The 126,510-nt window shown below is 39.7% G+C and overlaps 8 protein-coding genes across 11 annotated transcripts; 5 read left to right on the forward strand and 3 right to left on the reverse strand.

Annotated features, from left to right (window-relative positions):
* The first annotated feature begins 2,689 nt into the window (after positions 1-2,689).
* LOC120103903 (protochlorophyllide-dependent translocon component 52, chloroplastic-like) lies at positions 2,690-15,338 on the forward strand. Of its 2 annotated transcripts, XM_089930444.1 has the most exons (7): positions 2,690-3,340; positions 3,547-3,734; positions 7,813-7,912; positions 8,125-8,298; positions 8,396-8,599; positions 14,128-14,315; positions 14,927-15,338. In XM_089930444.1, exons 1-7 carry the CDS (start codon positions 2,705-2,707, stop codon positions 15,180-15,182), a joined length of 1,746 nt encoding a protein of 581 aa, XP_089786570.1. In that variant the 5' UTR covers positions 2,690-2,704; the 3' UTR covers positions 15,183-15,338. The 2 variants fall into 2 exon arrangements, with proteins under 2 accessions (XP_089786570.1, XP_089786571.1); XM_089930445.1 differs by lacking the exon at positions 8,396-8,599.
* Positions 15,339-18,503: 3,165 nt separating this feature from the next.
* LOC103723821 (protochlorophyllide-dependent translocon component 52, chloroplastic-like) lies at positions 18,504-30,946 on the forward strand. Of its 2 annotated transcripts, none has more exons than XM_088720987.2 (7): positions 18,504-19,148; positions 19,349-19,536; positions 23,591-23,690; positions 23,907-24,080; positions 24,178-24,381; positions 29,633-29,820; positions 30,453-30,946. In XM_088720987.2, exons 1-7 carry the CDS (start codon positions 18,519-18,521, stop codon positions 30,706-30,708), a joined length of 1,740 nt encoding a protein of 579 aa, XP_088577113.2. In that variant the 5' UTR covers positions 18,504-18,518; the 3' UTR covers positions 30,709-30,946. The 2 variants fall into 2 exon arrangements, with proteins under 2 accessions (XP_088577113.2, XP_088577112.2); XM_088720986.2 differs by having other exon boundaries at positions 23,591-23,686; positions 23,900-24,080.
* Positions 30,947-33,442: 2,496 nt separating this feature from the next.
* LOC103723822 (hypothetical protein At1g04090-like) lies at positions 33,443-35,752 on the reverse strand. Its single transcript, XM_008814874.6, has 2 exons — positions 35,266-35,752; positions 33,443-35,166 (listed from the first exon to the last, which is right to left on the reverse strand). The coding sequence occupies exons 1-2, from the start codon at positions 35,507-35,509 to the stop codon at positions 33,626-33,628; spliced, it is 1,785 nt and encodes a 594-aa protein (XP_008813096.5). The 5' UTR covers positions 35,510-35,752; the 3' UTR covers positions 33,443-33,625.
* A 4,559-nt stretch (positions 35,753-40,311) lies between these two features.
* On the reverse strand, positions 40,312-47,200 carry LOC103723815 (alpha/beta-Hydrolases superfamily protein). The gene is made up of 8 exons (XM_008814863.6): positions 46,839-47,200; positions 45,926-46,018; positions 44,444-44,655; positions 43,036-43,180; positions 42,876-42,948; positions 41,013-41,159; positions 40,774-40,899; positions 40,312-40,676 (listed from the first exon to the last, which is right to left on the reverse strand). The coding sequence occupies exons 1-8, from the start codon at positions 47,120-47,122 to the stop codon at positions 40,614-40,616; spliced, it is 1,143 nt and encodes a 380-aa protein (XP_008813085.2). The 5' UTR covers positions 47,123-47,200; the 3' UTR covers positions 40,312-40,613.
* Positions 47,201-56,934: 9,734 nt separating this feature from the next.
* HEXO2 (beta-hexosaminidase 2) lies at positions 56,935-59,566 on the forward strand. The gene is made up of 2 exons (XM_017846805.5): positions 56,935-57,801; positions 58,570-59,566. Exons 1-2 carry the CDS (start codon positions 57,006-57,008, stop codon positions 59,514-59,516), a joined length of 1,743 nt encoding a protein of 580 aa, XP_017702294.4. The 5' UTR covers positions 56,935-57,005; the 3' UTR covers positions 59,517-59,566.
* Positions 59,567-63,221: 3,655 nt separating this feature from the next.
* On the forward strand, positions 63,222-80,739 carry EMB2734 (ARM repeat superfamily protein). Of its 2 annotated transcripts, none has more exons than XM_088720988.2 (20): positions 63,222-64,732; positions 64,894-65,097; positions 66,360-66,464; positions 66,572-66,637; positions 66,720-66,884; positions 67,357-67,431; positions 67,521-67,675; positions 69,394-69,529; positions 69,637-69,706; positions 69,797-69,924; positions 70,032-70,088; positions 72,049-72,234; positions 72,381-72,473; positions 73,281-73,366; positions 73,457-73,523; positions 73,675-73,741; positions 73,847-73,983; positions 77,450-77,541; positions 77,665-77,731; positions 80,600-80,739. In XM_088720988.2, exons 1-20 carry the CDS (start codon positions 63,494-63,496, stop codon positions 80,636-80,638), a joined length of 3,234 nt encoding a protein of 1,077 aa, XP_088577114.2. In that variant the 5' UTR covers positions 63,222-63,493; the 3' UTR covers positions 80,639-80,739. The 2 variants fall into 2 exon arrangements, with proteins under 2 accessions (XP_088577114.2, XP_008813087.3); XM_008814865.6 differs by lacking the exon at positions 80,600-80,739 and adding an exon at positions 79,663-80,082.
* Positions 80,740-85,435: 4,696 nt separating this feature from the next.
* On the forward strand, positions 85,436-86,517 carry LOC103723824 (ethylene-responsive transcription factor ERN1). The gene has a single exon (XM_008814876.5). The coding sequence runs from the start codon at positions 85,567-85,569 to the stop codon at positions 86,356-86,358; it is 792 nt and encodes a 263-aa protein (XP_008813098.1). The 5' UTR covers positions 85,436-85,566; the 3' UTR covers positions 86,359-86,517.
* Positions 86,518-90,700: 4,183 nt separating this feature from the next.
* Positions 90,701-94,276, reverse strand: LOC103723819 (tubulin alpha-3 chain). Its single transcript, XM_008814867.4, has 5 exons — positions 93,918-94,276; positions 92,976-93,190; positions 92,669-92,868; positions 91,308-91,816; positions 90,701-91,209 (listed from the first exon to the last, which is right to left on the reverse strand). Exons 1-5 carry the CDS (start codon positions 94,028-94,030, stop codon positions 90,894-90,896), a joined length of 1,353 nt encoding a protein of 450 aa, XP_008813089.1. The 5' UTR covers positions 94,031-94,276; the 3' UTR covers positions 90,701-90,893.
* Positions 94,277-126,510: the final 32,234 nt, after the last annotated feature.

Here is a 126,510-nt window from a genome sequence, read left to right on the forward strand (position 1 = left end):
ACATAAACGCACTGTCTTCAAATTCTTGTTGACAGTGTAGAGATAGATTTCAGTGGTAATTATTTTTGAGGATAAAAATACTAAGAGCCTCTCTGTTCACCTCTGTCCAGCCAAAATGGTATTGAAACTTTGAAAGCGACTGCATCTGAAATGGAATCATCTATTGGGAAGAGATGTGCTTCTTTTCTTCCATTTGCCAATGGCACTGTAAAAAAACTTTTTTTAACTTATTTGTTGAGAAAATCCTTTATCTTGGGGAAAAATCAAAATGTTTCACTGTAGCATTGTCCTCTCAAGTCATATGGCTTCTGTAAGGCTTAGGCTGGAAAAAACAGATACCTTCAGATGAATCAATTTATGGTCGGTACGATGATAGGTGAAAAATTACCAACCAGGGTCTCATTCAAAAACTTGGACCAATGTAGGCTAAGCTGGATCTACCAAACTACAGTACCACAACTGATGTATAGAGAATCAAAGAAGACTAAAGAATGCATAGAGTTGGTCAACCGAAAATGCACTTGGAATTCATCGAAAGTTAACTGATTAATACAAACAAATTAATTTTTTTAGAAAAAAACGCCTTGATTTTTCATCTGCGCAACAAGAGGCTACATAAAAAATATATTCTTCTCGAGCACAATAGCCATCCAAAACACATCTGCACTTTAAAACATTTAAATGTCTTGGCATAGTCATTGCCACATTGGCCATGACATTAAGTTCCACATCTTGCTCCAAACACATGATCTTTGTCTCCTATCCATACCTTGTATGCAGGAATTAAGTTCTGTGACCATCCTCGTGAGATACACTTTTGTTCCTTTTTAAGTTAGTTTTCCGACGGATCTAATCTCAGCTTCATCAAAAATGTATATCAAAAGTTACGAGTAGAATACCAATACTTGTACATGCTGATAATTTCCAAATCTGGCTGTTACGTTTTTAGAGATAGGATCTCGCCTCCACCCTTTCTTAATTTGATCATGCATGCCTCCAAGAGTCCATGATGACAAGGGAGTCTTAAACTTGGTCCTCCTTTCACCTTGGACTTGGTCTTAGCCTAAAGATGGAACGGGTTCATCTCGACCTGCACACATTAGACTCGACTAATATTACAAAAAAATCAATCAAACTCGAATCACTTTTGATAACTTATTAAAATGCAATGGTGAAGAGGAATACATCTTTCATGATTAAATTTACAAAATATGTGCATGAAAATAATGATAAGTGCAATAAGAAAGGGGTTAATTTACGCATTATTTAATACTTATCACTGTCGGACGGGATGGAGAAGAGAGTCGCTTCCTGCACGCCGACGGACCTGTACAAAGCTTCATCGGTGGGGTTCTGGTAAGGGCCCTCCGATGATAAAGTTAGAGTAGATTTTAGGTGGTCCAACTAAAAAGTCATTGGGCGTTACCTGATGGGGCTATTTATAGTCTCCGCAAAGATGCCCAGATAACGTGCAGCCGGGGCTTGCTTGAAGCATAAAGTGTAGGCCGTCTTTGTGAACGGCATGGCGTCGACAGAGGTGGCAGGATATGGTCCCTGGTTGACATGTCATAGAGTGGCCAGTAAGCAAGGCATAGCGCAGTGAGGTTGTAATGTACGGCCACATATGCGGGTATAGGGGTGCGCATAGGCATGCACATGTTTGCGGTCGTAGGCGAGATCGGGCTCGCTTGGAGGCCGTAGTCTTTACTTGCTGAAGTCAGCTTAATGAGCACTGAGATTGAGCCGACATGGGGGCCGCAACATACATTCGGTGAGGTCGGCTCGGCGGACACTGAGGTCGGCCCAGCCTCCTCGGCTCTGAAGTCAACTCGGTAGGAGGCCCCGAGCTCGGGTCGGGGTGTCATTGTGGATACCTGCGGTCAACGGGGCCTCTTCGGCTCTTAGTCGATCCTGTAGGGCACTCCAAGCCCGGCTCGAGGGGCATCATTATAGATACCTGTGGTCGACGGGGCCTCTTCGGCTTTTAGTCGATCCTGCAAGGCGCCTCGAGCTGAGAGGTCTGGCCGAGGTCTGCTCGACCTTTTGTAGGATCCGGGGTCGGACTGGTGCTCAGCGGGACCGAGGTTTGGCTTGCTCGATGCTGATATCTATTTGGCTGAAATTGGATGGTCTCATATTGTTAGCAGGACGATCTATTTTGCCCCCCATTTGTATATATACATGGCAAGTTAATAAATTTGTTAAGAAAATGGATCTCTAGTGGTGAGAACTAATAGAGATTCTCTCTCTCTCTCTCTCTCTCTCTCTTCTATTTTTTGCATGATCTAACATGAATTCAAAAATAAGATGGTCTTAGTTATCACTTGGTAATGTTTTTGTTCTTATTTTACAATTATTATTGAATATTGCAACCATTACTTATTACATGCGAAACATGTGAAATTTTTTCCTAGAAAATATATTGTCTTTCAAAATCACAAAAAATTGTATAGAAATTCAGAATTTTGCTAAGCCATAAAGTGTTATTTAGATTTTTTAATTATCCAAAATATATCCAGCGAATAATCGATATGGAATTAAAGATACTTTCATATGGATCTTCGTCTACTTCTTTTTTTTAATTCAAGATGTTTTTGTCGAACTAAAAAATTAAACTTATTTAAATTTAATTACAATACAACGATAAGTTGGGGTCAATCCAAGATGATAGAAAAGAAGAAGATAATTATTATTAAAATGGGTGATGGGGGCAATGCTAACTAACAACTACCCCCTACCAAGCAATTCCCTCCATCCCTCCCATCTTAACGCTGCCACGACACTTCCCTTCTCCCTTCTTCCATTGCATACCCACGTCATTCCCATGGAAGCTCTCATCTCCCTCCCCTCCTCCCGTTCCTTCCACCTCTCAGCCCTCCCCTCCAAACCCCCACACCCCCTCCCTTCTCTTCCTTTCCACCACCACCACTCCATAAAAACCCATCACCGCATCTTCTCTCCAACCAAAACCACTAGACTCAATGCCCAGCTCTCCTCCTCCCCTGCCACAACCATCACCGATCTCCCCGGCGCCGAGGCCCGCACCGGCGGCGAGAAATTCAACTGGTTCGCCCACTGGTACCCGCTCGCCCCGGTCTGCGACCTCGACAAGCGAGCCCCCAACGCCAAGACGGTGATGGGCCTCGACGTGGTGATCTGGTGGGACCGGCACGAGGGCCGGTGGCAGGTTTTCGACGACCGGTGCCCCCACCGCCTCGCCCCGCTCTCCGAGGGCCGCGTCGACCCCTGGGGCCGCCTCCAGTGCGTCTACCATGGATGGTGCTTCGACGGCAACGGCAGCTGCAAGTACATCCCCCAGGCGCCTCCAAACGGCCCTCCGGTAACGCTTCCCATACTATCTGTATCAAATCTTTTCTCGCTTTACTTCTCCAAGTTGTTGGTGAAACAATTTGAATAGAATGAAATGCTCAACGTAGAAATAATCACATCTTTAATCTAAGTTTTTTTTTTTTTTTTTTGGTTTTAAAGATTTAATTGTGCATTAGATGTTTGCTTTAGTTTTATCGAGTTTGTACGACTCTGCAGGTTCATACGTTCAATAAGGCATGCGCAGCTGTTTATCCCAGTGTTGAACAGAATAAGATTGTCTGGTTTTGGCCAAGCACTGATCCCGAATACGAGGATATTTTGATGAAGCAAAAACCTCCTTACATTCCAGAGTTGGATGACGCATCGTACACGTCGACAATGGGGACGAGAGATCTTCCGTATGGGTAAATTCCATTCTCTGTATTAACTTTAGCTCTGTAGTCCAAAATTGAGGATTCAATGTCTTTAGAAGCTTGAAAATATTAGCAGGGTTTTACCTCTCTTTCTGTATAATTTTATCGCTTATATATATAGATATTTACACCCACACATACATATATATATATAGCTATTACACACGCACACACATATGTCTATATCCATATATATGTATATACATACGTGTATATATGTGTCTATATACATACATGCATACATATATACTGCTTGATGCAATGAAACTCTTCTAAAATGGCACAAACAAAGTCAAATTCAACATTAATCATCACATCGTAGACCTGAAGTTAAATTGTTAGGTGAACAGTTTGTGTTGTTACAGATTATAGTCAGCAGAAGGATGGCCGTATTATTTTAAAAGACAATTATAAAGATCAATCACTAAAGAGAAATTAACACTAGCTAGAAAAATGAAGGCCCATAAATAAACTAATGTTTCCAAATGGAGAAACTCCGGGTAGACTTGCATTAGGGGGTCTTTTTGTTTTTTTTTTTTTTTTTCCAGCTTAGACTATTGCCTCTGACCTTAATGCATGTAAAAATCTCAAGTAATACTAAGCAACATCCAAAAACCAGGGTGCTGAACTTGTCCTAGAAGCCCCTCTTCGGAAATTAAATTCTAGTCTGGTAAGTGCTGTGTAGATGTCAGCCAGGTCTGTAGTCATTTTGACCCCTCAAAGGATTCCCAATCCCTCGAATTAAAAATCACCTGTTGCCCTGCATGTTGATATCTCTGGTTTTCATTTTGATACTCGGTCAACCTTATAAAAACTGTCCATATGCTTCTGAACCTAGTCTGTTTAATTTTTAGCTAGACTGTCAAAATTTGTTGTTAACAGTGCTAGCTTGCTTATCTTTATGGACTCAAGCTGCTGGATCAACATATCACATACTCCCTTGGTATGTTTTGAGATTCAGCTGACACTAGTCAATTACCTTGTTTATCATCATTGTCTTTCAAAGCATCATCTTATTGCCTTGTACCGTTGACTCCTTTGCCTCCCTATTCTTCTTTTCTTCTATATCGACACATTTGCTTTATGTGTAATCAAAGAAAAGAAGTCCTATCTATCTGTACTTGAGAGTTGAGACACTTGATTTTATGCTGCAGTAAGCATTGCTACTTATACTGTTTAATGAGTCTCCAATGTTGCTGCTATGCATGTGATCAGGAGTATACTGGAGGGGTTATTTGTCCACAGACTTACTGCCCACAAGATCTAGTGCTCCATGGTCATAATCATATTGCATTTCCCACATTTTTGTTCTTCTGTTTTGGCTTCTAGATATTCCTGATAGATGCAGCTGCCTTAAATAATAGACTTAACATTAGATCCCAAAAGTTTAAACTTTGAAGGAAGGGATCAACAAATGTATATCAGTCCTTAATGCAGCCCGGACCATGCATGTCAAGGCATGAACAAGCAAGGGGTCAACAATGTATATTAGGTCTTAACTCTCTCTTTCATGTGCTAACCATTATCTTAAGCTTTTAGGGAAGGGGTTAATAATGTATATCAGTCCTTAACACCCCATCTCATGTGAGGCCCGGATCATGCACGTGAAGGCATGAAAGAGTCAAGAATAACTCGAGATAAGAACGAGCCAAGAACAACTCAATAGGGAATGAGTCAATGGAAGAAAAGATTCAAGAAAATAAACATGTAAGCTTGGCTTGAACAGGATTTGGATCTATGACCTTTGGGTCTGTTACCATGTTAACTGCTAGAACCCAAAATCTTAAGCTTTTAGGGAAGGGATCAACAATGTATAAGGTCTTAATGCTTCCTTGGCAAACAACCTGAAACTCTATACTGAAAAGAGAGATGTCTATCATTAGATGTGTTGCTTCAGCCTCCAAATAACCTTGTGAACATCTATATTTGTCTTTAAAGGACTTACTTCTAGCCAATGGTTGAATTTATTTGCATAATCCTTGACTTTGCATAATTCTTGCTTTGTGTTGATGCAAGGTTCATAAAGATAACATCTTGGTCATCTGAAAGAAGTTTCTTTAGAAACTAAAACATCTTAGGCTAGAAATAGATCTTTTGGTTGCATTCTCAAATTTGTTGCTTTCGAATTTATTCCTGCCATGCAAAGATGTAGATCTATATCTTTACGATGTCAACTTTGACCTCTTATCTCCTAACTCCATGCACCTCAAAATCCTCACTGCAATGTAAATCCGATCTGATTTCTTTTATAATATTTGAAGATATATCAATTGTCAATTTGTAATGCTTAATCTCCTTAATGATATACTCCTGTGGGCTTTGTGAGATATTCCTAATTGTTGAAATCATCAAGATCATTTTAGCATAGAGGTGGGACCTGAATTCATTTAGTCATTGGTCATGTTGGCTCCAAGGTCTCAATCCATCTTGCTAATTTCTTTACAAAATTTCAAGAGAATCAATTTCTCTTCTTGTATTAGGTGGATACAAGGGACATTACGTTGATGTCCTTGATTATATTAAAAAAATGCCCTTGATTTCTTGATTGATTGCACAATGATTTCAAGGATTGAAACTTTCTTTCTTAAATTCCCAAGCAGCTGGCTTCAACTTCTCTTTCTGAGTGAATTAGACTTGAATACTCTTTAGAACAGCCATCCATGTGTCTTTTTTCACCCCAAGAAGCAAGAAATAATGCTCTTTCCAGATATTCAAGGAATCATCTGTAGGTTTATTTTGCTGAGATCCCTGATCAAATGCACTTTGGGCTCCATGAAAATACCTAAAGACCATGTAAAGTCAGTAGAGACTTGTTATTCTAAATTTGTTTCCTCATCTTTCTTCTTGTAATTTCTAGTTTTTGATTAAGGCAGATATTATCATAAGGGCTCTTATGCTAATTTGGATGCTTGGACTCTACTCTGTTGTCCCTATTCTCAAATCTTCTTTGGTGCATTTTGATGTTTGGGCCAACATATGCTGCAACAAAAAAATCTAGGAGTAGGTAAGTTGAGGAATCAATGGCCAAGGACTGGAAAAAGGTGATATCAACATAATATGTGGAATTGGACAGAAAACCCAGTAGGATTTAATTTCCAACTTATAAGTAGTCGGCATATGGCTTAATGTTATGGTTTTCATACAACCATATGCTTATTTTATGTTGTACCAGTCTTGTGTGAAATGAATATATATTTTGACGACTTTTTGGACGTCCTCTTTAAGCATTATTGCAGTTTTTTTTCTAACAGAAGTTTAATTTTTTTCCCTACCTGTACATTTGTCTTCGATTTTTCATGTCAGGATTCATCAAGGCAGGTCAAGAAGGGCCATCTGGTTATTTTCCTGAACTAAATAAATAAAACAACTTCTTCTCATGCATCTCTAGACCAGTACAACATTAACAGTTGGACTGTGATGCTTGGTAGACTCACTTGTTAATCAGTTGTTTAGAGGCATGGCTACTATAACCTACATCGGTTATGAGATTGAGGATGCATGAAAACTTAAAGGGGTCAGGTCTTAGAAATTGCTATGCACTGATATACTGGTGCTTGCTCTTCAAATAACATCATTAATCACTTTCTTCAATGACTTTTTGTTGAAGTCTTTGACATTTGACACGCAATTATTTCAATGATCAGCGAATGATTCAAAGCAAACTCACTTCTGAATCATTAGTTTGATGTCTTTCAGTTGAAGTTGTTGAAGCCTGACACATAATTACTAATCAGCCAGTGATGTGCAGAAACTCACTTATGAATAATTTGTTTGAAGATTTAGTTAGGAGGAACCACCTAAATATCCAAATGGAGGATGATGAAAACTAAAGATCCTAGCAACTCTTCATGCAGTGAGTCACTGCATTGGATTTTAGACAAGGTTGTGCCATAATGATCACTTTCTAAAAGGGTTTACACTTCAGAAGGTCGATACATGATGAGAGTGGATTGCATTTGTTCATGTTATCTGCATGTTTTCCTATTTGGTTTACATTATGCAAATTGCATTTACTTTTGACCTCATCCATTGACAGTAGGCATTACTTGTCACCCAATTGGCATTTCAGGTATGAAGTTCTGATAGAAAACCTCATGGACCCTGCTCATGTTCGGTATGCACACCGTGGAATAATGAGAATTCCAAAACGTGAAGTGCCTGGCAGATATGTACTTATTGATAACTTCTTCTTGTTTTCTTTTTAGGTTTATTTTAATCACATTAGACTCATGAGGGTAGCATTTCTTAGTTTGTTGTTTATCAGAACACAAGGGTCATGCAAACATCACTGAGCCATATCATACTTTCCATTTTTAGAGTTAGCCTAGTTCAGTCTATTTTGGTTAACACCACTGACTGGTAAAATTCTTACACAGCTAAGGCTGATCGAGAAGGAGGCATGCCCATGGAGATAACAATTGAGACATTAAATATAACTGGCTTCCTTGCAAAGCAGGAGCTTGGCTACGGCAAGTTTGTAGCTCCATGCGTCTTTTATGTTATGCCTGGTTGGTCCTCAGAGGATGGTTCTGTTTCATCTTTGAATATCCAAGAGGTAATCATTTACATCTATTTAATTAATATCTTATGACAAAATGGAAATTTATTTGTTCACTTTCATTTTTTTCTTTTTTTACATTGGGTTAATTCAGGTATCTTCAGCTAAGTCCCAGCAGAAACAACGTAGGTCCCTGCTTATTTTTATGTGCATTCCGGTTAGTCCTGGAAGAAGCAGAGTGATTTGGGTCTTCCCAAGAAATTTTTCAGTTTGGATAGACCAAATTGTCCCTCGGTGGATGTTTCATGTGGGACAGAATCTTATTTTGGATTCAGATCTATACCTTCTTCATGTTGAGGTAATATGTTATCCTTTTCAGTTGCCTAAGCTGCTTTATCCCATCCTTCTCAACTAATCTAAGAAAAATTCTTTAAGCTTCAGATGCTTTATTGGTGTAAAGCATCTTTCACCTAATATTGAGGCAAATGCTATCTTCTGAGGATGGCACTGCTCTTGTGCATGCTGGGAGATGACACTTTAGCCTTGGCTGTCCTGAAATCTTCATAGTGGACTTATAGAGTCAAACTAGCGAGCATCTAGTTGATAAAGGTTACATGCTTGTGTTCTCAAGTGATGATGCAAGTTATTGGCAACATCTTTATAAGTATATATATTTATATATGCAGTCATACTATATATGAAAAAGAATGCTAACAAGGTCTGCTAAACTAGTACTAGGACCCGTACGAATCGAACGAATCTCTTTATGATAAACAGATCCATTTTGCAAGTTCGTTATTACGGGTAGTTCCTTTATCAGGATTTACCGACTGGATATCTGAAAATCATTTCCTCCAACATTCATTTAACCAAACCTAAGTTTGCGAGTTTCGGGTTCCATACAGTGTTTTGTTGTATCCGTATGGAGCCAGTATCGGTCGATCCTTGGGACACCACCCCGTTGGTTCATCAACAATAGATTGCTTCCCTTGGGCCCTGCATGCCCGCAATGGGACAGAAACTTAACAAGGCCGTGGGTCGGTATGGTACCGATTTGGTAACCGGCAAGCCCAATTTTTTTTAAGTTTTTCAAGTTTGATTAATTGGTAATCATTTTTTTTAACTTTTTCAATAACTTTTTAAGTATGATTTGATGTTTTTTGATGTTTCTATAATTTCGATATAACCTAAATGATGCATCTTGTTATTTTAAAATAATAAAAAATATAAAATGATTAGTGAGATATTGCATGCTATGAGAAGCAACATGAAATATCTTAAAATTAACTAGTGAGGTGAAAAATATAACATAATACAATCAATTATATATATTTAAAGTACAACATATATACCGATATCTGGATCATTAGCATAGTCAGGAGGCATATTAGCCCATCTCTCTAACCAAGCGGTGTTGTAGTCTTGTATGTTCATCCCATAAGGAACGTGCTCTAGGTTATAAGCACTCTCGGATCTCTTGTTGAAGCTCTGGCTTTGAGAGGTGTCCCCTGGTTGATAATACGGTTGTGGAGGGGTCCATCCGAATAAACTTGCAACAAAATTCGACCCATAAGATGCTTCGGGCTGCGTAGGATAGTAGCCACCGGAAGACAATACCTCAGACGCACCATATCCATATCCATATCCGACTTCCTATGGCTGCGGTAATAGAATCAAGTATACGACTCGGAACTTGATACATCTATGGATCCTACTCCACGTGCGAGGTTATCTTCAGCTGCATCATATCCTCTTGAATAACCTCGAGTAGCCCATCTCCTATATACAATCGTATCATCGCAGACTCTACCAGGTCGTGTATCGTGGTTCTTATTGTGTGCAGCATGCGTAACCGGTAAATCAAAGACCACCCTATGATTGTCTTATAAATGGTGGTCTCATGTCCTCCACTACCCTCCTAGCCAACAGTTCTATATCGGTTAACTTATACATATCACTTAAGTTAACTTACCTCTTACAGATATAGGGTCACAACTTTTAGATCAGGCTCCATCTTGTAAATCACGTTACGCAGAGTGACCAGAAATTCGTCATCTATATCGATTTCAGGTACGGTGTACTGAAACCTTAGTTTCAGATAGTATACTGCATATAGAGTTCGTAATTATTTTAGTAAAATTGTACAAATACAGGAGCAGTCTAATTTTCAATATTTTTGCTTAGCTACTAGATACAAGTCCCTACCCATCTGGTAGTCTCATTGCTGCTCAATGATATTAATGTACTCCTAGGCATATGTCAAATCTGGCTCTCTGATCCGAATCTTTGCCCTCTCCATCATATGATACAAGAAGTCCATCTAGGGGTACCTCTCGCTATCCACGACCCAAAGTATTTCATATAATGGTTTGATGGCCTTCACTATCTTCTTGGCCCGTTGCCAAAATATCTGCCTCGTCGCCAAATCCTCAACAGTGCTCCCTTCAGTGCTGGCCCTTGCAAATCTACTTTTCTGCCACTCGGGACTGACAAACATATGACATAGGGCAGCTTCCTCTCAAAAAGGCTATCAAGTGCAACATAGTTGGTAGCAAACCGTGTCACTCTTGGTCTCAAGATCTCTTCCCCTACCTATCTTCTCATTAGTGATAGGACCCATGTATGGCTATAAATATATTTGGTGATGGTTTGGGATATCTCTATTATCTACTACACTCTATGAATCTTCGCAACATCCATCAACATGAGGTCGATATAATATGTATCACATAGGGTCCAAAAAATATGTGGTCGCTACTCTATTAAGATCTCTCCGATGGCCTTATATTGTGATCCATTGTCAGTGATAAGTTGCACGACGTTCTCGTCTCCTACCTGATCAATCACCTCGTCTATCAATCAAAGGATGTATATGGCGTCGTGTACCTAATCGGAAGCATCAACCGACTTATAGAAGAAAGTCTTCGTATCACAATATTTCAAGAAGTTGATAATGCTCCGCTCGGTAGGACCGGTCCAACCATCACACATCACCGTCAGTCCATATGTGGGCCACTTGCTTTTGTATGAGATAATCCACTTCTCTAGCTCCTTATTATTGTCAAAAAGCTCACTGTAGATGTCATTCGGTCCTGGAGGATTTACATTAGGACCGGCAGCCTATATAGAGGAAATGGCAGACCTATAATACGTATTATCTATCGTATTCACTAAGATGTGGTTGAAGTGGAATAGCTTGCTACATATCTTTTTTATTCTTCTTTAGCATTATGTCAACTCTCTACTTCTTTGAATTCTTGCTGGAGAAGACATATGGATCTAAATTATGGATGGTGGCTCATAATGGAATCTCTCTAGAGGACTTCTTTCTGCTACCAAAAGCCTCCAGTATAGATGCAATACGGCCACCGCCTCTCTAACTAAAGAGGTCCTCCTAAACTCTGAATCTGCCCTGCTGCTCGTAGAACCGATGCCCGGCTTGTAGTATGAGGGCCCAAATTGAGCCCTATTTCTGGTCACCTCATCCTGCTGCCACTAATCATCCAAGCTTGCCTGAATGCTAGCCTGGATATGTGCCTCCTCGTTATTTGGAGCGGATGCCTCCTCTGACTTCCTAAAGTGATAGAAAGATGGCTCTACCGCTTGGCGGTCCACCTCCGCCTTCTTTTTGGAAACCCTCTCTTTTGCTGCTTTGAAATCAAAAAAGTGCTTCTTCATCAATTGCCGAACCTTTGTAGGCATTTTCGGCACATAGGATAACCATCAGCTAAATGCAGCTTCAACCTAGTTACCCCTTATTTTTTGAACTGTGTTTCATCAGTTATATTACCAAAGATGCCGACCCAAAAATATCTGTCCATAATCCCAACCAATGTCATGCTCTAGCTACTTCTTTTTTCTTGATGGTTCTATTCCTACAGGTTTACCAAGTACGTCAGTTTATCAATTATTACTTTAAAAAATACATCTGGTTTATCTAATATTTAGTACTACTTTTTTATTTTTTATTTATTTATATATTTTTAATATTTTTTAGATTAAAAAATATGTCTAAATACCATAAATTCAAAAAATATATGTTTTTTATTCAGAAAATACTTCTGAAATATGTATTATGTACTGCTAATTTTCATAATTTTTGGTATTAATTATATTTAAAAATTATTTTTAATTTTAAAAATAATTTTTAAATATAAAAATTAAAAAAATTAATTTGAGCTTAGATCCATGTAGAAGCCTATCATAGATGCTATATATATTTTTCTAGACCCGTGGGTATGCATCAAAGGCTACTTATTTCTCGATCTTTTTAAAATTTAGGCCTAGGCCATTATGTGCATAATCGCATCAAAATTTAGCTGAAGAATAACTTGCATGCCCCTGAATACACTTTTGATTTTACAGTCTTTTAAAATTTTACTTTATCTAGTTTTTATTTTTTTCTCCAAAAATATTTTTATTTTAAAAAATTTTTATGTGATTGTGTAGATCATTCCTAAATCTACAATATATCATAAAATCAAACCAAAATCAAAAGTTTTGGCATGATCTCTTCTTATTTTGCAAATTTCAAGATATTTTTGGCGTCCAAAAAAAAAGAGAGAGAAAATGAGACAGATGAGAAGAAGTATACCGTATTGTACTGAATTAGCTTATTTTTCGCTGTAGGAAAGGGAGGTTATTCGAATAGGTTGAGAAAGCTTGAGAAACTTCTCGGGCCTTCCCAACTTATCTTTAAAACAAAAAGAAGAGAGGGGTAGAGGGCCGATTCGGACCTGGTCCGACTCGGTGCGAATCGGACGGTTTGCACCGGTTTCGCACAGAATCGGCCGATTTGGACCAAGTTAGTGCAGTTCGCGGCCAGTTCTGGCCGGTTCCTATTGGTTCGAGACCGGTTCCGTCCTGTTCGGAGCCGGTTCCAGAAAAAATAGATGAACCAACCCAGTCCCCCACCGGATCAACTCGGTACAGACCGAATCGGGCGGTTCGGCCTGATTCGGCAAACCTTGAATGCTAAATTCTCTCCACTCTTTCTATAACCTTTCTTGATTAGGAAAGGACAGATGAAGGCCAAAGGTGGTTTTACTTTTTGAATTTTGAGATAGTAAAGGTGTTTTTGTACCCAAATAAATTGTGGATCCATGTCCCAAACTTGATCAACTAGAAAACCTACTAACATAACATTTCCCAAAGATATACATGGGACATGAGGGAAGTATTTGGATTGTTTCTTCATGATTTCTGTTACCATCCTTTTTTAAGTTAAAAGATAGTTTTCGGAAGCCTCCCACATCCATCAGGCCATATCCGAGCTGTACTGATGGAAATGGAAAGACAGCTTCTTTCACTGTTAACAAATTCATGTAGTTCTCCCTCTCAGTTTATCTGGTACAGTAAACAAATTTTCTGAGCCAAGCAATTGCATTTTGAAAATATAACATCAGAATTTCATCTTTTGCTTTCCTTAGAAACTTCAGAAATTCTATACCCCTATGGGATAACTACTATTAAGGAGAGCTTATTATCCTCGTCTCTGTAGTATACTATTCTTCTTCCTTTCTTTTTTCTTCCCCAGCCAAAGCCATGTTGGCACAGTATGTCATAAAGGGTGCATTAAAAAATTCATGTGTGAATAAGATGTTTGCATGGTTTATATATGGTTGATTTTCCTTATATCCTTGGTTTTCTTTTTATTGCATTTTTTTTCTGTTTTTAGAGATCAAATCAGTCTCTCTCTCTCTCTCTCTCTCTCTCTCTCTCTCTCTCTAAGCATCTGCATGCTGCTGCTTTATGGTCATAGTACCATTCACACCATTTGAATTTGATATGATTGATGTCTTACAGCCAACCAGTTCGTCTAATTTTGATGTTGCTGGAAGTTACATTTTCATTATGTGTAACTTTTGACTGAGTAGTTCTTTACAGGAGCGTAAGATTGCCAAGGTTGGCCCTTCTAATTGGCAAAAATCTTGTTTCGTGCCAACTAAGTCAGATGCCATGGTGGTTGCCTTCAGGAATTGGCTAAGGAAATATTCAAACAATCAGGTTGACTGGGGAACTCTACCTACTGCATACCTTCCACCAACCCCTCCCAAAGAACAGCTTATGGACAGGTAAGTTGTGAGAAAAGAGAAATATCATTCGTCAACGAAGTTATAGTGGTTGCTGACTGGATGCATATAATTCCTAATACACATGCACAGATGCTCAAGTGAATGTTCTCACACTCGCATGTGTAAATACAAAAATATGTTGTCAAATGTTCCATTGCATTAGCTGAATAACTGATATTAGAGAAAGAAGATCTAGATCTGATGATGTCAAAGAATAAAAGAAAGCTATTAGCTGGTGGAAAGTCCATTTTGTTAGGGAGGAAGGGTGGAAGTTAAACTTTCCTTAAAATAAACCTGCAAAGTCATTGTCTTGATGGGAGTTCCACTCTCTGAGAGACTTATTCGGTTGTCAACACATTGCAAATATTAGAGATGCAATTCTGCTGTATATTGATGATAGCTTGCATTTGTTCTCCCCCCCCCCCTAAAAACACATAGAAGAACAAGAAGAAGCAGAGATGCATTAATTTGCTCCATGACATGGGATTACTTTCAACTAATCTAATTAGGTGTCTGGTTTCTGATATTCTATTCAATCCATGGGATTCAAGTATCTTATTTGACATTATCGGCAGAACTTAACTCAGACTTATTCATTTGTTTTCTTTCAGATACTGGTCCCATGTTGTGCAGTGCAGCAGCTGTCGTGTGGCTTTAAAAGGCCTGAGAAAACTGGAGGTTTTTCTGCAAGTTATTTCAATAGCCTCCATTGGAATTGTTGCAGCTTCCAAGCAGGGTTTGATGTCGACCATCACCAGGACTGCTGTTGTCTCAGCAGCGGTACTGTGCTTCCTCGCATCCAGGTGGCTGTCTCACTTCATCTACAAGAATTTCTATTTCCATGACTACAGCCATGCTTTCAGATGATTGTTCTAGATTTTGCCCTTTCTCTGTAAACAGATCGAAATGCTTATGTGTCTATTATTTTATTATATCTGTAAATAAAAGGTTTCAACTAAATTATAGAGATGATAAAAGAGCAAATACAAGATCTACATCTGTGCGAAAGGCATATTTCAGAAACATCATTTTTTTTTGGATCCTGGTGTTGTGTCCAAAACTACTGTCCACTGACCTGCTGTATTGAGTTTTAATTTTGCAAACATTTCTTTTCATATATATATATATATACATACACATATACATATCTGCCTTGGCTTATAATCTTTAGAATCTATGGGATTTACCATGACTAATATTTGTCGTTTCTGGCTAAGCCATTGCTGTGGCTATATTGTTAGTAAAAATGAGAAGATTTTGCAAAGTATCTTTTTTTCGTAGCTGATAATTTTCTTTTTTCCTCCCCTCCTCTTTCTCTTATTGATTGAAAATGGCCATTCTTGAGTTCTTGACGTTGCAGACACTATTTAACAGATGGGGAGCTTGGTAACTAGGAATGCCTGCACAGGAGTGACTTGAGGTTTCTTAAACAAAACGAACCCTTTTTAACTATAAATTAACTTCTAATACCATGTATTCTAGGTCAGTGCTTGTGACTGGAAGAGAGATGTCAAGTTATATTACAAATTTATTGAACTCCTAGTGATCATGATGTGCATCAAAGAAGTTATGATAGTAGCATTCGAGCTCTTACTTCGTCAAGTGAACATGCTGATTGGGTTGGCCTATCTGGCATCTCGGGCCAGGCCTGTGATGACGTGTGCAAGAAGGGTCCAGTTCTGCACTATACTAACTTATATTCTGTTTGATTTTTTTAACTCTAGTTTTGTGTGCATATTTTATCAGTAGTCCGCAAGTAAAAGACCTGTTCAATGCATCGAGAAACGGGAGGGAAAAAAAAAAGAGTTGGGAGGGGGGGCGTTATGAGTAAGGCTTTTAGAAATTAAAAACTATGTTTTTTTCTGTCCTGCCAAACTAGCATTGAAAGACACTACGTCTGAAATGAAATCATCTACTGAGCAAAGATGTGCTTCTTCCATTTGCAAATGGCGCTCCCAATTTTATTTTTTTTAACCTCTTTGTTATTTAAAATTTTCCACTGCAGCATTGTCCTCAACAAGTATGGCTTCTCTGTTTCCCAAGTGATCTCCATGTAAAAGCAAGGATCTCTTCCTGCAGATTAGGTACACGATGTGAGAATTGATCCACATGGACTTAAACGCACTGTCTTCAAATTCTTGTTGACAGTGTAGAGATAGATTTCAGTGGCAATTATTTTTGAGGATAAAAATACTAAGAGCCTCTTTGTTCACCTCTGTCCAGCCAAAATAGTATGGAAAGCGACTGCATCTGGAATGGAATCATCTAGGGCCCAAATAGTGGTACACTTTTGTTCCTTTTTAAGTTAGCTTTCCAACGGATCCAATTTCAGCTTCATCAGAGATGTATATCAAAAGTTACGAGTAGAATACCAATACTTGTACAGGCTGATAATTTCCAAATCTGGCTGTTACGTTTTTAGAGATGGGATCTCGCCTCCACCCTTTCTTAATTTGATCATGCATGCCTCCAAGAGTCCATGATGACAAGGGAGTCTTAAATTTGGTCCTCCTTTCACCTTAGACTTGGTCTTAGCTTAAGATGGAATGGGTTCATCTCGACCTGCATACGTTGGACTCGACTAATATGACAAAAAAATCAATCAAACTCGAATCACTTCTGATAATTTATTAAAATGCAATAGTGAAAGGGGAATACATCTTTTCATGGTAAATTTACAAAATATGTGCATGAAAATAATGATAGGTGCAATAAGAAAGGGGTTAATTTATGCATTATTTAGCACTTATCACTGCCAAACGGGATGGAGAAAAGAGTCACTTCCTGCGTACCGGCGGATCTGCACAAAGCATCACCGGTGGGGTTCCGGTGAGGGCCCTCCAATGATGAAGTTAGAGTAGATTTTAGGTGGTCCAACCAAAAAGTCCTCAGGCGTTACCTGATGGGGCTATTTATAGTCTCTACAGAGGTGCCCAAATGATGTGCTATCGGGGCTTGCTTGAAGCATATGGTGTAGGCCGTCTTTGTGAACGGCATGGCGTCGACAGAGGTGGCAGGGTATGGTCCCTGGTTGACATGTCATGGAGTGGTTAGTAAGCAATGCATGGTGTAGTGAGGTTGTAATGTACGACCACGTATGCGGGTATAGGGGCGCATATAGGCGCGCACGTGTTTGCGGTCGTAGGCAAGATCGGGCTCGCTTGGAGGCTATAGTCTTTACTTGGTGAAGTCAGCTTAATGAGCACTAAGATCGAGCCGACTTGGGGGGTCGCGACATACATTCGGTGAGGTTGGCTCGGCGGACACTGAGGTCGGCCCAACCTCCTTGGCTCTAAAACAGCTCGGTAGGGGGCCCCGAGCTCGGGCCGGGGTGTCGTTGTGGATACCTACGGTCGACGGGGCCTCTTTAACTCTTGGCGATCCTACAGAACACTCCAAGCCCGGCTCGAGGGGCGTCATTATAGATACCTATGGTCGATGAGGCCTCTTCGTCTTTTGGTTGATCCTGCAAGGCGCCTCGAGCAGAGAGGTCCGATCGAGGTCTGCTCGGCCTTTTGTAGGGTCCGGGGTCAGACTAATGCTCAGCAGGACCGAGGTTTGGCCTGCTTGGTGCTGATGTCTATTTGGCTGAAATTGGATGGTCTCATATTGTGAGTAGGACAATCCATTTTGCCCCCCATCAGTATATATACATGGCAAGTTAATAAATTTGTTAGAAAATGGATCTCTAATGGTGAGAACTAATATAGAATCCCCTCCCCCCCCCCCCCCCCCCCCCCCCCCCCCAATTTTTTGCATGATCTAACATGAATTCAAAAATAATATGGTCTTAGTTATCACTTGGCAATGTTTTTGTTATTATTTTACGGTTTTTATTGGATATTGCAATCATTACTGATTACAAGCAAAATATGTGAAATTTCTCAGAGAAAATATATTCTGTCTTTCAAATCGCAAAAATTTGTATAATTAGATTATAATGTAGTAACTCATAACCTCGTCCAGCCAAAAAGTATTATTTAAATTTTTTAATTATCTAAAATCTATCCAGCGAATAACAGATATGGAATTAAACACACTTTTATATAGATCTTCATATACTTCCTCGTGCAAGTTCTGACGTGTTTGTCGGATTAAAAATTTAAATTTATTTAAATTTAATTACAAACACAGCGATCAGGTCAATCCAATGGATAATAGAGAAAAAAATGATAATTATTATTAAAATGAGTGACGTCGGCAATGCCAACTACCAACTACCCCCTACCAAGCAATTCCCTCTATCCCTCCCATCTCATCGCTGCCACGACACTTCCCTTCTCCGTTCTTCCATCACATACCCACATCACTCCCATGGAAGCTCTCATCTCCCTCCCCTCCTCCCATTCCTTCCACCTCTCAGCCCTCCCCTCCAAACCCCCACACCCCCTCCCTTCTCTTCCTTTCCACCGCCACCACTCCATAAAAACCCATCACCGCATCTTCTCTCCAACCAAAAAAACCACCAGACTCAATGCCCAGCTCTCCTCCTCCGCTGCCACAACCATCACCGATCTCCCCGGCGCCGAGGCCCGCACCGGCGGCGAGAAATTCAACTGGTTCGCCCACTGGTACCCGCTCGCCCCGGTCTGCGACCTCGACAAGCGGGCCCCCAACGCCAAGACGGTGATGGGCCTCGACGTGGTGATCTGGTGGGACCGGCACGAGGGCCGGTGGCAGGTTTTCGACGACCGGTGCCCCCACCGCCTCGCCCCGCTCTCCGAGGGCCGCGTCGACCCCTGGGGCCACCTCCAGTGCGTCTACCATGGATGGTGCTTCGACGGCACCGGCAGCTGCAAGTACATCCCCCAGGCGCCTCCAAACGGCCCTCCGGTAACGCTTCCCATACTATCTGTATCAAATCTTTTCTCGCTTTACTTCTCCAAGTTGTTGGTGAAACAATTTGAATAGAATGAAATGCTCAATGTAGAAATAATCACATCTTTTATCTAAGCTTTTATTTTGTGGTTTTAAAGAAATAATTGTGCATTAGATGTTTGCTTTAGTTTTATCGAGTTTGTACGACTCTGCAGGTTCATACGTTCAATAAGGCATGTGCAGCTGTTTATCCCAGTGTTGAACAGAATAAGATTGTGTGGTTTTGGCCAAGCACTGATCCCGAATACAAGGATATTTTGATGAAGCAAAAACCTCCTTACATTCCAGAGTTGGATGACCCATCGTACACGTCTCCAATGGGGACGAGAGATCTTCCATATGGGTAAATCCCGTTCTCTGTATTAACTTTAGCTCTGTAGTTCAAAATTGACGGTTCAATGTCTTTAGAAGCTTGAAAATATTAGCAGGGTTTTACCTCTCTTTCTGTATAATTTTATCGCTTATATATATAGATATTTACACACACACATACATATATATATAGCTATTACACACACACACATATGTCTATATCCATATATATGTATATACATACGTGTATATATGTGTCTATGTACATACATGCATACATATATACTGCTTGATGCAATGAAACTCTTCTAAAATGGCACAAAGTAAGTCAAATTCAACATTTATCATCACATCGTAGACCTGAAGTTAAATTGTTAGGTGAACAGTTTGTGTTGTTACAGATTATAGTCAGCAGAAGGATGGCCGTATTATTTTAAAAGACAATTATAAAGATCAATCACTAAAGAGAAATTAACACTAGCTAGAAAAATGAAGGCCCATAAATAAACTAATGTTTCCAAATGGAGAAACTCCGGTAGACTTGCATTAGGGGGTCTTTTTGTTTTTTTTTTTTTTTTTCCAGCTTAGACTATTGCCTCTGACCTTAATGCATGTAAAAATCTCAAGTAATACTAAGCAACATCCAAAAACCAGGGTGCTGAACTTGTCCTAGAAGCCCCTCTTCGGAAATTAAATTCTAGTCTGGTAAGTGCTGTGTAGATGTCAGCCAGGTCTGTAGTCATTTTGACCCCTCAAAGGATTCCCAATCCCTCGAATTAAAAATCACCTGTTGCCCTGCATGTTGATATCTCTGGTTTGCATTTTGATACTCGGTCAACCTTATAGAAACTGTCCATATGCTTCTGAACCTAGTCTGTTTAATTTTTAGCTAGACTGTCAAAATCTGTTGTTAACAGTGCTAGCTTGCTTATCTTTATGGACTCAAGCTGCTGGTTCAACATATCACATACTCCCTTGGTGTGTTTTGAGATTCAGCTGACACTAGTCAATTACCTTGTTTATCATCATTGTCTTTCAAAGCATCATCTTATTGCCTTGTACCGTTGACTCCTTTGCCTCCCTATTCTTCTTTTCTTCTATATCGACACATTTGCTTTATGTATAATCAAAGAAAAGAAGTCCTATCTATCTGTACTTGAGACACTTGATTTTATGCTGCAGTAAGCATTGCTACTTATACAGTTTAATGAGTCTCCAATGTTGCTGCTGTGCATGTGATCAGGAGTATACTGGAGGGGTTATTTGTCCACAGACTTACTGCCCACAAGATCTAGTGCTCCATGGTCATAATCATATTGCATTTCCCACATTTTTGTTCTTCTGTTTTGGCTTCTAGATATTCCTGATAGGTGCAGCTGCCTTAAATAATAGACTTAACATTAGATCCCAAAAGTTTAAGCTTTGAAGGAAGGGATCAACAAATGTATATCAGTCCTTAATGCAGCCCGGACCATGCATGTCAAGGCATGAACAAGCAAGGGGTCAACAATGTATATTAGGTCTTAACTCTCTCCTTCACGTGCTAACCATTATCTTAAGCTTTCAGGGAAGGGGTTAATAATGTATATCAGTCCTTAACACCCCATCTCATGTGAGGCCCGGATCATGCACGTGAAGGCATGAAGAGTCAAGAATAACTCGAGATAAGAACGAGCCAAGAACAACACAATAGGGAATGAGTCAATGGAAGAAAAGATTCAAGAAAATAAACATGTAAGCTTGGCTTGAACAGGATTTAGATCTATTACCATGTTAACTGCTAGAACCCAAAATCTTAAGCTTTTAGGGAAGGGATCAACAATGTATAAGCCTATAAGGTCTTAATGCTTCCTTGGCAACCAACCTGAAACTCTATACTGAAAAGAGAGATGTCTATCATTAGGTGTGTTGCTTCAGCCTCCAAATGAACTTTGTGAACATCTATATTTGTCTTTAAATGACTTACTTCTAGTCAATGGTTGAATTTATTTGCATAATCCTTGACTTTGCATAATTCTGGCTTTGTGTTGATGCAAGGTTCATAAAGATAACATCTTGGTCATCTGAAAGAAGTTTCTTTAGAAACTAAAACATCTTAGGCTAGAAATAGATCTTTTGGTTGCATTCTCAAATTTGTTGCTTTCGAATTTATTCCTGCCATGCAAAGACGTAGATCTATATCTTTACGATGCCAACTTTGATCTCTTATCTCCTGAAAGCTCCATGCACCTCAAAATCCTCGCTGCAATGTAAATCCGATCTGATTTCTTTTATAATATTTGAAGATATATCAATTGTCAATTTGTAATGCTTAATCTCTTTAATGATATACTCCTGTGGGCTTTGTGAGATATTCCTAATTGTTGAAATCATCAAGAGCATTTTAGCATAGAGGTGGGACCTGAATTCATTTAGTCATTGGTCATGTTGGCTCCAAGGTCTCAATCCATCTTGCTAATTTCCTTACAAAATTTCAAGAGAATCAATTTCTCTTCTTGTATTAGGTGGATACGAGGGACATTACGTTGATGTCCTTGATTATATTTAAAAAATGCCCTTGATTTCTTGATTGATTGCACAATGATTTCAAGGATTGAAACTTTCTTTCTTAAATTCCCAAGCAGCTGGCTTCCACTTCTCTTTCTGAGTGAATTAGACTTGAATACTCTTTAGAACAGCCATCCATGTATCTTTTTTCACCCCAAGAAGCAAGAAATAATGCTCTTTCCAGATATTCAAGGAATCATCTGTAGGTTTATTTTGCTGAGATCCCTGATCAAATGCACTTTGGGCTCCCTGAAAATACCTAAAGACCATGTAAAGTCAGTAGAGACTTGTAATTCTAAATTTGTTTCCTCATCTTTCTTCTTGTAATTTCTAGTTTTTGATTAATGCAGATATTATCATAAGGGCTCCTATGCTAATTTGGATGCTTGGACTCTACTCTGTTGTCCCTATTCTCAAATCTTCTTAGGTGCATTTTGATGTTTGGGCCTACATATGCTGCAACAAAAAAATCTAGGAGTAGGTAAGTTGAGGAATCAATGGCCAAGGACTTGAAAAGGTGATATCAACATAATATGTGGAATTGGACAGAAAACTCAGTAGGATTTAATTTCCAACTTATAAGTAGTTGGCATGTGGCTTAATGTTATGATTTTCATACAACCATATGCATATTTTATTTTGGACCAGTCTTGTGTGAAATGAAGATATATTTTGACGACTTTTTGGACGTCCTCTTTAAGCATTATTGCAGTTTTTTACAGAATTTTAATTTTTTTCCCTATCTGTACATTTGTCTTCGATTTTTCATGTCAGCATTCACAAGGCAGCTCAAGAAGGGCCATCTGGTTATTTTCCTGAACTAAATAAATAAAACAACTTCTTCTCATGCATCTCTAGACCAGTACAACATTAACAGTTGGACTGTGATGCTTGGTAGACTTACTTGTTAATTAGTTGTTTAGAGGCATGGCTACTATAACCTACATCGGTTATGAGATTGAGGATGCATGAAAACTTAAGGGGTCAGGTCTTTGAAATTGCTATGCACTGATATACTGGTGCTTGCTCTTCAAATAACATCATTAATCACTTTCTTCAATGACTTTTAGTTGAAGTCTTTGACATTTGACACGCAATTATTTCAATGATCAGCGAATGATTCAAAGCAAACTCACTTCTGGATCATTAGTTTGATGTCTTTCAGTTGAAGTTGCTGAAACCTGACACATAATTACTAATCAGCCAGTGATGTGCAGAAACTCACTTATGAATAATTTGTTTGAATATTTAGTTAGGAGGAACCACCTAAATATCCAAATGGAGGACGATGAAAACTAATGATCCTAGCAACTCTTCGTGCAGTGAGTCACTGCATTGGATTTTAGACAAGGTTGTGCCATAATGATCACTTTCTAAAAGGGTTTACACTTCAGAAGGTCGATACATGATGAGAGTGGATTGCATTTGTTCATGTTATCTACATGTTTTCCTATTTGGTTTACATTATGCAAATTGCATTTACTTTTGACCTCATCTATTGACGGTAGCCATTAATTGTCACCCAAATGACATTTCAGGTATGAAGTTCTGATAGAAAACCTCATGGACCCTGCTCATGTTCATTATGCACACCATGGAATAATGAGAGTTCCAAAACGTGAAGTGCCTGGCAGATATGTACTTATTGATAACTTCTTCTTGTTTTCTTTTTAGGTTTATTTTAATCACATTAGACTCATGAGGGTAGCATTTCTTAGTTTGTTGTTTATCAGAACACATGGGTCATGCAAACATCACCGAGCCATATCATACTTTCCCTTCATTTTTAGAGTTAGCCTAGTTCGGTCTATTTTGGTTAACACCATTGAGGGGTAAAATTCTTACACTGTTAAGGCTGATCGAGAAGGAGGCATGCCCATGGAGATAACAATTGAGACATTAAATATAACTGGCTTCCTTGCAAAGCAGGAGCTTGGCTACAACAAGTTTGTAGCTCCATGCGTCTTTTATGCTATGCCTCGTCGATACTCAGAGGATGGTTCTGTTTCATCTTTGAATATCCAAGAGGTAATAATTTACATTTATTTAATTAATATCTTATGACAAAATGGAAATTTATTTGTTCACTTTCATTTTTTTCTTTTTTTACATTGGGTTAATTCAGGTATCTTCAACTAAATCCCAGCAGAAACAACGTAGGTTCCTGCTTATTTTTATGTGCATTCCAGTTGGTCCTGGAAGAAGCAGAGTGATTTGGGCCTTGCCAAGAAATTTTTCAGTTTGGATAGACCAAATTGTCCCTCGGTGGATGTTTCATGTGGGACAGAATCTTGTTCTGGATTCAGATCTATACCTTCTTCATGTTGAGGTAATATGTTATCCTTTTCAGTTGCCTAAGCTGCTTTATGCCATCCTTCTCAACTAATCTAAGAAAAATTCTTTAAGCTTCAGGTGCTTTATTGGTGTAAAGCATCTTTCACCTAATATTGGGGCAAATGCTATCTTCTGAGGATGACACTACTCTTGTGCATGTTGGGAGATGACACTTTAGCCTTGGCTGTCCTGAAATCTTCATAGTGGTCTTATAGAGTCAAAATAGCGAGCATCTAGTTGATTCAAAGGTTACATGTTTGTGTTCTCAAGTGATGATGCAAGTTATTGGCAACATCTTTATAAGTATATATATTTATATATGCAGTCATACTATATATGAAAAAGAATGCTAGCAAGGTCCGCTAACCTGGTACTAGGACGCGTACCAATCGGCGGGCGGGTCAGTATGGTACCGATTCGGTAACCGGCACGCCCAATTTTTTTTTAAGTTTTTCAAGTTTGATTAACTGGTAATCAATTTTTTCAACTTTTTCAATAATTTTAAGTATAATTTAATATTTTTTGATGTTTCTATAATTTCGGTATAACCTAAATGATGCATCTTGTTATTTTAAAATAATAAATAATATAAAATGATAAGTGAGATATTGCATACTATAAGAAGTAACATGAAATATCCTAAAATCAACTAGTGAAGTGAAAAATATAACATAATACAATCAATTATATCTATGTAAAGTACAACAGATATACCGATATCTGGATCATTAGCATAGTCAGGAGGCACATTAGCCCACCTCTCTAATCAAGTAGCGTTGTAGTCTTGTATGTTCATCCCATAAGGAACGCGCTTTAAGTTATAAGCACTCTCGGATCTCTCGCTGAAGCTCTGGCTTTGAGAAGTGTTTTCTGGTTGATAATACGGCTGTAGAGGGGTCCATCCGAATATGCCGGCAATAAAATTCGACCCATAAGATGCTTCGAGCTGCGTAAGATAGTAGCCACCAGAAAACGATACCTCAGACGCACTATATCCATATCCATATCCGTATGGATTATAAGTTTCCTATGGCTGCGGTAATATAATCAAGTATACGACTCGGAACTTGATACATCTATGGATCTTACTCCACATGCGAGATTATCTGCAGCTGCATTATATCCTCTTGAATAACCTCGAGTAGTCTATCTTCTATATACAATCGTATCATCGCAGACTCTACCAGATCATGTATCATGGTTCTTATTCTGTATAGCATGCGTAAACTGTGACTCACCGGTAAATCGAAGACCACCCTACGATTGTCTTATAAATGGTGGTCTCATGTCCTCCACTCTCCTTCTGGCCAACAGATCTATACTGGTTAACTTACACATATCACTTAAGTTAACTTACCTCTTCCAGATATAGGGTTGCAACTTCTAGATCAAGCTCCCTCTTGTAAATCACATTACGCAGAGCGACCAGAAATTAGTCATCTATATCGATTTCAGGTACGGTGTACTGAAACCTTAGTTTCAAATAGTATATTGCAGATAGAGTTCGTAATTATTTTAGTAAAATTGTACAAATACAGGAGCACACTAATTTTCAATATTTTTGCTTAGCTGCTAGATGCAAGTTCCTATCTATCTGGTAGTCCTATTGCCGCTCAATGATATTGATGTACTCCTAAGCATACGTCAAATCTGCCTCCCTGATTCGAATCTTTGCCCTCTCCATTATATGATACAAGAAGTCCATCTAGGGGTACCTCTCGCTGTCCACGGCCCAAAGTATTTTGTATAATAGTTTGATGGCCTTCACTATCTTCTTGGCCCATTGCCAAAATATCTACCTCGTCACCAAGTCCTCAACTGTGCTCCCTTCAGTGTCGGCTCTCGCAAATCTACTTTTCGGCCACTTGGGACTGACAAACATATGACGTAGGGCAGTTGTCGTCTCAAGAAGGCTATCAAGTGCAATGTAGTTGGTAGCAAACCATGTCACTCTTGGTCTCAAGATCTCTTTCCCTACCTATCTTCTCATTAGTGATAGGACCCATGAATGTCTCTACTATCTACTACATCCTATGAATCTTCGCAACATCCATCAACATGAGGTCAATATAATATGCAGCACATGGGGTCCAAAAAATATGTGGTCGCCACTCTATCAAGATCTCTCCGATGGCCTTATATTGTGGTCCATTATTAGTGACAACCTGCACGATGTTCTCGTCTCCTACCTAATCAATTACCTCATCCATCAATCTAAGGATGTATATGGCGTCGTGTACCTAATCGGAAGCATCAACCGACTTATGGAATAAAGTCTTCGTATCATAATATGTCAAGAAGTTGATAATGCTCGGCCCGGTAGGATCGGTCCAACCATCACGCATCACCGTCAGTCCATATGTGGGCCACTTGCTTTTGTATGAGGCAATCCACTTCTCTAGCTCCTCCTTATTATTGTCAAAAAGCTCATTGTAGATGTCATTCAGTCCTGGAGGATTTTCACTAGGACCGGCAGCCTATATAGAGGAAATGGCAGACCTATAATACGTATTATCTATCATATTCACTGAGATGTGGCTGAAGTGGAATAGCTTACTACATATCTTTTTTATCCTTCTTTAGCATTATGTCAACTATCTACTTCTTCGAATCCTTGCTGGAGAAGGCATGTGGATCTAAATTATGGATGGTAGCTCATGGTGGAATCTTCTTAGAGGACTTCTTTCTGCTACTAAAAGCCTCCAGCATAGATGCAATACGGCCACCACCTCTCTAACTGAGGAGGTCCTCCTAAACTCTGAATCTGTTATGCTGCTCGCAGAACTGATGCCTGGCTTGTAGTATGTGGGCCCAAATTGAGCCCTATTCCTGGTCACCTCATCCTGCTGCCACTAATCATCGAAGCTTGCCTGAATGCCAGCCTGGATATGTGCCTCCTCGTTATTTGGAGTGGATGCCTTCTCTGACTTTCTAAAGTGATAGAAAGATGACTCTACCGCTTGGCGGCCCACCTCCGTCTTCTTTTTGGAAATCCTCTCTTTTGCTGCTTTGAAATCAAAAAAGTGCTTTTTCATCAACTGCCGAACCTTTGTGGGCATTTTCGGCACATAGGATAACCATCAGCTAAATGCAGCTTCAACCTGGTTACCCCTCATTCTTTGAACTGTGCTGCACCAGTTATGTTTCCAAAGATGCCGATCTGAGAATATTTGCCCATAATCCCAACCAATGTCATATTCTGGCTTTTTCTTTTTTCTTGATGGTTCTAATCCACAGGTTTATCAAGTACGTTAGTTTATCAATTATTACTTTAAAAAATATATCTGGTTTATCTAATATTTAGTACAATTTTTTATTTTTTATTTATTTAAATATTTTTAATATTTTTTAAATTAAAAAATACGTCTAAATACCATAAATTCAAAAAAATATGTTTTTTATTCAGAAAATACTTCTGAAATATGTATTATGTACTACTAATTTTTCATAATTTTTGGTATTAATTATATATTTTAAATTATTTTTAAAATTAAAAATAATTTTTAAATATAAAAACTAAAAAAAATTAATTTGAGCTTAGATCCATGTAGAACCCTATCATAGATGTTATATATATTTTTCTAGATCCGTAGGCATGCATCAAAGGCTACTTATTTTTCGATCTTTTTAAAATTTAGGCTTAGGCCATTATGCGCATAATCGCATCAAAATTTAGCTGAAGAATAATTTACATGCCCCTGAATACACTTTTGATTTTACAGTTTTTTTAAAATTTTATTTTATCTATTTTTTTTATTTTTTTCTCCAAAAATATATTTTTATTTTAAAATTTTTTATGTGATTGTGTAGATCATTCATAAATCTACAATATATCATAAAATCAAACCAAAATCAAAAGTTTTGGCATGATCTTTTCTTATTTTGCAAATTTCAAGATATTTTTTGGCGTCCAAAAAAAAAGAGAGAAAATGAGATAGAGGAGAAGAAGTATACCTTATAGTACTGAATTAGTGTATTTTTCGCCGTAGAAAAGGGAGGTTATTCGAATAGGTTGAGAGGGCTTGAGAAACTTCTCGGGCCTTCCCAACTTATCTTTAAAACAAAAGGAAGAGAGGGGTGGAGGGCCAGTTTGGAACCGGTCCGACTCGGTGCGAATTGGACGATTGCACCGGTTTCGCACAGAACCGGCCGGTTTGGACCAAGTTAGTGCGGTTCGCGGCCGGTTTCGTCCGGTTCCTATTGGTTTGAGACCGGTTCCGTCCGGTTCGGAGCCGGTTCCAAAAAAAAAAAAGATGAACCAACCTGGTCCCCCACCGGATCAACTCGGTACGGGCCGAACTGGGCGGTTCGGGGCGATTCGGCAAACCTTGAATTTTAAATTCTCTCCACTCTTTCTATAACCTTTCTTGATTAGGAAAAGACAGATGAAGGTTAAAGGGGGTTTTACTTTTTGAATTTTGAGATAGTAAAGGTGTTTTTGTACCCAAATAACCTTTCTTGATGGATCCATGTCCCAAACTTGATCAACTAGAAAACCTACTAACATAACATTTCCCAAAGATATACATGGGACATGAGGGAAGTATTTGGATTGTTTATTCATAATTTCTGTTACCATCCTTTTTTAAATTAAAAGATAGTTTTCGGAAGCCTCCCACGTCCATCAGGCCATATCTGAGCTGTACTGATTGAAATGGAAAGACAGCTTCTTTCACTGTTAACAAATTCATGTAGTTCTCCCTCTCAGTTTATCTGGTACAGTAAACAAATTTTCTGAGCCAAGCAATTGCATTTTGAAAATATAACATCAGAATTCCATCTTTTGCTTTCATTAGAAACTTCAGAAAATCTATACCCCTATGGGATAACTACTATTAAGGAGAGCTTATTATCCTCATCTCTGTAGTATACTATTCTTCCTTTCTTTTTTCTTCCCCAACCAAAGCCATGTTGGCACAGTATGTCATAAAGGGTGCATTAATAAATTCATGTGTGAATAAGATGTTTGCATGGTTTATATATGGTTGATTTTCCTTATATCCTTGGTTTTCTTTTTATTGCATTTTCTTTCTGTTTTTAGAGATCAAATCAGTCTCTCTCTCTCTCTATCTCTATCTCTCTCTCTCTAAGCATCTGCATGCTGCTGCTTTATGGTCATAGCACCATTCACACCATTTGAATTTGATATGATTGATGTCTTCCAGCCAACCAGTTCGTCTAATTTTGATGTTGCTGGAAGTTGCATTTTCATTATGTGTAACTTTTGACTGAGTAATTCTTTACAGGAGCGTAAGATTGCCAAGGTTGGCCCTTCTAATTGGCAAAAATCTTGTTTCGTGCCAGCTAAGTCAGATGCCATGGTGGTTGCCTTCAGGAATTGGCTAAGGAAATATTCAAACAATCAGGTTGACTGGGGAACTCTACCTACTGCACACCTTCCACCAACCCCTCCCAAAGAACAGCTTATGGACAGGTAAGTTGTGTGAAAGAGCAATATCATTCTTTAATGAAGTTACAGTGGTTGCTGAGTGGATGCATATAAGCCCTAATACACATGCACAGATGCTCAGGTGAATGTTCTCACACTCGCATGTGTAAATACAAAAATATGTTGACTGTCAAATGTTCCATTGCATTAGCTGAATAACTGATATTATAGAAAGAAGATCTAGATCTGATGATGTCAAAGAATAAAAGAAAGCTATTAGCTGGTGGAAAGTCCATTTTGTTAGGGAGGAAGGGTGTAAATTAAACTTTCTTTAAAATAAACCTGCAAAGTCATTGTCTTGATGGGAGTTCCACTCTCTGAGAGACTTATTCGGTTGTCAACACATTGCAATTATTAGAGATGCAATTCTGCTGTATATTGATGATAGCTTGCATTTGTTCGTCTCCACCCCCCCCCCCCCAAAACCCTAAAAACACATAGAAGAACAAGAAGAAGCAGAGATGCATTCATTTGCTCCATGACATGGGATTACTTTCAACTAATCTAATTAGGTGTCTGGTTTCTGATATTCTATTCAATTATCCATGGGATTCAAGTATCTTATTTGACATTATCAGCAGAACTTAACTCAGACTTATTCGTCTGTTTTCTTTCAGATACTGGTCCCATGTTGTGCAGTGCAGCAGCTGCCGTGTGGCTTTAAAAGGCCTGAGAACACTGGAGGTTTTTCTGCAAGTTATTTCAATAGCCTCCATTGGAATTGTTGCAGCTTCCAAGCAGGGTTTGATGTCGACCATCACCAGGACTGCTGTTGTCTCAGCAGCAGTACTGTGCTTCCTCGCATCCATGTGGCTGTCTCACTTCATCTACAAGAATTTCTATTTCCATGACTACAGCCATGCTTTCAGATGATTGTTCTAGATTTTGCCCTTTCTCTGTAAACAGATCGAAATGCTTATGCGTCTATTATTTTATTATATCTGTAAATAAAAGGTTTCAACTAAATTATAGAGGTGATAAAAGAGCAAATACAAGTTCTATGTCTGTGTGAAAGGCATATTTCAGAAACATCATTTTTTTTTTTGGATCCTGGTGTTGTGTCCAAAACTACTGTACACTGACCTGCTGTATTGAGTTTTAATTTTGCAAACATTTCGTTTCATATATATATATATATATACATACACATATACATATCTGCCTTCGCTTATAATCTTTAGAATCTATGGGATTTACCATGACTAATATTAGTCGTTTCTGGCTAAGCCTTTGCTGTGGATACATTGTTAGTAAAAATGAGAAGATTTTGCAAAGTATCTTTTTTTCCCGTAGCTGATAGTTTTCTTTTTTCCTCCCCTCCTCTTTCTCTTATTGATTGAAAATGGCCATTCTTGAGTTCTTGACGTTGCAGACACTATTTAACGGATGGGGAGATTGGTAACTGGGAATGCCTGCACAGGAGTGACTTGAGGTTTCTTAAACAAAACGAACCCTTTTTAACTATAAATTAACTTCTAATACCATGTATTCTAGGTTAGTGCTTGTGACTGGAAGAGAGATGTCAAGTTATATTACAAAGTTATTTAACTCCTAGTGATCATGATAAGCATCAAAGAATTTATGATGGTAGCATTCGAGCTTTTACTTCGTCAAGTGAACATTCTGATTGGGTTGGCCTAGCTGGCATCTTGGGCCAGGCCTGTGAGGACGTGTGCAAGAAGGGTCCAGTTCTGCACTATACTAAATTCTAATCTGTTTGATTTTTTAACTCTAGTTTTGTGCGCATATTATATCAGTAGTCCGCAAGTAAAAGACCTTTTCAATGCATCGAGAAACGGGAGGAAAAAATAAAAAGTTTTTAGAAATTAAAAACTATTTTTTTCTCTGTCCTGCCAAACTAGTATTGAAAGACACTACATCTAAAATGAAATCATCTACTGAGCAAAGATGTTCTTCTCCCATTTGCAAATGGCGCTCCCAATTTTTGCTTTTTTTTTTTAAACCTATTTGTTATTTAAAATTTTCCACTGTAGCATTGTCCTCAACAAGTATGGCTTCTCTGTTTCCCAAGTGATCTCCATGTAAAAGCAAGGATCTCTTCCTGCAGATTAGGTACACGATGTGAGAATTGATCCATATGGACTTAAACCCACTGTCTTCAAATTCTTATTGACAGTGTAGAGATAGATTTTAGTGGTAATTATTTTTTAGGATAAAAATACTAAGAGGCTCTCCGTTCACCTCTGTCCAGCCAAAATAGTATGGAAAGCGACTGCATCTGAAATGGAATCATCTATTGGGAAGAGATGTGCTTCTTTTCTTCCATTTGCCAATGGCACTGTAAAAAAAAAAAAATTAACTTATTTGTTGAGAAAATCCTTTATCTTTGGGAAAAATCAAAATGTTTCACTGTAGCATTGTCCTCTCAAGTCATATGGAAAAAAGCTGGAAAAAACAGATACCTTCACATGAATGAATTTATGGTCGGTACAATGATATTGATAGGAGGAAAAATTAGGAACCAGGGTCTCATCCAAAAACTTGGACCAAGGTAGGCCAAGCTGGATCCACCAAACTACAGTACCACCACTGATGTATAGAGAATCAAAGAAGACTAAAGTATAGTTGGTCAACCGAAAATGCACATGGAATTCATCGAAAGTTTGCTGATAAAAACAAACAAATTAAATTATAAAAAAAAATCGCCTTGATTTCTCATTTGAGCAACAAGAGGCTATACAAAAAGTATATACAGAAAAAATATCAAAGGCAAAATTGAAAAGAAAAAGGCTCTCATGTGAGTTCGTCTTAGGCTGGCTCACTGCAGGGAAGGTCTCAAAAACAAAACAGCCTCATGCTCCTAAATACATTGGGCCGCTCCTGCACAATAGTCATCTAAAGCAAATTTGCACTTTGAAACATTTAAATGTCTTGGCATAGGCATTGCCTCATCGGTCATGACATTAAATTCCACATCTTGCTCCAAACACATGATCTTTGCCTCCTATCCGTACCTTGCGTGCAGGAATTAAGTCCTGAGACCAGCATCCTTAGTAAAAGCTCTCAAGTTGGATCTTTTAGTCAACTAAACGGAATACAATAACAAAATTAAGCACAACTATCTCATCTTTCATTTGATATTCATAAATTGTTACATCATCGGAAGTTACCACCTAATCAATGTCATACCAATAATGTTCAAGAGATGGTTAAAATGGACAAACCGGGACAATATCAGTAGGGGGCCTTTCCAAGTACCCGCATGATGAGGTATTTTTGGAAATTCAAAAATATATATGGATTCTAAAACTCTTCCTTGCAGTCTTTTCACTCCTAATTATCAGTACCATACTCTTTAGATAACATGGGAGTGTGAGCTATACGCTTATTAAAACGTGTGACCACGTTGTCTGCAGTACGAGCATCGTGTGGGTCATCGGCGGGCAGATGGCAAATCACATCGCAGGCTCGCAGCCACGGCTAGGCGTGGGCTTCTTCTCCAGCATTACAGCAATTGCAAAGTCTAGAGTATATACCCAGAATCGATTCTTTTATCTCAGAACAAATAATTAAAGATCCTTATCCAGTAGCTGTTAATGGGAAACTATAGTCTCATAATTGAAGTGCAAGACATGCCAAAGGAAAATAGTAAAATTATCAATTCTTTATTTGTTTTTTTATTTGTTTTTTACAAGAAACCTATAAAGATCTACTACATCTTCCAAACAATGGAAGACAATTGTAGCGATCCTAGAATAATAAGGTTAAAAAGAAGAAAAGCAGAGATAGCAGTAACAAGAATGGCAGGCATTAATGGAGGAGAAGATTTCTAACGTTCATCCATGTACCAGTCGCTCTTCACCTTTGGTCCCGTAGGGCCTTCCTCTCCTAGCACTTCATCAGGGAGGCTCTCCACCAGATGCTTGAACTCAGTCTTGAGATTCCCAGGCAGGAGCTTCACCGCCTTATCGATCTCCTTCGCGATGTCGTAGGTTATCTTCGGCCCCCATTCCCTCTCGTAGTTCAGCCATGACGGCTCGACGACGGCGGAGCCCAAGTACTCGGCCGCCACAATCTCAAATCTCTCCCCAGCGTCTATACTGTTCGTCCCTTTTGCAGCGTCATTCCTTATGCCGATTCCCAACGTGGAGTTCCCTTGCAGGACCAGTCCTGGCTTGGCGTAATTAGCATGGCCATGTAATGACGAGTAGGCCACAGGCTTGTTCCCTCCTTGGAACTCTAGCTGCGAGGCATCCACCCAAGTTCCACTGCTGTGTTCTGAGAAGTAGACCCTCCATAGTTCCCCATTGAGATTGCTCACCCTTAAGGTGAGATGCTCCCAATCACCCACATGCTCCCCTATCCTTCCTAATGGGAGGTTGATGATCCCCACCTTGGCCTTTGCAGGCCCGTTAAAAGGGTAGAAGATCCATATGGCCATATCGGTGAACGTCGCGCCGAGCATTGGCTTGACATGGAGATAGACCTTCGAGGTGGGGATGTCGCCTTTCTTCGCCTTCTCCTTCTTTTCGTCGTCGACCGGAAGGTCTATCCAGTAGGCGCCATCGTTGGAGCCTCCCTGGGGGAGGTTCGAACCGTTCGACGCGATGGGGGTGGGGTTTGGGCTCCCTTTCTCGTAAAGCAGCGCGCCGCTGTCGAAGTACCAGCTCACCGAGGAAGGGAGATACTCCTCATCCGGGTGGAAGTAGATCACCGGGGAGTATGCTTGCATTACGGCCCGAATCTGGCTGAGGTTGGGCATGGAGGCGAAGCTGGAGGCCTTGTTCTTTAAACAAGCGATGGTGGAAGAACTGGGAGACCCATCGGCTTGGGCTATGAACGTGCCGACCCACACACCCAGGGCTTGGATTCCCCTGGCGGCCGGCCGCAGGCCGTTGACGCTGAAGCCATCCTTGTCCCATATCGACGCGTCGTTCTCGCACTGCTCGGTGAGGTCGGCCCGGACGCACCTGACCTGGTCGAGGGACGGCTTCTCCGACGAGCTTGTGACGAGGAGGCCGATGGCTTTGTAGCCTTGGGGTGGTGTCGGGAGCCAGAAGTAGCCATCGCCGTCTTTCTCGACCTTGGACGCCTCGCTGCTCCACACGAGCGTGTAGTCCACAGGCTTCGCGAGGGTGCCTCCGCTGCTGGTGTCCCTTGCGACGAGGACCCAGCCGAAGAGAGGCCGGTTATTGGGTTGGGCGTAGCAGCCCAGCATGGAGAAGCCGGAGGGGATTGGCGAAGGATTGAAGAAGGAGGCACCACTGCCGCCTTCTCCTCCTTCATGGCTAGCCCACACCTTTGTGAACGACGACACTTGGCAGACCTCTAGGCCTCCAAGGTCCATGACTCCTTTGGAGAATCCGCCACCTACAAGCCATATCCCAATCGTTACGAAACAAGGAAATTAAACAATTAATGATGGACGTAGCCAGCTTAATGAAAGCTTAATTATAATAGATCTTCTACCTGATGGCCAAGATGGTAGTGGAGAGGGGAGCTTGAAGGAAGACTCGACGGGCAGAGCCTTTCTTTCCGAGACGGTGGGGGGGAGGGCGAGGCAGTTTCCCATGGTTGGAGAAGCTGTGACTTGCGAGGTGCCTTTGGTCATGGAAGGATGAACAGAAGGATGAAGGAACAAGGATGAGATGAGGATCCAAGCATATGGTCTCTTATATATAGTTGTTGTTGGACGGATTCCTTCTACTCCCATGAGTAGAGATAAAGGAGAAGGTATTGACGTGCAAGGAAGATTCCGCCCAAGTCTCGTTGGTTAAGTAGGAGCTGGCAAAGCTATCGCTAACTCGGAGCTTTTGGTTTTCTTGCCTTCCTACTAGTTCAGGAGTATTTTGAAGCCAACAGAAACTACTTGGCATTGCCTCCATGAGTTTCTTTCTTTGGCGTCCGGGACTCCTTCCTGGGCTTCAGTATTTGGGTTAGAGATTTCAGTGGTGATACCAAGGGGAATGGGATGGCATATTCCTAAGGAATATATCTTTCGTGGCGTGGCGACAGCAGAAAATATCATGCATTCGACGATACTTGTGGAGAAAATTAGTAATCAAACGGGTGGTTGGACGAGAAGCACGAGCTCCTTTAATGGTACTAAGAGGGTCCTATCAAAGGACATAATGTGGGAGATGGGAGATTTAAAAGGAAATCAATTAGGAAGTAGTTGATAATTAATAATGTTAAATATTGGTCAAGATTGTTTTATACCAAGAGAACTCTCATGCTAAGTTCTATTTTTGTTTTACGTTTTTTCTCTTTGATTTTCCCTATTTTGAGTTTGGTTGGACCGATTTCAGGCCAATCTCTCCGATTATATTTTTAGGATTAACGAAAAGAAAACCAAAATGCACCTACTGTAAGTCATTTTCTAATTGCGTGAACCATGTTGGAAATCTGGAGGTGGCCTTCACCTTACATTGACCTAGTTGGCTTGGCAAAAGTTGGTGTCATCTCATGTCCCTTTCTCTATTAGATCATCAGTTATATGACTTAAATGATAAAGCAAGTAGAAAAGCTTTATTTAAGAATTTACAAAGGACTCTTTTCTTTATCTTCCCTGCTATTAAATTTTTATATGAATATGTCCATGTTCCAAAATGACTAAACAAGTTGACATGTTAGCTTAATTAATACTTAGTCGATTAAACAACATTCAAACGAAAGAGCCATGAAACAGAAGAAATGAAAAGGTCTAAGGCACGCTATGGTGGACAATTACAGTGGAGCAAGCCCACCATTGTCTTGACACAAATAATCTTCTTTCAGCATTGGTACCTTCAAGACACCATAAAAGTTCATGGAGCTGAGTCTCTTTGAAATGCGCTCATAGCTGAGTGTCTTTGAACTCCATGCAAGGCCTATGTAACATACTCACCTGGCCATGGACCTTTTTTCTTTATTTTTCCGTTTTTGAGAATAATAATGGAATCGTTACCTGTGTTGTTCCACAATTGAATATGGAACCTCTCCAAATCACTGAGAGAGACTACAACTGGCAGCTGAAGCCCCATTGATTAGTTTAGTAGAATGTCATTCTCCTTTTAGTTTTAGGCTTTTAGTTGGTGTATGCATCCATTCAAATCCTTCAATCTCCTTGCCTATCTAATCCAACACATCTTCTTGACATATCCGAACAACTTGATAACAGATCAAAAAAGTATTCACCAACATTTTTTGGCCTACAAATGTGCCCTTTGGCTTTGACAATTGCATATAGGGCTTAGAAGGGTGTGGACCGAATATCAGTATATCCATGTCTCTCTCTAATATTAATAGTAATATTTGTTTCAAAGGATACAGATACAAATAAGATATTGATTGTATAAACATAAATATGGATGTAAATTGGTAAATTAAATTATATTGTTAGTTGCTTCTCTTTACAGTTCATCAGAGCTATACAAGATAAATAGAATTGTAAACAAAACCATATATTTGGTTACGGATCAAACAATTACCAATCCATATCCATATCCATTAATGTTTAGTGAATTTGAATACGAATACAGATACTCAAATTTATATCTATTTATAGAAACATTCGGATAGAAAAATAGATTTGAACGAATATTATCAGCTTCACTTTCATCTCTAGTTATGTAATTTAGCACGACCATTGTATAAAAATACAAAAATTTTAATCTTTCTAGGTAAAAATTTAATATTAAAGTAATATAAAATAAAAATTAAGAAGTATAATAAATGATGAGGACTATTGCCTCTACTCATTATATATCATCTATTTGTACTAAATAAACAACGTAATCATCAAAGAAATATGCATTAGCAAGTATGAAAATAGAGAAAAAGGAATTAGAATTAGTTCTTTCCAAGAAAAAGGAAAGAGATCCATCCACATTATAACCATGCAGATCCTATCCAAAATTCAAACTCACAGAACAAGAGTATTTGTTTACTACTATTATCTATGTGTACTAAATAAACAAATGTGATCATATGTGTGTGTGTCTGTGACCAGACGGAGAGCCCGCGTCGGTTGGCAACTGAAGGTCCACACGGCGTTCATGGGTTGTGAAACTCATGAGATTTTAGTTGTCCTACCCAAATAACAAGAAATACTCATGAGTTTCATACGAAGCATGAACAAATGGGAAACACGTTGTCTTGTCCAATGTTTGGTGCCTCCAAGTTTTCTTGGATTTCTCTCGGACTAATTAACATGCTTTCTTCGTCAAAAACAGGCTAATTAATCAGGCGTACGTGTGTAGTTCATGTTTATAGAGAAGAATATTCAACTATGAGATGCAGCCATGGGGCCCCAACGCGCTGAGAATACAAACAACCATATCATCAAACATGCCTAAAGCATGATATCCCATATTTTTGAGAAGCCAGCACGGTATCTTACATTTCATTGGACTCTAAATTTGTTTTCTAATTCCACAAAATGGGCATCATCATATAAGGTGGAAAAAATAGATCGAATATGGATTGGATATCGATATAATCTATATCCGCATCCATTTATATATAGTGAATATAGATGCAGATATTGACATTAATGGATGCAAAAAATTATATCTAAATTTATTTTAAATGGATATGAATGCACACTGGATATGAAGGTCACATAGATAAGATGGATTACAAGAAAAAAGGTATTCCAATACAGATTGAAACGCTATCTATACATATTTATATCTTATCTTTGACGGATATAAATGTAGATATGGATATTTGTCAAATGCTCAAATTTATATTAGATCTAGATAGATATTATCAAAAGGTCTATTTTCATCTCTAGCATCATACAAAAAATGATAACATAAGATATTTTGCCAGAATATAGTCTATATAAGAGATATTAGAATCAAATAGAAAGAACATTGACAATATCCAGATTTTATAGGGATTATGAAGTTTCCATTCCAGTTGTGAAAATTTATCCTTTTATGGAGTCTTACCATGCAAGGGAGAAGTTCTAGATTTTTGGGTAATAATCCTTCACCAGCACATTAAAAATCTTGGCATCTATTATCCTAGTCAATATAAACCAATAAACTAAGAGATATAATCAAATAAAATACCAACAGTTGGTCATTTGCGAAACCTAATCACTAATCTTGGATTTACCATACCGGATGATTTAAGATTGTTTGGTAATTTCATTTCCATTTTTTTTTTCCGGATGGGGTGGGGGAGGGTTGAGATTTCAAAATCTGAATCTTACACATTACTGGGATTTTAGAAAATGTCAAATCTTTCCAAAGTTTTATATATTTTTTCTCGATCAAGATAAGCTGAGATTTTAATTCATATTGGTATTAGGACTGCTTTACTTTTAGAAACCTCGATTGATGGCACTAGTCTAGTTTTCTATATTTCCCAAAATCACTTATGTGAGATCTCATCGGCAAAAAGAATTTTATCCAAAAAAAACATTCTTAAAAAGTAATGCTAGGGAAAGCTTGTTACATGCACATGAAAATTCACTTGCCATATGATAAAAGAAGATCGGTGCAACTTAAGAAATTTATTGCCGAATGCAAAGAAATTGGTTGATTGTAGAGTTATCAAATCATAAATTTTTCGCATACACAAAACGGACTCCTTGAAGCATCTTCTAATAGTAAAAAAATCCACATTTGGGGCTCGGAGAATCAATTCTTTCATTGGGATTTGTATCTATGATAGTTGATGGCAGATAGACAAATACTGAAGGCAGTACCGAGCGTATGTCCTTTATATCAATACAAAATATCATACTAACTTAGCCAATTAGCACCCTGCAAAAATACAAATGTCAAATATCCACTTGATTCCCAGGCCTTCTAAAATCTTTGGATCTTACCTTTTCTACTCAGCAACGCCTGCTCTTTGTGGAAGATATCATGCAGAGGATGATCAAGCATTCACACAAGCCATGAACTGGGCTTGCCCATTATAATGATATTTCTAGAGGTTCAATTTATGGTGATGCATCCAAAAATTTGGACATGGATAATGAGCATCCGGTTGCATGTAAACATTGTATGATATTACAACTGAGTGAGCATCTGGTCTGACCATATACCAAACCAGCTGTATTAATTGAATTCTCAAAAAATACTATAATTCTATAATACTACACTATAAAAAAAAAAAGAGGTAAAGTTCAAGTGTTTCAATCATGTACCAAACTCAGATCAAAATCTTTCCAAAAATAAAACTGCAAGAGACTAAAATCTGGAAGCTGTAAAGAGGAATGGGTAATCATCGCAGAATAAAAAGTGGTGAACATGACCTTTTAATTGCTGCAAGTACTGATTGAGCTGAATTTTGATCATGCCTTTTTTTTACTGCTTAATGGAGATCAAAGATTATTGCCTCCTAAGGAAATAATTTCAGATAGAAGTTTTACAAGACAAAGCATTTATTTCTAAATGTAATGAAGAACACAGCATTTTAAGGTGAAAAATTAATATGAACCATTACAATAGATTGACTAGGTACAATTCTAGTCAGTCTATAGTTTTTAATCATATTGAAAACTTCTAGTGATAAATAAAATGACCTAAACAGTTCTCATAAAACAAATCATAATAAAATGCCAAAGTGTACAGAGTTGAATCATTTACAAACTAAAAGTATTATCTATTATATGTCAGATAGCAAAACATTAAATCGGAAATCTGTTGAAATTGAATGTCATGTTATTTATCCATTCTGGAATTTCGGCGTCTATTCTTGAATGAAAGATCCAAATGAACTGGTAATTGTGGTTAGGTGAGAAATGGTAGTATCAACACCCGAGGAGATGTCTCAACAAAATTGTCATATATATCTCAAGATGGAGAATCCATCTCTCAACTGGAATGCCGCTTAACAAATGATTCAATTAGGGGATTTACAAGATTTGGTGCTTCATCCTGCACAGAAAAGAACAGGGCATATGAGCAAGGAGAAATAAAGCAACGAACTGAAATCAGTATTTCATTAACCGTAGTAACAGAGTCTGCAAAGAACCTGTGGGCAGTGGCCAACATTGGGAAGGATAATGAAGTCTTCCACCGTATTAAAATCTGCATAGTTCTTTCCAAGTTCGACAGGCTCCCATGGGTCCTTGTCTCCCCAAGCGATCAAAACTGGACACTGGGGACAAAAGAAAGAACAACAAAATGGAAGGCGATAGAAGTTGTATTAGCAAGATACAGACAAAACAAAGAGGAGGAGACATGGTAAACACAAGTAGCCTCTCCACTAACCTTCACTATAGGGAGCAGTTCTTCAGGTAGAGGACCATCCGAGTAGCAGATGAAATCAAGAAATACATCAGCTGCACCAGGATCAAGTCCTGGCTGCAAAATTATCTGAACTAACTCATCTGTCACCGTAGATGTGTCATAATAACACTAAAAAGAACCTCGTAAGAACCAGTTCAATAGAAGAAAAGTAAATAATGGATTATAAAAAGTAAGAACATGGCTTACATGCTCTTTACTCATAGAGCTATAATCATGATGAAGATTGCAAGTATCAAGTTTAATTATACCAGGCAGGCTAGACATGTCAAATGGGAATGGAAACAAAATGACACAGCAAAGCATCTTTAGATGTTCTTATCCCATGAAATATGTCAGGCATGCATTTGCTTCTACACGAAGATATTCATAAAGAAAGATAAGTAACTGTCATGTTCACAAGGAATTTATATTTTTCTTTTCAATCAAAATGAAGACAAAAAGATGTTAGCACTGCTAATTTCCAGTGACATCATTTTGAGTACAAGTCCTTTTTCTCAAGGAAAATTACTTTTTCTGTACTGAAAGTATTCATATTATTGGAAACAACAACAAGAACAATACATGTTTCTCATGAAACATGTAAAGGCTATTGGAAGAATTTTGTGCTACTATATGCAATGCGTCCTCACAGAATATGATGCTAAGGAACAATTTCTGCAACATAATATGCAGTCTGATTTTCCAATACAACTGAGCAAATACGGTTCAAATTACTCTGATACATTGATTTACTGTATTAATATCATATCCCTATGACATGAATTCAAATTATATATTAATCAGCAAAAATATGCAAATTGGAGATAATTTACAATGTTGATCTGTTCAAATTGGTCAAGCATGTGATCTGACCAAAACGAGTTTAATTTAGAGTAACTAAAGATATTATAGAACAGAGAAATTAGGCTGTCATTCCATCTTCACATTTTCCACATGTGGGTGCATCTCTCAAGACTGAAGCATGCCAGCATTCAGCTTGGTACAATATGATCTCATGCACACATATTTTGGAACTGAATGACATGGGCATTATGCACCATTCTTTAAGCCATGCATGCAAATAATAGTGTAATTGTAAGTACCAGATTTGGCAGTTGCAGATCATAAAATGTAAAAGCATTCACAAATAATAGCAGATTATCAAATATACTGATGAAAATTGATAGAAAAAGTTGTAGAAATGACTGGTGCTTGACAAAATAGACAACTAGGCAACTAGCTCTGTCAGGGATTGGGAGAAGGAACAAGATTGAAAAGTGGATAGAACATATTTAGTTTTTAACTGTTTAGATGTTTTGGAAGTGAATGTGCTTTAAAAAATGCATGCAATGTATTATAGTATATTAGCATACCAGCAGCTATCAATTCTACTAATACTATAACAATTCAATAGGAAATCTCATTCACTAACAACTGTTTTGATTCCATGAAGACTACACCGTAAATGGACTCACTGGTTTCCCATCTGTCTTCTACTGTCTTCTGAGCATACATTATATGGCATTGAAAACCACCCTTTTTCATATAATTTTTTTAATAATCACAAGGAAATGATGTCTGAGTTTTCAAATGACCTCAAAAAAGCCATCAATTCAAATGCACACAGTCCTTGTTCGACAAAAACCTCTTGATTCTCAGACGCCACTAGAAAATTTTACAACAACTATGTATGCAAAAGTTTGAATTGGCCCATCTGTCAAACTTATCCCATGATCAATAAATTAAATATTAAACATTCAAAGTAGAATAATCGATTTTGTGTAATCCAGCACATTTACTGTACTCACGTGAGAGGGTTCATATCCAATGTTTTGACAAAAATACCTGACATAGAATACTTCTAACAGAGTCCGGTGTGGCAACTGCATTGTAAAACAGCTTTCCAACAGCTGTATTCCTGTAACAACAGAATTTGCATCCTGAGCATAACCATAGCAAGCTACAGCGAGATCATTTACAAGGTCAGGTATCAAACATTAATTACCGTAATAGGCTCTGGAATGATTTAACAAAAGGTCTCGCATACCAAGGCTGCTTCTTAATGTGAAGCATTCTTAAAGAAATGTTTAGTAGCACAATACCCTTACAGAGTTGAGGCTCCATAACAGCTGCCTGAAGACCGACTACTCCTGTGAAGCAAATAGCAATTGTATACAAGGCATAGCTCGTAAGATTATCTTTCTATACTATAGTAAGAAATCTCCATTGGTTAGTCTTGCATTTTGACAATAAACAGCTTTATACTTTCTCATGCAGGCATTATGTAGTTAAACAGTTACTCAGTAGCCACAAGGCTTGAGCAGGCAAAAAGAGTGTTAGGTATCTAAAATTTATATTGCCATGATAGCTACCGAGGCCAGAATCATGACACGTATTTATCACCTTGTGCATATATGTATACTAATAAGTACATATATGTATTCAAGTGTGCATATATCTTTGGAAAAGGGTTTAGCAATCCCATAACCAATGACAGACCAACCAAATATAAACAAAGAATGCTTTTCATTTGTCAAACTTCAGAATCACATATTTCTTATTCATAATGGGCATACAGTTTATACATTCTACGCCTTTCCAGTTTCTAGGTTTCCAGGGAAACATAAATACGTTCTTGAAACTAATGATGATAGGCATATCATGGTGGCCCAATTTCACATAATAAAAACTCTTTCTTTTCTAAAATTTCCAAAATTAAAATCATGATATCATATTTAGATAGATGTTATAGTAGACTGTATAGTTTTTCTTATTTCTTGGGTTTCACAGAGGCATGTGCACGCTGATAACTCAAGGAGATGTGTCCATGAACACTGTAACCATACGAAGATTACATGCTGGAATGATGTAATTCAGGGTTAGATTGGGTTTACATTTATTTAATTTTAGTTTGAAATCTTTCATTAGTTATTTTTTGTTCCATTTGATTGAGACTTTAGATTGGGCTTTTTATTAAGTTAGTAGGCTCATAGGATTTGCCGGTTGAGATAACACCCAACCACAGCCTAGAGTTCTATCATGCCTGACTTGTGCAAAGTCAAGAATGGCATGTCAAAGTCCTCACTGGATTCCACCTCTTCTCTCATGGCAAACAGAGCGAGGGGTATCTAGAAAAGGAAACAAGCGAACAAAGTTAGATAAAAAAGAAAGGAACAGAAAAAAACAACAAGAAACTGATTGCCTGGGCTTCCCAATCTCTCACCCTTTCCAACTCTCTATTGGTTAGCTTTCCCCATTATTTTTCCTAATGTTTCCTCAAAAATTCTAGGGAAGTACAGAAAATGTAGAAGGATCAACCTCTTCTTATGATTTTCAGGGTTACATCATAGAAACATCATTATAGTATGATTACTCAATTCTTGTTGATTATGGAATCTTTGCATGAGCCATACCTCCAATGGAGTTGCAAATAAAGAATGGAACATCTTTGACGACATCAGCACAAAACTCATTTAGTTGGGATGCCCATGTCTCAAATGTATAAATAGAATTCATGCCAGGCTTCCGCGAATTTGGTTTATCAGAATAACCAAAACCAATAAGATCAATTGCGTACACGCTGTGTGACTTTGCAAGAACAGAAATGTTTTTCTGCCAATGGTCACTACAAAAGGAAACCCAATTAGTCAACACCGCTTGTTGAGGACACCATACTAGGCAAATAAAGAGAAACCAATAAATAAGCAAATCAATCCATGTATGATGCTTCCAAAATACATTCAGCTATTTTATGAAATATGATAAAAATTTGAAATATAGAAACCAATTCTAGGAGATGGTTTCAAAGACTTGAGCATTGTAGTTCAAAGCCAATGCGAAGATAGATCTTACAATACCAATATGATAAAAATTACTCTTTTCCCAGACATGATCACCGTACACTGAGTCATCTGGGTTGTTCTAGTGCTCTTTCATATTCTATTGGGATAAAAGAGGGAAATCCAGGTCATACCTCAACAGCTTCACTCATCTCTAAGTTAAAGTACGATTTTTTCCTACTTTCCTCTTTTATTTCCTTTTAAGGTCTTCTACTTTTTGAGATATTTATTTCTTCTTGTTCCCCTATGGAAAATGCAATGATAGATAAGTTTTGAGCATACATGCCATATAAACACCCATTTTGGAATAAAAATAACATGGCTGCTGGTCGTGCTGGCCGATCGTGTAAATTATAACGTATTATTCTAGGTTTGCTTGTTCATGAGGCACATGTTAACAACTTATGCACCGAATGGGCGAAGAGGAGTGGCAAGAAGAGCATTAAAGATGGGAGACCACACCACATGTGAAAGTAGACTAGCATGTTGCTACCGAAGATTAAAAGGCAGCATGTTTAAATGTTGTTTTAGGCCTTGCTTTTGAGCTTAAATTGACAATGAAGACCAATGAACCTAAACTAATGGCCCAGCTCACAGCTTTAGCTATACACGCTTATGGTTAAGAATACTGTCAATTAAACAGAATTCATAATATACTATATTTTTTCAAACCACAGCAGAAGCAATTATTCTCTTATAAAATTTTAGATTTCTACTTTTGATAAACTTTATGCTGTTCAAGAATGGCTCTTAGTGAAATTTATAAGTTCTTGGGTCAACTTGTAGACACATTTTCCTCCAATGACATTCCAGAAAACAATTGCACTTACCAGATCCAATCAAAGATAATGGTTATTTTAAGTAAAGAATAAAAAAGAGCAATTGATAGTGAATGGTTCCATCAAGAAAACAAACAAATTAAACATAATTAATATGTGCTATAAATGATAACATTTCACAGGCATAACAACCTTTTTCTGGAGTAACATGCCTACACCAATACCTACAATACTAAGTTGTCAGCAAATGGGAAGGAGTTTTGTCTATAACATACACCTGTTTGCCCCAAAACCATGAACTAAAACTAGTGCAGGCCCACTTTTTCCAGCATACTGGTAACGAATGCGATAACCTTGCCAATTCCACATGCTGCAAGACAGAAAATTAAGCAAATGAACCCTCAGAAGAAAAACAAGCATATCATATCAATGCATGACATACCTAATAAAGTTACCAAATATATGTAATCCAAAATGTAAGCAAACTTTTAAGACAATAAATTCACATAACAAAAATATAAGCGAGAGTGGAAATCCATTTTCTTTCTGTTCCATGAGCAGGTGCAAGTAATCAATCTTCCCAGTTCCAACTCCATTTTGCATGTTAGTTTCAGCCTCCAGTTCTAGAGTGATGGCAAGGAAAAGATAAAGAAATTAAGTAATTGTGCCGACTTATTGATCATACTAGCACATATACACATCAAACATTTTGGTTAATTATGTATTTACCAATCCACATGAGTATCAACCATATTCGGACGCATTACACTGAATATAAAGGGTGTAAATACTGGTATCGGACCCAAACCAGTTTTGTTCTCCCGAGATCATTTGGCATTGGAATGGTATAGTACCGGGTACTGACCCATTCCACCTGTTTTTGAAGCCATGCCGGATAGTATTCACCTTTTTTTCCCGGCTCACAAAGGATACCATTTTGCTTCAATTAATCGTTATGCTATGTAGCTCAGACTTGTTGAATTTAGTATTTCAGCAAATTAAAACAAAATGTTCGAGTAAGATTTTAGTAGTCTAATAATTTCACAAAAGGTTTTTTCAATGAAAAGGATATGAGAAAATTGAATTAATTCAGGATCAGTGGCAGATTGAAATCAATAGCGTAGGCTAAAAAACGATAAGAACAATGCTATCTACAAGAAACCAGAACAAAGAAGAGTGGCAATCAATACCCAGTGCGAACTTCTGGTTCCAAGGAGGAGGTCGAGACAACCGGCATTGGATCGGACTGCCCCTTTAAACAGAAAATAGATCTCGACCTAATCGAGGAGAATCGAGAAAAGAGAAGGGATTTCATCGGCGAGATGGGTTTTGGAAGATTCGGGCGATGAAGTCCATCCAGCGAAACGATACCGCTCCGGAGATGGGGATTGGGGGGAGGAAAGGAAGAGGGAAGAAAAGAAGAGCTGGTGCTCGCCATCTTCCTGGTTAATTCTAAGGAGAGGGAGCACTCCATCTCATCTCTATCTCGTGCCGGAGATGAGAGGAATGGGAGGGGAGGAGAGGGATTCGGAACGCTTGGCGTAAATGGAGGCACGGAACAATTTATACCCTGCACCACGTAAGCAGTGCACCACGCGAATCATTGGCGTAGTCACCGAGAAGAATGAGCCCACAGAAATAGCGGTCTTGGTAGGGCTGGAAGTGGGCGGGCCGGGCCACACCTCTAATCAAGTCTGGCCCGAAATTATTTTCCAGGCTTCGGACCAGGCCTAGGCCTGAACAATTTTACAGAAACTCGGTCCGAGCCCGGCCCGAGCCCAATAGGGCCGGCCCGATCACGAGCCCGAGGAGTAGCCCACTTCCTCCGGTATTCCCGTCTTTCCCCCCGCCGACCTCCTCCTTCTCCGCTCCTCCCTCCTCTCCCTCACCTCCGAGGCTCCGACTGCCCCTTCCCACCCTCATCCCCTTCCTTCCTCCGCAACAAGCTCACTCAAGTCATCGCCGCCCTCATCCGCCTCGAGTACCCCACCCTCTGGCCCTCTCCCTTCCTCCAACTCCTCCCCTGCCTCCCATCCGCCGACCCTCTCGCTGTCGACATGTTCCCCCGCCGACCTCCTCCTTCTCCGCTCCTCCCTCCTCTCCCTCCCCTTCCACTGCCACCTCCCACCCTCATCCTCTTCCTCCGCAACAAGCTCGCTCAGGTCATCGCCGCCCTCATCCGCCTTGAGTACTCCACCCTCTGGCCCTCCCCCTTCCACCAACTCCTCCCCTGCCTCCCATCCACCGACCCTCTCACTGTCGACATGTTCGCCCGCCTCCTCGCGGCCCTCGATGACAACCTCCTCAGCCAGGACTACCCCCGCTCCCCCGACGAGGCCGCCGCCGCCGCCTCCCGCGTCAAGGACTCCATGCGCCTCCAGTGTGTCCCCCAGATCGCCCGCCACTAGTTCGACGCCATCTCTCTTTACCGCTCCTCCGACCCCGACCTCGCCATCGCCGCCCTCGACACCATGAAGCGGTACGTCTCCTGGATCGACATCGCCTTCGTCGCCAATGACGCCTTCATCCCCCTCCTCTTTGATCTCATTCTGGCTTCCAGCAAGTTCAGGCTACTCCTCAGGTTGGAAGTGGGCTCGGGCTTGGGCCGGGCCCGGGCCAGGCCAATGAGATACCCGAGCCCGGTCCGAAATAGAAATGGGCTTAATTATTCAGCCCGAGCCGGGCCCGAAAATGCATTGGGCCTAGCCTATAGCCCGGCCCGCGGGCGGCTCGACCCGATGGGCTTCGGGCCGGCCCGAGCCCACTTCCAGCCCTAGGTGCAGGCGGAGAGTTTGTTGTTTAGTGGAGGTACAAATGAATCGGATTGAACTGGATTACGAGGTACTCCGACCTAATTATCTAATTTAGTTCCTTATTGGGATTCCAATATTAGACCTACATCTAACCCAATAAAAAATTAAGTCGGGTCTCATCGAATCCACGGCTACAAACTTTGACTAACGGATCATTCAGATCGGGTCGGATCCATGTATAATCCAATTCCAATTGAAAAAATTTGAGTTCGAGTTGGATTTGATTTGGGCTCACTCAATTTTCAAAAATTTTGCACGCTTGCTACAGCTGTGTGGAGTATCAGCTTATAAGTACGATCACCATGTTTTAAGCTTTGCTGTCAACTTTCTGGCTTTGTAATCAAGTTTGTTAAGTTTCTTGTTAACATTTAGCCATCGCTTCTAATTTCCAACTCTCATTCAGATTAGTGAATTGGCCCAAAAATTCCCAGGCTTGTTGACGCCAAGGAGTGTGGATCTATCTCCAGCTAGCTGGATGGCAGTGACCAACATTTCACAGACAACATGCCCAAATGCTACTTGCAAACTTTATCGTAGGCTTCGATATTTAGACCTGAAGCCAAGAACAGTTCTAACTCATTGAAGAAGCGTTCTGTGTATCCCAGTAGAAATGGCCTAGTAGCGTCAGAAAGTAAGCCCCTGAACTCTTCACGCTACTGTTTAGGCATGCCCTTGATGCCCTCCTATTCTTCTCTGAAATAATTAAGCGATTGATGATAGTGAGTATATAAGCAATAAAAACCTCCATGAGAATATAGAGAAAACTATTAGTAGATCTGTTGCTGGAAATTGGACCCGAAGGTAACCACGGGCTGAGGAGGGAGAGCTCCGGTGCGGATGGTACGTCGGCGGACTGCGTCCTCCGGAGGACCTGCAAAAAACCGGTGGCCGGAGCTTCCGACGTCAGCCCTCCGATGCTTAAATCAGAGGGGGGCTTTAGTGGAGAAAGAGAGATATTACATGCGAAGATCCCAGAGTCAGGATCAAGAAGAAAAATCCCCCTTTAAAGAGGAAGAAGTTTTCATTTTATAGGAGGGATACAGGATTACCTGTAATGTGACCGGACAAATTAAATGAGTTACCGTCATGATTAAGTGTGGTCATCTGAATTAGTGCGTTGTCGTGGAGAACAGGACTGAAGCTAATGAGTTGTTATGGGTGACCGGACGTAGTTAAGTGAGTCGATGAGTTGCCATGGATGGCTTAAGATTTTGAGTAAGCCGGAGATCCGTGGAGACCATGCGCATTAATTGTTGACAGTCGTAGCAGGGTATGGTCCCTGGTTGATATGTCGTGGCGTGGCCGGCAAGCAAAGCATGGTACGGTGAGACTGCTGCAGGGCGTAGCCGCAGCATGTGGACAACGAGCTCGGTCTTCTAAGCTCGGCCTGCATGAGCTCGGTCTTCTGGGCTTGGCCTACATGAGCTCGGCCTGCATTAGCTCGGTTTGCATGAGCTCGGCCTGCATTAGCTCGGTTTGCATGAGCTCGGCCTGCATGAGCTCGGCCTGCATGAGCTCGGTCTTCTGAGCTCGGCCTGCATGAGCTCGGTCTGCATGAGCTCGACCTGCATGAGCTCGGCCTGTATAAGCTCGGCCAGCATGAGCTCGGCCTGCATGAGCTCGGCCTGCATGAACTCGGTCTTCTGAGGTCGGCCTGCATGAGCTCGGTCTGCATGAAGTCAGGCTTGCTGTCGGATTTGGGTGCTTTAATTATACTTGTGGGGGGGGGTCTATTTTTTCCCCCAACGCTACCTCCCGACTTTCGAGTTCGAGCTACTTTTTGGCTCGGGCGAAGGAAGTAGTCCAGTCATCGATTGTCCTGTAATATAGTCAAATGTCTATGGAGATCTATGTGCTAAGTAGGATATACCTCTCATGCAGTCGGAGCTAACGGCCTTAAGCCGAGCTGTCCAAGCCGAGCTAAGCGACTTTGCTCCGAGGTCGACTTCAGCGGTCTTCTTTGGCTTGTAGTCGACTCAGCAGGGTGCCTCCACTCAGATCGGGGCGTGTTGTTGTAAGAGGCGTCGAATGGCGTTGAAAGGCGTCAAATGTGTCGAAAGGTCGTGGAGATGTCGTCACGAGGTCAAGGGAGACTTGGCTCGCGGTCGACTCAGCGGCGCCCAACAGTGCTTCCCGAGGTCGAGGGAGACTTGGCTTGCGGTCGACTCAGCGGGGCATCCCAAGGTCGAGGGAGACTTGGCTCGCGGTCGACTCAGCGAGGCATCCCGACCTTAGTCGGAGGATCATGCACGAGGTCAAGGGAGCCGGGGGCTCGCGGTCGACTCTGCGATGCTTCCCAAGGCCAACGGAGCCGTGGGCTCGCGGTCAACTTAGCGGGGCATCCCAACCTTAGTTGGGGGATCATGCGCGAGGTCAAGGGAGCCGGGGGCTCGCGGTCGACTCAGTGGGGCATCCCAATCTTAGTTGGGGGATCATGCGCGAGGTCGAGGGAGCCGGGGGCTCACGGTCGACTCTGCGATGCTTTTCGAGACCGAGGGAGCCGGGGGCTCGCGGTCGACTCAGCGGGGCATCCCAACCTTAGTTGGGGGATCATGCGCGAGGTCGAGGAAGCCGGAGGCTCGCGGTCGACTCTGCAATGCTTTTCGAGGCCGAGGGAGCCAGAGGCTCGCGGTCGACTCAGCGGGGCATCCCGAACTTGGTCGAGGTCTTTGATGGAGATACATACAGGAGACAGACTTCGTCCGTTGGCGATCGTGCGCCCTCATTCGGAGCGGGGCGACGTTGGAGATAGAAATACTCGTAGGTCGTCTTTTGGATTCTCCGACTTGAAAATAGGTAAAATATTGAATTTATTTAAAGCCAAAGTGGCGTTCTGTACCTTTTTGAAAATATTTTGATAGCTCTCGAGCTTCGAAGTCCCTCAGGACTTGGCCGGCAAGCAAAGCATGGTGCGGTGAGACTGTTGTAGGGCGTGGCCACCGCATGTGGACGACGAGCTCGGCTCGGCCTTCTGAGATCGGCCTGGATGAGCTTGGTCTGCATGAGCTCGGTGGGAGCTTCGATGATGGCGACGTTCTGCTGGAGAACGATGTCGCGAGCGCCGTCCTGAGGACTTACACCCATGAGGAGGGAGTACATGCTGGTCTCTTACTTGCTGCAGGCTTTGATGATCCAAACGAGAGAAGTGGGGACATGTAGCCGTCGTCCTGATCGTGGAACAAGAGAGAAGAGTTTGAAGGGCAATGGAATTTAATGGGACTGTACCCTTTGCCACAGAGGCTTACAATCCTATTTTAAAACTCCATAACTCTCCTCCTCCAGACCTCAGCTTTTATTTCTCTTCCCCTCCAACTCATTGACGTGAGACTCGGGCTACTACTTCTCACTGGTTGCCCCACGTCCCACGTCATTGCAGCGGGAGCCGTGCCTGATTCGAGATGGCTTGGGAGAAAGTTTCTTCCCCTGCTTAACGTGAACCCATGGAGGCGGCATAGGAGGGGCCTCCACTTGTTGCAGACCTTGAACTGCGGCAGCCAAGACTTGAACTTGCTGCTCCAGGGTGTTAAACTGCTCCGGTTGGACTTGAGGGACTGGATCCGCCGGAGGCCTTAGTGGTGAGTTTTGGACTGAGTGTCCAGGACTTAGGACGCGATGTCGGGAGGCGTTAGAAGCTCCCTTGCTCCTTAGCTTTATGGCCACAACTCGGGCCCTTCCTCTAGCGCCAACTGTTGCTGAAATTTGGACCCGGGGGTGACCACAGATTGAGGAGGGGGAGCTTCGGTGCGGATAGTACGTCGGTGGGCTGCGTCCTCCGGGGGACCTGCAAAAAGCCGATGGTCGGGGCTTCCGGCGCCGGCCCTCCGATGCTTAAGTCAGAGGGGGGCTTTAGTGGAGAAAGAGAGATATTGCATGCGGGGATCCCAGAGTCAGGATCAAGAAGAAGAATCCCCCTTTAAAGAAAAAGAAGTTTCCCTTTTATAGGAGGGATACAGGATTACCTATGATGTGACCGGACAAATTAAATGAGTTACTGTCATGATTGAGTGTAGTCATCTGAATTAATGCGTTGTCGTGGAAGACGGAACTGGAGCCAATGAGTTGTTATGGGTGACCGGATGTAGTTGAGTGAGTCGATGAGTTGTCGTGGATGGCCTGAGATTTTGAGTAAGCCGAAGATCCGTAGAGACCATGCGCCTTTATTGTTGACAGTCGTAGCAGGATATAGTCCCTGCTTGATGTGTCATGGCGTGGCCGACAAGCAAAGCATGGTACGGTGAGACTGCTGCAGGGTATGGCCGCAGCATGTGGACGACGAGCTCGGTCTTCTGGGCTCGGCTTGAATGAGCTCGGTCTTCTGAGCTCGGTCTGCATGAGCTCGGTCTTCTGGGCTCGGCCTGTATGAGCTCGGCCTGCATGAGCTCGGTCTGCATGAGCTCGGCCTGCATTAGCTTGGTCTGCATTAGCTCGGTCTGCATGAGCTCGGCTTGCATAAGCTCGGTCTGCATGAGTTCGGCCTGCATGAGCTCGGTCTTCTGAACTCGGCCTACATGAGCTCGGCCTGCATGTGCTCGGTCTTCTGAGCTCGGCCTGCATGAGCTCGGCCTGCGTGAGCTCGGCCTGCATGAGCTCGGCCTTCGGAGCTCGGCCTGCATGACCTCGGCCGACATGAGCTCGGCCGGCATGAGCTCGGTCTGCATGAGCTCGGCCTGCATGAGCTCGGTCTTCTGAGCTCAGTCTGTATGAGCTCGGCCTGCATGAGCTCAGGCTTGCTGTCGGATTTGGGTGCTTTAATTGTACTTGTGGGTGGTCCATTTTTTCCCCCAACAATATCTTTATTTCCATCAGCAAACTAATCTGAGGGATGTAGCAACATTGAAACCTATCATTGTCTAATAATTTCCCATCTTACAGTGAGCACATCTTCACCCACAGCGAGCAGCATTTCACAAGCCCGAGTTAAACAACTAATCCAGAACCAAGGCCAGGCCTTAATCAAAGATCACCGAAGTTGTTTGGTTTGCACCAGTGCAACCTATGCCCCGCGGGCCCAAATAGTTTTACATGTTTGGGTCGGGTCAGGGCGGGGCGAGTCGTAGGATTGAAAATCCAAAATTACTCAAATTTCAAATGAGTCGGGTCAGATCAGATCGCGTCAGGTCAGAATTCAGTAAATCCGGACCCGACCCGAAAATGAAATGGGTCTAAAGTTAGAACCCGACTGACCCTATGGGTTCTCCAAAATGGGTCGAGTCGTGTCTAAGCGGGTTGGGTCCGGTCGAGTCAGGTTGCAGGTCAATCGACCTATTTGTTGCCTTACTATTTAGTGTCAAAAAGTAAAATTGGTTATGTGAATAATAATATTCTAACGTGCAAATGGGGGTGGGGGCGGACCAAGGAGGGTGATATTTGTAAAGTTTTAGATAATTTGGTTGAGATCCTAAACAACTATTTTTGGGTGGCAACCTGACCAAGTTAGACTAAATTCAGATCAGATCGGATGCAAAATAAATTAAAAATCTATCGACCTAAATCTGATCTATCTACCAAATGGGACAAAAATTCAGATCCAAGCCTGACTTTCTTATTAAACAAATAATTTAACTCGATCTATAATGGATTAAATCAAATTAAATGAGTTAAACTATTAAGCAAAATAGCCGTCTCTATTTATATGTTTCATCTAACACCCTATACATAGGACTTTGTTTGCCCCCTCCAACATTCTCAACAACAACGGCAACAATACAATAAAATAAAATAAAATAAAAGGCACGCCATGGTATTACATATAACTTAGACTTAAACCATCTCCAAATATTACATTGAGGACAAAAACTACAAGCAAAAAGATAGCTTTGTGGGCAACGTGCCAAAGACTAACTTCCAACGCAACAAAACAAACGGTATGACATAACGTTCAAATTTTATTTCTAACAACGGAGGCAGGACGCCAAAGTTCAACTACGCTGGTGTGGTCCCTCCTCACGTGGGATCCATCTTATTTGAAAAATTAAAAAAATTTGACAGTCTCGGCTTTCGAGTGCGGTATCCATGAAAAATTGAGGGTTTCCGGTCTGCAGAGAATGGTGAAAAATAATTTTTAAAAAATGCCATTTTGTATAGTTAATTTTATCTAAATTTGACTAAAACGTACGTTGTTTTTGGCATTTAGATTGAACGGTTTAAATCTTTAAAAGATTTTTTCTATTAATTATTTCAAGCATCAACACTTAGTGAGATCCATCCTTTATTTTGTTATTTATTATTGAAATCCGTTTTTATTGGTAATGGAATTTTCTTGTTGTGCAAGCCAAGATTAAATTTTGTTGATGTTTGTACAACTTCTAATTGAACTAAAGAGGATTTATTGTAATTCTATTATTCTAAATAATAAAACTTTTTTGCTAGATTAGATCTCGTGATTTTTTTTCTTCACATCGTAAGATTTTTCATGTTAAAAATTATGTTGTCTCTTAAATAATTATTTAAGTAGATGGTAGATATTGTTGTTGCTTGGCGAGTAATAACTTATTTAATTACGTGAAAAAAATATTTGAGATATTATTATTTTTTAATTGCGTTTTCCAACAAACTATTATTTCACTTAATATCTTCAGGTGCACTTGAACCTTCATGCTACTCAATTTTCACGCAAAAGCAACTGGTTATGGTAACACAACGGTAACGGCACTTAACCGGAATAGTCGGTACAATGGATGGTTGCTAGAATTTAGAACAAATAGATGGGAATTGACATCAACTAATGCATGCCTCCAGTGGATAAAGGCTAGGTTTTAGATACATGAAGTTTTATACTAATTTTTAATGGGTGGCTCATGTTGCCTTTGCAGAGCAATCCACGATCACCATGCATACAGGTGATACTAGATCAACAACCGTTCCAGCCTGCGTCTCACATCGGTTGTGGACTGATAGAGTTGAAGTTGATGTTGGTTAGTTTGAGTCCAGATTAATTCAGACATAATTCAAACTAATTTCAAGTATAAGATTAAGGTGATACTCTCAACTGGACATGTGTTGCTTTGATTATTGATGTATGTCTGTCTAGTTAATAATTATCAGCCTATAATTTAAGAGGTTCATGTCTTTTCCATTGCAGTCATCTCAGTTTATAATGAGTGCAATGCACGATGGGTATCATTGTAATGATACTATTTAGGTGGTATTTAAACATTACCATATTTAGTTTTGGAAACTAATTATCTGACATATGGGTTAGAATTTGAAGTTTGGTTGTGTCTAGAACAGGATAATTATATAGATCAGACCTAGCTTTATCTGAATTGCTTAAATGCATTTCATTCTCAATTTAGTTTCGCAGCATAAGCTGGTGATTCGGTAGACCTAGAAAATGAAGCGAAATTTTGCGCAAAGTCTAGTAGTCTACAAAGACAATAGATGTTATTTAACTGCAAGACATCTACTAAAGGATCAAAGTTCAGGAGACGTGGAGGATGAACGGTATTATTGGTTGCAGTACTGTTGGTATCCGACAAATGATCTTGAGCTACACATTAGGATCATATACCTAATTAATGGAGAAGACCGTGGTATGCGCATGAGACATGATTGCACTATGTCAATTAAATCAGTCATGTATAATTCTCTCACGGCACTCATGAATAAATAAGGTGCAACTCCTTGTACTTCTATGACTGTACAGATCCCGATGCTTGCATCTGTTAACAATTCAATCTACTTCCTTGGATTAATATATTGAAATTTCTCATAAAAATGAGCTTCTATTAAGTGTAGATTGATTTTAATTTGATTTATTACGTAATACGGACTAAATTGTCCTCTAAATGAATGTTTAAGGAACGCATAATTAATTTATGATCATACAGTTTTTTTAGTCTCTATTATCTTAGTCATGTAGTATAGTAAGTATTGATGTAGGTCTGATTTAGTTAATAGGCTCCGTAATGGATGAACCCATTAACATTACTAATTACGCTAAGTCCTCGCTCACTCTAATTCTAGGGCATCAAGAGCTTTACGTTTCTAGTGGACACTTATTTCATTGAGAAACATGCATAAAGGAGAAAATGGACTGCAACAATCATTGATGGCTGCTCAAGACTTCTAAAGTATGCTTCGATCTTTTATGGATTAGTCTATAGTTTTTTTATTCTAATCTTTTGTATATAGTCCACAAATTCAACAAAATAATGACTTGAAGTATAAGGCCAGCTCTTATTAGCTTAAAGCTTGATCCAACCAGTTTGTGGCCGGTATGAATCATGACCTATGGAGACTGCATCAAAAATTAACAATGCAAGTCAATTAGAAACCTTGGGCATAAATCACTCTAATCCTGCTCTTTACATACTGTTAATTGGAACCATTCGTAAGCATCAATAATTTATGCATCTTCTGCAAATTAAGCACAAATAATTAAATATCTTAGACCATCGTGAGAACCCACCCGAGAAAGCACAAATGGACTAACCATGGAAATTGAAGCACAGCATCTTTTGGACAAACAGGAAAAGACACCAACAAGAAGTCTCCCATTATCCATCTACATATCCTCTCTCTCTCACCAAACTCTTAGCACCAATGGCCAAAATCTTCCTCCTCTCCTCTCTTCCCATCCTCTCAGTACTATTCCTCTTCCTCTTCCTCTTCCCACTCTCTTATTCCCAAGCTCTCCCCATAAATGTGTGGCCCAAACCCACCACCATCTCCTGGCCAATCCCCAGAGCCACACCTCTCTCCCCTTCCTTCCAAATCCTCTCCGCCTACTCCCAGGAACCCCACCTCCAGTCCGCCGTCGCCCGCTACACCCGCCTCCTCTTCTCCGAGCACCACCACCCCATCGTCGCCCCCGCCGTCAACCTCTCCTCATCCCCACCATTACGCTCTCTAACTCTCTCCATCTCAGACCTCTCCTCCCCTCTCCAGCATGGCGTCGACGAGTCCTACTCCCTGTCCATTTCATCCTCCACCGGGCTCGCCAACTTGGCCGCCATCACCGTCTGGGGCGCCATGCGAGGCCTCGAGACCTTCTCCCAGTTATCGTGGGGTGATCCTCCGGTGATCGCCGCCGATGTCTACGTCGCCGACCGGCCTATCTTTCCCCACCGCGGGGTGATGCTCGACACGTCTAGGAACTACTACCCGGTGGAGGACATCATGAGGACAATTGAAGCCATGGGGGCCAACAAGCTGAATGTGTTTCACTGGCACATCACAGACTCCCACTCCTTTCCTCTTCTCCTGCCGTCGGAGCCCGACCTCGCCGAGAAGGGGTCTTATGGCCCTGACATGCGGTACACTCCGGAAGACGTGAAGGCCATCGTGGAGTTCGGTATGAGCCGTGGCGTGAGGGTGCTGCCGGAGATTGATGCCCCTGGTTAGATTGATGCCATCATTTTTTTTCCTTCAAATTCTTTAATCCATAGTCACATTGGATCTCAAATTTCTTTCACATAACAACACCACGTATAATTTGGATCAAATCTTAAGACAGAGCAAGTCATTTTGGGTAGTGTTGGTGGATAAATTTAGTCCTTGCGTTGGCGTTTGAGTAGGTTTTAATTGGGAAACTTGGGCGGACAAAATCTATGGACGCCAATGAAGAAAGACAAAAAAGGGAAAAAACCGGTGGCTACCATTTTTGGACACTCATATTAATAGATAAGGCATGTAGGCATCTTGGTTGTAATGTTCTATCTCCTTTTTGTTACGGACCTTATGGTGCTTCAGGCAAAGCACGTGTTTAGAAAGGCCAATGAAGCCATTGCCAACCACTCGGAGAACCGCCTCGGAGTGGGAGATGTGAAGTTGCCCTATGTACTCCGTGATATATTGCTTTTTGATTTTCTTGATTGTATCCGTATATGTTATGTGCATGATACTTCCATATTTAACGTGAAAAAAAAGTGCTTGAGATCTTTCCCTCAGAATAATATTAATTATAGGTTTATTATAAACGGGTTCAAATCTACCCACCACCTTTGTCTCGCGACAATTGCAGAATGCCAAGAAGTAATAGGTTTCATACTAGGAAGGAGCATGCAAGTCAGCAGCAGAGGGACAAATTCCTGAATCTCAAGAAACTTTTATTTTATATCAGTTTCTTTTTATTTTATAAAATTGATATCTTGCAAATGTTTTGCAGGCCACACAGGATCATGGGCTGGGGCATATCCTGAGATCGTAACCTGTGCAAACATGTTTTGGCTGCCCAATGGGCTATCCAACTGGGCCGAACGTCTGGCCTCCGAGCCAGGAACAGGGCAGCTCAACCCTCTCAAGCCCAAAACCTACCAAGTTGTTCGCAGAGTCATCCAAGACGTTGCCTCCCTGTTCCCCGAGCCCTTCTATCATGCAGGTGGTGATGAGATTATACCAGGCTGCTGGAAGGCAGATCCATCAATCCAGACATTCTTATCCAATGGAGGAACACTCAGCCAACTTCTCCAGGTTTTTCTCAACTCGACGCACCCTTACATTGCATCCCTTAATCGCACCACTGTCTATTGGGAAGATGTTCTATTGGATCCATTGGTGAAAGTAGAACCGTCAACGATCCCTCCGGAGACCACCGTTCTTCAGACATGGAACAATGGCCCGAACAACACCAAGCTCATAGTTTCCGCAGGATATCGAACAATCGTGTCGTCGTCGGATTTTTATTACTTAGATTGCGGACACGGGGATTTTGTCGGCAATGATAGTTCGTATGATCAAATTGGCAGCGACCGAGGCGGGGATGGAGGATCTTGGTGCGGACCTTTTAAGACTTGGCAGAGAGTGTACGACTACGACATAACGTATGGGCTTAGCGAAGACGAGGCAAAGCTAGTTTTGGGTGGAGAGGTGGCGTTGTGGTCGGAGCAGGCGGACCCAACGGTGTTGGATTCTAGGATGTGGCCAAGGGCATCGGCAATGGCGGAAACATTGTGGTCTGGAAATCGAGACCAGAGGGGGAAGAAGAGGTATGCGGAGGCAACGGATCGATTGAACGATTGGCGTCATCGGATGGTAGGCAGGGGAATTAGGGCAGAGCCCATTCAACCTTTGTGGTGCCGAACGCATCCTGGAATGTGTGATGTGGTTCGGTAGGGAGATGACAATTTATTGGGTTCAAGTTAAAGTATGATTTGCATTGTGAATGTGTTTTCGATGCACTTAACTGTTTGTCTGAAATGCTTGGGTTTTTATTATTTGAAAAGCGAGAAGAAAAGTATATATAATAATGTAGCTATTCAAATGAATATGGATCCTGCCAACCTGCTTTGGATATCAACGTGTCGGAAAAAAACATGGATAACCTTCTAAAAATTTAAATTTGCATGAATAGTCTTTTCAAATTTATATTTATTTCTATATACTCATAAAATATTGTTTTTTCACAAATGCTTCTAATATAAATGTTATACTAACACCATTAATAAATAGCATATTTATTTTAATTAAAAATAAAATAAAATTTTAAAATTATTTTTTGTTCTCCATTACAATCGTTTTATCGATTTTTTTTTCTTGCATATCTACTCATTAAGAGTTTTTTAGTTCTTTTAATTTGAGACCGTTAATTTTTTAAAAGTGTTAGATAATGTGGGCACATATGCAAAAACAAGAATAAAAAAATAAAAAAATAAAATAAGTGTTTTACGAGAGTATACATGTATAGATTAATTTTGGAAGGATATTAATGCATAATTTGACATTTAGGAGGATATTTATATTTTTTTTAAAAAAAAAATACAGTGCATTTGATGTTGAGGTAGAACAGCAGGACTCTAAATCAAATGCAGGCAATCGGTTTTTATCTAGGTAACTTTCAATTTTCAAGGACATGAATGCAATTACCGAGGATGTGAAGATTTTATATAATTCAATGAGGTTGCCAAATTCCTAAGAAACCGATGGCTTCATTTTGGGAGAATGCCTTTGAATATCTCCTCACAAGTTTCCTCTGACGGAGCAAAAAAAGTACCAGAGAGAAAGGAGCAACGCCACTAGAATCAATACACTGTTCATAATAAATAATTATGAAACCAACTCAAGGCATCATATAACAATCACCTGTGTAATAGTATTAGTCCAATGGAGTATAAACGTTTAGCATATGCATGTTGGGCCGTTTTAGCCATGCCAATTGGCACCAGTGCAAGGATTAAAGTTCTACACATTATTAGAAATAACAATGAATGTTAAAGGCCAAGGGGAGGCACGTCCTACCAGGCTACATACGTTTATCGGGAAACGAATGCTGCGACAGACTGGATGAGGTCCTTTGCAACTCACCACTCTGGAGGCTTCATTTGGGTGGATCATAAGCCGATGCCAGATTCGCTAGGTAGCATTTTGCCTTCTTATTTTACCGGCTGCATTCACATTCGTTCCATGTGAACTGCTGTTGTAAAAAAAAAAAAAAAAAAAAAAAAGAAAAAAAAAAAAAAAAAAAAAAAAGAAGAAAAAAAAAAAGGCCAAATAGCTGAAGCACTCGCAATAATTAAAGCCTTCCAAATGATTGGAAAGCTTGGGAGAGTTATATGGATGGGATACCGTCCCAAGGCTCAATCTCTCTAATTTTGTTCCTCACTCCTATGTAAGATTATGATTTCTTTCCACGGCTCCATATGAATCTTAGCTCAGGTACATTCCCCTTTTAAACCTACCGGTGGTCTACTATATGTCCTCCACAACCTTCTCGCACTGCGTTTAGATTTGGTTTTTAGCACCACCTATGAGGGTTCAAAATGACAATTTTGCTCATTAGTTCCTGCCACTCCAGGGACGTCTCCAAGGATGAGAAAAATATTTTAATTTATTTAAAGTCCACTATTGTCACTATTTTTTTTTTTTCACTGTCATGTTTAAATCAATTATGGAATATAATGAAGAATTCTTGTAAGGTGCTTGCAAATTCTCGCTGCTAATTATGAACCTAACATACATATAATTGAAAAGTTTAAATTGTCATCATTATTTTATCAAACTGATTAGCAGCTAATCGTGGAACATAATAAAAATTGCACAAAAGAAGCATGTAAAATCTCACTACAAAATTATCAATGTAACATTAATCATTTAACAATTTGGACCAATCACCTGTAGAAATGCTAAAGATCACTCATCGTAGATCACGCTATGTTTTCATTGATACCACATACTGTATTTCATCATTTTTTAACTGCCACGTAAGAACAATGAATACAACAACTATCAAAAAAAATTATTTCTAAAATCACTCAATATCATGATCCAAACAATCTCTAAAAGCACCTAGCACCAGCATAATTCTATCCATCGTCGCTTATTTTGAATTGAGATGACTTTGACGAGGGATGCGGGTCGCATAAATTATATGTTGATGACTATTAATTAGTTTTCTTAATTTCAAGATACATGCAAAATAACTCTGTATCCAGTTGACAATATTTGTATAAGATAGTATCATCAAATAGCATGTATATCGCATCCGAAATAAAGATCTTGAAATGCAGGTAAACCTAGTGGTTTATAGCTTACCACTCGAGATACACCTTTAGGTGGATGAGGCGGTGTTATTGAGTGCTCTCCGAGATGTGTTATTTTTTTTTGGATGTATTTGTACACATTTTGTATGATATTTTTATTTTAAAAAAAAAATCTTTGATGGTTTATTATTGGTAAAGGAAAGCACATTTTCTATCATGTGGAGCTTGTCAGGCGACAGAGGAGACCATCTATCATGTTCTTTTTGAGTACCCTAGAGCTAGTCAGATATGGAGACATGCTTCAGCTCAGCCCGATCAGAGGCAGCTGTGGGCGTCCGTTGAGGAGTTCCTTCGTCACTTGGAGGCCTCGGTCCGGGGGTCTGTACGCGAGGAGAGGGGGACTCGTGATGCCTACCTGGCCTATCATTGTTGGCTGGGGAGGAATACATGGGTTTTCGATGGTGAGAGCCACTATCCGAGGTTGGTGGCGGACCGAGCTCTACGGCTTGCGGCGGAGATCATCGGCGCTGTTGAGGCTACACCTACTGGGTTGGCTAGGGACATCTGGGGCCCCCATTCTACTCTTGCAGCGTCCAGGACGATACTTGTATCCTGGGTGCCCCCACCCCCTGGCTTTCTCAAGGTGAACTTCAATGGCAATGTATCAGCGGATGGGAGCTGCGGAGGTGTGGGATTTATCATTAGGGATCATGATGCCAGACTTGTGGCGGCAGGTGGACGCAGGATTTTTGACTCATCAGTGGCGACTGCAGAGCTTCAGGCGGCCTGGGAGGGTGTCTCCTATGCGAGGCGGGTACTTGGTGAGGGTCACATCCTACTCGAAGGGGACTCGACCACGGTGGTTGGGTGGGTCCAGAAAGGGGGGTACTCAGTCGAGGACCGGCCGCTGCTTCACGATATCCGTAGAGCGTTGGGGGAGACTGTCTCCTACCAAGCCTCGCACGTATATCGGGAGGCAAACGGTGCGGCTGACTGGGTTGCTTCTTTCGCGGCTCATCATTCGAGACATTTTCTTTGGACAGGCCACGAGGCTGTGCCTGCGTCCTTGCGTAGCATTTTGTTTTCTGATTTTGTAGGCCAGCTTCACGCTCGTCATGTGTGAGCGGCCGATTTACCAAAAGAAAAAAAAAAAAAAAGAAAAAAAAGAAAAAAAGGAAAGCACATTTTGTCCCCGTGCTTTAGGCTTTCCGGTGTCGCAGTCTCAAACTACCTTTTTTTTTTATGCGACACCATCCTCGAAGGTCCGCCATCCGCACGACCAGCGGCATCACGATTACGCATAATCACCTTAAAAAAAACGCTCTCAACAGCTAATATCCACGAGCCCAAACGCCACCTCCAAGACCCAATCCAAAGCACCGCAATGGAGCCATGCCACCCCTTTCCACTCTCCTTCCAAGTTCTCATATTTTCCTCCCAAACCCTAATAATAAAAGGCCAAGAAACAACCCACTCTCCGACCGAGCGAGCGATAGAGCGAGAGCGAGAGCGAGAGCGAGCGGCCTGCCGACCTGTGCTCCCCTCCGATCCTCTTCCCCGCCTCCGTTGCCGCCCCCTCCCTAAAACCCCAGCGGCCGTTCGCATCCTCCGGCGATGGAGCACCAGCAGCAGCAGCTGGCGGCGATCCTCGGCGCCGACCCGAACCCCTTCGAGGTCCTCATCTCGCAGCTGATGTCCTCCGCCAACGACCAGCGATCACAGGCCGAATCCCTCTTCAACCTCTGCCGCGACCTCCACCCCGACGCCCTCGCCGCCAAGCTCGCCACCCTCCTCCACTCCTCCCCCCACCTCGAGATCCGCGCCATGTCCGCCATCCTCCTCCGTAAGCTCCTCACCCGCGACTCCGCCTCCGGCGACGCCTCGTCGCCGTCCTACCTCTGGCCTCGGCTCTCCCCGGCCTCGCAGGCCTCCCTGAAGTCCCTCCTCCTCGCTTCCGTACAGCGCGAGGACGCTAAGTCGATCTCCAAGAAGCTCTGCGACACCGTCTCCGAGCTCGCCGCTGGCCTTCTCCCCGACGACGCCTGGCCGGAGCTCCTCCCCTTCATGTTCCAGTCCGTCACCTCGGACAACCCCCGCCTCCAAGAATCTGCCCTCCTCATCTTCTCCCAGCTCGCCCAGTACATCGGTGACACCCTCCTCCCCCACCTCCCTACCCTCCATTCCGTCCTGCTCTCCTCCCTCTCCCACCCCACCTCCGCCGACGTCCGCATCGCTGCCCTCAGCGCCGCTATCAATCTCGTCCAGTGCCTCCCCTCCGCCGCCGACCGTGACCGCTTCGGCGACCTCCTCCCTGCCATGATGCGCACTCTCACCGAGTCCCTCAACTCCGGCCAGGAGGCCACCGCTCAGGAGGCCCTCGAGCTCCTCATTGAGCTCGCTGGTACTGAGCCGCGCTTCCTCCGCCGCCAGCTCCCGGACGTCGTCGGCGCCATGCTCCAGATCGCCGAGGCTGATCAACTCGAGGAGGGCACCCGCCACCTTGCTGTTGAGTTCGTGATCACGCTTGCGGAGGCACGGGAGCGCGCCCCTGGGATGATGCGCCGTCTCCCCCAGTTTATCGGGCGGCTGTTTGCTGTGCTGATGAAGATGCTGCTCGACATCGGGGATGAGCCCGCTTGGCACGGTGCAGAGGCCGAGGACGAGGATGCTGGGGAGACCAGCAACTACAGCGTTGCCCAGGAGTGCCTCGACCGGCTGTCAATCGCCGTTGGTGGGAATACCATTGTGCCTGTCGCATCTGAGCTGCTCCCGGCGTACCTGGCCGCCCCCGAGTGGCAGAAGCACCACGCTGCCCTCATCACTCTTGCCCAGATTGCTGAAGGTTGCTCCAAGGTATTGTAACCGTTAAAGGACAATCTTTGATCTAATTAAAAGGATCTTCTTTTAGATGACTTACTGATGGCATAAAATCAAATGATGTTCCAAGCTAACAAAGCAGTGATCGTTGTTTATTTCATTCAGTTGGGTATCTCTCTTTTCTCCCCTTTTTGCAGGTGATGATTAAGAACCTGGAGCAAGTGGTGAATATGGTCCTTAATTCATTCCAAGATCCCCATCCCCGTGTGCGCTGGGCAGCCATAAATGCTATTGGGCAGTTGTCTACGGATCTGGGGCCGGATTTGCAAGTCCAGTATCATCAGAGGGTGCTGCCTGCTTTGGCATCCGCGATGGATGACTTCCAGAATCCCCGTGTTCAGGTCAGTACTTTAGCAAGCCTTATGTGCATGGAATATCTACGATTATAGATTACAGGAAACTATCTTTATTGAGTCAAATATTTCTTGATTAGTATCTGTTACATGATTATTAGAAATATGCTCTCTGATGTGCAAATGTCTTAGTTTGGATTTAAGATGGTTCTGACTCCATGATAAACTATTATGTTGATGTTAGCTACAGTAGTTCAATCTTCCTCAGTACTCCCAGCAGCTTAAACTCTAACAGCTATTATCAATGATTGACCACCTTGAGATCTCTGGGGGTACCAAACTTACCTCTGGAATGGAATTATCCATTGCAAGCTAGCTTGAAAAGTGGCTCGAAGGGACATTATTTGTAGTTTTTTCCTTTCCATTTGGTTTAGTTGTAGTGGGGACTTAATACTTTGAATATCACTTGGAAACATAGTCTTCCTTTTCCTGTTTCAAGGCTTCTCTAAAATGCTTCAAGGAGAAAAGATGATGAAATCTTGAACAATGTTTCCCTTGCTGTTTATATACATACATCCATACGCGTGCCCGCGCGCGTGCGCATGCTTGCATGCATACCCACATACAAGCTTTATTTCTGTCTATAAGCATTTGTATATTTGTTTGGTCTTTTCTGGAAGTGCTCAAGTTCGGAAACAGGTCAAGCATTGATTATTTATTGGCCTTGGTTGTTACTCCTTGTCCTGTTCAACTTGCCTTGCATTCCTTTTCCGTTTTGGGAAAGCTTGCACAATGCATGTCTCTTATGTACAGTTTTCATGGTTCCTCGAGCTTTTCTCAAAATTTGGCTCCATATTGCTCTTATTGAATGCATTCACTGTTCATGGTCGTAATTGAGCTACAATTGTTAGTTACAAGCAGTAATAGGGCAGTGTATTCCATGGAGTAAAGTAGTTGATTGTTAGTTCAAGCAGTAATAGGGCAGTGTATTCAATGGAGTCAAATAATGGATCGTTAGTTACAAGCTGTAATAGGACAGTTTATTCCATGGAGTCAAGTAGTGGATGATAGTGTATCATACTGGCTGGTATTGTTCTGCTTCCAGTCTATATCAGTATGGAGTTGATTCATGGGGACCTCCCCTTACACAGATCTTGTAAGAATTGCTCTGGCATCCGTGCAAGCTAATTGTTCTGATTAATTATTCATCTTTATGTGTTTCTTGTCTTTATTTATGGAACTTCAAATTCATGAACTAATCTTTTTGTGTGAATCAGTTCTTAATGAACATGATTTGATTGATGCTGCAGGCACATGCTGCTTCGGCAGTCTTGAATTTCAGCGAAAACTGCACACCGGACATCCTGACACCTTACTTAGATGGTATTGTTAGCAAGTTACTTGTACTCTTACAGGTATATTCTCATATTTGTTTGCTTTGTTCAGTTTTACATATGATTTTGTTCCGGTTCTTCTCGAGTTGCTAGAAAGGGTTTTGAAATGCAAAACATGTTTCATTCAGAATGGGAAGCAGATGGTGCAAGAGGGAGCTTTGACGGCTTTAGCATCTGTTGCAGATTCATCACAGGTATTTGCTAAGGGGACATTTTGTTAGGTTGTTTATTCTAAATTTTTCAATGGGTTTCTTTTGACGTAACATATTCCTTCAGGAACAATTCCAAAAGTACTATGATGCTGTCATGCCATATCTCAAAGCTATTTTCATGAATGCAACTGACAAGTCCAAACGGATGCTTCGTGCCAAGTCTATGGAGTGCATAAGTTTGGTTGGAATGGCTGTAGGCAAGGAGAAATTTAGGGATGACGCTAAACAGGTAGCTATGATATTTTTCTTTCTTCTCTAAAAATTATTACCTTGATTGATCATCCAATTCTAGAAGTGTCTGTGAGTGACTACTTTTATGGACTGAAGCTCATTTGTTATTAGTTTATACTTCAAATTCTTTATACAATATTGTCTCCTATAGATCCTTTAGACTTGAACCCAGTCTCTCAAAAAACTTATGTGCATCTTTTTTTGGGGACAGCATGTTAGTGGCTAAGAATTTTGTGAGTTGTAATGCTTTGAGTTTTGATGTTGAGTCGTATACTGCTGTAACACATGTTCTTGTTTTTTGTAGTTTAAGTCATGGATTTGATGGTCATTGTTGCCTTTTATTTTCATGCCTTTTCTTTTTCTAAAGCTGTATCCATATCTTCAATAGTTGATTCTGTGAGTTCAGCTGATGATCTTATGATATATTAGTTGTTATAATCTCACTCATTTAATTGATTATGTCATGCTAGGTAATGGAAGTGCTGATGACATTGCAAGGATCTCAGCTGGAGACAGACGACCCAATAACAAGTTACATGTTACAGGTATGTTTGAGATTGCATAGCTTGAAATAGTATATGGTAGCCCATATGTCACAATGTCACATCATTTAATTCCTTGTTTTGTCTTGTAGGCATGGGCCAGACTATGCAAGTGCTTAGGACAGGATTTTCTTCCATACATGAATTTTGTAATGCCTCCATTGCTTCAGTCTGCTCAGCTGAAACCAGATGTAACCATTACCTCCGCAGATTCAGATGAGGATATCGATGAGTCAGACGATGATAGGTTTGTCTTTAATGCTGCAGCTCCTGTTTGAGTATTTTGCAATTTTTTGTGACTTTTGGAGTAGGTTAATTAGCAAATTGGACCATTTTTCTTTCACGAATAGTTCAACATTGTAAAGAAGATTTTATACTGTCAATTTGTGTCGATTAATAAGCAATTATCGTGGATGATGAAGCTTCGATTGAGGTAAAGCTTGTAGATACCTACCTAGCTTCTTTGTACATACATATGTATGTATGTACATGCACATATGCATAGATATATGCATACATATGTATATGTATATATGTATGTATATCTATCTTTCTTTCCTTCTATCTATATATGTATATATAGATGTATGTGTGTGTGTGTGTATTTGATACCCAAAGTTTGGGAGTTTGACCAACTCTGGTTAGTTTAGAAGTTGAATCAACCACTTTAACTGTTGGCTCTTTCATTAGATTCAATGGATGGAACTTTTGATCAATAAGCACAAATGCAGCAAGTTTCAACTCTCAATTCATTTTCACACTTTGGGTATCAAGTTTGATACAGTCTCCCATCACCATCCAACTGTTAAGATATAGCAGCTAAAGCAACATATTTCAATGTCTCCATGCCTATGGAGCTAACACATTTCCCTTTGCAATCTGGTGGGTTATATAATAATATGTTGGTGATGATGATGTAATAATGCTGATCTTGTCTCTTACTTGAAGATACTAGACTCTTTTAAAAGTTAAAATAATTTTTCTAATTGTTGCAGTTTTTCAGATATTTTTATTTTTTTCTTTAAGTGAAATCTAGAACTAACTTATCTAGAACTAACTTAGAATGATTCATCATTTTAGTTAATACATCAAGCATACATGTATAAACAAATTATACACACATAATTTTGTTTATATTTGATCCCAGTTTTGCTGCATTTGGATTTTGGGATCTTGGATCTATGCTGCCATGTGATGATGGGACACATTCCATTTTAATGTTATGGTACTTCCAAGGCAAGCGATGACTTTTTTCCAATGTCAACCATGTCTGTCAGATCTTGTTTCCTACTTCACCTGCTAACACTGATCAAATATACAACCTACACAAACTGTATGTCCCGCACACACTTAACGGTGAGGATTCTGCAAGGCTTGGACTACTTGTTGGCTTCCTCAACGCCACCCAGCTTCTGATATGATTATGACAACAATTCAGAATTGGTAAAATTTGGACATGACGTTACTAACCTCTTATTTCTTTGCCAAAAATGTCCTAGCATGACTCAAATACTTTGTGCATGCAGGTTTCATGGCCTGACAGTATGCAACAAAAAAAAAGAAGCAAAAAAGAAAATAAGAACATGATTAAAAATGATTTGATGAACATCTCCAACATTATAATCCATTCATATGCTTGCTGTCTTCATAAGAGATGCTGTCCCTTGTATGCCACCCTTGCACTGTAGACACTTTCGTGCAATATTGCAATGTGTACATTTCTAAACTACCTTGACAACTTCCATTTTTTATAGATTTTGTTATTCTTAACCTCATAGCTTTCGTTAATTTGCATTAGTCCTGCTACGATTCCCCGCTTGCTAGTAAGCTAGTCTGCTATCATTCCAAATATGATCTGTATGATATCCTAGGACAGGGATTCTGCATGGTCTTATTATGATATCAAGTGATGCTGATTTTGTAGATACATGCAACTAATTTACTTGAGGTCATATATTAATGTAGCATCGAAACCATCACTCTTGGTGATAAAAGGATTGGTATTCGGACTAGTGTCCTGGAAGAGAAAGCCACAGCTTGTAACATGCTCTGTTGTTATGCTGATGAGCTCAAGGAGGGCTTCTATCCATGGATCGATCAGGTTTGTTATGATCAGTGTTTATTTAGTTCCCTCATTAGGCCTTTAATCTATTTGATCAACTTGTCTATTTAAAAGAAGCTATCACTTAATATACAAATTAATTGCAGGTTGCTCCTACTTTAGTACCTCTTCTCAAATTTTATTTTCATGAAGAAGTCAGGAAGGCTGCTGTTGCTGGTATTACTATATTTTTGTTATTATGGATCTTATTTTGATAAATGTTTAAGTTCTTCTAACGATTCAATGTATTTTTCTATTTGCCTCCAGCTATGCCAGAACTACTTCGTTCAGCAAAGTTAGCTGTGGAGAAGGGGCTGGCTCAGGGTCGTGATGAATCGTATGTTAAGCAATTGTCTGACTATATAATTCCATCTCTCATTGAAGCCTTGCATAAGGTTATCCTAAAACTCATTATTTAACAAAACATCTGTATTTTCTAATGTCTGAGTTTTTATTCTTCTGTACTTATATTTGTATTTTGGAATGATATCTCTGATTGCAGGAGCCTGAAACAGAAATTTGTGCAAGCATGTTGGATTCCTTGAATGAATGTGTACAGGTTTGTCTTCCTCACTTAATCCTTTACATCATTTTTTTCGAAGAGAGCCTTCGTATTACTTTGTTTTCTTAATGCTGTAGTACAATTATTTGTTGTGTTAACTCTATGAGTGTCCCCTGATAATCGTATTGGTTCACTCTAGTCTATTATATTAAACAGATACCTCATCTGTAGCGAGCAAGAAAGTTTTCTGGTCTATAGAGAATTTAACGCAAGTTGACTATTTCGGAACTGCATTGGTGCTATTGGGTCTGAAGAGATCTGTTACTTGTATCCATTGCTAAGACATACATTATTGTGTAATAAGATGTTAGTTGAGTCTCTCCCCGAGTGTTTTCCGCCTTCTTTCACCGATCATGAACATCAACTACTAAGGAACCTTAGTAAATCAATGCAACTTGGCTTGTCTGAGCAAGACCACTAGCTTTAAACTAGGTTTATGATCTGAGTAGATATAAGATAGAGGCTTAGCTAGTTTTGGTCTTGTTAGAATTTGTATAGTTGAAGATAATCATACTTCTACTGGTCATTTTGGCTTGAAGGTAAGAAAAAAATCTTGTTTTACAAACACTCTAAGCAGATCCTTCCTCATCAATTCCTAGAGATGCTAGAAATGAAAAACAGAAATTGGAATGTCATACCCAACAGTCGCCGTTTGAAATCTGTGCTCCTGTAATTTATTATGCAATGTGACAAAATAAGATTGGCAAGGAAAGAACTTCTGATAGGAGATGACAATGGTTTGATCTACATCAAGGTTCACAATTTTGGTACTGGGTACTTTACTAGTACATTACTGGTTTGGTTCAGCATAGTACGACACACACCTAGTACCGATATAGCTTTCAGCCTCTTTTTCTCGTTTTTTTATCAAGGTTCTGCTTGAAACTAGGGGATACGGGTTGGTACCAAGCAGAATTGGGCGGTTCCATTCAATTCGGTATTGAACTAGCAAACCGACCCAGTTCGGCACCAATTTTGTACGGTACCACCTTGGGCAGTTTGGGTTGGTTTTGCAGTCCTTGATCTACATAATAACATTTAGTACATGTTTGCATCTCCAATCTGTTGCTTAGCATAGACAAACATTGTCTGCATTGTTGCATGAGAAGGCATGTATTAAATTGATGTTCAAATGTTTATTGACTTTGCTCGATGCATGGTGTTATGGCCTTGGTGATGCAAAGAGATTTGGGCTATAAGTACTGCATGCTGTCATGGCCTTGCTGAAGTCATTATTATTGTATACTGGATGTCCTTGGTAAAGCAAAGACTTTCAGTGATAAGATTTTGTTCCTTCTTTTCTTTTTGCTGTGAAGAAAAGATTCTGTACTGAGAACAATATCTATGCCCTGCATCACCTTTGCAACCATAGAGTTATGGAGGCCTGTTTTAACTGGGGCTTAAATGTTCTGGAATGGCTTGTTAAGTATCTGGTACAGTGTATGGAACTACTAATAGTTGAAGTTCTTATGGTGATGTTGACCATTATCTTACTATTAAGTCCCAAATGCAAAAAGAGTGTTGCATAGAATGGATAAAGCTTTCTAGAACCTTAATTTGAAGTTTCCCACCTTATATGGATATCCTTAAAACAAATCTTCAGTTGAAAGGGATATCACATTGGGTATGTTGATTTTAGTTTCTGCTCGAAAACCATTGCTTCTTAAGATTACAGATAAGTTAGGCATCTTAAGCTTTTCTATTGCAAAATGTGTGAATTCTATGCTGTTATTACACCCCAAATGTGTGAATTCTATGCTGTTGTTACGCTCCAAATGGCACTACTGTTGGAGCTTTTGATGTAAACAATCATTATTCATTTTAAGCTTTGTCTGTCCCCCCACCTCCCCCCAAAAACACTCCCTTTCAAGTATGATAATGTCTTGATATTACTGTAAGAAATTCAATCGCAATCTGTGGTTTTATCCCTTATTTTTATTTTGTTTTGTTTGTTCAGCTCTCTGGACTGCTTCTAGATGAAGGCCAGGTGAGAAGTATAGTGGATGAGATCAAGCATGTGATTACAGCAAGCACAACTAGGAAAAGAGAAAGGGCAGAAAGGACTAAGGCAGAGGACTTCGATGCTGAGGAAGGAGAATTCCTTAAAGAAGAAAATGAACAGGAGGAAGAAGTCTTTGATCAGGTCTGTCATAACTCGTCAGCAATCATACTTCTGTGGATACTTAGCAAATAACTTCTTGTAACCTTAGCTCCTTGATGTGATAATTCATATATTCTGAAACTTGATATTTGTCCTGTATTTTTCTTCCTTTGTGTTTTTTTGTTCAGGTTGGTGAATGCTTGGGCACTTTGATCAAAACATTCAAGGCCTCTTTTCTGCCGTTCTTTGATGAACTTGCAATGTATATAACACCAATGTTGGTAAGTCCTGAAGTGCTTGTCACTCTTATGATGTAATTTTGGGAATATTAACTGATCAGCCACATCTTTTAAAGCCTGGGAATGACTTAACTTTGCTGAACCTGCTCGATACCATTTATGTTGTTAATATGGATGCCGGTAATAAGTTGCAGTTACTTAAGCGAAAACTCACAAGTAGCTTTTCCTTGGCTATATCTTCATTCATGTCCGTGCCAACTGTGTTTATGCATGCATGTAATAGCTTTCTTCTACTTTTAAGTGACCACTAGAGTGGATTATGATCAGTGACCTGCGGACCATATACCAACATGCTAAGGGACCTGGACATCAAAAAAGCCTGTTCAATAAGTTACAATGTTTCATTTGCATATTGAACCTGCCACTTTTCTTCAGATTTACATAATTTGTGTGTATGTAGAAACAGGACTCTCCAGTTCCTTTACATAGCATGTCCTATACCTAGACCTGGATTTTCTTAATTCGATGTTGTAATTAATTTGCACCTAACTTGTGAGTAGAAAGATGTACTGGCTATGGGCTTAGCTATCTGTATCGTTGTGGGCAATCTACAATATTTTGGTAGAAGATTCAGTTTCCTGTACTTGTTACCTTGTGGCATCTCTATTGTGCCTTGGTTCCTCTGAAATTCAATGCTATTTGCGATATTCTTAAGTCTGTTTGAATAAAACAGCTTTTAGTTATCACAAAAAAAAGCTTCTGTTTACTCAATTCCTCAACCAATAGTTAGTATGGTAAATCAGTAAATCTCTTCAGCAGGATTAAGCTTCAAGCTCTTTATATGTGCAGGGAAAGGATAAAACAGCTGAGGAGAGAAGGATTGCCATTTGCATTTTTGATGATGTTGTAGAACAATGTCGAGAAGCCGCTCTGAGGTATGCTTGTTCCTTGAACTCAACTCTTTGGAAAATTAGGCTTTTAATTTAGAATTTTTTTCTCTAATGTTTTGTTTTTTCATTGAACAGATATTATGATACTTATCTTCCTTTCCTATTAGAAGCATGCAATGATGAGAATGCGGATGTTAGACAGGTTTGCAATCCCTTTTCCAACCCTATTCCTCTGCACTACCTCACAGCCACACGTGTGTCTGCAAACAACCTTACCCTAGACCCACCCTTACACATATCCATCACTGTTTCCAAGTTATCCTATGTTAATTTCAAGAAGTAATTGTCTTCAGGCTGCTGTTTATGGAGTTGGTGTTTGTGCTGAATTTGGTGGTTCTGTGTTCCGACCTCTTGTTGGAGGTATCCCAGTAGAATTAAAATGTGATTATTTTGCATAGTCTGTTTTTTTCTCTTCTGTGCAGTATTATGAATATTGTTTTCTATGATTTTTTCCCCCTTTGGCAGAGGCTCTCTCAAGGCTAAATAATGTAATTAGACATCCTGATGCACTGCATTCAGACAATGTAATGGCATACGACAATGCTGTTTCAGCTCTTGGAAAAATATGTCAATTCCACAGGGATAGTATTGATGCAGCTCAGGTATTTAATGTTCAATTAGTCTCCCTTCCCTACCCTCTCTATATAATTGAAAAGCTTGTTGTCTCAAAGGATGTAGCCATTAATCAGAATGAATGACAATGAGTGATATAAATAAGACTATCTTGCATGTTTGGCTAAGACTTGTTATTTGTTGCTTAAATAATCCAGCAAGATTTTTTTTTATCAAAATCAATAATACTGTGATGGTAATGGCTAAATAAGATCCGACTCAAGCATCTTCTCTCTAAAATTTTCTTTTCAAGGCACCTTGCCATTTGCTATTTGTCTTAGAGATTGAAAGACTCCTTATCTTAATTTTTTCTATGAAATAATTTTTTTTTTTAGATTTTTAGAAAGGGATCCTTTTCGCAAGGATTTGATATTTTGATCTGTATTGCTATTACCACTGCTGCTGGTGGTGCTTAATATTTAAAAGATTGTTGGCTTGTAAAATTTTATCAAAGATTTAAAAGTGTTGTCAATGTTTGCTTGTTATGTTGGAATTTGTTATAGATGTGGCAATTTTATTGAATGTTGCTATTAGTAAATTGACTGAGAGTCAATTTCAGACTACATGTAAAGTTCAGTAGCTAGCCTATAAAGTAAATTGACCTAGACTGTGTAAAGTTCAGCACATAGCCTTGAAAAAACAATCTAATTAGGTCTTTGTCTGAATGATTTCAGAGTTATATGGACGCCATTAGTGGTATGGCTACCACATCCAGATGCTAGAAAACTGATATATAATCCATTGTCACAATACTTGCCTTCATATTGTGCGACTTCTCAATGTTCTGTGCTTGTGCCTTGATAATCTTTATTTCTCTGCATGAATAAGAGGATAGTTGTGACCTCTATAGCTGCAATGTGTTTCTCATTCCACAATCTCTGGTTTTGGCTGCAAATGGATAATGTCAGGTCAGTTTCAGGCCTGGGTTACTCCAGACCTGTTTTGAAGTGCCTGCCACTCTGCCTGCCCACGATTTAGACCCAAATGCAATCCAGTTACTAGTTTGGTTGTGTCGACTCCAGTTTCAGGTCAAGTCTTGAGTTACATGTGACTTGATGAACTAGATTTTTTTTTTGTTTTTTTTGTTGATTTTAGTTGGGCCACTCAAGTCCTGTTGGCCAGGTTAATTCTGCATGATCCAAATCTAATATAAAAGGGGGTTTATATCTTTTCTTTAGGACCATACTCAATCTGAAGGTCTGAAATTTGTTCGTGGTCAGGGCCTTGATCATTGCAGGATCCATGCTAGCTGACCCATTTTCAAACTGTAGGCATTTTTCTTGAGCTCTCTTTTGCTTTTGTCATGAGTAGTCCCATACTCCTATATCTGTGCCCTCATTTTCCTTTCAAACACGCTCTTTTTCTCCAGCTAATTCTTACTTTTTTCAGCATGCAGGGCACTGGCTTGTACCTTGTTATCATGCAATATATGGCCACTTTCATTTACTCTTGAACTTTCTTTAGTGAAGTTATCTATTCCAGATACCTCTGATATCTTTGAATGCTGATGGGGAAATCTTAGTTTTTAAACTTTTATGTTTCCTTTATCTGATCAAACTCCCTTTTCTTTTTTTCCTAGTCCAACATCAAGAAAGTATATAATAAGGTACCAGGAGGGGGGCATTAAGGGAGAACAGTGGTACAAACTAGTACATTGAAATTATTGGAGGCATGTATGCTTAGGCAATGACAAGTGTTATGGGAAGTGATGGAGAGGCAAATTTCTAGTAGTACGAGGTCTGCACTAAGATTCATATCAAAAAGAAATTATGTGTATATTCTTTTTTAATGCGTTGGGTATTTAAAGGGGTCCAAAAGAACTAGATGGGTTTGGTAGAAGTACAAATGTTGAGATATATGCAAAGTTAGGATGGATGAGTGAGGACCAAGTAAACTAGAGGAGTTAAAGCGACGCAACACCAATTGAGGATGAAATGGTGAAGAACTGGATGGTAAATACATCGATAGTGAAGATTTGATAAAACTCTAATTAGGAAAGGAGTTTGAATGTGTTGAAGGGCCTAGGAAGATGTCCTGAGATGCATGGCCAGGAGCTCTGAGAATATTGGTAAATAATTATTCATAGAGTCAACAACAAGGCCCTGTTTGGGGGAGCTGTTGGCAGTGGAGCTTGTGGAAGTAGAGCTGCTGAAAGTAGAACTTTCTAAAGTAGAGCTTTTATAAAAAGCTGTTTGCTGTTTGGTAACTACATTTCTAAAGTGATGTGGCATTTTAACATGTGTTTGGTAAACAAACTGAGAAAATACTTTTTTTGAAAAAATTACTATAAAGGACATTGCATAGTATTATACAACAGAGCATAATAAAATTTAACATATATTAATACATAAATATATGCTATAGTATAATATTACTGTAATGTAATATAATATTATTATAATATAGCAATATAATATTGTATACTATAGCATAATAATTTGATATAATATTAAATTATTTAATGTAATTTATCAATGTATTATGATATAATGTAATATAATATGATATTTATAGTATAATACAATAATAAAGATACAAAATATTATAATTACAAAATATTATAATTATTAGCGTACATTAATTTTTCATAATATAACATGAGATTAAATTATTTAACATAACATATTAATGTATTATGATATAATGTATTATAATATTATATTTATAGTATAATACAATAATAGAAAACAAGAATACTTTTTCTTGCACGGAAGGGAGTCTGATCCACGGTTAGGGTTTTTTGTTAGGGCTCTAGCAGATTTTTGAGTTTATAAAAGGACAAAATATGTAATTGAGTTTCCGACAAAGCTCAAAACAGCTTTTTCAGAAAGCTCCAAAATGCAGCTTCCCCCAAAAAGTTATTTTTAGCTTTCTAAAAAGGCTAAAACAACTTTCCGAAATTTTTACCAAACATCCTTTTTCTTCTAAAAGTATTTTTAGAGGGCCAGAAAGTACTTTTTGACTCTTCAAAAGCTCCCTCAAACGGGGCTCAAATAGTTAAGTAACGGCTTGCTGTCAATGGCTATGCCTGTAGTCTTGTTTTTAAATGTGAGAGGATGTACGATGCTTAGTTATGCTTCAAATTTCTTGATGGCAAGGTTTGCTGAAATATGAAGTTGATCAGACCGTTACCTCCTGCTTTACAATCATGTAAACAATAACATGTGCAAGCAGTTCTGCTCGTTTGCACACATTTTGTGGCCAAGAATGAGTATTTTTAAGGGCAAAATTGACTAGTGCGGTGTTTGCAGAGCAGTGTTCTTGGCCTCAAGTCAATATTTCAGTCATATTATTCTGGTGTCAGTATTTCCTTTTATCAGAACCCTTTATCCATGGGATGGTTCACTAGTTTTTTTCGACAATTATTTATTAGAATATGACGCAGGCAATACCACTATAGTTGTTGTTGTTGTCATTGCCATCATCATCAATGTAACCTTCCTTCATGCTTGCCAGGTTGTTTCTGCTTGGCTAAGCTGCTTGCCGATAAAAGGTGATTTGATTGAGGCCAAAGTTGTGCATGATCAGCTTTGTTCAATGGTTGAAAGGTCAGTGCAGGTCTTTGCTTTATTCATTTGACACATAATTAGGGTTTTATATGATAGATATTATCTGCCATTTATTTTCTTGTAGTGGGCTTTATTGATTGATAGGCCATGTCTTGTTCACAGGTCGGATAGGGAGCTTTTGGGTCCTAACAATCAGCATCTTCCCAAAATCATTTCCGTGTTTGCTGAGGTAATCTCCTTCCTTTGCCCCGTTATAAATCCTTGTGTTTTTCTGCTATTGTTTATTAAGTCATGAACTAATGAGTAAATCCGTGATATGTCCTTTGCTAACTTTGTCAATGTCCTGATTTTGTTCACAGCTCATAATGCACACGCAAATGCACATGGCTGCTAAAAAATTTTAGATCTAGGATTATCATCAAAATCTAAATTTTAGAAAGATCTGTAAATAAATAACTCATAATTAGCTCTCTTTTTAATGTTTTGTAAGGCATTTTATTTCATCGTTGCCTCTTGGTTCAGAAATATCTTTCTTTGTCCTCCCTTGACAATTCTTATAGTCCAAATGTACCAAGATGTCTCTTTTTTAGGCTTTTGGAGTTGTGGGTGAGCCTTGGAGTAATAGTGTGGTTTCTTCATTGTGATCTAGGCATCATGGGTCTGAAACACAATACAACATCTCTGTATGCAGAGGCAAGGCTGCATATATTATTACATTTGACCCTTCTTAAACGCCACGATGGTGGGACCCTCATTTTGGAGTTCCTTTTGCTATAGAAATCTAGCAGGTTTTAAGCCTTTAGAAATCTAAACTGGGTTATTCTTGGAATTGAAAATTTGAAAATTAAATTGCTTCTATACAGTTTTAAGGGTTTACATATGCAATAAAAGATGAAAAAATAATTAGTTTTTGGTAGAGTAAGGCCCTGTTTGGGATTGTTGTTAGGCTTTAAGGAAGTAGGGCATTACCAAAAGCTATTTGCTGTTTGGTAACTATGTTTCTAAAATACCGTGGAACTTCAATATATGTTTAGTAACCAAAATAAGAAAGTGATTTGATATGATGATATGACAATAAAAAATATATTATCATATATTAAAATATTATAATATAATATAATATAATATTACTACAATATAATATAATGTGATATAATAGGCAATGTGATATAATCTTATTGTAATATTGTGTAATATAATATTGAATACTATAGCATAATAATATAACAATAGGATATGATGATATATCACATAATGTAGTATATTATTAATAGTACAATATTATTACAATACAATATAATGTAATATAATATTATACTATAATATAATATTATTATAATCATAATATAATATACTATAGTATAATATAATGGATTGTAATCTATTCTAATATAGATTATAATACAATAGATTATACTATATTATTATAATACAGTAATATTATATTATTATTATTATAATATAATCATATGTTAGAATATAATATAATGTAATATTATCTAATATACTATCTTGTTATATTATTAATATAATATAATATATTATTATAATATAACTATCATTATATTATAATATTCTGATTGTAATAATTTGTTATATTATAATTATAATATAATTATAAGAATGTATTGTATTATAATTATATATTATTATAATACTATAATACTATCTTATTATACTATGTAAAAATATAATATGATATAACATAGCATATTATTGATATATTATTATATTATATTTATAGTATAATAAGATATGATATAATATAAGATGTAATTGAGATTTGTTGGTGGGCATTTTGGTTACCAGAAAAATTTTATTAAAACTAAAACATCTTTCCAACATTGGCTAGAAAGTACTTTTAGAGTAGATTTTTTCAACTTTCTGGCAAAGCCAAAAAAGTTTTCATATTTTTTATCAAACATCACTATATCATCCAAAAATGCTTTTGGAGGGCTAGAAAGCGCTTTAAGTCTCTCCAAAAGCTTTTACAAACAGGGCCTAAGGCTTTTTAATCATCCTGACACATTAATGCGTTCACACACAAAAAGAGAGAAAATCTTTGATCCAATGGAAAATATCATGTGGATGGGCGTACATGCATCCTTTGCTTAGTCAGCAGTGTTCCCTTGCCCTGAATTTGGCTGTTCTGCTGTGTAGGTCTTATGTGCAGGCAAGGATCTGGCCACAGAACAAACTGCTGCCAGGATGATTAATCTTTTGAGGCAGCTCCAACAAACGCTGCCACCATCTGTCCTTGCCTCAACCTGGTCTTCCTTGCAGCCTCAGCAGCAGCTTGCACTGCAGTCGGTCTTGTCATCATAGTTTTTTCGTCCAAGTCAGTTTTGTCTGGTTATATCCTTTCCCATTACTACCCATTCTTTGTATGTCCTTAAGTTTGTAATGTCATCCATGAGCTGTTGTTTGGTTGCGGTTGATATATTATTGTTTGGTGAGAGATTGTGATTTTGGTGGCGGGTGTATATTATTGACGGTCAAATGCAGTGTTTGTAATCTGTGCTGCAGTGGTAAAAAGTGAGTGGCTATAAAATTTTGCTGATAGAAAATGGTTCTACATCAGTTTTGGTGCTTGATCTGTTATTTCTCTATCAAAGTGAATCATCTGTCTGCTTCTGCATGTACTTGTAAGTTGTTCCACAAACTTTACGATATTTCTGGGATTTGTATGTAAAGCAAAATTTTGGAAGAGTACATTCTCTGTCAAGGAGGAATCTGTTGGACATACAGAACACTGCATTACAGAATATTTTGCATTCAGGCGCGCATAGCCTGATATTGGATTTGGTATGGATGCTAAAGCATCTGAAAGGATGAATGATATTCATAACTGATATGATAGATGGAAATTGCGCTTATATTTGACGTGGAGAGTTCAAATTGTGCCTTTTATCATGCTTAGTTCACCCTGGTTTACGTGAAATATGTTGCACAAGCCTCATCATCTTTCTCAAGGTGAAGATCAGATGTTTGCTTTTCAATTTTATATTTGTTTAAACTGTCTTCTACTTTGCAAAGCTTTTATCATTGCAGGGAGTGGAAACAGATGCTTAAGATTGATGGCTTTAAACTGCAACAGGAGGAGAATTTCAGACTTGCGCGGATGGCATCTATGTAATTAGAACATGGAAGGTGCCAACCTTGACTGTGCAGTTCCATTTTGGATTGAATTCCCGATTTCATCAGGTTTGGGTTTGTGAAGAAGAAGTGGGGCAGGGCTGAGGGTAAGGGTTATTTCGGAAGACAACATCTCTTGCTTGTCTTCTATGGTTCTACCAAATGAGAATAATCAGAAAATGGCTGTCAATCTTACCAGAAAAACCGAATGGTTTACAAAAGTTTGGAGTTGCATCTCTAAATTTTCAATTTGCTAAACCTGGAAGCACTTGCAGGTGTTGTTAAGCTTCGAGATATATGAAGATTTTACTCTGGAAGGCTGGTCTTGTGTGAATGTAAGCAACTACTGCTTATCGGTCCAGACCCAGCCATGAGCTTTCTCCTAGTTTTGGAGTATATTGAACTAGCAAGCGGATATTCTGCCAAAACATGATGCTAGTGCAAGTACTGCAAGGACGGAAGGGTTTAAGGTCCGGCTTGTTAGGATTCTTTTAAATGTTTTAAGTTATTGACTACTTGAGAATGCTTGATGAACTTGGGGGCCTCAAGTAGGTCATATCATATCTATTGGTATTGGCGCAGCAGATCAGAACAAATTGCTTATTATTTTTTTTCATTTTTTTAAAATTTGAGATTGGAGCCTTGAATGCTTGACCCATGGCCGCATTCCTCAACTATGATAATTATTCATTTTGATTATTTATTGGATGATGCTTTTTTTTTTTGTTTGTCTTTTTGGTGAAAGATGTTATTCTAGTTATAGACCAGGTATGATTCTTGTTAATAACATAAATTGCCTTCGGTTATTGGCTTCCTGAAGTTCTAAAACCAATCACCAATTTGCTATGTAATAAAGCGAAATGGTGAATAGGGTTTAAAAAATACCTATTATCTTAGATTTTATGTATCTTGATTTATGCGGAGCTTGTAGTGCCGTTGGGACCTTGCGTCTACCATGCTTGTCTCAATTACCCATGGAAAAAAGGTATTGTGTTCAGAACATTAACTAAGAAGGCAACTAAAATTAGAAATTTATGTTTATGGACAAACCCTCTTACATCTATGTATCAATGTTGGCTCATCAAGAGTACACCAAAAAAAGTACTTTAAATTGTTGATTAAATTGTTGCTTCATCATCATAGATGGCTTAGAACTAATAGTTAATTTTTTAATGGGATTTTTCCTTCTGATCGAGAGTTATCAGAGTTTGTCAAATTTGTTCCTAACCAATGGAATGCTTGTTTATTTTATATTAGATCAAATGAAATGCTATTGGATCAAATAGTAGAGACATTGTTGAAAAGAGATGACTTAGATAAATTAAAATATTTATTTCATGCAACAAGGGAAAGATTTTTCATTTCTTGGCCGTAAAGTTATGTGGACATGGAAAAGTGATTAAGTCTTAGCTGGATGATAAAGTCATAGAAATACTTGTTTATTTCATATTTTAGACATTAGCTCTACCGAATGGTATGCCACTATTGAAATATGGAAGAATTGAAACCTTAGAGTGCAATTTAAGAGATTTTTTGCCAAACATTAGAGTTAGTTGATCAAAGAGTTGCCGAATCAACAATGTGGACCTGACAAAATTTTTGATAAGGACATAATGGGCAACACGAAGTATTTTACAAAATAAGTAGCAAATGTTGAGAGCTAGGGTTGACCTATAATTCAATCCCAAGATTTGCGCCGTCGAAGACAACAAATTTATGGACGCCAACTGCGACAAAATCTAGAAGAATTGAGTGACGAGAAATGGTCTCCCAGCCTGCTATCCAAGAGGAATCTCTTTTGTTCTATTCACACAAAACTACAAATAGAGTCGGAAATATCAATACATAGTGAAAGGGAAGCATGCGGCGATAGCGTTCTGTTAGTCCATTCCTTACAAAGACCAAGTAGGAAGCCCCTCCCCCTAAACATCATTACAATTATATTAAACTATTCCCAAGTATGAATATCGTAAAATAACGAAGCTAAGAGGCAATTAAAAAATGCCCCCACATAATGAAGAGGGGGCCATGTTCTAACAAACGACGTGTGCACGATAGATTTGTGACAACTGTTGCAAGTTGCAAAACATGCATAAGAGATAAGCCCCTTAGAGCGTCACGGTGTGCATGGGACGTGTTGGATTGGGGCGGAGATATATCCAAAATTGAGCCATTTAAATCAGTTTTCTATTTAACCACCTACAAAAACTACTTAAAACTAATCTGAAAAATTCGGTTCAATTTATCAAATTGTTGTTCAATAGACGAGGCTAGATAAGCTCGACTAAGTTTCAACATAAAAATTCTATTGTATTTATAAAAGAAAATATAAGGAAAAAAATAAAAAATTGAAAAACATACACACATGCACATACATATGAGTCAGGTTGGGTCGGGTTAGAATCGATTTTCTGAAAACTTAAACTAAAATCGAATTAAATTTTTTTAGTTAAACTTTTCTTAAATCGACAACAAACTGAATTAAAAAAAATAATATAAACCAAATCAAAAAGACCGGTTTAGGTCGGGTTCACGGTTCGGCTAGTTTTTTGCGCACACCTAGCCATGAGCAACATCTGTTATAATATCTGGGTCATGTTTCGATTTTTCTCGTTTCTATTTCTGAAAGGTTAGTTATTGAAGTTGTCACCGAATCATTGAAAGCTTCTTTGATTATTTGTGAATTTTATACTGAGTAAAGGCTTCTCTAAATTTGGTTTGAAAAATTTAATTATCAGCAATAATTTCATATTTTATTATTGAGATAATTACTATTCGTAAAATATATAGCCTTGTCTATAATTCAATGTTCTTCGTTCTATTTGTTTCTTTTCTTTCTATTTTATAATCCAAAAGATTAAAGATTATCAAGTTACCTCTTTCTTGAAAATATCAACTGTTACCCCAAAAGGTTATGCATGCATGCATGCATCCACACACACACATATATGTGTGTGTTTGTATGTAAGTATGTATGTGTTTATATATTTATGTATATATGTATGTATGCATATATCTTGCACATATTATAGGTGGTACCCTCAATTTTTAGCGATCATATTTATGTCGTATATACTAATATGAACCATGCTCTAGCTCATCATAAAACAAAAAATAAAATTTTCTAACCTTTTTTTATTTTTCTCTTCTTTCAATAGGAATGAGTGCCATTAAATATTATATAAAATTATTTTTATTAAATATATGAAAAGAAACCTCCCATGATTTGATCGTAAAGCTCCTTTTGTTTAGCACTAACTATTCTTATCAATAAAAATAGCACTATTTTTTTTAAAAAATAAATCGATATTATTCTTTCAAATTACAATTTACAGTATTAATGAAAAAAATAAAAAATAATTATAATTTATAACTTTATTTAAAATTGTTCATTGTTATTTAAACTTTTCAATATGCTGACCGTACCTAGCGGCAGCTCACGGCTCTTGGTGCAATGGCTTTTATTATGGTATCTTCTTGGAAGGAAGAATGAAGATACCCATGGACAAAAAATCTGCGTCCCTTTCTTCCTTCTTCTACCATTAACGCAGACCCGTGCCTTCTTGCCGGCTGGGTGCATCCATTCGTCGGGTAGCGTGGAGGAGCTCTTCACGTCGCCAAGTGGCAATTAGTCGTGCCTCCATGACCTGGCTCGTAGAAGAGGCTGACCAGGCAAAACATTAGGAGAAGGAAGACCAGGCCCTACTCAACCATACAAAGCCTTGGATAGCTTTGTCTCTTCTCCAAATTGTCCTTGTGCTCCCTCGGACTGACAGGCATGCCCTTCCAAGGCAATTTCTTTATCTGGTTAAATCAATAGTTCCATTGAGATACTTTTTGAGCAACTTCTTTGCCGAGGTCAAGAGCCATTATAGTATTTTTCTTTTGATTGGAAGCTTATGTAATAACAAAGAAAAGAGAGGGAAAAAGATCTTGTTTGATTTTTATTATAGATCGCAAATTTGGTTGGATATCAAGTGGTTGTAGTCTTTGAAGTTAGCCATGGAGTGTAGATTTTGATAGGCTCTTTTTGCCTGCTCCTGGTCTAGATATTGACCTAGTTTTTATTTATTTCATAACATCAACTTTTATAACAACTATAATACAAGTTATGGTGGAGGTTGTATATGGTTGCTATGGCTGCCATGGCTTGAGTTTGAGTAGCTCAAAATAATCATAGCTATAGTTAAATAAAACTTCATTCGGCTACAACTAATCATCAATTACTAGCAAGCATAAAGGCTTAATTTGATATAATTCTGGGGCATCGATTTTTAATATTTGATTTTAGCTCAACTACTACTCATTTTTATTTCAAGTAACAAAAAAACAAAGCATATATGAAAAAGTGATTTGACAAATTGGAGAGAGGGAGAAACCTATCATTGAAAAAGAGTTAGATCACCATAAAGCTTATGCATGCTGCCTTTATAAAAAAAGGTCAAGTAAACAATTATACAAACCATTCTCATGTGGACCACCAAAAGCATTATTAACGAGGCAACAAAGTACCAAAAATATAATGTTCATTGCTTGTCTTTGTTCTTGCAAAAATGGTTTGTATAGCTTGTGATGCTACTAATTAGACCTTAAGCTTTCCTATTTATAAGATTTTTTGAAAAGAAAATTGCTTGGTTGGGTCAAAGGCCAAAAAAACTAAACTAGGGCAATTTGGTCATACTGTGGACATGTTTCGTCACAATATTCCTTACAAACATTGAAAGAAACTCCTCCAAATGACTAAATGCATCATATCCTCATTGGAAACCCAGTCATCCTAGAGCTCCATAACTTCCAAATTGCTACCAGACAAGGAGGCCAGGACAAGCTCTCCACTATCCCTTCCCTTAATATACTCCCTCCTTCCCTCTCCTTCCTTTAAGTCAAATCCTTCCCCACAAGCAAACTCTACCACCAACCACTCCACCCATGGAACTCCAATTCCAGCAACACCAAGTCCCAATCTCCAAGCCCACCAAGTTCAGAGGGAGGACCAAGAGCAGCAGCACCAAATTTGTTGGTGTGAGGCAAAGGCCCTCAGGTAGATGGGTAGCAGAGATCAAGGATACCACACAGAAGATTAGGATGTGGCTTGGGACCTTCGAGACCGCCGAGGAGGCAGCCCGAGCCTACGATGAGGCCGCCTGCCTCCTCCGAGGGTCCAACACCCGCACCAACTTCATCACCCATGTCTCCACCAACTCCCCGCTAGCCTCGAGGATTCGCAACCTCCTCAGTCACAAGAAGCTCGGCAAAAATGGATCTCAACCTCATCATCCCGCCAGCAATCCTCAAAGCTATTGCACCTCCACTCCTGCCGCCAGTCCTAGTATCAGCACTAGTTCGAGCACAACCACAACTGAAGGCAGTGGTGGTACTGGTGCTGCTGCTCTTGGTCATGATAAGAAACATGACATGCAGAAAACTGATGAAGTCTACAGGCCATGCTTCAGCAATGGTGTAGAAGAACTCGATTTGGGCTCTTCACCATCAGATAATTCATGGTTATTTGAATCTGGATTCGACCGTTTGCTCGATGGATTCGAATTGCCTGATGCAAGCTCGGAGCTCTCAGAGTTCGATAGGATGAAGGTGGAAAGGCAGATATCGGCATCACTCTATGCGATGAATGGACTTCCGGAGTACTTCGAGACGGTGCATGATCCCTCTGATTCTTTATGGGACCTTCCCTCTATATGTCACTTGTCCTGCAGCACTTGATGTAGTTTGGTCACCTACCTTCTCCTTCTTTCTCCATCTTTTTCTTTTTTTTTTCTTCTATGAGAACGCTTATTGTGGTTTGCTTGTATGGAGATATCTTGGTGAGCAGGAGGTGTCATGCAGCTTAGAATTGAATGCCAGGATTCATTTCCAGATTCATTTTGGTGTCGAACTTCTGTTGTGCACGGATCTTCTTTTTCCTTTCATCTCATACATTTAGTGAGAAATTTAGGTGTTAATGCGAGCCAGCACATTAGTTCTTCTTTTTATTTCCTCATTCATTTATTCAGATTGTTGCGGTTGATGTCAGGTTGAGGGCTGATGAATGTCACTTTAGAACTTAGTGTTGGACGCGGTTGGGTGGTATAAATATAACCACCCACTAAATATAGTTATACCTAAGGTAGTTTTTTTGATAGAAGAAAACTTACAAATAAAGGCCCTAGCCTAGCCTAGTTTAAAGATGTGATATCCATCAGTTTTATGGTTTTTTACAAAGACATAGGTTAGAAGACTCTTTTTTTCTTCAAGAACTCTTGCAGATAGATTCTAATCAAATACTTGAACAATTATGACTGAAAGTACATATCACCAATATTATCGTTGCATAATATTATTTTGGTTGAGATAGCTTCTTTCACTTAGATCATACTTGTGAAGCTGACATAGAAATGGAATATGGATTGGTGCTAATTGGTTTTTCAGATGATTGAGATCAAATTAATTCGGACTAAAGGTAATTGACTGTTAACTTTTTGGCGCAGCCGGACTAGGATTTTGTTCAATAATATCCAGTTCAGTTTATAAGCTGAATGAATTAGCTTTTGGTCCTTGTTACATTGGTGTCGACCCACGTGTGAGCTTCTGCTGGAAGATGGGTCCCAAAGAACATCTATATGATGTGGTAGTTGAGGCATGCCACAGAAAGAGACCTGGATGGTCTGTTCTAAATTGTCTTAAGACGTAGTTGTTGATAAAAATGCCAAAGCACTCAAAATCCTACTCACGCTCGACAAGGGGACTACAGAGCTACATAATTCTGATTGCTACCCAAAGATGATGTGTTTTATGTCAACCCAAGGATCCTCTCAAGACATGATCAAACCAAGAATGCCTTTGTCCATTGTTTTAGATAAAAGCTTAATAATGGAGGATTGATCTAAATTGCTTCAACATGCTAATGTAAACAGCGAGTAGTACACAAATTTCTAGGTTTTTCTTTTCCCCATTCATCAAAGCAAAAGCTCTTGAGGATCAAGTAGTCAAATTGTCCTCAACTTCAAGTAGAGATAAGCATACCGCCGGTTGTAGCTGGATATTTGAAGCAGTCCTCATTTACATCTTGGAAACATTTTTTTTTTTTTTTTTGGTAAATTGAAACAATTTTCATTGAAGCAAGAATACATGTCCTTTTCAACTTTGCAAAATTCTGGGAAAAAAAAATCTCTGTATTACATGCAAATTAGACATCCTTTTACAGCTCTCGCCGTAATTCCAGAGCCAATCGAAATACAACCATTCTGATAAATAAAAAAGCCCTAACTCTACTCAAGCTCCAGTTAAAAAATATTTGGTAGAAAATAATACGAAAATGTTCCGTGATAAACTATTGCTCAACAACCAAAAAAAAAAAAAAAAGAAACCTGTCATACACCAAATTAATCTGATAAGAGCCCTCCTTTAAATATGTGGCATGTAAGCCTCTCCCAAAATGCGGGTCCTCCTTTTTGCTCTCTTTATATGGGTGCAGGACAAGGAAAACAGGAAACAATGTTCCATTGCCCTTTAACTAAAGCCTCTGTTCTTGGATTGGCACCAAGACACAAAACGATGCAATGCTCGCCTACCATGTGGCATCCAATATTATGTGTTGGATCCCCCTGATCTTTCACTTAACTGCTAAATGTTGGTTGGAGCCTTCAAATTTCTCATAAAAGATAAACATAGAAGTCTTCAATAGCCATCTGCTGATGTATGTCCTTCCACTTCAAACCTTAGGGTCTCCAAACTTGATTCTAGAAGCCTGTGAGCTACAAAAATACCTCCATGCACTCTCTTGAGCTCATTTTTATAATAAGTGGTCGCCTATCACTGTGGTCTTCAACTGCTATCAATTCTTTTTCTTTCTTTTTTTTTTGGGTAGAAAGAGGAGCAGCAGCTTGATCATAAATAATAGTGCATTACAGAGTCTGTAAAGATGAACTTATAGTGATGCCTGAACTGCTATTACTCCAGGGACGTCAGTAGGTTAGCTCCAGGACGAGCATATCCAATGAGTTTCCAGCCAGAAGTCATAAGCTTAGACCGAAACATCATAGGCCTGACTGAGGCACAGGTTCCAGACGTCGACATCGTCATTGCACTCTAATCTGTCTTTGAAGTCTTTCTCAGGGCCAATAGACATATTTGTTAACATGATAACAAAGAGAGATTGATCATTCGTACAATCATCATGCATGACTTGCCAATAAATAAACTATGACGTAATATGTATGATAAATTTTAAGTGAAGGTACAACCGTCCAAGCTAGTAGTCTTTGGCTGTTGTACCAAATGACGATGCTCCTATTTCAAACAGAAAAAAATTTATTATAATCTTCACTTTGTGAACAGGGTAGGAGGTCCCATCTTTGAACATTAAGTGGTTCTTCACCATGCGATTGACATGGATAAAATTCTTCTATCTTGTTGTGGCACTCTTAGCATGCTATGGCTTAGGATCTGGTACACAATTTGTCCCATTTATGGTCATGATAATTTGATAATCAATTTTAGCTATTATCACAATTTTTTTCTCCAAGATATCTTTTAGTAATTACCCAAAGATTTGCTATATCTATATCCTTTAGCAATTTTTTACCATAACAATTCAGGACCTCACCAAAAAAAAACCTAGACTAAGATCCTCATCTATTCAAATCCAATCATAAGCACCACAACCAGTATGTAGTCAACCTTAATAGACCCATTATGCCTAGTTCACGTGGCTATGAATGGATCCGCTCTGATATCATTCATAATAATCTATCGGTCACAACTCAGAACCTTATCCAAAAAAATATCACCCGAAGGTGTTTCTTGGTACCAGCATGGGTCCTCGTATTCACCTTTCAGAACTCCATTGGAAAACTTGAACAATGGAGAATAGTCCGCTAATTCTCAAAATTGCGTTTGAAGCTTCAACTCTTTGCAGCCATTTGTGTTCTCTAAAATGAGCAACTTTTGGCTTATTCCTAAGCATGGTCATGATAATTAGATAATTAATTTTAGCTACACAGGATCATCTCCAATATATCTCTTTTATAATAACCTAGAGATATTGCTAATCTGTATTCTCTGACCTAAAAAGATTTCTAAAATATTATTTATTAAGAATTTATATTTCACCTTTCAGAACTCCAATAGGAAGTTTGAACAGTGGAGAATGGACGGTTAGTTCTAAAAATTCCACTTTGACCAAGGGGTCATCCACTCTGTTGGACTTCTCTAGCCTTCGAGACTCATTGCAGCCATTATTTTACCCAGGATTAGCAACTTCTGACCATAGAATAAAATCATGCAATGATATTTCAAGAACCAGACTGCATTGGCTATGGGACCAAATCCACCAGGATTTCCAGTTATCTTGCTTCTAAGTAGAAATTAACCAAAGACCTGCTTGAACTAAGAGCTGTTTTCTCACTGTTTTTTATAAACCATATATCAGTTATAGACCCGATATCCCATGGTTTGCGACCCTCCAATCCTCGATCAAAATCAAGCTGTCAAACAATAAATACTTGAACTAAGACTTATTTACCATCTAGTCCTCGATCAAAATCAAGGTGTCAAACTATTATTGCTTGCACTAAGAGTGGTTTTCTCAATGTTTTTCTTAACCATATATCGGATTTGGACCTATTAATCCTCTGGTTCGCAACCTTCCAGTCCTATATTAGAGTCCGAGGGTCAAAGTGTAATTGGCCTCTTGACCTCATCAGCCTACAATCGATGTGGAACTAACCACATGCCTACCACAGATCTTCACATGGTCTCCCATTTAAACACCAACATTAGGCTAAGAATCCAAATCGAGTCAAATCTAATCACAATCATCACAATTCGATCCATGATCAACATAAAAAAATCCCATGCTCCATTAACTCTTGATAACATATGGACCGGATTGATATCATTTATAATAACCTAGAACCTTATCTCAAAAAACTAACAAAGTGCCAATTAAATTCTTTGATCCTATACAAGTATTCAAAATCTCCTCAATATATAACTAATGTTGAATTAAACACATACATGCACGAATTCCCAGACAAACAAACTATAGAATATCCGATACCACAGATAAATCTGAAATAACTGAGCAATATTAATAGCCATGGGTAATTTCAACAATAACAAGAGAAAGCAATACAATAGTAAAACACCACATTACACCATATGATGGTGCATAGCAAGAGTATAACGCACAAACAGCAAATGTGTGTGTGAGAGAGAGAGACCACAACTAACACTCACTAATTAATGATTTCAGCAACTCAGTAATCTTCTCCCTCGTCCAAATCATCATCTGCACCCTCTGCTCCAACTTCCTCATAGTCCTTCTCAAGGGCAGCCAAATCCTCTCGGGCTTCAGAAAATTCCCCTTCTTCCATCCCTTCTCCAACGTACCAGTGAACAAATGCACGCTTTGCATACATGAGGTCGAATTTGTGATCAATCCGTGAAAACACTTCAGCCACAGCAGTGTTATTGCTGATCATGCAAACAGCCCGCTGCACCCTGGCCAAATCACCTCCTGGGACCACTGTTGGTGGCTGATAGTTGATTCCACACTTGAAACCAGTTGGGCACCTCGACAGCAGAAAAATGCAGTCAATTCCCTATTATAAGTAGTTCAATCTTGCAACACAAATCAACAAGAGGATGGGGATTGTGATAGCGGAACTCACCAGTCGACAAACTGGACTGTTCTCTTGGTTTTAATAGTTGCTACAGCAGCATTGACATCCTTGGGAACGACGTCTCCACGATACATTAAACAACAAGCCATGTACTTTCCATGCCTTGGGTCACATTTTGCCATCATGCTTGAAGGTTCAAAAACTGCATTTGTGATCTCAGGCACCGAAAGCTGCTCATGGTATGCTTTCTCAGCAGAGATAACAGGGGCATACGAGGAGAGCATGAAATGGATTCGGGGATAGGGTACGAGATTGGTCTGGAACTCGGTAACATCAACATTAATAGCTCCATCAAACCTCAGAGAAGTTGTCAATGAGGATATGATCTGTGATATCAACCGGTTCAAGTTGGTGTAAGTTGGCCTCTCAATGTCTAGGGACCTTCGGCAGATATCATAAATGGCTTCATTGTCCAAAAGAACTGCAACATCTGTGTGTTCAAGCAAGGAATGAGTGGAAAGGACACTGTTATATGGCTCGACAACTGCTGTAGAAACCTGCAGTAAAAAAGAACTCCAGTAAGATGAGTCCACTCTACAAAAACAGGCAAAAAGATAATAATAGCAACAACAACCAAGTCAATGAAACAGTATCTACTGCCACCACTGTCCTACCCACCAAACTTGCATGTCCTCATGCATGAATGCACAGTGATGGAGGGTCCCCAGATGTCCAGAGGCATAGATTTTAAAGTAAAACAATAAATATAGTAAGTTTCTTGGTCTGCCACTGGCATAACCAAAGCGGATCCAAAGAACCCAGAATTTGGAGGATTTTAGTTTGGCAGCATGTTTTTCCATATGATACCAAAGCTCGGACAGATAGACTCTGAAAAGCTATAGAAACAGTACTAGCTAATGAAATAGTTCTAAATTATTTGTTGTACCCCTTAATCTACAATATGTTCTAACTGAAAATCTTACTTCTCTGGAGAGTTTATTAAAGAAAAAAATATTGCATATGTCAGTTTTGGCAATATGCATTGATCATTAAATTTTAAGTAGTATGTTTCTAGAAAGAAAAATTACATATGTCAATTAATGGTACACATCTTGTCATGCCAAGAAACTGTTTCCTAATTTGCTCATACTTCAACTACTCATGATAAGTCACTAACTAACATGTCAGTTAACAAGTTCTCCTCAAACTAGTCTTTCACTGCCACGGACTCTTGGGACTATGGAATTATAGAGTAAAGTCTCAAAGGATGAATAACAAATCAGCAATGAAAAAGAACATCATGATGAACAGCACAGGCTCCTTGATCACATCATAAAGAAGCTCATATAACAAGCTCACACAACAGTTCAAACATTTGATGAGAAATGAAAAGTTAGAGCTCTTCTGACCTGCGGGGAAGGATAGATAGTGAAGCCAAGCTTTGACTTCTTCCCATAATCCACAGACAAACGTTCCAACAGCAAGGAACCCAAACCAGACCCAGTGCCACCACCAACAGCATTGAAAACCAGAAAACCTTGCAAGCCCGTGCAGTTGTCTGCCAACTTCCTCACACGGTCGAGGCAGAGATCTACGATTTCCTTCCCCACTGCAGCTCAAAAACACAAACCAATTAAAGCCAGAATTAAGGACATAAACAACATTCTTCTAACAGCAAGAGAAAGACTATCAAGAACATATAGCAAGGTATTCTACCTGTGTAGTGCCCTCGAGCAAAGTTATTGGCAGCATCCTCCTTTCCAGAAATGAGCTGCTCTGGATGGAAGAGTTGGCGATAAGACCCGGTTCTAACTTCATCAATCACGGTGGGCTCCAGATCCAAAAATATGGCCCTGGGCACATGCTTGCCGGCACCAGTCTCACTGAAGAAGGTGTTGAACGCATCGTGGGCAACACCTACCGAAGTATCGCTGCAGTAAATATCAGAGATCAGGGAATCAGCCAAACCACGCAGCTCACAGAAAGAAAACAGAAGAAGATTCTAAGACGCTCTGCTAAGTTTTGAAATAATTAAGAACTACGAATACACAAGACACGGAAAGAATCTTCGATTCGTTTACCAAAAGCACAACTTAAAACCCTTCCACTCTGCGCATAATCACTTTTTTTCAATATAAATGATGGCGAAATGTTCGTACCTATGCTCTGCTTCTTATTAATCTAAAAACACCCTCCTTTGGACAATAAATCATAATAATCTTTAAATACCCATCCATAACCAAATTCCCATTAGCCTCGATAGGGTAAATCAATAATAACCGATAAAAATAGGCAGAAAGGCATCTCATTCAAATCAGAAAATGAAAAAGATTGTCCATATGACAATGCGGATGAATTAACCGCAAAGCAAGGGAAAATATAATTTCTAAGTTACCTTCAAGCACCTTAATGATCCCTCGTTATCCAAATCCTAAATAAAACATAAAAAAAGAAAAGAAAAGGCCTGAAATTGATGGTAAAAGATAAAGAAAAATTAACAAAAAAGCAAGTTTTTGGCTTCCAAACCATCCGAAATTGGGAATCGCCCCTTCTCAACTCTTCAATAGATCAAACAGAGTAGATCGAGATTAAAGCAAATTCAACACAACCAAATCACCATGGCGAAGATTATTTAAATTAGACGAAATTTCGACGAACCTGGGCATGGTACCATCAGGATGGATGCCATGCTCGAGACAGTAGAGCTCCCAGCAAGAATTCCCCACCTGAATCCCTGCCTGCCCTATATGGATGCTTATAATCTCCCTCATCTCTCTCTCCTCCTTCTCTCGCGATCTCGCGAACCCTAACCCTAGATTCCTATCTCTCTCTCTCTCTCTCTAGATCCCTTTCCCCTTGCTCCTCTCTCTCCTTTGCCACGCGATTGAGATGAAAGGAGAAGAAGATAAAAGGAAAGCGGGGACAGACGTAAATTTTGTTTCGCTTGCAGGATTTTTAAAGAAGGAAACGGCGAAGGTTAAGAACCCAGCCGACTTTACCAACCCGATTCCATAATTGCTTTGGAGTCCGCAACTGGGCCCATTTTTTATTGCCGAGTTCGGACATCTGTCCTTGTCCACTGGGCCGGCCCACCGTCTAGGGTTAAAAGCCCAAACTACCCTTGATATGTAATATCGTTTTGACTACAATTGGAATCATTATTCTTTTATGTGAGGGTATTATGGGAAACTAATAAGATTTCTTTTTCTTTTTTTGCGCTGCCCCTCTGGCGGGGGAATGGATCAGAACATGTGAACAGGGTTGATTGCTGAGCTGTCGCCAGCCTGCGTTCTCCGAATCCACCCCGAGCTTTACGGAGAATTATGAGAATGCCACTCCCGTGGTGATATCGGCTGTGTATCTGATCAGAGCCGTAGGATCGATTCGATGGACCTCCAGGCTGCGGAAAATATACATGGGAGTTTGGGACATATCATATCAGGGAATGGTGTAAGATTGGAAGTCCGAGCTGGATGGTTGGTAAGGGGTCTATCATGATGGATCGATCTGGACCGTTTGTTAGGATTTCATATCAGTGCGACGACATCTGGGTTGGGACCCACCGCCGTTTGATGTGAGACCCGCAAAGAGTGATAAAGCCGTTAGTGACAAGATGATCCCCGACTCACCCACCTAATTATGGTGGAAGGTGGCCCGTCAACCCTCAATGGCCCGCCGATTGAGCACGTCCTTCCGTTATTACTTCTTAAATCAAAAAAAAAAAATGTTAGATTTTGTTTTCTTCTGACCTTGAAAATTTAAGTATAAAGTTTTAGATGGTTAAATTGTATGCTGATAAATCTGGTTTCCGGCTTCTTTTTGGTCATTGGAGGGGAAAATATAGATACTTTTTAGATCGTCCGTGATGCATGCATATGATTAGAACTAATTTATATATATATATATATATATATATATATATATATATATATGTATGTATGTATGTATGTATATGTGAGTGTGAGAAGAGAGGAAGAGAGATATCTACTACTTATAAATAGTTCATGATGGGGGGCGAAATGAATCGTCCAGCCCACAACAAAAGGCCGCCCAATTTTGGCCCAATAAATGTCAATGCCGACCGTTTAAATCCTCAGTCCGGCTCAAAATCATCCCGGCCTCAGACTCCAACAAAAGCTCTATCGACCTTCAATATTTGCCTACTCGCCATGACCGAACTTGAGACAATTGCTCCAGTAGTATGCCCCGACCCTTGAGCTCGGGGCGCTCCACCGAGAGCACACCTCGGAATTTGAAGAGCCGAGCTATCCTCGGCACCTGTCTAGTCGACCTCGCCAAACACATAATATGATCTCTCAATGGGTTCGAACTCGCCAATAGCCGCACCTATGTGTGCGCCCACGCTCTCCTACATGGTCGTACATTGCAACGCCACCGTGCCACGCTTCAATAGCTGGCCCTCGACAGTTAAAGAACAACACCATGACTAGTCCGAGCATACCATGCTACGACTGTCAACACCTTGCCGTTCTCAAGAATAGACAGCGCCACACGCCACCGGTAGCCTTAGTTGTGCGCCATTCGACTCAGAGCCACCCTCCTCTCATGATGAGGACGGACAATGCCTCTGCCACCTGGGCCTCTCTATCGAGACTATAAATAGTCCGGTCAAGTAACTTCTAAGGGACTTTTGGCTGGATCTAATTTATTCCACTCTAACTTGATCGTCGGAGGGCCCTCACCGGAAACACCGATGAGGCTTTGTGCAAGTCCGTCGTCGCCGCCGTGTAGGAGGTAGCTCCCGTCTTCATCCTCCAAACGATCGACAGCTCCCTCAACTCCTCCGGCGTGGTCATCCTCGGGCCAGATTTGAACCACAACAGTTCACATTTCAAAAATTATTTGATTTAGAGATCCCTAGCCTATGTATCAAATAGTTAAAATATATATCTTTTGTACCATTTGAACTGTTTGATTTTTTGATATTTGATGGATATACTAAGATTTCCAAATCATATGTTTTTAATGTGTAAGCAAGTTAGAGTATATCTAATGGTTTGGATTATTGATGTAGAATCTTTACCGTCCAATCAAGATTTGACCAAATTTGAATAGTGATCTATTTGAGAGTAGCTATCCATATATATAGTACATAAAAGAAAACTAGGACCAATGTAAGGTTTCGAAGATCTTTCAGATAGTTATTCTCCTAGCAAAAATTCAGATTTATTTCAATAACCCTACCAACGATCCAATCCATCATTTTATTCCTTTCTCTATAAATAGGCAATGCTTCAAAATCTAGAGAAGGTTGTCGCAATATATCCTATGGGACATGAAGTATAATATGGAGTCTCTTCTATTTCTATAAAAGTTAGTCCAAACTATCACTATAGCTAGGTCCCTCTCAAGCCTAATCTGTGAGTATTGAAGCTAGGGAAATAGGCCTAGGTAGGCCTGAACCCACCAGCCCCCCAACCCCACCCCGCCCCCGGCCAGCCTAACTTGAGGACAAACCTTCGGCCTCGCTCGAGTTTGTTCAAGTTGCACCTAGACCTAAAAATTGGGCATAAGTTTCAGACTAGGCTCGAGTAGATGCTTTGCCCAACTTGGCCCTAGCTTGAAGTTCAAGCTCGGCTTTTGGCTGGAAGATCCTTCTAGCCAAAAATTTAATTTCGAGCCAATCTAGATCGAGCTCAACCTTTCAGCCCAAATAGGCTTCGAGCTGGGTCCAGGCATAAGCTCATGCCGGAGTTTGTAAAGAAATTTCAGGCCTAAGTACGGTCCAAAGCCTAAAAAAATTATCCGACAAGGCTCAAGCACGCAAGTGGACCTACAGTATTCCAACCCTAGTCGAAACTCTAAAATAGTAGCCTTTAGACCCTGCCCAAAACTTCTTAATTCTTCCAGCCGCATGATACAAGGATGGTAAACAAAACCAGCAACTAAGAGGACTTTGTCCATATGATCTCCGATCACATACCAAGGCCTAGTTTTATCTTAAATCTCCATCGATCTAAATGTACCATCAAAACATCATATTGCCTGGGAGAAACAAAGCAAGAAGAGAAGGTGAGGGTTGGAGAACATCAGTTCTCCACGGGTCCACGTTGATTTTATGATGAAGGAGAAAGCTTATAAACGTATATTAATAAAGAAGAATATATATTTTATGTCATTAGAAATTACTGGTTTATCATTCCATGGGTTTTGCTTGTCTTTTTGTGAAGTCTTCAAATACATCGAGATTTTGAAAGTAGGCACGAAGGAAATAACCATTTCCACATTTGGCTTTGATGTTGGATTATTTCCTTAACACGTCAAAGTGGTTTAAACTAATCCTTGAATCTAGGTTTCAAACTTGCAAAATTCGATTAGTTAGAACAGTCATGCCCACAAGCTAGAATTTTGAATGAAGAGAAAGAGTCCAAATTAGCTTAAGTTGTCTTGTGTTTGCAGCAAGACATTTATATTAGAAGTACATAAGTTGCAACCATTAGTACAATGGATGTAATTAACTGGTTAGGCGTGCTCCATTGCACACCCTATCCCTCACAGGCATTACACAATTCTCCCTTATAAGGGGTACATGTACTAGCAAAGCTACGCATACAAGTCTTGCAAAAATAGCACCAATTCTATACTTGAAAGAGCATCAACTGCATTTTCCAAAAAAATTTTAAAAATTATTGTAAGATCGCACTCACTTTCGAAGTGATTTTTGAAAGCTGACTTAGAACTAATTGTCGACACATATGCTATAGTATTATAATAATGACAATCTCTAGTAATCATGATGGTGTCAATGTATATTTTATGCACTTACTGTAATACTTCTAAGATATATCTCAATTATATATAGTAATATTATTAGTTTAGATGTAAAAAGTGATTCTTTGTATTTAAAAATTGGAACGTTTGTGTTGTATAACATTAATCTTTTAGCCAACTTATAATAGGGCTTAAATTAACAGCACCAGTAGGAAATTTCTAACTCAAGCATGCATTTGAAGTATCCAAAGTAACTTTACCCTGGAAAGTTGGGGGTTTCTTTGTGCACATAAAGCCTCAAGATGAGGTTATCTGCACAAAAGAATCTCAATCATATTACTAAGGTAACATGACTTCAGTTAACATAGATCGACTCATGAAATTAGAAGGGAAGTGGATTTGCTGTTGACCAGTGATAGTAGCAGTCCCTAACAATCAGAAATGTCCAACAAGTTTCGAGTCGTATACTGTCTTTGTTGCATGAATCATGCAGCATGCAATGTAATGAAGGCAGTGATGCATCAATGGCCTAGAGAAACTAATTATTCTCAGTAACGTTGTAATGAGGTGCCAAAATAATGATATCTTGTAACATTTGTAACGCCAGAGTATCGGTGCAAGAGGTAGTAACCATTATATCGCGTTCATGCCTAACGGATTGTTGAGGCCAAAGTAGCACCTCATTGGCAGGAAATAATGGAAATATGACACCCCTTAGATGGGCATTGTACTCTCTGGTTTGTTGCATTGTAGCAGCCATCATCATCCTCATGATCTTCCTTCACTTATCTCTCTTACAACTTGCATGAAATGGAAATAGCCTTTCCACCTAATCTTGTACCTTCTTAGCTTTTTTTTTTTTTTGGTAAAAAAATAGGAGGGGAGAGGGAGAGGGAGGGGCAGAGCCCCACTCGCGTAGCAGCCTCCGCTGGGCTCCCCTTTCACCAGGGAATATTCAATATGGGTCGTAAGTTTCCGTATGCCCTCTCCAACCCGTGGAAAATCCTACTGGGCCATCCACGTGTGAGTACATCACCCCAGCGCCACCTCAGTACTGATGGAAGGAAAATATATCCACAAAGAGCCATCCGGATGTGGGGCATGCGGTCCCCCGATTTAATTGACGCCCGCGCGTTTCGAATCCGAACAACTTGGATGGAATTCAAGCTTCCTTGCCACCAGGCTACCACCTTGGTGGCAAGGTTCTTAGCTTTGTCTCATTGCTACCCTTGAAGCTTCCATGCCAACGCAAGCACTCCATGTGTGCAATAACACCCCTCATGCTCTCATGAGGGGAGTTGCGTGAAGATCCAATCTTTTCTAACTTGAAATGGAAGTAATCCTTTATTCGCACTAGAAAGCGAACTTGATGGTCTGGCGACATGAAGGACAATCGAGGATAATTTCGGTTCACATTGTCTGTGGCAGGGAATCTTCTCACATGATCATGGAGTGAGCTGCTTTGCCCAAAAGAGAGCTCATCATCTCTTATAGTTGCATGTTTATGGGCTCGTACGTCCCTTCTGGAGATTGTCGGTCAGCTGTATTTTGCTTAGATTATGCAGGGAATCAGTGGCGGCACAGAGTGTAATTCGCCTTGATATTCTGGAGTTAGCTGGCTGTCATATGCCTCCGAATAGTGTTTAATAAAATATTTAGGGCATGATTCGGCTGAAAATTTTATAGAATTCGTAGGTTAGATCGATACAACCAGTAAAATTATAAGATTATAGACTGGGTGTGATCTATATTCATAAATTCCAGAAGCATCTTTGGAGTGGGCCAGCCTAAATCCTGTATGAAAGGAAAAAAAAAAATCTCATCCCAATCATCCAAACAAGCTCTTAGATAAGATCACAAATTCTTCCCTGAAAATCCCATGCAGGTAGGATGTTGCAATCACCTTGTGCATTGTATCCATCTCATGTCCATTTTGCCTGCTGTGTTGATAGATACAGTCCATATGTAACATGTTTGCATTTATAATTATATGGCATTCATAATACATTATAGCTATCTATAATGCCAAAAATGATGTTGCTTGGCATCTTAGCATTCTCTACTTTCATATTTCAATTTGAACTCTCTCTTCTAGAAGATAATCAAACTTGGGACATATCATTCTAAAAGGTTGTCACTAAGACTATATTCAAATCCAAATAGAAGTGCTGCTCTTGTTGTTATAGTCTCTATGTCTAGAATCGGCATCTTCAACAAAGGAAGCAGAAGCGGAAGCATCTATGGAAGGTCTTTTAGTACTAGAAGATATTGGAACCTCAAATGCTCAGTTAGAGGGTGATGCAAATACTATATGCAAGTTTCTACTCGCAGATGGATCTCATCCGTCTTGGCGCATTCATCGCATAATCTTAGACTGGCTTCCTCAATAAATCTTGGTATATTAGTATAAACTACCTTGTATGTTTGCCAAAACTACCTTATGGAATTACCAAATAATTCTTGAATGTATAAAATTTATCTATAGAGAAACTTGGAATAATATCTGATACGTTCCTAACTAGATATACTTAGGAAAGGAGAATCCATAAAACTGACTCTAAATAGTTGAAAAAAATACTTGATAATTATATTTACATCGAATCTATTTATACTAATGAGTTGATGAATGTAACTTGTTTTGATAGTTGAATGAAATCAAGCCCTGAGTGACCTTTTATCCAATAATAGAAACTCCATTGGATGGGCTTGTTATTAGAATTCACATTTTGATTTTGAATTATCCTTTCTTGCTTGCTTGATAATCTAAAACAAAGCACTGTTAAAGTTCATATTACAAAGATTCTTTGCCTGTTATGCTCTTATATATTCTTGTGTATTTTGAGACTTTCAGAAAAATGAAAAGAAAGATAACTATTCTTATGGTGGATGGAAGACTTTTACTGCTTGACTGTAACTTTCATCATTTTTATATTTTCAAATGGACAAAACCATAATCATATTTGCGTGAGTCTCGTGTATTTGTTGCTTTGCTTGCTTTGAAGGAAATCAAGAAAGAGATCAATGTCAATCTTAGTGTAGCTAGGTAGAGCCTCCACACTCAGATGATAACCTTAACAATGAGAGAAACCAAACATGAAAGGGTACTGCCGAGGTCATGGGGGTTCTACGCTGCGGAATTCCATGGTCTGTTGGGAGGTATCATTGTTACATGGGGGCAGGGTTGTTTCAAATTAGATGTTTTCAATGTGTGCAAACAAAAGGTGATTATAGTGATTTTGGAGGAGAAACGAGGCCCGTGGGTCCTTACAGCTGTGTATGCTAGTACTAACTATAGAGAAATGAGGAGTTTGTGGGAAGTGGTATCTCAGTTGATTAGTCAGGTTACCCTATATTGGTGGCAGAAAATTTTAATTGTATTATCGACCCTCAGGAGAAGTTGGAGAGGAAGGCTTTCTCTTACAAAAGGGAGATTAAGGAGTTCAAGGGCTTCATCAGGTCGAATTAGAGGTGATCAAAACCCGGGCCGGGCCGGACTCGGGCCGGGCTCTACAGCAAAAATTATGCCCGATAGCTATGCCCAGACCCGGCCCGGCCCGACTATCGGGCTTAAATTTTTGTCCAGGCCCGACCCAACCTTATAAATCTGGTCCCAGGCCCGACCCGACAGGCCCGATTTTTTTTTTTTTTTTTTGGAATCTAGAAATGGGCCAAAATGGCCCAACAGCTTAATGGGCTCTCTAAAACTGGATGTATTTTTCTACCTTTATTTTATTTCTCCAATTATTAATTGGTTAATGTTAAGCATATAACTAGCCTATTTCAAATAGATAGTGTTGGTGGTGGTTTCAAACTTTGGAATTTGGATATATCTACAAACATTAAAAAAGAAAAAATTTGCATCTTCAAGCCAATAGAAAGAAAATAAAATGTATGAAACATTATTGTCCAGCTGAAAATTACAACCCAACAATAAAAACTACAAACTTAAACAATTACATATTTAGACAAAATACAAATTACATTGTCCCATTAACATTATAACAAATATCCATCTTTGTGCATTCAAAAGTAAATGTAATCATAATTCTTGAAGCCACTTCCATAATAAAAAACTGTAGAAGAACATCCTTGCATCTTCTAACTCTCAAAACCTACAAATACAAAATTGAAACATTAGCAATTGGGATGGTAGTATTTATCATAATAAAAATAAAGCCCCATCCAACCGGCAAAAAAAAAAAACAAAAAAGGGAGATCAGGAGCCCATCTCAGCCTGATAGCCGCTCCCTGAGATTCTCAGGTCAGGGGAGAAGAAACCGAGAGGAGAAGATTAAAAGAATCTCCACCCTCAAGAAGTCCATCTCCAAACCCCCGATCTTTCTTCCTGATGGCCCAGCTGGAACCGGAGCAATGTGAGGGAAGGAAAACCAAGACCAAAACCAAAAAAGAGAAGGGATGAAAGATCACTCCCTTCCTCAGAGTTCAGACGTGTGTATCAACTATCAAGCCAACCAAATCGCTCCTCCCTCTTTCTCTCCAGTCTCCACCGGTCCACCCAAAACAAAATCCATTCGGGATCGAGCTCGAAGAGGAGGAGGAGGAGGAGAAAAATCTTACCGGTGACTGTGAGTCGGTGACCGGAGCCGCGGAGGTTGCCGTCCGGGGGAGAAGGACGCGAAGAGCCGCCGGTCGGTCGTTGAAGAGGCGACGATACCGAGAGGAGGCGGCGGCTACAGGGAAACCGGCTACAGGGAGCGGCTATCAGGCTCTCAGCGAGGGAAGGGGGGGTCTCTCAGCAAGGGAAAGGGAGGGGGGGTTTGGGGGGGGGGCGGCGGCTCTCAGCGAGGGAGGGGGAGGGGGGGGGGGGTTGGGGGGGGGCGGCGGCTCTCAGCGAGGGAAGGGGGAGGGGGGGTTTGGGGCTTTAGTTTTAGGGTTTCTTAAATTTTTTTAATATATTATATTTTATATCAGTGTTTTATAGCCGGGCCGGGCCGAACCGGGCCACTTTTAAAAGTGTCCAGGCCCGGCCCGATTTTTTTGGTCGGGCCATTTTTCCTGCCCAGGCCCGACCAATGGGCCCTTTTTCAATGCCCAAGCCCGAAAAATTTCGGGCCGGGCTGGGCGGGCTGGGCGGGCCAGAAGGCCCGTGATCACCTCTAGGTCGAATGGTTTGATAGACTTAGGCTTCTCGGGCCTAAGGTTTACATGATGCAATAATCAGCAGGGGCAAGCCCATGTTTGGAAGAGATTAGATAGAGCATGTGCTACAGCTGGATGGGTCCAATGCTTTCCGGATCATCACGTTAGCCATTTGCTGAGAATCGCTTCGGATCACAGCCCTCTACTGGTTTGTACTGATTCACTTGTTCCTCTTCACTCTCCATTTAGATTTGAGAAATTTTAGCTATGTTATCCAAGGTCTTGGGAGATGGTGAGGGAGGTATAGAAGGTTCCTGTCAGGGGTGATGCTATGTACCGGGTGACACGTAGGCTGGAGCTGACGAGGAGATGACTAAGAAGGTGGTACCGTGAGGAGGTGGGAAATATATTCAGGAGGATTGAGGAGGCTAAGGAGACCATTGCTAGGCTACAGTCCTAGGAGGCCGTGAGGGAAGGTTTATCGGATGAGGAGATGGTGAAGCTCAAATCGCTATTAATGCTGCATGACTTTCTTCTTAGATAGCAGGAGATCTTTTGGAGACAGAAGTCAAGGGTACAGTGGATATTGGAGGGCGACCGAAACACCAGTTTCTTCCATCAGGCGGCAGTGATCAGGAGAAACCGGAACATGATCAAAGCCATTAGGAGTGAGGATGGGCAGCTGTCGGAGGACCCCGATACGATTTGGAGGATATTGGAGGGTTTTTCAGGGCTAGGTGGATCAAGCAGATAGGGAGTGGATGTCCGACAGATATACCAGTGCCATCAGGTGGGGTGTCGGAGGAGGATAATGCAGTATTGATTAGGCCAGTTGTTGCCCAGTAGATACAACCCAAGAGGGGGGGTGAATTGGGTCTTATAAAACTTTTAAGCTACTTCTAACACTTTTCAATTAATTATGCTAAGTTGTATAGTTGCACAGTGGAATTTAAACTTAGCAATAGGTTGATTTATCGAATGAGACTTGATTAAGTAAATTTAATATGCTTGCAACTAAAGGATGCGCGGATAAGAGTTAAGCATGCAATTTATCTAGGTAAGTAAGTGAGCAAGATAGACAATGACAAAAAGCATCACAAACACAACAAACATATAGTGGTTCGGTGCACCCCAGCACCTACATCCACTCCCCAAGACCTCTTGGGAATTTCACTATAATCCTACAGATTACAGCCGGTTGTTTTACAAGCTCACAACCCAACTTGTTGTTTTACGAGGTCACAACGAACTCGGTCGGTTTTCCCAGGCTCACCGACTAGAACCACCCGATTGTTTTCACGGGCTCACAATCCAACCCAGTTAGTTTTCCCAAAGGCTCACCAACCACAACCTTACAACGATTGTTTTCCGGGTTCACAATCAACCCAGTTGGTTTTCCCAAAGGCTCACCAACCACAACCTTACAACGTTGGTTTTTTCCTTTGGCTCACCAACAAACCTTACCCCCTTGATTCAATCCCTTGATTGAATCAAGTTACAAGATATTTAGAGCAAGAGTTTAAATCAAGTACAAGCTTCTCAAATAAGCGAATATAGCAAATATAAACAAGTAAAGTAAAGGGAAGAAGCCCTCAAACAAATTTGTAGATGGAGGAACTCGGCTTCTTCTTTACTTGACCCTCTTCTGATTTTGCCCAAAGTAGAAGATCAACGAGGCAGCACACGGATGGAGAGGAAGCTTTGGGATTCACTTGGATGCTCTTCTTCTCTCTATTTTACTTTGAATGGCCCTTTTGTGCTTATGGGAGATTTTCCATGTAATCTCTTTGGAATCTTTTTCCTAAATGTTCTCTCCCACTTCCATACCGTCTTTCCTAGCTCTCCTCTTGATTTTATAGCTTTACATGTCGTGGAACCAGAAATCTAGCCGTTAGAGAGAAAAATAGAGCCGTTGTGCACAGTCTGCAACTCCTGACAAAGTTCCCGTTGGGATCGGAGTCGACTCGCGCGATCTGGAGTCGACTCGGCTGTAGCAGGAGTCGACTCATGCTTTTCTGGAGTCGGCTCGGCAACTGTTCTAGATTTGAATTAAAGTGGTCTTCTCGACTGGGAGTCGACTCGACTTAACCCGGAGTCGACTCGCCAAAATCTGGAGCTGACCTCGCACTTTTGGAGTCGGCTCATCCCAAGGAATCCATGGATGCATTTTTCAACTTTGCTTACTCGAGTCGACTCGGAAATTCTGGGAGTCGACTCGGTGCTCAGAGTCCGAACTCCCGAGCTTCTGTCTTTTGGCTCGTGCTGTCTCGGAGTCGACTCGAACTGTCTCGGAGTCGACTCGGCCCTCAGTATCCAAAAAATAGTCTTCTGTCTTTTGGGGTCGCGCTGCCTTGGAGTCGACTCGAACTGTCTTGGAGTCGACTCGCCTCTCAGAGACGAAAATGCCGTCTTCTGTCTTTGGGGTTGCGCTGCCTCGGAGTCGACTCGGATTTTGCGGGAGTCGACTCGGCTCTCAGTGTCTGAAATTGGCTCTCTGACTTTTTGCTTGTGTTCCTCTGAGAGTCGACTCTCACTTTCTTTGGAGTCGACTTGCCAACCATCGGAGTCGACTCGCGTTCCACTGGAGTCGACTCGAATCTCAGACCCGAAAACTGCTCTCTGACTTTTCTGCCTTGTATTTCTCTGGGAGTCGACTCTTGCTTCCTTAGGAGTCGACTCGGCAAGCATCGGAGTCGACTCGCGCTCTTCAGGAGTCGACTCGTTGACAGGTTCTGAATCTTTCTGTCCGGCTGTCTGTTGCTCCTTGGAGTCGACTCGGAATTGTAGGAGTCGACTCGAGTGCCTTTCCTTTGAATTTTTTCTTAAAACTTGCTCTTCTAAATTGAAGCCTTTGAACTTGAATCTTGGGCCAATGAGGTGTGGCTTTCTTCTAACTTTTCTTGAGAGCTTTGGAGGCCTTCTTGAATTCTTCCAACTTGCTATGTTCCTTGCAAAATAAATAATCTTTCTTCTTGCAACACAAACATTAGTATTTATACTTCAAGGTTTTGTGATCATCAAAATCAATCTTTAAATCAATCTTTGGGTCATCAGTCTCCCCCTTTTTTATGATGGCAAAACTTGGAGTATATGCAATATAAAATATATTGTGTTCTAGAAGTAATACATAGCTAAGTTGCATGAAGTAGAAAACATATATATTTAAAAACATACTTCATGATAATACTTTAGATTTAATCAGCTTAACACAATCAACATATTTCAATTTAAGCTGAGTTGGTGTTCAATGCAAAACACAAAGCATTATGAGCATATACTTAGATATTTCTCCCCCTTTTTGACAACATCAAAAAGATAGTGAAACATTAAGCACAAAGATAAGAATACTCAAATATTTCTTTTTCTTATTGTACTCTGATTTGCATGTCAAATTATTGCAAGGATATGAATCATAAAACTCAATGCAATAATATTAGAATCAGATTAATGAGCATAGATCAGAGCCAATTAAGATAATTTCAGAGCAGAACACATCGAATGTGATTTCAAGAAGTTTTCTAGTTTGATACCACAGATAGTTTTCTAATCAAGTATAGGTGGAATCTTCCTTAGGTTAATACAAGAAGTACCACAAATGATATTCAAGAAAACACATGAGTGGAAATCTAACCTCTCTTTAATAAGTATGAAAGCTTGTTCATTTAAGACCTTTTGCCCAATCTATTAAGTATTTTATCAACATGAGAGCAATTTAATTGATTTTCAGAATAAAAGATCAAAACTTATATATTTGAAAGACATATCATCATGTTGGATCATTAATTCTTAATGACTTCAAGGTTCTTTTATGATAATAAGAGCATTGGGGCACAAATACCAAAATATGAATTCATGCAATTTATGATTCATCTCAGAGCTCTTTTAAAGACTTTCTTTTGTTCTTTTAGAAAATAAGCACAATTTGATACATAAAAAATATGAATTGGCACACAATTTAAGTTCTAAAGAGCAAGCCAATTTGGACTCATTAGTGAATTTCAAAATAGATTTTCTAAGAGATACTCAAAAAAAAAAAAAAATTCAACATGTTATTCTCCCCTTTTTCATTAAGTTAGAGGCTCTTAAGATCAACTATTTGAATTGCAATTTGGTTCATGATTTATGCATAAGATATATTAACCAAATAACAAGCCTCAAGGTGTATCATAAAGATTTTCAGATTAAATTTCAGATGATACATATTGGAGAGCATTAGGATCACTTTTCATTTAGTATGCTTTCTCTCTCCTTTAGTTATAGATTTATGCGATTAAGTTCCATAAGATCTCTCCTTCTAAGATTTTCTTTCTCCCCCTCAATTGATCATTCCATTTAAGTGTTTAGAATTTGAAGATAATGTTCAGTAAAATTGTCAATCTCAAAAAAAAAATATATTTTCTACAAGTTTCAGCTTATTTTCATAAGACTCAAAGTTTGAGATAAGACAACCTTTATAGAACTCATCTCAAGGTATAAACTTATTATATAGTTAAAGCAAGTCTTGCAATATAAGGAGGTTCATCAAAATCAATCCACAAAATTCAAGGTATGCATTAAAGTAACTATAGGATAAGATACTGAATATCTAAAGCTCTCCCTCAAAAGATGCATTCTTCTTTAATCATTCTTTTCTTTTGTTGAATTTCAGATTTTAATGATAAACGTGAATAAAACTGAAACTTTATGATATCAAGAATGTAGAGTGATCTAGAATTATTCAAAATTTATAGCAATCACTCTTTTTAATCTTTCAAGAACAAGTTATGCTTCCTCTTAATCTTTGAGAAAATGTACTGAAATATTAATCAGAAAATGATTCATTTGAAGCTCAAATTCTTTTAAAAGCATTTACATTTTCTTTCTTTTAAGAATCATTTGAGTGAGCTGAAATGTTTCTAGACTTAAGATCATTCACTCTCTTAATAATATATATATATATATATATATATATATATATTGATAGAAGTCTTTAATAATGTAGGAGAGAAAAACATATAGATGATCATTGAAGTATATATATTTATAGAACTCAATTTCTTAATTATAGTTTTTCAGCAATGTATACATGAAGCACAATAAATCTTTTTAATATCAAAATAAAATCATATATTTAAAAATATTTGTTTGCAATTAAGATCATTGAAAGACACATCATTTAGACCAATATTGGTACACTCTAAAGATAAGTAATGATATGTTTCGGATGCGTATCGGAGCAATCAACCAAGGCATCAAGATTTTAAGTAAATTAATTCTGTTTTTCTTACATTAAGATTTTATTTAGCAATCATATTGAGTTTAAGCTTTTATATAAAATCAGATTCAAAAGATTTTCAATAGAGACTTTCAAAGTCATAATTTGAGATATGTATCTTCCACATTGTAGCTCATCTTAAATCATTATGATTGAAGGCACATATTTCAATAACATTAGAGCACTTTCAGAATCTTTGTATTTAATGTTGAGTTTCGATACAAAATGGAGGATATTTTAACAAGTATTAGGATATTATGTATCCAAGTTAGGCAAGTAGAAAGATAGATCAAGATCAATTCATTTTGCCTAAATAGAAATATCCTTCTCTTCTTCTTTTTGTAAATCTATTTAACTTTCAAAGTTAATCGTGAATGATAAAACTGAAATTTCTTTTTAATATTACTTAAAAAAAAACTTTATGTAGTATTTTAAACATTCAAGCATTGGAACACAAGTTAGTTTGAGGCAAGGGTGAAGCAAAGACTTGTGAGCAAAGTTAAGACATATTCCAAGTTAAGACCTATTTCAATCAACTTATCCAAGCATGGGGCATTACAAAATATTGAGAACTCATAATTCAAAACATCATGCCACATGCAAAATATATTATGTGTTAAGTCATGCATAAAAATACTAAGAACAAGCATGTTAAGGATCAAAATCAATTCTTTTTAAATAAACTCCCCCTATTTAAATATAATCTTGCATTGATTTCATCCTTAAAGTGTGTTTTCAAGTGATAAAAAAAAATGACTTGATTCTTCTTATATACTATCATTTATTTTGTCTTTCATTTTTTTTTAGTTTCTTATGCTCTATACTCTATTTGCTCCCTATCCGGTGGAGTTGGAAGGGGCACGAGGTACTACCACTAGCCTCCCTCTTGTGCCGTCCCTAATATACCCTACACCGAATAGTTGGGTCAAATAGTGCCGGGTACTACCACTAGCCTCCCCATTGGCACCATCCCTATGATGAGCAATATAGAAAATTTATAAAGTTCACTTCAAACTCTCCCTGTTTAAGTGTAATTAATTACGAATTTTATCCCTTCCAAATGTGCCGAATATATTATGCTTGTTTTTCTTTTCCTTAAGATTGAAGTATTTGCCTTTGCTTAGATTTTACATCTCTTGAATAATATCCATTTTCTTTTCTTTATCTCTCTCTCTTTTTGTTATTCTCAAGTAATTTACATGAAAGAGTAGAATAAAGAAATAATCTTATGTATCATATAGATGTATATCATGCAAACAACATTTTCATTGTGCTCAAGGATTCATAATTTCTCACAAGTTATTTTAAATCAAAATTTTAAGCATAAACTTGTGTATTTCATGGTTATGACATAGGCAAAGATATATTTTAGTTTGGGCAAACCATGAAACAATTTCTAAAAGTATAAGTCAATCAATATATATATATAGACATGATATCAAAAATTTATAATTAAAGACTTTAATCATGCCATAATAAGATTTAAGTTATTGACTTTGCTCAATTAATTTATGAGAGAAATATCTAGAATTACCAATTCATTCTGCATTCTTCAGTCAAATACCTACTAGATTTCTTATGTATGAAGTTTTGGCTGAAGAAGGTCCTCTCTCTTGTTTGCATGTGAATGTTTATTGTATCTTACATGGAGATATCCTTCAAGTTGAGATCTCTCATTTTCTTGCTCAAGGATCCTGCATTATTAACAAACTCCTTTTCTTTCTTGAAAGAAAGTCATTAGTTTCTTCAAGATACAAAACATTCATCCAACATATTTTTTTGACTAGATGACTCAATATAAGATATGACAATAGTTGCATGTTGAGTCACTTTACTCAAGAGATTACCTAAATATAAGCAAGCACATATCACTTGAACTAAAGAGATAGTTTCATTAACCAAGATGGTTCAAGGACAAGCATGTGAGGCAATAGAAAGATTTATCAAGGTTAAATCAATTTTTTATTTTCAGAATCAATTTAGCTTAGATTCTATTTGCTTAAGATAATTATCAATAAGACATGTTAGCTAAGTTTTAATCAACTTATCTTAAATGGTTGTTTCTATCAAAATTCAGATTATGATTTATTTGTTATCAATAAAATATGATTCATTAAAGTTAGATTGAAGTCTTGCACAAGGGCACATAATGATCACACAATCTGGTCTATTAGGTATATGATAAAATAATTATTCTATCATGCTTTTGATGCTTGTTCCAAATCACAAATTGCTTTATCATATTTGTAATGAATGTTTTCAAATAAGGTGGTTATTTTACATAGATCTGAAATAATCACATAGAAGTGCATTCTACACATTCATTTGACAGAATATAAAGCTCATAAAGCAATCAAATGATAATGGTGATCTTTACTTCTAATCATGCAAGAATTTCATCAAGATTTATTTCATCTTTTCTTGATTTAGTCTTTTAGTAGTTATCAATTTTTCTTCATTAAGTGCATTTCTGAAAAACTCAATTTGGTTCTGATTATTAACAAGTTTTCAGATTGTTATATGTAAAAGATTAACCATATACATATATAATTTGATTTTAGTATTTTGATAATAAATCATTAGTCTCATAAAGAATAAACTGAATTGATATTTCTTCAACTAGAATCTTTTCATTGAATATTCTATACGCATTGCTTGATGAATGATATCCAAGGATAGAAATATCTTTATCAGATTTGGCATTATTTTCAAAAGACCATATCAAGCATATCATAAGCTACTGAAAAATATGAAAGATATGCAATGGTTCATTTTCCATTTTTCAGAAGATCAAAAGGAGTTTTCATCAAAAATAGATCTAATAGAAATCATATGTATGACAAGCAGTGATGATAGCTTTTAAAAATCATTTAAGTAGATGACTATTATACACAATTGTCTTTTTCATTTCTTCAAGAATTCTATGAACCCTATTTTACTTAAGGTGTCCTTGGTGCTGAAATAATTAATTTCTGTATAAACTTTATCAGAATTTTGGTTTTCAACACTGTGTCATGATACTCTTCACAGTTTGGAAATCTTTTTCATTTGAAACACTTTTACAGGATTTAGCAAATACAGAAAATACTTCAGTTTTATTTGCCAAGAACAAATCCAATGTAAGCTTTTGAAAACTCAGTGATGGAAACAACATCTTTAGATTTAGAAATTGATTCTTGTTTGTTTCCTTAGTTAACATGCATAGCAAACTTTGACCTTTCAGAAGATACTCTAAGTAAGCCAATGCCAAAGTCTTTTGAAATTAAATCCATACTCGCATGAGTTGATATTATATGCCAAAGATGGTTTCTTTAATCTTGGTATTTATAGTGCAATATTCAAAGGCATACCAAGTACACATTTTCATATCTATGATCAATAAACAATAATGCCATGGATAAAAGCTCTCAATCAAGCATATAGAGAATTCATAGAGTTATTCTTAATAAATTGATTAATCATCTAGCAACTTATCCAACAATAAGTAAAGTATAATATAGAAAGATGGAGAAATTTGAAGTTATTTCTTCTATTTTAATTATTTTTCTTGATTACATTTAAGTTTTATTCTTTAATATATGTCTAGAGCACCCAATGTCCAATTTAACATCTTTTGTTGGAGCCTTGAGTGCTAGACACACCTGCAGAAAATATTTAGATTTTCAACTTAGGAACCCAAGCTCTTTTGGGTCCTTGCAGGTTAGCTATTATTGTTCCTTTTGGAACCCATATTTTCTTAATAGCTATTTTGTCCATAGGCTTGCAGATTTTTGGACTACAAGAAGTGTATTTCTGCATCTTCTTATTAAATTTAACAAACATGGATTTAACATGAGTGGTAGATAATCCTTCAGTTTTCTGTTTTTGCCTTTTAGGTTTATCAAATTTGTAATGTACAGATTTAGGAACAGAAGAGATTTTGCATAACCTTTGTTCCTGTTTATCAGCATTATAAGAATCTATTTTAAAATGATTAGAAACTGTTTTAACAAACATATTCTTGAAAGATTTTTGGGTGTACCAAGGTTGACATCCCAATCCAATATTATCAAATTCAGCTCTTTGATTATTTATCATTAGATTCAACTTTTCAGAGCTCAAAGTAAATCTTTCAACAACAGGTTTTAATTTGTCAACTTCTTTAGTTAATCTTTTGTTATCTTCTGAAAGCAATTCATTATTTTTCTTAAGTTTATCATGGCTTTCAGTGAGAAGTTGGTTTTTCTGATTTAGTTCTTGATTTTCTTTAATTAAGATTTCAGTTTTACTAGTTAGTTTCAGTTTTTCATCTATTAGAATTTGATTTTCATTCTTCAAGTTCTTGTTCTTACAAACAAGTTTCTTATATTCTAAATACAAATCAGAAAAGGCATCGTGAAGTTCATCAAATGTAAAATTGCTTTCAGTTTCAGCATGTACCTCATGTGCCATGAAACATGAATTTGCAATATGATACTGCTCTTCTTCTACACATGATGTTTTAGATTTGTTAGTGCATTCATATTTATCTTCAAGCATATTCCATATTTCTTTAGCAGTCATACAAGAAGATATGCAATTAAACTCATTCCTATCTAATGCACAATATAATAGGTTCATGGCTTTTGAATTTTGTTGAACCATTTTCTCATTATGACTAGTGTTTGTGTGTGTTCCATTGACTATAATGCTCCATAAATTATAATCAAGTGATTGTATAAAAATGCGCATGCGTGCTTTCCAATGTGTATAGTTTATGCCATTAAATAGTGGAGGTCTATCAATTAATTGTCCCTCTCCTAGAAAACTATCTATTTGAGTTGTCATGATCTTTGGCTCTTTGACGGTTAGGTCAAAAACACAAGGCAAGAAACTATAGAGCACCTGCTTTGATACCACTTGTTGCCCAGTAGATACAACCCAAGAGGAGGGGTGAATTGGGTCTTATAAAACTTTTAAGCTACTTCTAACACTTTTCAATTAATTATGCTAAGTTGTATAGTTACACAGTGGAATTTAAACTTAGCAATAGGTTGATTTATCGAATGAGACTTGTTAAGTAAATTTAATATGCTTGCAACTAAAGGATGCGCGGATAAGAGTTAAGCATGCAATTTATCTAGGTAAGTAAGTGAGCAAGATAGACAATGACAAAAAGCATCACAAACACAACAAACATATAGTGGTTCGGTGCACCCCAGCACCTACATCCACTCCCCAAGACCTCTTGAAAATTTCACTATAATCCTACAGATTACAGCCGGTTGTTTTACAAGCTCACAACCCAACTTGTTGTTTTACGAGGTCACAACGAACTCGGTCGGTTTTTCCAGGCTCACCGACTAGAACCACCCGATTGTTTTCACGGGCTCACAATCCAACCCAGTTGGTTTTCCCAAAGGCTCACCAACCACAACCTTACAACGATTGTTTTCCGGGTTCACAATCAACCCAGTTGGTTTTCCCAAAGGCTCACCAACCACAACCTTATAACGTTGGTTTTTTCCTTTGGCTCACCAACAAACCTTACCCCCTTGATTCAATCCCTTGATTGAATCAAGTTACAAGATATTTAGAGCAAGAGTTTAAATCAAGTACAAGCTTCTCAAATAAGCGAATATAGCAAATATAAACAAGTAAAGTAAAGGGAAGAAGCCCTCAAACAAATTTGTAGATGGAGGAACTCGGCTTCTTCTTTACTTGACCCTCTTCTGATTTTGCCCAAAGTAGAAGATCACCGAGGCAGCACACGGATGGAGAGGAAGCTTTGGAATTCACTTGGATGCTCTTCTTCTCTCTATTTTACTTTGAATGGCCCTTTTGTGCTTATAGGAGATTTTCCGTGTAATCTCTTTGGAATCTTTTTCCTAAATGTTCTCTCCCACTTCCATACCGTCTTCCCTAGCTCTCCTCTTGATTTTATAGCTTTACATGTCGTGGAACCAGAAATCTAGCCGTTAGAGAGAAAAATAGAGCCGTTGTGCACAGTCTGCAACTCCTGACAAAGTTTCCGTTGGGATCGGAGTCGACTCGCGCGATCTGGAGTCGACTCGGCTGTAGCAGGAGTCGACTCATGCTTTTCTGGAGTCGGCTCGGCAACTGTTCCAGATTTGAATTAAAGTGGTCTTCTCGACTGGGAGTCGACTCGACTTAACCCGGAGTCGACTCGCCAAAATCTGGAGCTGACCTCGCACTTTTGGAGTCGGCTCATCCCAAGGAATCCATGGATGCATTTTTCAACTTTGCTTACTCGAGTCGACTCGAAAATTCTGGGAGTCGACTCGGTGCTCAGAGTCCGAACTCCCGAGCTTCTGTCTTTTGGCTCGTGCTGTCTCGGAGTCGACTCGAACTGTCTCGGAGTCGACTCGGCCCTCAGTATCCAAAAAATAGTCTTCTGTCTTTTGGGGTCGCGCTGCCTTGGAGTCGACTCGAACTGTCTTGGAGTCGACTCGAACTGTCTTGGAGTCGACTCGCCTCTCAGAGACGAAAATGCCGTCTTCTGTCTTTGGGGTTGCGCTGCCTCGGAGTCGACTCGGATTTTGCGGGAGTCGACTCGGCTCTCAGTGTCTGAAATTGGCTCTCTGACTTTTTGCTTGTGTTCCTCTGAGAGTCGACTCTCACTTTCTTTGGAGTCGACTTGCCAACCATCGGAGTCGACTCGCGTTCCACTGGAGTCGACTCGAATCTCAGACCCGAAAACTGCTCTCTGACTTTTCTGCCTTGTATTTCTCTGGGAGTCGACTCTTGCTTCCTTAGGAGTCGACTCGGCAAGCATCGGAGTCGACTCGCGCTCTTCAGGAGTCGACTCGTTGACAGGTTCTGAATCTTTCTGTCCGGCTGTCTGTTGCTCCTTGGAGTCGACTCGGAACTGTAGGAGTCGACTCGAGTGCCTTTCCTTTGAATTTTTTCTTAAAACTTGCTCTTCTAAATTGAAGCCTTTGAACTTGAATCTTGGGCCAATGAGGTGTGGCTTTCTTCTAACTTTTCTTGAGAGCTTTGGAGGCCTTCTTGAATTCTTCCAACTTGCTATGTTCCTTGCAAAATAAATAATCTTTCTTCTTGCAACACAAACATTAGTATTTATACTTCAAGGTTTTGTGATCATCAAAATCAATCTTTAAATCAATCTTTGGGTCATCACCGGTGATGGAGAAGGATATTCAGGAGGTACTGGATGATAGTAGGACAGGATGTGGCAGTAGCTATACAGCAGTTTTTCAGCACAGCTGTGATGTCTACAGACTAGCAAAGGACCTTTGTCACCCGATACCGAAGCGGTAAGATGCCACTGAGCCGTGTCATTTTTGTCCGATTAGCCTGTGCACTACGTTGTACAAGGCTACGGCGAAGATACTTGCAGTTAGACTGAGGGATATTCTTTCTAGACTTATCAGCCCAGAGTAGGGGGCCTTTGTTGGGGGGTGAAGCATTTTGGACAATGTTCTTATTGCCCAGGAGTTTATGTTTGATCTTCGCAGGGCGTCGAGTAAGAGGAGTTTGATGGGAATCAAGTTGGATATGGAGAGGGCCTACGACAGGATGAGGTAGGATTTTGTGCAGCAGTCTTTGTGGGAGTTTGGTTTTCATAAAACATGGGTCAGATGGGTGATGGGTTGTGTTAGAGCTCTTTTTTCCATTTTGGTGAATGGCACACCATCTCGATTTTCGAGTCCTCTGGAGGGTTGCGACGGGGTTGCCCTCTCTCTCCACTCCTCTTCATCATTTGTGCAGATGCGCTCTCTAGAGCTCTTCGGCATGCAGTATGCACTCAGGATCTGGAGGTCTATAGGCTAGTATCTAGGGCCATCCCGATCTCTCATTTGCTCTTCGCCGATGATTGTTTATTGTTGGCCCGGTCAACTAGGCAGGCTGCTCAAGTTATTTGGAGGATTCTTCGAGACTATTGTGCAGCATATGGTCAATGGGTCACTGTAACTAAGTCAGCAATGTGCTTCAGCCCGAAGACCAGACCAGTTGTGAAGGCCTCTATATTGAAGATTCTGGAGGTGGGAGAGCAGGAGGTATGCTGAGGTATCTGGGGGTAACGCTCTCGGGGCACCGCTTGCGCAGCAGGAATTTTTCTTCACTTGAGCCTAGCATCAGGCACAGGTTAGAGCGCTGGCAGATGCACTCTCTGTCTATGATGGGCAGGGTCACCCTGGTGCGGTTTGTCCTCTCCTCGATTTTTGTTTATTTACTATCTAACTCTTTTATTCTGGTTGCACTGTTGAGGTCTCTTGAGCAGCTTTTTAAAAACTTTATCTGGGGGAGGGGCAGTGGAAGAGGAGGCATCCATCTGATGGCGTGGGAGGTTGTATGTTAGTTGACCAGGGATGGGGGATTAGGGGTACCATCCCTGGTGGTGAGACGGGAGATCTTGGCGGCTCGACACGCAGCCAGATTTGTGTCAGAGCTGGAGGGCATGTGGTCCTCCTTGATGAGGGCCGAGTATGGTGCTTTGGTGCCTGGAGTTCGAGTTGGCCGTCACCACTCACCAATTTAGAGGGAGATATGTGCTAGAGTTGTGCTGGTGTTCCCGGAGATTAGATGGGCCATTGGAGACGGCCGGTCCATCGATATGTTGGAGGATGCATGGGTGACTGAGCAGCCGATCGGCTGGCTGCCGACTATGGTGGATACGTCGAGGCTAGCTGGCTACAAGGTTAGTGACCTGATGGAGTCTGGTGGGGGTTGGTCGCGGAAAGGTTTGATTCAGGAGATTTTTGGGGAGCAGTTGGCAGAGATGGTCTTGGCCCTACCGCTCCTTCTAGAGAGAGATCAGATCGACTGGTCTGGGTGCCGACAGGGCGCTCGCAGGTGCGTGCCAGGGATCTCCAGGTGCTGATGAGCAGTTTGCTAGCGCGGTAGATGGAGGAGGCTGGATCTGGAGGATAAGGATTCACCCACGTGTGGCGCTCTTCATCTGGAAGGGGGCATAGGGTTGCTTACCGACTAGGTGATTGTTAGCCCGGCGAGGAGTGCAGATCACTCAGTGCTGCGAGGTATGTACGGATACCAAGGAGACTATTGATCATGTCCTCTTGCACTGCCCTAGGGCTAGGGACATATGGAGTAGGTCACTTGTTCTTCTATCCCTTGTGGTGGAGTTGGCACAGGATTTGACTCATCGACTGAGAGCTTCCATGCAGAGTCCTAGCACTGTAGAGGCGGGGATATTATGGGCATACCTAGCCTATCACATGTGGTTGGCCAGGAATGCCAGTCTGTTTGAGGGCAGGAGGTTACCTCCGAGGATGGTGGTGGATAGAATGATGTTTCATGCGAGGGAGGTCACCACTGTTACTGCTAGATTCACTTATGGAAGGGCCAGGGACATCTGGGGTACTTATTCTGCTGTCATAATGCCCAGATTTGTTCTTGTTTCTTGGGTGCCCCCACCTCTTGGTCATCTCAAAGTGAACTTCGATGGTAGTGTATCCATGGACTGGATGTCGGAAGGGGTCGGATTTGTGATCAGAGACCATCTTGGCAGGTTGATAGCAGCGGGCGATCATCGTACACTTGATCATACTACAGTTGGTGCTGATTTACAAGCGGCTTGGGAGGGCATCTCCTCTGCGAGGCGGGTACTGGGTGCTGAGTGTATATGCCTCGAGGAAGACTCTTCAGTGGTGATTGATTGGGTGCGGGGAGTAGACAGATATGGTGATGGTCATCCTCTTATCCTTTTGAACTTGCAGGATGTACTCACGTAAGAGCTATATGAATTGTCGTTTCTACCAAAAAAAAAAACATGAATGGGCGCTTTTTTTCAGCTGACTATTCTTAGTCAGCACGTGCATTGCACGTTCCAGATTCTAGACACTATTCTAGTCTAACAAAACCTCCAACCAACCCTTTAAGATTTGAATTGACATCGTTTCGTTGATTCCTTCTAAACATTTTATTTTAATTAAAATTTAGTTATTCACGACATACAATGATCTCTTTTAAGCATCTATGGGTGAATGGTTAAAGCGTTCAACTTATAATTGGAAAATTCATAGGTTCAATTCCTACTAGATACACGCCAATGGGAATGTTCAATAAATCTGTTGGAATTGGATCTGTATCAATGGAATCTCAACAACTATGTATAACAATTGCTATATTCATACTATAGTATATGAACAGTGAAAACTAGAATTTTTATCAATACTAAAACTCATAAGGAAGAAAATAAATTTATGGATAAAATCAAATATATAGTATTTACAGAAAAAAGTATTAGATTATTGAGGAACAATCAACATACTTATAATATCGAATCAAGATCAATTAAAACAAAAATAAAACATTAGGTCGAACTCTTCATTAGTATTAAGTTAATAGCTACAAATAGTCATCCGACCTTCAGAAAAAAAAATAAAAAATTAAAATTTATTATGAAATATACAATGCATTACAAACGTTAGATCAAATTATGCTTCAACAAGATTATTTTATTTCATCTGCTATAGAGAAAAGAAATTCAAGCAAATTACTTCCGCAAGTCGTAGGTAGGGGTAGCAATCGGGTCGAGTTAGATATAAACGGGTCGGATCAGATGCAGGTCGGATTTCAAAATCATAAACTTGAACCCAACTTATTTATTAAACATGTCAAGAATTACAACCTGAATCTATCATGTTTAATAAACAGGTAACCCGACCTGACCTATTTAACCCGCTTAATAAACAGATCGGGTCCAGATTTATGATTTTCTGACCCGACTTGTTTAGTAACCTAAATCCACACACAGAGTCTTCACTTATTTAGTCAATTGCATACATAAACCGACGTCCCCTCATGATCAAACAAGATAAAATATTAATCGATAGTAGGCACATGAAATCAGACCTCAATAAGTAGAAAGTTCGCATGTTTCATGCTAGAATTGAAAGGGATTTCAAGAGGCGAGGCGGCCGACGACGGGATATTTGGCCTGAAATTTCTTGTCCCAGTCCGGAAGGACGCCCATCTCTTTGTCGGAGAGGCCGTCGAGGTTGCCGCAGACGTCCTCCTCACTCTTGCTCATCGTGGCCAGTGCCCGACTCGCCTCCCGGCCAGCAAAGACGACATAGGGGCTGTCGGGGCCGTAAAAGCTCTTGTTGGAGGTGATGTCGTAGACCGTCCCCCAGATCGTGATGTAGATGGGCTTGCTCGGGTCTCTGTCGCGGTCGCCGTCGACGGGGAGGCGGAAGAAGTCGGTAGGGGGAAGGAGAGGGCGGAGGCGGAGGTCCGGAGGAGAGGGCGGAGGCGAAGAATCCGGAGGAGAGGAGAGGGGAGGCCGAGAGAAGAGGGCGACGCGATGAAATCAGGCCGAGGTGGTGAAATAGAATCGGGAGACTGGATAATTACAAACCCTAGGTCCCTAACCCTAAGGAGAACCGGAGAAGTCATGGTGAAAATTGAAATCGGGCCGAGCAGAGAGCGATGTGGCGGGGCTTTTCTTTGGGCCATGAAAATCTGATTCAACCCGAGTTACTGACCATATATTAAACGGGTTAACCGGGTTGAACGGGTCAGATATCTAAAATATGTATCCAACCCAATTAATAAACAAGTTAAACGGGTCAATCTGTTTACGACCCGAACCTGTTTAGGCCAAATCTAAATCTGTTTATGGCGGGTCGAATACGGGTCGGGTTGGCGGATCGGGTCATATTTTGCCACCCCTAATCATAGGTCGCGTGCTTGGCTTGGTCCGCCGAGTGCCGGCAGCTGCTCCCCCAAATCCCAGTTTCTTTGCCTTCTTTTCTTCTCCAATTTTTTGTGGTCTTTCTTCTCCACTTGGCTGCCGAGGTTCTTCTCTTTTCTTGGGCTCAAGCTCAATGGCGGAGGGGAAAGCGAAGAGCCAACCAATTGGGGGTTTGGAGCACCGTGAAGCCCTTCCTCAACAGCGGGGCTTCGCGGATGCTCGCCACTTGTGTCATCCAGCCTATTGGTATGGTCAAGATTAGATCTTTCCGTCTTTTTCTTCTTCTATTTGTTGCATTCGGATCTTTCCCTTCTTTCTGTTCTAACTTTTGATGAGATTTTGTTTCCTGGGATTTGTCTTGATCCGTAGATCACTGGTGTCTCTTCTCTACTTCCTTTCTTTACCGTAGACTGGGTTAAAGCTCTAGCTTCTTCGGGACTTTCTTCATTACTCATAATCTGGTTTGGGGCTTTCCATTTGCTCATTCCGGTTTCTTCATGGTGGCTGCACCTTGGACGAAGGAGGCGAAGAAATTTGGGTACAAAAACCATTTCTCGCTTGGAAAACGAACAGCGAATGCAATCACCGCTTGTCCTAGAGCCCAATATGTAAATTTTTTTTAATAATGAGACTAAAGAGTGTAAAGACAGATATCGAACACAGGACCTCTGCTCTAATACCATGTAATCGCTACTTATATCTGTCCTCAGTTGCCAGTTCTATGTTGTCATACAATCTCCCTGGCTTGCATAATTGCATTGGTTGTCATCCGGGATTACAATGCCCTGCTAGTGAATTTTCTTCCTCCAGGTTGACTCGGTTGCTGCATTTTTGTATCCCTGGGACGGACTCGGTTGTCGCAGTTGGGCTCCCGCCATCCTCGGCATTGGAACATAGCAGTAGAGTTAAACTGACCCCAGATCAAGCTTTTCACATTTTCATAAACCCCCATCCGAGCATACACCATTGGAATATAGCAGCCAGGAGAGTACAACTGACCCAGATCAAGCTTGCTCGTAAACCCAGAAAGGGAAGCCGAGTTCAGAATATATGCTTATAGCCGGAGAATAAAAGACAATTCGCACGGACATCAGATTGTTCCACAGAGAATTGTTGGTATCACCATCAATCAGCAAATAAAAGAATGCCATGTCAAGCCTAGATCCCGATGCTTGAACACCAACCTCCACAGAATGGGTTGAGACCAGGCCTACAAGTTCTCGAATCGGTTTATACAAATTTTACTGGGCCAGGCTCCTCCTTATTCATTACTTTTTTCTTTCTTTTTCTCCCTCTCTTTTTTTTTTTTTTCCTTGGCTAGGTGTTTTGCCTGAGAACATGTTGTTACGTCTCAAATCCAGAATATGACATGGCCATGCTACCAAGGAGTACAACCCACGATAACACGAAGCCAACATTATATTAGCTTTCAAATTCATCTCAAATACAATAGAATAAATAGGAGTTCAATCTCATTATCCAATAAATACAAATAATACTAGTTCAGAGCGTCTAAATCTAAATATAAATACAAAATCCATAATCTTTACTATTAAAAAAAATACTAACTACAAATTTATAACCAACTGAAGAATTAAAATTCTGCTTTGCTATATAGATCGCCAAGTTTGCTAGCGCGAGCTTTAAGCCCTGACTATCTTTCGTTCCTATCGACCCTATTCGTCTAGAAAGAGAAAAAAAATAGAGGTATATAAGCAACATAGCTCAGTAAGTAAATCTTCACTACCTTATCAGATCGAGCATAAGTTTTTCATTTCAATGCATCATTTAAGAAAAATAACAGATATTTCAAAATAAGCATTTCATAATACAATATATTAAAAATAGGTTATAAAGCAAATCATGCATAAACAAATCATCCATCTTTCATAAACATAGTATCAAGTTTATATTGCAAATAAATTCGTAAATTGTTATTCATGTCATGTAATCTTATCATAGATCAAAACATTGTTCACGGATATTCGTGTTATGGTCACTATAATCCGTGACAGAGCCATCTTCGTAATCAACAAGATATCATAGTTTGTATTCGTTACCAACTCTAACTCGTTAGTAAAGGACCGTTTTCATTAGATGCTAATTCCAAGATGTCGATTGACCCCGATTTTTATAGACGATTATAGCAATCTGAGAGCTTTTAGAAAACTTATATCTTTTTTTTAAAGCATATACATAAATAAATGAAAAACACTAAATAGTATGATGATATTCATATTTCATAACAAAATTATTTTCAATAAAACATTCATGAAACTATTTTTTACACTAAAGCATGATTTTCATAACACATATGCTGATCCATAATATTAAGAAAAGTATAATATTTCCACAAGCAAATTTTATACACAGAAAACATGATCATTTGAAAAATAATAAGAAATACAAGATCTAATTACACATCCAAAAACTAGTAAAAGGTATAAGATTTACTTACCTCTTGTGTCTTAGACCGTCAAACTTTACTAGGCAATTCAATTAACCCTATAAAAATATTAAAAACAAAATTAATTTCTGTTTGACACTTTTAGTCAAATTAAAATAATAAGAAATAGAGACGAGCATTCAACGATTTCGGATGAGTTAGGCTCGAGCGCTTCAAGCAATAAATCATAGGGCATGAAATCAATCATGGCCAAGGACGTTTACTATAGTTTATCATCAGTAGATTCAATATGTTGCCTAGATAGACAACCCAAGAGGGGGGGGGTGAATTGGGTTTTAAAATAATTTGAGTAATTAAAACGATGTGGTTGACTAATTAAAAACTATTGCAAGTTATTTAATTAATGCTAAGTGCTGTGAGTGATGTGAGGGGAAGAAGAAGAGAGACAATCCAACACAAACACAAGGTTTTATAGTGGTTCGGAGCTAACCCTTGCTCCTACGTCCACTCCCCAAGTCTCACTTGGGAATTCACTATAACCCCCTTGGATTACAGCTGGTTGTTTTCCAAGCTCACAACCAAACTTGTTGTTTTACGAGCTCACAACGAACTCGGTCGGTTTTCCCAGGCTCACCGACTAGAACCGCCCCGATTGTTTTCCCGGAATCACAATCAAACCCTTACACACGTTGGTTTTAACTCGGCTCACCAACCAACCTCAATCCCCGATTGAACCAAGTAAATACAAGTTGTAGAAAGAAAACAGAAAATGAGCTTCTCAAAAAGCAGATGAAAACAATATGAACAATAAATGAAGTTAAGAAGCCTCAAACGCTTTTAGATTGGAGATGAGGAATGGCTTCTTAAACTTCTGGTCTCCTCTAGAAAGAGTAGTCGACTTGAATGCAGGAGAAGGAGGCTTTAATTGCTGGGAAGATGTAGTTGGAAGCAGTAAATGCAGATCTTCCTCTTTTTCGTTGAAGAGCACGTTGCAGAGCTTGAATGCTTGATTAGTTGGAGTGGAATGGTTGTTCTCTGCCTTGCTACAGTCCTCTGTGACTATTTAAGCCAACCCCCACGGAAACTAGCCGTTAGAGTGCTTTTTCTGCCCGTTCTGAACACTCTGCGCAGCCTGACAATATGACCGTTGGTGGGTTGGAGTCGACTCGCGCGATCAGGAGTCGACTCGGCTGTAGCGGGAGTCGACTCAAGCTTTTCCAGAGTCGACTCGGCAACTGTTCCAAATTTGAATTAAAGTTGCCTTCACGACTGGGAGTCGACTCGTCTTGACCTGGAGTCGACTCGTCAACTTCTGGAGCTGACTTGGCAATTTTGGAGTCGGCTCATCCACTGAAGTCCGTGGATCCAATTTTGAATTTTGTCCACTCGAGTCGACTCGACTGTCCTGGGAGTCGACTCGAATCTCAGAGCCTGAACTCCCGATCCTCTGTCTTTTGGCTCGTCCAGTCTTGGAGTCGACTCGAATTTCCTCGGAGTCGACTCGGCTCTCAGTTTCCGAAACTTGGTCTTCTGCCTTTTGATGTGAAGCTGTCTTGGAGTCGACTCGAGATGTCTGGGAGTCGACTCGAATCTCAGAGGCAGTAACTTGATCTTCTGTCTGTTGATGATCGCGGAGTCTCGGAGTCGACTCGCGTACTGCGGGAGTCGACTCGAATCTCAGAGTCCCAAAAATGCTCTCTGACTTTTTCTTTGTGTTCCGCTGAGAGTCGACTCATGCTTTCTTTAGAGTCGACTTGCCACCTATCGGAGTCGACTCGCGTTCCACTGGAGTCGACTCGAATCTCAGACCCGAAAACTGTTCTCTGACTTTTCTGCCTGTGACTGCTTGGAGTCGACTCTTACTTCCTTGGAGTCGACTCGGTGAACATCGGAGTCGACTCGCGCACTTCGGGAGTCGACTCGCTGACAGGTTCTGAGTTGAAGCTTTCTGTCCTTCTGTCTGTTCTCAGTTGGAGTCGACTCGTACTTATCTGGAGTCGACTCGAGCTCGTGCCAGTGAACTTGATACGCTTGGAGTCGACTCGTGATACTCGGGAGTCGACTCGAGTCTCAGACATTGGTTCAAACAGACTCCTTAACTTATCCAAAAATTATGAACCAAGTCTTGGGACACTTAGACAGGATTTTCACTGAAACACTCAATTGAATTCATTAGTAATCAAAAGATATACTCAAATGCTTTGAGCTCATCAAAATCAAATGGGGTTTTAATCAATCACTCCACAATCTCCCCCTTTTTGATGATGACAAAACTTTGAGTATATGTAAAATGAATTGCTCAATAAATAATGAAATAAAATCCATAAATAAATTCAAATGTCTGGTAATTCAATTTATCCAAGCTTGAAAGGAGTGAAACAATAAATTTCGGTGTTAAAGCTCCCCCTTTCATTTGGAATTATATAAGCCTTCATATTATGCAATCAATTGTTTGGCTTATATGTCATTAATGATTTAGTTTGATTAAAATTCAGATTCTCCCCCTCAACATATGCATTCAACTATGTTTTGATTCTCTGAATTTCCTTTTAATGTTTTGAAGTTTTTGAACTGAATTTTTTGTATTTAGAGGGAAAATCTGTCAATTTGTTCTTGTGTAGGATTCAGCTAATCTCCGAATATCCCTTGAATAGATTCTGGAGATTACTCCATTAGGAGCCTCAAAAGAGAGATAATGAGCCTCGAGGTACCGAATCCACTTAGAACAAATTTGTGTGTTTTTAAGAGTTTTATGTTTTTATTGATTTCCATTGATTTCTTTTACATATTTCGCCCCTTTTACATACTTTATACATATTTCTCCCCTTTTTTTTTACATATTTTATTTCTCCCCCTTTTTGTCATCATATCAAAAAGGAGGTAATCACACACAATCAATGGCACAACCAATCATCAAATGGCACATAATTGAAGATAAAATGTCTACTCATTGTATTGATATGAATGTGAATACATGTGAGAATACAATAAGTAAAGTAAAACAAGACAAAACACAAAAACATCTATGGCCTCCTCGAGGATGAGGCACCTCCTCTCGAGGATGTGGGTCCTCCTCTCGTGGATGTGGCTCCTTCTCTCAATCGGCTCTGCTCCATGAGGAGGGTGACTGCATCTGTAACATGGCCAAGCTGCGTGATAATAGACGTAGTGGCTCTGCTATGTGTAGTGGAGAGCTCAGTCACCGACGTCTGAAGCCCAGTCACCGACGTCTGAAGTGCGTCCAGCTTGTCGATGAGTACATTCGACAAGCGCTCGGCCCCCTCGGTGGTGGTGTGCATGTCACGACCTATGTCCTCTCGCATCTGTCGAGTGGTGCTCGTGACCTCACTCATGCTGTGGAACTGGGCCTGGACCAAACTCCGGACATTGTAGATCTCTTCCCGTACATGAGCCGTCATGTCAGTCACGGCTGTCAAGGAAGGGACCAACTGAGAAGATACGGGTGCAGGAGTGGGAGCAGGCACCGCACCTCGGAGCTCCCGAAGCAGCTTATCCCTCACATCTCTGACTATCTCCTGTCGCAGCTCCCGGAGCTGCTCAGGATCAATCCGGACCTCCATGGATGGTGGAGCCGAGGAGGAAGGTCCGGCGGAGGTGGTAGGAGCAGGAGGAGTGGATGAAAGGTCTGGATGGTCTGGAAGGTCTGGGTAGTCTGAATCGGGCTCAGGACTGGGTGAAGGTCTGGTGGTCTGAGCGGTGAGGGTAGACTTCCTAACCCATACCCCCTCTCTCTTCCGAAATCCCATCCTGTGTAGGGTCCCCGCACGCGTGCGATCAGTCCATCGCAAAGCGCGAAAGGGCTCCCCCTCAGGAATGGGAACCTCGTACTCCCTAAAAAGAAGGGTGAAAATCATGCCGTATGGGAGGGTGAGCCTAGGTCTATCTAGGGGCTCACACATATACCTATAGATGAGCTTAGGGAAGTTGATTGGGGTGTCCTGAAGGATATAGAACATAAGAGCTAGGTCTCTCTCATTTACAAAATCAAATCTCCCTGTCTTAGGGAAGATGGACCTAGACAAAATACTCAAGAGGATCCGCACCTCAATCGGTAGTGAGCTCGCGGATACCTCGTCTA

This window comes from Phoenix dactylifera, chromosome 1 (genome assembly GCF_051530095.1).
Source record: "Phoenix dactylifera cultivar Ajwa chromosome 1, Ajwa_hap1_PhDact_Kaust_v1.1, whole genome shotgun sequence".
In the NCBI taxonomy this organism is placed as follows: Eukaryota; Viridiplantae; Streptophyta; class Magnoliopsida; order Arecales; family Arecaceae; genus Phoenix; species Phoenix dactylifera.

What these genes read in the sequence shown, in the direction of transcription:
- LOC103723819 (XM_008814867.4), bottom strand. Translation starts at nt 94,030, where the DNA reads ATGAGGGAGATTATAAGCATCCATATAGGGCAGGCAGGGATTCAGGTG. An exon ending in CCTGATGGTACCATGCCCAG is followed by an intron (nt 93,191 to 93,917) that starts GTTCGTCGAAAT and finishes TATTTACTGCAG; the next exon opens with CGATACTTCGGTAGGTGTTG. An exon ending in ACAGTCCAGTTTGTCGACTG is followed by an intron (nt 91,210 to 91,307) that starts GTGAGTTCCGCT and finishes TCTGCTGTCGAG; the next exon opens with GTGCCCAACTGGTTTCAAGT.
- LOC120103903 (XM_089930444.1), top strand. Translation starts at nt 2,705, where the DNA reads ATGGGGGCAATGCTAACTAACAACTACCCCCTACCAAGCAATTCCCTC. An exon ending in ACGAGAGATCTTCCGTATGG is followed by an intron (nt 3,735 to 7,812) that starts GTAAATTCCATT and finishes TTGGCATTTCAG; the next exon opens with GTATGAAGTTCTGATAGAAA. An exon ending in GTGAAGTGCCTGGCAGATAT is followed by an intron (nt 7,913 to 8,124) that starts GTACTTATTGAT and finishes TACACAGCTAAG; the next exon opens with GCTGATCGAGAAGGAGGCAT.
- LOC103723824 (XM_008814876.5), top strand. Translation starts at nt 85,567, where the DNA reads ATGGAACTCCAATTCCAGCAACACCAAGTCCCAATCTCCAAGCCCACC.
- LOC103723821 (XM_088720986.2), top strand. Translation starts at nt 18,519, where the DNA reads ATGCCAACTACCAACTACCCCCTACCAAGCAATTCCCTCTATCCCTCC. An exon ending in CGCCTCCAAACGGCCCTCCG is followed by an intron (nt 19,149 to 19,348) that starts GTAACGCTTCCC and finishes ACGACTCTGCAG; the next exon opens with GTTCATACGTTCAATAAGGC. An exon ending in TATACCTTCTTCATGTTGAG is followed by an intron (nt 24,382 to 29,632) that starts GTAATATGTTAT and finishes AATTCTTTACAG; the next exon opens with GAGCGTAAGATTGCCAAGGT.
- LOC103723815 (XM_008814863.6), bottom strand. Translation starts at nt 47,122, where the DNA reads ATGGAGTGCTCCCTCTCCTTAGAATTAACCAGGAAGATGGCGAGCACC. An exon ending in CATGGTTTTGGGGCAAACAG is followed by an intron (nt 44,656 to 45,925) that starts GTGTATGTTATA and finishes TTCCTTTTGTAG; the next exon opens with TGACCATTGGCAGAAAAACA. An exon ending in TATTTGCAACTCCATTGGAG is followed by an intron (nt 43,181 to 44,443) that starts GTATGGCTCATG and finishes TTTGCTTCACAG; the next exon opens with GAGTAGTCGGTCTTCAGGCA.
- EMB2734 (XM_008814865.6), top strand. Translation starts at nt 63,494, where the DNA reads ATGGAGCACCAGCAGCAGCAGCTGGCGGCGATCCTCGGCGCCGACCCG. An exon ending in TCATTGAAGCCTTGCATAAG is followed by an intron (nt 69,925 to 70,031) that starts GTTATCCTAAAA and finishes CTCTGATTGCAG; the next exon opens with GAGCCTGAAACAGAAATTTG. An exon ending in CCTTGAATGAATGTGTACAG is followed by an intron (nt 70,089 to 72,048) that starts GTTTGTCTTCCT and finishes TTGTTTGTTCAG; the next exon opens with CTCTCTGGACTGCTTCTAGA.
- LOC103723822 (XM_008814874.6), bottom strand. Translation starts at nt 35,509, where the DNA reads ATGGGAGTAGAAGGAATCCGTCCAACAACAACTATATATAAGAGACCA. An exon ending in ACTACCATCTTGGCCATCAG is followed by an intron (nt 35,167 to 35,265) that starts GTAGAAGATCTA and finishes TATGGCTTGTAG; the next exon opens with GTGGCGGATTCTCCAAAGGA.
- HEXO2 (XM_017846805.5), top strand. Translation starts at nt 57,006, where the DNA reads ATGGCCAAAATCTTCCTCCTCTCCTCTCTTCCCATCCTCTCAGTACTA. An exon ending in GCCGGAGATTGATGCCCCTG is followed by an intron (nt 57,802 to 58,569) that starts GTTAGATTGATG and finishes AATGTTTTGCAG; the next exon opens with GCCACACAGGATCATGGGCT.